Here is a 140,980-nt window from a genome sequence, read left to right on the forward strand (position 1 = left end):
AAGGTGTGGAAATTGATTAGTATATACTGTTATCATTTTATTGCACTTCAACTACCTCAGTGAGATTTAAGCTATAAAATTAACAAATAATCAGGTTAATGAACCAAGCTAGCATACTTTATTTGATGAAATCCCAATATTGTTATAAATGGAAACCAGAGAATTAGTTCCCTTTATTAATAGCAATAAAAATAAATGGAAACCTAAAACAACATTGATTATTTAGTTCTTGCAGTTTAGGTTTAAATTTTAAATAACTTATAATATTTATTTATTTTTCTTAAAGGGCAGCAAAACGCAAGTGTTCCATTTCAACCTGGGATGGAACCGGCAAGGCCATTTTTCACTACTAGCTCTGCGACCAGCGAAAGATTTGGTGAAGAAATTAGACCCGATTGTGATGAAATTGAAGCAGCATGTACTGTCGATATTGTTGATAAAGAATTTCGCCCAGATAGAGCAGATGATTTTGTAACTCAACCTGTTTCCCCCGGTACACCACATGTAGTCACATCGTCGGATGGTGGTGATGATATCATTGAGGAGCTGAAGTCAGGGATGGAGTTCAATACGTTTAAAGATCTGTTGGTCTATTATAAACAGTATGCAAAAAGTAGTGGGTTTGGGGTGATGACACAAAGGAGTGAGAGGGCTGATGATCAAAGTGTCAGATATGTCACCCTTGGTTGTGCACGTGGAGGGAATGCCCGGATTAAGAGTTCCAATCCGGCGAACCCACGTCCGACGGGCAAGACTAACTGTAAGGCCCGGATTAATGCACTAAGAATTGAGGGAAAGATGCGGTTGACAACAGTGAATAACGCACATAATCATGTAATCAGCCCACAGAAATCCCGCTTCTTTCAGTGTAATCGAGAAGTTAGTGAGACCGTTAAAAGAGTCCTAGACACAAATGACTTAGCTGGCATCCGAATGAACAAGAGTTACAGATCTCTCGTGGTTGGCGCAGGTGGCTTTGAGAATCTCCCATTTTTAGAAAAGGATTGTCGCAATTACATCGACAAAGCCCGACATCTGCGACTTGGTGCAGGTGGAGCTGGAGCACTTCGTGATTATTTTATGAGGATGCAGTTTAAGAATAACGGCTTTTTTGCGTTGATGGATTTAGACGATGACGGGCGGTTAAAAAATATTTTTTGGGCCGATCCACGTAGTCGGGCAGCCTATAAGTATTTTGGTGATGTCGTGACATTCGACACCACATATCTGACTAATAGGTATGGGATGCCCTTTGCACCATTTGTTGGTGTAAACCATCACGGGCAGTCGATTCTTTTGGGAGCTGGATTGATTTCCAGTGAGGACACGGCGACATTTACATGGCTGTTCCAAACCTGGTTGCAGTGTATGGATGGAATAGCTCCGAAGGCTATTATTACTGATCAAGACAGAGCAATGAAAAATGCCATTGCTATTGTCTTTCCTGAAGCGCGACATAGATTTTGCCTATGGCATATACTTAAGAAAGTCCCCGAGAAGCTTGGATCATATGCGACATACCGACTTGGGTTGAAAACAGAGCTGATGAAATGTGTGTATGACACACAGACGATTGAGGAGTTTGAAAATTGTTGGGCTGGGTTTATTAATACATACGACTTACATGAGAATGCATGGTTGACAAGTTTATACATTGAGCGTGAGCATTGGGTACCGGTTTTCCTGAAAGAGCACTTTTGGGCTGGAATGAGTACAACCCAGCGCAGCGAGAGTATGAATGCGTTTTTTGATGGTTATGTCCATTCAAAGAAAAACTTGAAAGAGTTTGTTGACCAGTTTGACAATGCATTGAAGAAAAAGATTGAAAATGAAAATCAGGCGGAATTCCAGTCATTCAGCGGCACCATTCCCTGAGTATCAAGATCTCTAATTGAAAAGAAATTTCAAGAGCTGTACACCAACAATAAATTTAAGGAAGTCCAACAGCAAGTAATCGGTCTGATTGATTTGGAAATATCAATACAGGCATCTAATGGTGTAAATAGGAGGTACTTGGTAGAAGATGAAGTCCGTATTCAGGAGTTCACAAAATAGGTTACATATTCAGTGGAGTTTACTGTGGATGACTGCAATGCCAAGTATTCATGTGGGTTATTTCAGATGAGAGGGATACTGTGTAGGCATATTTTGGCTGCATTCAAAGCTAATGGTATAAAGTCATTGCCAAACCAGTACATTTTAGATCGATGGAGGAAGGACATCAAGAGGAGATACACGTTGATCCGAAGTAGCTACGATGCAGGGGATCAGATTGCAAATGGTAATAGACACACAATCCTGTTGAATTTGTGTTATGAGATGATAGATTATGCGGTGGATTCAGATGAGCAATTTGAAGATGCAAAGAAAAGGATTGAGGAGATGACTGTTACATATCGTCAGAACCAGCGTCCCGTATCTACTACCCAAACAGGTTCGAGCTCGACGTACCTTTTCACTTGTGGATTTTCTCGAGTGAAAATTCTGCGTATTTTGGTCACAATTTGTATAATTATTCATTTTTGAACTATTTAACATCTCCTTACCATAAACAGGTTTGGAATCTGGATGTACGACAAGTGAGACTGCAGTTGGTGGGTCCCAACAAGTAAAGAGTCCACTTATTGTCAGAGGGAAAGGAAGACCCCCATCTCTTAGAAGAGCATCTAGGATGGAGATAGACATGAGGAAGCTTAAAGCCAAACAGAAGAAAATGCAAGTTGGAGGAAAGCGCAAACAGGTGCGTCGATTTGACCTATTTTGGGTGCAACAATAAATTGTAATAACTTATTGAGTTAGGGTTTCAGGTTAAGAAATGGCTTTATTTGGAACTTTTATTCATGTCGATGTTTTTTTTATTAATTGTTAGCGAGATGAGAGGGATACAGGATCCATGGGCACGCCCATGACTTTCTTTGATGAGAGGGATACAGCACCCATGCTCACTCGAAGGAATTTATTTGGGCCATCAGAAGTAGACCTCACCCATCCTGTTCAACTGCAGGTAGTAGAACATAGTGCACTTTTTGGCTACTAGTTTAATGCTTTATTAAAAGTATGAATCGTGATTAGAAAGTTTATGGTGGATACAGCAAGTTCTAGATCATTCTGTGGAGTTTAACAATATTGGAACCACACAACCTCATCCCATACTTTCCAGTCAAGAAAGTGTAAGCTTTGTGGATTTTTTTAATTTACATATCACTTGTAATATTTCCAAGAGATTGATCTGTTGGCTAACTTTTGTTGATCAGATATTTTTTGATTGGATGGACCACAACCGGAGCTCTTTGGGTGGAGATGGGTCACAAGAGTTTGACTAAACTGGTTCATGATGTGAGGACAGGATTTTCTGTCAATAATGTAATTATGAATGTGGATATCATTGTTCGATTTTTGGTCATTTTTTTTGTGTGGCAAGGAGTAGGTGATTTGCCAAAATCTAGTATAGAAATTTGTGTTAAAGGATGGAGATGGAAACAGTGGGTATAAACTGCAGTTTTAATTATGTCAATATTACAGGTCATGAAGAAATATTATCAGTGGATTATTTAGATGAGGTTATCTCAATTTAGATGAGGTACTGAAGATCTACCCAAACGGGGCAGTAGTAGGCAAAGTGGTTAAAAAATTCCGTTTAACAAGCAGCTGTGAATGACCCTTACTATTTGGTGTAGTAGTCGTGCTTGTTGGGCAGGTGTAGTAATCATGCTTGACACAAATATGCGTATATGTTTGATGCAGATGTGAATGGTAATATTTTGGTGCCTGAGTTTGTATCAACATATGACTTTTGATGGTGCGCTGTTGTATACACGGTTATGCCCGAATGCCATGATTGCAAATACACGGTCATTTGAATGTAAACGACACCACATATCTTGGTCATTTGAAGACTCCTAGTACTATGGAGATACGTTGAATTTGAAATCAATTTGAAATGCCAAAGATGTTTTACAATCTTCTAAACTGCTCAGTCCAAAAACAAACATAATAAACAGCTGGATCACCTCCATTACTTAGTCATAAATCAATTGCAGTTACAACCCAAATAGTCACAGGTTCAGTACACCTCACTACAACATTGATGTGAGGCCATAATGACCAACACGTTAATACATCAAAATTACCAATATTCCAGAAGTCTGAATGTTCTCCAAACATTCTTGGAGATCAACAGTACATAAAATGAGATACTAGTGGTTAAACAAATACAACCGGAGCTACATCAGTCGTAGCATTGGCCGAGATTCATACACAGACACTGGATACATCAAAATTACACCACAAACTATTACTAAAAAAAACCAAGTCAGGATTAATACATTGAAGACTCCCTTGTACTTCTTCTCCAATGCATTGAATTTGACTTGTTCGATGCGTAGCCGCTCATTAAGTACTCTGTCGTGCCTCCGTTCAGCTAACTCCAGCGTCAATTTACAACAACTGTTCTGCTCACTTTGAATATCAATCCACTCAAAAAAGTCACATTGTTTTTTCATCTTATAGTTTGGACAGTTGAAAAATCTTCTACCAAAAGAGTTCGCTTTTCCAGAAATCCTTAGCTTCGCTTGGGAGCCACAATAGCAAAGTAGTCTCTCCAAACTTGACCCGGACTGAGAAGCAGAACTCATTTGCTATCATGGATATTGTATGTAAACGACCCCACAGATCAGTATGTTATAAGTATATATAACATAAACTGGTTAAGAACTGAAAATCAAACAGTAGATATGTGCATGGGATAAGAAATATAAACTGCAGTTTGAGAATGCCATGAAAACAAATAATTCAAAGGAGTTTTTTCAAATCCCAAACAGGTTAAACAAAATGCATCTACAGAAATATCAATACACAAGTGTAAGCTGTTTTATCAAATCCCAACATGCATAAACAGAGAGATATAAGGGGAAATGCATAAATACACATCCAGGTATCACCATTTATCAAATCCCAATATGCATAAACAGAGAGATGTAAGGGGCAATACCAATACACAGAGAGAGATTATCAAAGCCCAAAATGTAAATACAGAGAGACATCACCATGGTTTATACATAAATAAACACAGAGAGATATTATCAAAGCCCAATATGCATAAACAGAGAGACATCACCATGGTTTATACATAAATACACACAGAGAGATATTATCATAGTCCAAAATGTAAATACAGAGAGACATCACCATGGTTTATACATAAATAAATACAGGGAGATATTATCAAAGCCCAATATGCATAAACAGAGAGACATCACCATGGTTTATACATAAATACACACAGAGAGATATTATCATAGCCCAAAATGTAAATACAGAGAGATATCACCATGGTTTATACATAAATACACATCCAGTGATATTATCAAAGCCCAATATGTAAATACAGAGAGATATCACCATGGTTTATACATAAATACACACAGAGAGATATTATCAAAGCCCAAATATGCATAAACAGAGAGACATCACCATGGATTATACATAACTACACATCCAGTGATATTATCAAAGCCCAATATGCATACAGTGATATTATCAAAGCCCAATATGTAAATACAGAGAGATATCACCATGGTTTATACATAAATACACAAAGAGAGATATTATCAAAGCCCAAATATGCATAAACAGAGAGACATCACCATGGATTATACATAACTACACATCCAGTGATATTATCAAAGCCCAATATGTAAATACAGAGAGATATCACCATGGTTTATACATAAATACACAAAGAGAGATATTATCAAAGCCCAAATATGCATAAACAGAGAGATGTAAGGGGAAATACATAAATACACTACGAGATTATTGCACAAATACAGTAATATAAAATTAGCAAATAACCTGGACAGCTTCTGGATAAAGGTTTAGGGTTAGATCTAGGCTGCTCAGAGTATTTTGGTTTCGGTCTTTGAGAAGAGTTAGGGAAATCGCGTTCGATTTGAGTTAGGGTTTTGCAAATGGTTAGGGTTAGGGTTAGGTTAGGGTAAGATCTGGGCTGGTTAGGGTTTGGGAAAAATTAGGGTTACGGTAAGATCTGGGCTGGGAAAAATTAGGGTTAGGGTTACATATTTTGTGGTTAGGGCTAGGGTTTTGCAAATGGGAGAACCTCGGTCATGGCTGACACTTCTCAGTCCGCCGGACTCAAGCTATCCTTCGGAGATCACGATGGACTCGAGAATCCGAAGGGACTGAATCAACAGAGGAGCGAAACGGAATGTGAGATATCACAGAGAGAGAGGGAGAAGTAGAGGGAAACGAGAGAATGGAAACGATTGAAGGCACACGAGAGAGAGAGAGAGAGAGAGAGAGAGAGAGAGAGAGAGAGAGAGAGAGAGAGAGAGAGAGAGAGAGAGAGAGAGAGAGAGAGAGAGAGCGAGAGGGAAAGGAGAGAAGGGACTGAATCGAGGGCAAACTGGAGAAGGAGAGAGAGAGTGAGAGGGAAATGAGAGGAGGGCGGCGAACTGGAGAAGGAGAGAGAGAGCGAGAGGGAAATGAGAGAAGGGGGTGAATCGAGAGGGAAAACAGCTTTGTGGGGTCAAAACGGTGCGTCTTCGATTTAATCCACGTGGCCGAGCCGCTTACAAGCCGTTTACTCAAAACGACTGCATCCAGAGTTTCTCTTTGGACAATGATACCCTTCCAACCAATTTACAATTAAGATAATAAAATTATTTTACAATTACATCAGTTTATAACTAATAAAACTGATAAAATTATTTCTATTTTATCATTTTATTTTAAATATTTTTTTAACATCTTTAACTAATAAAAAAAATTTAAAAATACATATAACTTTACTAATAATTATTTTTTTAACTACTAAGTAAAAAAATTAAATGAAAATAAATAAAATATTTTAACGATAATTTTAAAAAATAATATTGAGAAAGTTAAAGTCGTATTTTATTTTATAAAATTATAAAAACTAATTTACATAATTATTTATTAATTTTTTAAACTCTTTTAATACCTAAGTTGTGAACTGGTAGTAAACTAGTTGCAAGACTATCATTATTCTTAAGACATTGTTTGGTTAACCAAAACTAAAAAACTCATCTCATCTCAATTTATTATTACAACTTTTTTAAATTCTCATATAAAATATAATAAACAATTTAACTTTTTGGGCCCTTTTAACTAAATGAGCAAAGGTACCAAATTTTGCAGTATGCTATTTAGTCTGGAACCATGTTGAACTAGAGGCCCAACACACTGGAACACACTGGAACCCAAGAACCCAACAAGAAGTCCATTGACATATACCTCCACAAAGCCTACCATGTGAACCGAATCAAAGACAAATTACAGAATCCTACCTTGTTCTTCTTTAATAATTGGAGAGCTGTGTGTGTGTGTGTGTAACTGAGCATAAGATTTCTAAAGTCACAAGATTAGATAAATAATTCTAATTAATTAACCGAATCAGGAGTATACTAACATGATGGTTATCATAATTGATACGCGTGCCTAACATCCTTGCCCACTATTCGAATTCGATTCCAGTGAACACTAGCAACAAATTGAATCTGCATTCCATCAATCACATAGAAAATTTTGATTGGCTGAGAAATGTTAACATGGAAGTCACCACAAGATTTTCAACCTTCACCTGCTTAACAATTTAAAAAATTCTTTTGTTTTTCAATGTATGATCAAGGAACCTTGTGATATTGCACTGGACATTTTCATAGTAAAAGAATTTGACCACCCTCCACAGAAAGTAGGAGTTTTACACCTCAGACATTGTATAGAAAACTCTAACTACCCAATTTAGGAATCAAGTAATTTCTAAATTATTTGATTCTTTAGTATTGGCTATGCAATACATTTATCTCTTGACCAGAAAATATTTATTTGAAGAATAGGGAAAGTAACCGGGTACATGCCTGGATGATACAACAGAAGTTAAAATAATAAGAATATGCAGTTGAATGCAACTCAAAGCTATATGAGACTAAGGGTAAATTCTGGTGGATATTCTTGAAGGATCATTTTGAAACTATGGTTGTGTATGGTCCACCTTTTAGGTAGTGTTCCCTCTTTTGGTTCATACTGGACCAACAATGCTATGAAAAAACTTTAGCTCAAGAATGCTATGACATTTCAGATTCAAATCCAATATTCCAAAATCCTTCAGGGGTCATAGGAGGAGCATACTTATACCGATGCCTAGAAACACCTTCATGATGTTCGCAGCGGAAATTCCCTTGATTACCACTGGTGTCTGATCCCCCATCATCAGGTAGTACAGCATCATAAAACTTCTTACACTGCTTGCATTCAATTCCTTTCAAGTTTTCACGATCAGCTTTCTTTCTTACTGTTTCAACATATTTGAAACCTTTTCTTCCAGCCATTGGAACTGCCATCTGCTGCTTTTGTGGGCAGCATTCAACATTCATATCTTGTGTTTCATCATCTGAGTAGTCGAAATTCCCGTCTTTCTGAATAGGGACTGGAGAATCTCGAACTTGTTCCTTCATGGCTTTGTTCAAGTTTCCTCTGATGTTCTCTAAAGGAGTAGCAAGAAAATCGTCATATGGTTCAGGCCCACCTTGGCATTGACCTGACCTTGTATCTCTCCAACGAGATGCTGGCCTTTTTGAACCAGCTACTGGGGCAGATCTTACATTGGACAGATATGGTGCAACAGGGAAACAGGAAGCTGGAGAGCCAGAGCTCATGGGTTCAACTAATTTGGCTCCTTTCTCATCCTCCGAGCTTCCACTAAAACAATTGTCGTACATCACTTTATTTGTGTCACAAGGAGCTACAAAAGTGTCTAAAACTTTGTTTGCAGGATCTACAATACCAGACAATAGACGCATTTAGAAAGAATGATGCCAGCCATCCTAATATCTACACAATACCAGTCCACATCCATTGTAAATAATCATGTAAAGTGTGCCCATTAGATACTTCTAAGCTACAGTTGAAGTACCAGTAGATCAGCATCAAAATTCAGCAATCATATCTATGCAGCTATATATGCTTCATAATAGGATAAATAGAAGATATTTAGCAAAAAAGCATAAATAGAAGATAAAATTCAAAAGAGAAGCAAAAAATTGAAAGCACAGAAGTAAAAGTCTTACCGCGGGAAGTTACTGAAACCTGATTATGCCTCAACGAATCACTTTGGGGGAGCATATTCTCCGGGGTAAGACCAAACCTCAAGCAGAGGAAGTTGTATTGAGATTTCAGCTTTTTGTAAGAATTAATATTTTCCATTCTTCTCTTCTTCTCAGCCAGTAACTCAGAGGTTTTCTTGTCAATTTGTTGAAGTAACTTTTTATATGAATCCCTTCCTTCTGCCACCTCACTGCTCTTTCCTCTAAGACTTACCTGCAACTCATTAATTTTCCCTTCTAAAACGGTTACTTTGGCCAGAAGCAGCTTCTTCTCTTTCTCACACTCCTGCAACTGCTGTTTGTTCTTTGACATTTCCGTGTTATTCAAATCAATTTGTTGAAGTAATTGGTTTTGTAATTTTCTTCCCTCCTCAACTTCACAAGTCTTTTTTTCAAGTTCCTCTTGAAGTTTACTAGCATTATCCTCCAAACATTCCAATTTGCTCATAAGTGATTTTTTCTCTTTTCCATTATCAGTCAGTTTCTGTTCATTAGCCAGAATTTCCGAGCCAAGTGACGCAATCTTTTTGAATAAATTTTCTTGCAACTCCTTTCCCTCTGCTACTTTCTCAGTCTTTCTTCTAAGCTCCTCTTGGAGCTCATCAACTTTTTCCTGAAGCCTAGCCACTTCAGAAAGAAGCTCATTTGTCTTTTCTTCATACTCTTTCAGCTGTTTTCCTACATGTACGATAGCAGATGCTTTCGATTGAACCAATTGGAGTAATCTATTTTGCAATTCCATTCCCTCATCAATCTCCACAGATGACTTCTTAAGCTTCCACTCTAGCTCATCAATCTTGAGTTGTTGACTTTTTACTTCGGCAAGTAACTGGTTTGTCTTCCCTTCACGGTCCTTTGATGGCTTTTCCATCTCAAGCTTTAGAGCTTGGTTCTCTTCAAGGGCTGCTAGCTTTTCAAGTTGCAGACTTTCTATTTGGAGTTTGAGATTATTTTCTCTCTCTTTGAATGCATCTTCTGCTGCTTTCTTGGCATCGGAATAAATTTTCTGAAGGCTTTTAGATTTTGATTGGAAATTAGGGAAGAGCTGACTGCAGAAAATATATTCTATCTGAGAAATCCTGTCTTTTGCTTCCTGAATCGTGGCAACAAGAATGGTACTGAGGCCCGAGACATACTTTGCATCATCACAATCAGTGGGATTCCCCAGGTTGGAAGACTTTTGAAGGTGCCTTTCCATCTCTGGACTAATGAATAATTGACAGTACAGCAGAAAATTGAGAGTGAGATTCATAAAGATATCATAAGCATTGGCCTCAGATAGCCAATTATTACCAACCAAAAACAGATTCTCCAAGAGAACTTTAAGCAGGCAAAATCCCCAGTAAGGCAAAAAAACAAAAGTTTCCTATTTCCCCCTATTTCCCCAATGCTTTAAAATTCTACCTACTTATGAGGACTACGTGGTAAAAAAAAGCTTGTTCTAGAGATATTCATCAGATGCTTATGTGTCTCCATGCCATTGATTAGAACTCTGTTTAAACCAAATAGTCCAATCGACATACAAAGCTAAAGCCTGACTCGACCTCCAAACCTATTTTAATTAGCTTAATTGTCGTCCCTGATCAGGCAGATCCATCCATTTGAAAGAAACTCACTCTTAAATAACCATAACGAAACATTTCCTGTACTCGCAAAAGCTTTTTGAGTTGTTAGAGAGCCAGATAAATTAATAAATGCTAACTAATAATGCCAGACCTGCACTACCAAACCTATCTTATCTTCTCAATTTCCATCCTTGATCAAGTGGATCTATCCAGTTCGGACAAAATTATCTCTAAAACAGCAACAATGCACCATTTGCTATCCTTGCAAAATAAAAACTTGCATAATTTTAAGCTAATCAACATTTGGGATCACCCGATGACAGAGATAACATTCTTTTACGCTATTCAATTTGCGTACCGCTCTTTATACCAAATTTCTCTTGAAAAATCTAATCCTAACAAGTGAACTACATAAGCTGAGCAAAGCATAATATCATTATAAAATTCGGTAAAACGACTAGAAAATCCAAAGAAAGAATTATGTAGAATGCCATAGAAACCTTATATAACTACCTTTTATATTCCTTTTTAATAGTTTTGGTGCTAAAAGAAGGGAGCAAAGCTCAAGAAAAAAAACGCAATTTTTTAATTATAGATCTGTGAAACTCGAAACAAAGATACTTAAGATTAAATCTCAACATGGAACAGATATATTTCTTTGAGATTTTAAAAGAATTTCTTAGAATGGAAGGTAAAAAACACAAACTGAATTTTTGGTCGTATAAGAATCGATGGCGGAAAAATTGAGACCAATACGTATCGGAATTTATTAGAATTGAACCGACAAATCACATCCTAGCAAAACTCAAAATTGAGATCCATTTAAACCATTATCTTCTTTATTTTCCTCTCGTATCATAAAGAACCAAACAGGTGGAGGCGGTCAACGAAGCGAAGGAGCGAAGATGGAAAACGAGCGATAAATTTTAAAAAAAAAAAATGCAAAGAAACCCCCTTCCCCCCCGCTTGGGGGGGGGGGGGGGATGAGGAAGACTAAATACCTTACTGGAGCCGTAAAGACTGTTTGGGAACTGATCTTTGGAAATTTTTCTGGGAATGGGAAGGGAAGGACAGAGTGAGGGAGTGAGAGAGAATAGGAACGGAAGAAACAGTATTTTAGCGGGAAATATTCTTTTTAGAACAAAAAGCTTCGCCGGGAAGATTTATATTTCCCTGCGGTAGAGTCAAAATGTTATGTTATTACATCGAAACTTCCCGTAGTAACTATATTAGTTAACCTTTAGCAAGGCGATATAGCTCGACTTTATTACTCCATATGGCGGCGTCATTAATACGTCTTCCAGTCACGCATTTGCAGTTTCCTAGGGTAGAGTCGTTACAACATGCTATAAGTTAGGTTCGGTCTTTTCTCAAATCTAAAATTTTTATATCGTCGTTATAATGTTTTTAAATAAACATATAAAATATAATAAATAATTTAATTTTTTTTTAATTTTAACGAACATCTATCAGGATGATTAAATAAAAAAAACTGTATTAGCAGTTATGATTTCGAAAATACACATGTTTTCTTCTTAAAAACTAGTATTCAAAATGTCAAGGAACAACACAGAGACGTATTTGGAAGACATCTAAACTGACAATATATAAAATGGCCGCTGAAGCAAGGACCCAAAGGCAAAGAAACGAGCCTCGACACTTCTAAGTTTAATAGGTACTACAATAAGTACGTAAAAAAAATTTATTAGTTGGTGTAGTATATGTATTATGCACGCACTTTTATAATTTTATTTATTTATCTAATGTTTATTTATTATGTTTATTGGAAATTTCTTGTATCAAAGGAAAAAAAAAAAAAAATGCAATTTTTGTGGTGGTTTCGTTGAAAATTGAAATTGGGAAGGACCCCCCTCTATAGTCCCAAAACGGGCTCGAGTTCGTAATTTATACCGCAGCCTGTTTCCTCGTTACAAGTTGCGTCTCTCCCCCGTTGCCTTTCCCCCTTCATTCCCAGAGGCACGTTTAAGCTACCATAATTTCTTCATTTTTACTCCCACTTACAGTCAAACACGCCCTTTTCCTTTTCTTGTTCGAATATCAATTTTTTGATTCCCTTCGTCATCCTTGATTCACTTGGGCTTTCAGGGTTCTTTGGAAAGCTCCTGCTTTTTTCGATTCTTCAAAATCTAAATAGTAACTGAGCAAACCCGATTAAGATATGGTAAAGTCTCTCTATTTGTGCGCTTTTTAGTTTCAGTTTCAGCTTCAGTAACCCAAAGAATATTTGTTTTCGTTTTTTACTTTGTTGGAAATTTATGTTCGCTTTCCTCTTTTTCTAAATGATCTTGTGATTCAGTCGGGAAGCAGGAAGGAAACGGTTTTGGACTTGGCAAAGTTTGTGGACAAAGGTGTCCAAGTCAAGCTCACTGGTGGTAGACAAGGTCACTTCGTGCTACTAAGCTTTCACTTATCTATTCGTTAATGCATAATAAATTGGTTGGTGCGTAATGCACAAGCTGAATAACAATTAGCATATAATTATTGCTTTAGAGAGCTCAAATGCAAAGCTAAAAAAATGAAAACTGCTTCGGTTATGTAATTTTGGATGAAAACTTCTCCGTATTATTTCCTTTATTTGGGTTTTCAATGCTTTGAAAAGTGGCATTTTTATATCAAACAGCCATTTTTTGGGTATTTGGTTTTTATTAACGATCCAATCCGACTATGTATCTCTTTTTTCTACCGGATTACAGTGACTGGGACTCTAAAAGGATATGACCAATTACTAAACCTTGTTCTGGACGAAGCGATAGAGTTTACAAGAGGTACTTATTTCATGGCTCACTGTAAATTTTTTATGACTGTGTTTGTGTGGTCAGACTGGTAAGCTGTGTGGTTTGAATGCATCTGCTCAAATTACTTAACTGATATGGTTGCATTATTATCTTTATTGTGCAAGCTAATGTTGATAATAATTTCCCTATTGTTATTACTGTGAGGAGGACAAATTCACCATGGTTTCCATGCAACACTCTAACAGTGTTGTATTCCTTGTTCTTTTATATAAATTATTGTAGGCATATATATTTTGACATTTTCATGTTCTCTGTGCGTGAAAACCACATAACACTGATATACTCTCTTCTTCTTCTTCTTCTTCTTTTTTCCTTTTAATGTCGGGGAACCTCTCCAAGGCCACTTTGGACCCACCCTGTAGAGTAAACCCTAGTCTCTTACACCACACTCTCGGAAGTTTCCGTACATGGAATGGGTTAAATCGCTAGCTTTTCATCCGGGGGTGTGGTCCCAAAGGATTGTTATGCATGAAAACCACATAACACTGATATACTCTCCTCCTCTTCTTCTTCTTTTTTCCTTTTAATGTTGGGGAACCTCTCCAAGGCCCCTTTGGACCCACCCTACAGAGTAAACCCTGGTCTCTTGCACCGCACTCTCGGAAGTTTCCCTTCACGGAACGGGTTAAATCGCTAGCTTTTCATCTGGGATTGTGGTCCCAAAGGATTGTTTGCACCCATTAGGTGTTGAATATCAGACCTTGAAGGGAGTGATACCCTAAGACCAATGCCTTCACCACTTTGGCCAACCCCTTGGGGTTACTGATATACTTGTTTTTATTTTGTCACTGTCAACTTTTTTTGCTTCAAGCAACACCTGAAGGTTCAAACTGAAGCATTTTCCCCCCCATGAAGTTAGGGAAATCAACAAAAAAAAGTCACATCTGTCTCAGATGGTTTGTGTGGATGTAATTTTGATTTTTAGCTTTTCGCCACATTTTACTTTCTCAGCTCTGGGAGAGAATTCCATAATTCAATTCAAAATTGAGTCAATAGGGAATTCCATATTATAAGAGCTCGGTTTCTGAACAGGCATTTCCATCAGTAATGGAGGTTCGTGCTTTAGCACTTGGATTTCTCCTCTCAAAAACTTGAACATGTTTATTCATGAAGTTGTTGTGGACAGTTGATATTTATGTACAAGAATTGAAAGGTAATAATGCCCCTAGAGCTTCTTAATCATTACAGAACTTGGCTTAAAATGGTGACTATATTGGCTTAACTGTCCTAACATGTTACTGAAGGTGGCAAAGTGCCTCACTTGACACTAATGGGATTTTCTTCCTTCTTTATTTTGGCATATAAACAAGAAATGAGGTGAGAGAAGCTTGGGAAGAGACATGCCTGGTTTTCATGGCCCATTTGGAAAAACGGCCATGTTGCATCCTAGGGAAGATTATTAAAATTTTGAACTTATCAAATTGATTACCAAAATTTAAATGGCTTTTAGAGCTCACAGGCACATAATATGAGGTTAGACCTAAGGAAACTCATGATTTACCTTGCTTGGAGGCTTATGCCCATTTTTTATGACACAGAATCTCACTAAGACAGGGCCCTTCAGGCCCACTCCAAGGAGTGAACCTCGGAACACGACTCCACATGCTGAAACCGTTTAACACCAATCAACCAGCAGTATCCCTCTCTTCCTCAAATTATCTGTGGTTAGAATTTTCCCAAGAGACACCAGCCAACAAACGAAAGCAACTTTGCTAGGCACCTTGGCCCTCCAAATATATTTCCAGGGATAGTCATAAACACCCTGACTAGATAACACCTTGTACTAAGATTTCACAGAAAATCTGTAATTATTATTTTGCACCCACAGCAGCCTATCCTCCCTAATCTGATCAATCTTCATATCGTATAATCTTCCAAAAAAATCAGATACTTCATCCACTTCCCAGTCCTGCTCATCTCTGTTAAATTCCACAATCCAATGAAGCATGTTGTTAGAGAACTAATAACAATCAGCCACTGCAGCCCTTTTATCTCTAGCAATCCTAAAAAGATTAGGAAATACATACTTCAAAGCAAATTTATTAGTTTGTTATCCTTTATTTTACAAATCAGAAAAGAAAAAAGATATATATATATGTGTGATGGGCCAATGGGTCGAAGTGGTCGTGTCATTATTGGTTCATGGGCATATCTGCACCCACTTTTAACACAGTATTCGTTCACACTTTGTTCCAACCTAAATCATTTGACAAATGATGACAAGGCCTAAATGCAGTGCACCATGGATGTGTATTTAGTATTGTTTTTTTAGCACCATGATAACTTGCCTTCTCTCTGAAACCAAGCTTTATCCAATACTATCATGTATACACCTTCTGACATAGATTAGACAAATTGTCTCAGAATGTTTGCCCTTGTTCTGCAGATCCTGATGATCCACTGAAGACTACTGATCAGACCAGGCGTCTAGGCCTTATAGTATGTTCTCTTCCACTATACTTAGTTTTTCATGAATATGAATGTCTAGCATATCAGCTTGTAATGAAAAGCATAAATTTCAAATATTGGTGTTGCACGGCACATTCCTTTTGAAGCTTTTGGACCATTTAGTCTGAAAAGTGCTTGACCTTTTTGTTTTCCTCTTGAAAGATTTTAATAATTGTTAGATGACACTGAGATTTTAACTTTCCAAAACCATCAGATCAACCTAATGGTCATGTCGATCTATTTTTTGATAAGCAAGTTGTGTAATAGACTATCATCTTCATCGAGGCTTGAAATTTTGGATACAAGGACAATGCTAAATAAATTTGTTCTGAATCTGCCAGTACATTAATTGCTTAAAGACATCTTTAAATTGCTGCTTATCTCTAGTTACTTATTGTGCATTAATTCTGGCCGTCTTGTCAATATATTTGCTTTCAAACTTGCTCCCTGTGCCTGCATTTTATCTTTATCTTTTATTTTATTTTTGTTCTCAAATTGTTGCCAGCAAGAAAATGTCGGGACTCAATGATATGAATTTTGAATCATTAAGAAAGAAAGAAGCTCAATCCAGCATCTTGTTTTTTCTATGTTGCATTAGACAAGGAAATGTAAAAGTTTGGATTCAATGGCTGATTACTAAAAAATGGACATATTTCGAAGCTAGGGGGGGGTGAAGTTAAATATATTGAATGTGGAGAAAGAAGCTACTTTGAGCCATTATATCCATGAAATGTTTAAAAAGATGTGCAGGCAAAAGCTTAAAACAGACATGAATGTCTATTATTTTTTGCCCCCCCTCCCCCCAAGGTTTGTATATTCACTTGCATCTATATCTTTTTGTTTTGTTTTGTTTTGGCGGAGGTAATAGATTTGAGGTTATGGTGATGCAGGTTTGCAGGGGAACCGCTGTAATGCTTGTGTCCCCCACAGATGGTACTGATGAGATTGCCAATCCTTTCGTCCAGCCAGATGGGGCCTAGACAACCCCTAACTTTGTTTTAATTTTAATTTTAACTAGTTATTTAAATCCGAATGCTCATGTTGCCCCCATTTTCCAACTTAAATCCGAAGATACATTAATATGGAAGCTAGTGATCAACCTCATGTATGGCACTTCTTCTACTTCACACACTTGGATATTGTCCTCTTTGGACCTAAGTTGCTAACTGTGTTGTCTCACTTTGTTTTTCGTTCTAACTGCATTGATGTATCTACTGCTATATAGCCTATAGTGGAGTTTTTAGACCCCCAAATGTCCCATAGTTTACTCTACTATTGCCACACGGTTTCAACCCGATCTTGTTTAGTATCTTTGGATCGAAACCTTCACCATAACTTCGTGATTAGTGGGTTAAAATAAGTAAATAGATGCATTTAGGGGCCCAGAATACTAACTCTACTGGTAGCAAATGATTTGATAACATAATAAGAGCAAACTATTGATTTCTAACCATCATGGACTTTGGGTTATTTATTTATTTTTTGGTTTTAGTGGGAATTAATTTAATTTTCATGTGTTAAGATGAGCAGATTCCCATCATTGTACAAGCATGCTTCACTTTTATTAGAGAAAAGAAAACGACCATTATTAGTAGCATGGTCCCCTAAATGTTTTGTCACTCAACGAAATAACTAATAAAGATTCTTATTTTTTTAAGGAGAAAGAGCGGAGACAACGCCTTCTTTATTTAGTCTTTTTGGCAACTAATGGCCATGCATTCTTAATTTCATTAAACAAAAAATAATAATAAGTAATTCGCACCAAGCTTATGCATATTAGATGGCTTTGCTTATCATCCTAAATTCTCTGGAAGGGACATTAGAAGGTCACTAAATTCATCACACTTACCAGCATCATTTCATGAGTGCAACGCAGAAAATGTATAAAGATCAGTTGTTGCTCTAAACTTTCATCTTTAACTTTGCTAAGACTACTGTAGTTAACACCAAATGATGCGTCAAACCTTAAGGTAGGGTACACTCATGCACATGTATGTTATATGGACTATAAATCTTATCTGAGATCAATAATATTTCTTTCATTTTTTTTTTCATTTGACCAAAAGTTATTAAATATCTTTTTAGCCTCACTCATTCCTTTCATCTATACAATCTCATCCTATTAGCATCTTAACAATATATATATTTATCTTTCTTTTACCCTTAATCATTCATTATACACTTCTCGGTAACACTTGACTTAAAAATTTAAACCTGTTTTTTATTTTTTATTTTTTTTCCTTTCTTTTTATCTATCCTCATTTAAACACATGTATCCATTTAGAGTTTTACTACATACAAGTACAGTCGCGCATTAATCTGTGTACTAATACTGATTTATTCATACTTAAATTTTAAATTAACACTATTTTCAATAAAATATACTTTTTGATCAATCACATCATATTGATGCACAGATTAGTACACAATTATACTTACAACTATATTTTTCCATCCATTTATAATCACCATACATACTGGTCAAACAAATAACCAAAAAAAAATAAAAAAGCCAGACAAAATAAGGAGCAGCAAGTTGTAAGGGGACCCACATCGGCAAAACCTCCTCTACAAAGCACACTTGCAATCTGCATAAATTAATTAGAGAAACAATTGTTACAACAGTTAACAAGTATCGTATAATTATTTAAATAAATAAATATAAAATTTATATAAAAAAAATTAATATTTTAATAATATATCTTTTTTTTTTTTTTTTTAAATGCTGGTACAATATTTATAAACTACTATATTAAGTATTACTAATTTGAAGACAGGCTTTTCATGCTACCCGAGGGACACCAAAACTCACTCACGTGGGTCCCGCTTTTATAAATTCTTTATTTCTTTGACAAATTAGAGTTGTTTTTTTTTTTTTTGGGGGGGGTGGTTTCATTTTCCTGTGCCTTATCATCATACTATTACTATAATAGAATCTTTGATTGTTACATACATTTTTCTTCTCACAAAACGGAAGCCCAATCTTATAATTAATAAATAACTAATAGCAATAAACATCTAAGATCATAGACAGAAAGTCATACACGCGGCAATATCCCATTGCTACCATCACACAGTGCTTATCATATTCAAACTAAACCCACCACCATTGTCTCGTCGTAAATATCACGATTTTCTAACCTCCACTACAACCAAATTTATCAGGTCCGACAGTTACCCAAATGACCAAAAGCCCCCAAATCATTCTTCAAATTTTCACACGCTTGCCCCTTGAGCTTAGCTGTTCTTCTCCATACGAAACAAACAAAGAAATTCGCATAAAATTTTAAGAAAAAAACCAGGCCATCACCGTAAACCACAATAATCTTCCATTTCCAACCAAATAAAAAAAAAAAAGAAAAAAAAAAAGCGAAAACACAAGCACCAAATAAAAATAAATAAGATCATCAAAGATTGAACGAGAACACGAACAATCGGAGAGAATTTGATCTTCTTCTACAACAATCCCTCTGTCTCTCTGTCCCCCCCCCTCTCTCTCTCTCTAGGGTTGAGAGAAATTCCCCCATCTCTATGAGATTTCCAATCCTTGATTTTAATTCTAGAGATCTTTTTCTGGAATTCTACAAATAATCAGACTCTGACAATTTTGGCGGCCTTGACCACGGGATTTTCCCTGGCGATGGCTTCGCGCCCGGCTGCCTTGTAGTCGTAGCTGCAGACATGGCGGTCGGTGTACCGATGCTCCGAGCAGAAGAGCTCTCCACAGCGGCACCGGAAACCGGTCAACCCGACCTTCCTTCTGCACCCGGAGCACCGGTTCACCTCCGATCTCGGCCGATCCGACGAAGAAAACGCAGTTTTTAACTCCTTGATCGTCTCCGCCGATCGCGACGAGCTGGATCTATGAATCTTCTGTGGCAACTTGTTAGACAAAGACGATGAAGACAACGTCGTAGCTTTTGCTGTTGCTGCGGTGGTGGTTGTGGTGGTAGCGTTGAAGCACTTCTGGCACATGTTGTTGGTGGCTGGGTTTCCCGTGACGCCGCAGTTGTTGACGCAAAGAGGTATCGTTTCTGGAACCTTGAACTCCGTCTCTTCCTTGCCTGTTTTCTGAGCCATTTTTCTTCTTTAAGCTGGGTTTTTTCTTTTTATCAAATTTTGGAATCCGAGAGGTTTCAGAGAGAGGAAGAGAAGGACGCTGGGAAAAGCTTGGTTTCGTTTGGTGGGCGAGAGAGAGAGAGAGAGAGAAATGGGGGATTTGAAGGGATTGAGAGGTCGGTAATGGCGATGGAATATGGGCCTCATAGAGACGCGTATCAAGCAATTTTTTTGGGTTTGCGAAATTACGGTAATGGCCTCGGCTGTTCCTCGGTTTGTTTTCTCTCTCTGTCGATTGGGTCTGACGTGTAAATCGTCAGTATTTAGTCAGGTGTGGGACCCGCCTTTCCACCATTTCATATGAAATAAAACCATATCTTCAAATTTAATTGTCCCTATTATCCTCATTTTCACGCTTACTTCCCAAATTATTTTCTCTATATTTATTCTATTATTTGTCTGTTTCTTTCCTTTTTTTTTTTTTTTTTTTAAATAATAAGTATTTAATTTCCTTTTTAAAAAAAAGTTTATGAGCATATCCAATGTTAAGTTATTCCAATCAGAACAGTTTTCCAATAATTACGGGAGGATGTCAGGTTTAGAGATAATATTGAAGAGATTATTATTATTATTATTATTATTATTATTATTATTATTATTATTATTATTATTATTGCTGTTAGATTATTATGTGGCCAAATCTTGGTTTGTCACTTACAATACTTTCTGGAGGGAAAAGTGCAAATTCTCCACTGATCACATCACAAAAATTTATGATAATTTGGTTGAGAAAGACTCAAAGTGAAGGTCAGGTTAGCTTAATAAGCAAGCGATTTTGTATTTTATTGTATTGTATTGGTAGCAGAATTCGGTGCTTGTTGGTAATTGTGAGTTTGTTCACTATAATTCATCCTAAGAAAGAAAATACAATGTTGGTTTATTTAATGGATTATTTTTATTTTCCATTTAAATTAGAGCATTGGTATTGATTTTTCTACATGAATCTTTTTTTATCATCCTGTAATATAGTATTAGATGATAAGTTTACACGTGATATATAATAAATAATTTATAATTATCTAATAACATATTATAAAATAATGAGACGATGAGTAGCATTACTTATTTCATAAGTTGATTTTAATAGATAGGAAAGAGAAAATAGTAAAATATATTTGGAGAGTAAATGATACTTCTTTAAACTTGAATAAATATTATTTATAATTATGTAAAATTTTAAAAATGTATAATTTAATATAGATTAATTTAAAAAAATATTATGGAAATATTAAAATAAATATTAAAATACATTTTTAAATTACCAATACTCTTAATCCTTTAAAAAAGAAGAAACAGCAGTAGAAATTCAATGCATCTTTCAAAAGATAGTTGAGATATTTTAAACAGTACGTTATTATTTATGAATGAATAGGCTAGCAATAATTTTAAGTTTATAATGAAAAAAGAAATATATATATTAAAAAAAAGGGAGGAGCAAAATGGGAATTTCACACATATTGTTGGTGACCGTGACAAAGGGCATTTTCTCACGTCCAGCTTTATAAAGCCGCCCTATCTGACCGCATCCCCGAGGTGAGGACCCCTCCACTTTTCGTTCTCCAAGCAAGTCGCTCTCGTACTCGCCTTGACGAACACGTGTGCATGACACCGGTCCCCCGCCACCTCTCGAGCTTGTCATCTCCAATCCTGGGCGTGAGAGATGGCTGGTCAATTGATGGAACCTCCTCCTAAAACTTAAATAAGGTAACGCGTACTTAATTTATATCTCGAATAAAAAAGATTAAATAGCCACAATAATAATAATAATAAAAACACGTCACATTAAAATCAAGTTGACGCTTCTGTTCATGTAATTTGACGATAAGCACGAGTAGTTTAATTGTAATCTAATTTACAGCTGCCATCCGACTAATATATATGTATATTTTTTTTTGAAAGGGGGGGGGGGGATTCTTTTATCATGTCAATTAGCGGAGTGTACGCACGCGCCTGAAAAGACTTGCACGACTTGAAAGCGTCTTGATGTTGACATAATCTGAAAATCCAAGACGATGATCAGACGGTTGTAATTGGCCTACTCGTTCCTCGTACGTGGCGGAGGAACACTGTATGTGTTGGAAGGAAAATGGCCTCACATCTTCCTTAGCCAACCACGTAGGTTCGCTCTCATCAGCTTGTAATGATTTTACCTAAAATAAAAAATGAAAATGAAACTGACTAATGAGAGAGGTCTTCTGGAAGCAGACCCGAAAAGATAAATAAATAAATAAAAATCTCAAGATTTTTTCGAATATTTGTTCGGGTCGGGTCCTTGTTGAACTTAATAGTAATTGGAATTTTGAAATGATTATAGTTATATTAGGAAAGTATTATCGTAAAGATCCTTACATTTGTTCAAAGACGTCCATACACATACGGTACACATACATACATACATACATAATCACGCATCACGGATACCTTTAATTATAGATTCATATATTATTTTATACATATATGATAAATTATAAATATCTCCCGCTCGATAAATAGAAAGTTTTATCTTTCTTTTTTCTTTTTTTTTAATTTTTTTAGTACAAAAGATGAGAAGGTCGAACTTGATTATTTTATTTAGAGATGAAAAAATCTAGTTATAAGCGATTCTATATACCAATACATATATCCATCTAATTTAATTAGTCAGAAAGTAGACTTTATTGAAAACATTATCAATTTGAATTTTGAATTTAAAGTCATTAACATTATTATGTAGATTGGTACGTAAGTTTGCTTGTACGTAATAAAACTCTTTAGAGATACAATCTCATGCCATCACATCCAAAAGCAGTCCCGCCTTTTAGAATTTTATTACATACAAACAAAGTCGTGTACTAATTTACATATCAATACTGATTCATTTATATTTAAATTTTAAATTAATACTGTTTTCAATAAAATTTATTTTTTGACTAATTATATTAAATTAGTGTATAATCATATTTACAACTAGATTTTTTTTACTTTTTATATTGTAATAATGAGTATCAAAGTGGTTTATGTGTAAGTGTCAAACCGAATTGAATATTGATAATGATAATTAATATTGACATTCACGTGGATCCATCACCAAGCCCAGGAAGGCTAAGCCCTAAATAGGAACAAGTGTTGGGTATTGGGTTCTATGGAGGATGGCCCTGACAAGTACAACCGATACTGGGCTCCTCTTCCGCATAGACACAGTTTTTGTTTTTGCTTTCGGGTTTAAATGATGGAAGGAGAAGAAGAAGAGGGGCTCAGTTAGACATCTCTATTCCCAATCTTAATCAGCAAAAATAAAAAAGAGTTTTATTATATATAAGTAAATTTATATATTAATCTATATATTAATATTAATTTTTTTATATTTAAAAGTTAAATTAACATTATTTTCAATAAAATCTACTTTTTGACCAATCATATTAGATTGATACACATATTAATACACAATTATGCTTACAAATAAATTTTTCCAATCAAAAAATTCTGCTACACTTATCGAATATTTGTCATGAATACTTATCGAATGCTGTCATTTTTTTCTGATTTTATTTATTTATTTATATTTTTAAATACTTTTTTAAAAATAAAAAAAATTCACAAAATCACAAAAAAATATTTACTTAATCGCTAAGATAAAAAAAATAAAATCAATTCGATAAAAATTTTGAGTCCCGCATTTCTCAAACAAAAAAGGCAGAGTCTTTAGGCCTAAATAATATTTGTTTAATATTTTCATAATGGACAAATTATGAATATTAGATATTCACCTGACGTGTGTCTTTCCATTTTAGACTTTTAAAGTTTTTCAAACACTGTCACAATAAATTTACTGAAAATAAAACGGAAATAAAACAAAGGGCAAAATGTATAACCCATTGGCAGGCAGGCAAAGGCATTCTCATTCTCAATCTCAACCAGTCAGTCTCTCATGAAGCACAAGAAACTGAGAAAGGCAAAACGTTAGCATTAGCCGTAATTGTAATTGTAAAGCCCAAACCGCAAACCAGAAAGATTTCTCATTCAAAATAATTACATATTTACACAGCCTCTGGAAATCCCACCGCAAAAACTCCTCCCCGACGCCTTCATTCGTAGAGAGTTTACCATTTACTTAGAAACCTCAACAATTTAACCCCCAAAATCAAAACCTCCAATTTTCGAAAATATTCCCGTGATATTCTTCAGAATCACCAGTTAGCGTTTTCACCGAATTCTTTCATCTGTTTAAATCTTTTGCGTATGAGCAAGACCTTATTTTGGATAACTTTGCGGTTGATTTTCCGAGGAAAATCTCACCGTTCCACATATTTTGGCACCGCATCACTCTCTTTGAGCTCTTCGCTCAGTTTCAGAGCGTCTCATTCCGTTGCGGAGATTCATAAACCCGAACTAGGGTTTTTTTTTGGGAGATAACTATAGAGGCGGTTAGGGTTTTGTTAATTAGGGAAAGTTTTTACAGATGGGAACCGTCGATCGGGCCGATGATCGGACATTTAATGTTAATTTTACCAGCGATGGAGTGAAGAAGCTGAGGGAGGCAGTGAAGGAGAAACTGATGGAATTCACAGATTTCAGCGACGACCATCTCGTGGTATGAGCTTGCTTAATTTCTTGTCTTTTTGGACTCTATGTGTGTCGAGAGACTTTGTATGTGCAATGGCTATCTATATATGCATTAAGTTTTGTGTTTTCAAGGATTGTTCAATTGTGGTTGTTGATTTGTCTTGGGGCAAGGGTGTTGGGCGGTTGCTTTTGGTTTACATATGTTGTCCTTGCATGTTGTTCGATCGGGTTTGATTCATTTGGTTGTTGTTGATACCATGGACTGGCTTAAGTGAACTGTGACCCACTTTCCTTTTCTAGATAATATTAGAATGCTGTGAAAGAGTCTAGAGCAGGTGATGGCTCTGAAATGCGAGCCTTTAAACCTAAGAGAGCTATAAAAGTTTCCATGTATTATATTGATTCTGGTTTTAGAAGATATGAACTCCGCTAGTATGAAATATGAAGAGCCGGGGGGATGGTGTTCTAAAGGGGGTAGGGGGGCATATGGTGTGGGGCTATGGAAGTATTGGAAAGGCTGGTGCTCTTTTGCTAGTAATACTCAGCTGTGTTTGGGGGATGGCAATAGAATCAGCTTATGGCATGATGTGTGGGTGGGAGGCACAGCTTTGAAGGATGCTTATGCCACTATTTTCAGAATTGTACAGGAAAAAGAAGCTATGGTGGCTGACTTCCGGGTAATCACTCATGGCTCACAGGAGTGGAACATCAATCTTAGTCGGGATGCACATGATTGGGAAGTGACTATTCTGGTGGAATTTTTTAACCTGCTGTATAACACTGCCATTGCTGCCACAAATGAAGATCAGATGGAATGGAGACCTTCTAGGAAAGGGAAGTTTTCGGTATGCTCTTTTTATGACAAAATTACCATGCAACATAGGAACAATTTTCCTTGGAAGAACATATGGAAGAATAAAGCACCTACCAAGGTTGCATTCTTCGCCTGGACAGCAGTTTTAGAGAAGATTATGACCATTGATAATCTTAGAAGACGTGGCCTTATAACTGCAGACCGGTGCTGTTTATGTAGAAATAGTGGTGAAACGGTGAACCATCTACTCTTACATTATGAGTTTGCTCGGGATATCTGGAATTATTTCTTCAGCAGAAAGGGAATAGCATGGGTAATGCCGGCAAGGATGGTTGAACTACTAGCAAGCTGGAGAGGGATCACTGGGACCCCATAGATTGCAGCTGTGTGGAAGATGGCCCCTATATGTATTCTTTGTTGTATTTGGAATGAAAGAAATGAGCAACATTTTGAGGATCATGAATGCTCCTTGGAAGAGTTTAGGAGTTTCTTTTGGAAGACTTTATTTACGTGGACCATTGCTTTAGATTTGAATGGTCTCAGCTTCCATGGTTTCCTTGTAATTGTTTCTAGTTCTTGAATAGGTGTATTCGCATGTATACTTCTAGTGTACCTGGGCTATGCCTATCTTTATATCAATAAAATAACTTATCGCTTATAAAAATATATATATATATATATATATGAAGAAGCGCTGAATAGTTGCGTGCGTTTTTCTTCATGTTTAAGAGAGCTACAGTTCCTGTCTTCTTTTTTAGAGAAACGGTTTAGTATTTTAAACTATCAACTTACCTGTCAAGGTGCAGCCTAGTGGTTAAATGGCAGGCTTAGAATGAGGCCCTTGCCTTGGTGAGGTTCTATGTCATAAAAAATACTTGAAACTGCCAACTCAGCCTGATTTTCCAATTTTTATTGTCAGGAATACGTGATTGTATTGGTAAAGAATGGCAAGCGCAAGGAAGAAGCAAGGAATGAGTTGCGTGTGTTTTTGGACGATGACACGGATTCTTTCATATCTTGGTAAAATTTAGCCCCATTTAATGTGCAAACTTGACACCAACTTTTTTGAACAACTTTGCTCTCTGTTATCCCTACTTGTAACGGTATTTATTTTTTGTTCATCTTTTATTTTAACAGGCTGTGGGATCATCTAGCTTCAAATTTAAATCTGTATCTACAACCTGAGGAAGATCCGACAACAAAACCCACATTAGGTGACCAGGGTGGAAAAAATGTTTCTCATCATTCAAATTCTGAACCAGAAAGAGAAAAGCCTAATGTGTTATCTAGGAGTCGGCACAATAGGGAATGGAAAGGACTTGTGAGGGATGCAGTTGAACCCCCTCCTCTTCGGAGCTCTGGTCTTGAAAGTTTCCATTTAGAGGAGAAGTCTTATCTCAAAGTCAGTCGTGCAAAGAGGTCTCCTTCTCCCCGACCTTCCATTCAAAGGAAAAGAAATCGACCTTATGAGCATGAGAATAAGGTTTGTTTGTTTTTTTAATTTATTCCCTGAATGCATTTTTTTTTTTTTTAATTTTTAATTTTTTATTGGTAATTCCCTGTATGCAAAATGAATGTCTGTTTCTTTCGAATTCAGGTAAAATAAGTTCACTAGTCATGATTGTACAAACTGAAGTTATCTTGTTGCTTTCTTTTGTATTACAAACCTAGCAATAACCTTGGGGCGCTGTGGATTAGAGTTGTATTGATTTACATGTTGTGTGAAAGTTGTCGACATTTCTATTAGGGACTGTGAGTTTGGATTGTCACCTTTTTCCTACCACTTACACTGTTTTTAATATACATATCCACTAATATTGCCAAAATTGGAAATCACATAGAAACTAACAACTATATTTTTTGCGGCTTCCTTAGGAAGTCTGTTTGTCCTGGTGGATCAAACAGTTGATTTCATTTTTCATTGGAACTGAAAAAGGATTTGGTGGTTTTTTATTTCATGTGTATATATGCTGGTTCAAGCATGGGTTTTTTGAAAAACGAAAAAAAAAAGAGAATTTGCTCTAGAGAGGTGACTTTCAGATTAATGTTTTTTTTATTTTTTTTTCATGTTACTTTTCCATACATGCTTTTTACATTGCTTTCCAACTTCCTGATCCACTAAAGAATATTTTGGCAGAGGGAGGCAGTTTCTCAACGAAATATTGATGCCCCTAGGCGGCTACTTCAGTTTGCTGTTCGAGATGCAGTGGCAACTTCAAGTCCGTCTACTTTGACAAATGAACCCAAATTGAAGCGTCTTCGTTCTGTTGTTTCAACATCCACTGGTGACGTATCACTTGTCAGTCATCGTCAGCAGATTAAGTCTGTTGCCAGAGTAACAAATCCCATGGCTACTGTAATTAGAGCTGTTGCAGAAGCTGCAGAAGACGTAATAAAAGTTAAACCATCTGGAAGTGTGTTTGACCGACTTGGTCGTGGTATAGATGCATCAGAAGCCAGTGGCCAAGATGCAGAATTTAGAGAAGCTGATGTTGAGGATGGAGAGTATGGAGATTTTGATCAAATTCCGGAGCAAACACGGTTGCGTTATCATCAAAGAAGCGACTACAGTGGACATTATGATAGTAACATGGCTATGTTGGATAGTGAAACTGGTTTGGCATCTGATTCTACATCTGACAACGAGGGGTACAATGGTGTCAATGTTGTGGGCCATAACGTAATGGATGTTTCTCAGAGTGCTACATCTGCTGGAAAAATGGTTGACGAGCCACTGATGGTGCAGTATAGTGTAGCTAAAAATACTGATGATGTCAAACCACACAACAAGGATCAGGATCAACCTGTGGTGGCATCAAAAACTTCTCGTAGTAAGATAGTAAACATCTCTGTGAATGTAAATACTTGGAAGCCACCTCATTATCAGGAGCATAGGGAGATTGTGGATATTGATAATCATAAATCTCTACATGCCAGTGATATGGGATCTGGCAATACTGGTTTGCGATTGATGAAGGAGAATAGCAATCCTGTCACAGTGGGTAATGGAAATGTAAGATGTTCATGAATATTTACGTAATCACGCCTGCATATGTATGCATAGAAATAGAGTACATATATTTGAAGTCAAATATGTATGTGTGGGGATGTATTGCTTATGTCTTGATTATGTGTTGTTTTTTACTTATCTGTTGCTAGCATTGAACTTGCCCTTTTGATGATAAACAGGCAAAACCTGCTGCGGATGCTCAGAAAGAATCCCTGAAGACACCATCATCTGCTCCTGGTGAGTTGCGAGCTCTCAAAATTTATGGAGCCTTCTTTGTCACTAAAGTGAAACCTGGATAATCATTTCTGTTATTTCCTTTCCTTTTATTTGGCATATGTCAAGATTGTTAGCTGTTTTGCTTGTGTCTGTTGTGTCTGTTGTGATATAATGTTATACCTGTACCAAACTCATCTTTATAAACGTTATTTTATGTGGTATTCTGTAGGTTTACATGCTGCTGGTCGTCTCTTAGAGGATGCTGATTCTCGAACAATTTTTGTCAGCAATGTAATAACTCGTATATGTGTCCTTCTGTATATGGAAGCATGCCTCTGTTCCTGTTCCTGACATCTTTTGTTCTTGACAGGTTCATTTTGCTGCTACCAAGGACAGTCTTTCTCGGCATTTTAATAAATTTGGGGAAGTGCTAAAAGTGATTATAGTTACTGATGCAGCAACAGGGCAGCCAAAAGGGTAAGATATTACTGATTTTTTCCTTTCTGATTAATATGTGTCCTAGTCTTTCCTTCTATTCTTGGTAAAATATTTTTTTTATTAAAAGCATTTTGATAAGAGATGTTATTTGAGCAGGTCAGCTTATGTAGAGTTCGTGAGAAAAGAGGCAGCAAACAATGCTCTATCTCTTGATGGAACCTCCTTCATGTCACGGATTCTCAAGGTATCACTTCCAGAAGCTGGATCTCAATTATAGAAGCTGATTTTTTTAGTTTCTAGAAATGATATTGTTCTTGCTTTTCTGCTGATGTGTTTGTGGCATGAGTGTATAATGAATTCTATTGGTTGCCTAGATAGCTTAAGCTGTTTAGAAGTTCTATCATATTATACAAAGGGCAGATCTAATGGATAATGAAGCTAACAAGTGCATCATGTGAGCCAAGTCCTGGCAACATAGATGTGTGGTTATGACGGTTATGTTTTGAGAATTGAAGTATTGGACAATGATGTGAAATCCATGATGTTCTTGGTTGTGGCTTTGATATGTAGTTACTGAAGAAGCTCTGCCAATTGTTTTCCTAATTGCAGGTTGTGAGGAGTGCTGCTCATCAAGAAACTGCCCCTATCATGAAATGGCCTCCTCGCATTGCCCGTGGCTCTCCATTTGCTGCTGCTAGGTTTGCCAGGGTTCCTTTTCCAAGAGGCATAGCTGGTGCATTCAGGGGTCGCCATCCCATCAAACCTGGTGCCAGGAGCTTGCAATGGAAGCGGGAAGCTCAGGCCACTCAACCTGAAAATGGTGCTCCTGTCTCTGGAAATTCTGTTCTGTCTACTGCTCCCCGTAGTCTAACATATGTCAGAGCAGGGTCAAAGCCAGATGGGAATCCTGGTACAACCTAGCCGAGCCAATTCTTTTGCAAACTCTCAAGTACAATCCTCCTGTTATCAGAATATGATTCCTTCTCTACATGCACATTTTGAAGGCAGAGGGAGGTCTGAAGAAGAGTTGCAATTTTTCCCTGGCTGGAGAAGGTTTTATTTTTGCTTTTTCTTTTCCTTGTTTTATTTTTATTTTTTGGGAGGTGGGGTTGCAAAAGAGTTGTGGATCTGAGATGGGACGAAGTCATTTTTCGTCGTTGAAATCTGTGCATAGGAATATCTTCACTTGTTTTGTATTTCCTATTATGATTTTGTTAATAAAATTAAAAAAGAGAAGGAAAAACCAATGGACAATGCTAAGGGGCAGCCCCCCTCGTGCATTTGAAATTTTTTTTTTCATTTTCTTTAATATTTTTTTAGGAAAATTTAGGGACTGCATGCGCACGCCTTATGTGGTTTTTTCACTTAAATATAAAATGGTTCTTTCTTTTAAGTGAAAAAGCCAATCTAACTCATTGTCATTCATTCCCTACCTTGATGAGTCCCCTAACCTCGACGAGTCCTCTCAAAAGTGGGAAAAAAAAAAAATTCCATCCCCTTCCTCACAAATGTCGTCCACTTCCTCAACTCGAAGTTGTCATGCCCTTCTCAGATCAAGTTCGTCGTCGCCTTCCCCAGCTTCGGTCCATCGTCCCCTTCCTCGATTTTGTCAGCTCTAAATTAGACATCCTCGTCTAATACCTCTACCTAAATTCCATCCCCTTGATTTTCGTTTTTCCATTTGTTTTATGAGTTGAGAAGTTTAATTTCGCTTTTTATCTCATATGCTCATTCTCTCTACTTGCCCCGTGTTTAGCAACTAGTTTATAATTCTTCTGCTTGTTCCAGGGACGCTCAAAGGGTGTCACACCCAGGTACAATTTAAAGCCTCTTGTTCCCGAGATATTTGAGCTCCTTGTAGTTTAGGTGTGCTTTTATCTGTAGTCAAATAAACATGACTCATGGTATTAGTATTATATTATAACTCATTACCTGGAGGGACATTCCCCTATTAAAGCAGTACATCTGCTTTGATTAGGTTGAGATGGCTAATGCTTGTATTGGTGAGGAAGTTGAGAAACTCGTGGCTGCAATCCCAGAGGGTGTTGTTTTGCTCATTGAAAATGTGAGGTTCTATAAAGAGGAAGAGAATGACCCTGAATTTGCAAAGAAGCTAGCTTCTATTGCCGATCTCTGTGTCAATGATGCATTTGTGGGTTCTAAACTTCTATACATTTTATTCTCTACTGAATCTTGTTCCTGTGTTAAATTTGAGTTTCTCATCAATCTGAACCCAATTATATGTGGGCACTAAGTACACATTGTGACTACATCGATGGGTATTGGAGGACACAAATACTGTGACTTCGTTGATGGTGGAGGAGGACGGCGATGGGCAGTCGAGGGACACGACCACTGTGACTTTGTCGATGATGTAGGAGGTCGACGATGGGAAGTGGATAGATTGAAGAGTCGGAATTTTTCAAAACTCGTTTTCATTTCTCGTTGTTTTGTTTTTCAAATAAGATTCATGAGCAATTTGGTCATTCGCATGAAACACACGTGTGCACTCATTCGGGACTATACGTAACAACATTCATTTTTTTAAAACATCCATTAAGAAAAAAATATATATATATATACAATTTCATTAATGGTTACTTTTTTAACCATTAAGAACAAAAAATTAAAATACCGAAATAATTTTAAACAGTAACTTTAAGGGAGACAAGTATCATTTCATTACGTGTCAAATGTTATGGTTCACATTAATCACCTATTAATCAAATAAAAATGCTAACTTGTCCTATGATTTTGTCTACTCATTTTGACCGTTCATGAATTTTATTTTATTTTTAAATTTTAAAAAGTGGTTATTAGTAAATTTGTGTATTTTTTTAAAAATGTTAAAAAATTTTTTACTAACGATACGCCCATAAACACTTTGGCGGCCGAATAGCACTATCCTCAATCAAATACAACGTCAAATTGCAATTTTACGCATTATGCACCCAATAACTCAACGTTAACATGATCTGAGCTATAATATAGACAACAACTTTTGACAATCATATATAAAGTCACCCGTTGGACTAGTTCTTCTTGTAATAGGAAGGAACACTCATGCATATTTATGGTTTGGTTATTTATATATATAGAATCCCCTCACAAGTAAATTAAATTAAGAAAAAACGAAAGTAATTTGGTATTGGGATGCAGTGAAGAACAGGACTTGGTATGCAAGCAAAAGACACTTGAAACAATAAGAATTTGTATCAAGGAATATATATATATATATATAATAGCTTGTCACTCCATCTTAAGAAAGAATTGGAAAACGTGAAGATCTATATGGAAATTGATCGAAAGCTAACAGATTCCAGCTCTTCGATCAACCACGATCACAAACACTGGATATATGTTATACTGATAGGATTTCTTGAGGTCGGAAGACTCTTTGATACTAATAGCCCTTCTTTACAACTGATTTTGCCATTCATATATATTAATGCCTTATTAAACTATCAATTTCTTTAAATTATGTCAACTTATTTGTCATAGGAATTACTATATAATTAATATATGCATGGTTTTTAGTTATTTTTTTACTAAAATATTGCAACGAAAAAAGAATATATAAAAAAAAATGAAGCACGTGAGTCTGAAACAAAATCCAGCTAATAAGATGCTCCAAAATGCATCTCTTTTATTTCCTTCGTACCACATGCAGGTTCACATAGGACATGAAAAGACACGTACAAGAATTCTATGATGAAAACATATAAAAGTAAATCCAGCAATTGACAAATTAAGGATAAATCTGATCAATATTAATTGTAAGTTGAAGCTCCCACTCTGTTGAATTTCTTGGTAAATCTATTGCAAGTAGTAAGCCAAGAGAGACACCAGAGAAGCACCAACCATAGAACCAACAACAGGCAAGCCAGCTGAGGCTCCACTGCTCGGCCCCGGTGCGGGAGCTGGGGAGTGCTCGTGACCTTCATATGCCAACACTGCACTCATTGAGGCGGCAGCGACGAGGACTGCACAGGCAATCTTCTTCATCTCCATTGCAGCAGGTGGGAGTGATGTATCGGCAAGAATCTCACAAACAAGAGAGTTTTTCACCGATGATGCCAATGGAATTTGCAGCCTGTCGATTGAGTTTGGGGTCGGGAGGCATTTATAGGACAGCTTTGATCAGCTTATTTGGGAATACAGTCAGCTTGCTTCTTCTTCTTCTTTTTTTTTTTTTTTAAATCTTCTTACTATTTTTAACATTTTGTATTGGCAGGTCTACATTAATTTACGCGATTTAATTGGTTTGGTCTATATGGTGGATTGGTAAACGAGTATTTATGGGGAAATGGGGACTTGAGAATTCTTGGTTTAAACGTGTTTTGTGGGAAAATTTGAAGGAGGAGGAGTAAAATCGGGGTTGGAATTTATTAACGGCGTGACGAAACAACAAAGTATTGACGCAACAGTTGGACAGCCACATGAATTTCATTTTAGCATTAACATCACTTTGAACTGGCCGTACGTTGTATGTAGTTTGGAATTTTATTAGGGATTGACAAATTCGCTCTCTCCCTCAGCTCCATCCACAATCCTCTAATTATAAATAAATAAATATTTATCCTTGACATACCATATCAATATGGCTTTTGAATAGCTATCGTTGGTGATGATCAAATGCAAAGGATCGACATGACAAGCTTAATTGCTTGATATCTGATAAACAATATATATTTGTAATATTGAAAGGAATCAGAAATATATATGTCAATTAGTCTCCAAGTACGGGGTGATGAAACTGCTGCATCCATCCTGATCTTCCATATACAACTTTCAAAACACATACATATGATAAAATAAGAGAATTAGACCTTGTGCTATAACCATTACCAAGGCCGCCAACTCCATCACAAAACTATCTTAAACAGTACTGCATGCAGCCATGTACCACATTTCTTTTTTATCAAGCTCAGCAAATCATTATCAACCAAGGGTACAGACTTTTGTGTAAGAATTACGTAATAATAATACTAGAGATCAAGGGAAAATCGTGAGGTGTACCTAAGCAGTAATAAATATACATATATATATATATAAGAAAGCAGCCGACCATCGAGGGCATGGGTTTACTTGGACGCAAAGAAGAAGCTACCTGAGCATATCTGTCTTCACCAACAGTAGAAGAAACGCGCCCACATTGTTCACTCGTCGCCAACCAAACCAACCACAGACCATTCAGTTCCTTAATTTTCCAAGTTAAAACTAACTCTCTCTCTCTCTCTCTCTCTCTCTCTCTCTCTCTCTCTCTCTGTGTCAAAACGTGGCCAGTTCCACTTGCCACCTGTCCACGTTTTCCTTGGGACCCACACCCCTTCCCCACCGTCATAAACCGATTATATATACGGTGTCGTCCAGCTCCACCAAACATTGTATCCTCAACTCACGAAGTAGTCCCTCAAATCTCATTCACTAGTCAAGTCTTTTGAGTCTTTTTAATTTACTCTGGGCTGCTTTTTGGTAGCAATGGCGCAAAGATTCAGCACGTTGGCCTTGGCTACTCTCTTTGCGGTGGTGGCGATGTTCTTTACCTTTGCTCCATGCAGCGTGTTGGCTCAAGAGTTTGCGCCCGCACCAGCACCATCATTGGAGAAAGGAGCAGCTGCTTATTCTGCTCCTCTCTCTGGGGCAGTCCTTTCGGTCTCTCTGTTTCTGTCCGTACTTGCTCTTTTGAAGCGCTAAAAGAACTATATAACTATATATATATATAGATTCTGGGATTCGATTTATTGGATTCTTAATTTGTGCTTGTAGAGGGATGGATTAGATGCATTGGCTGTGAGGGTTTCATATCTTATTTATTTGTTGTAGATTATATATGGAGATGAGAGAAACAAATAAAAGATCGATGATGACACATATGATCATATGGTTATTGTAATTTTATATATTATACATTAAATATTTATCTCATTGAATATATTATTTACATACAGTTTCATTTTATTTAATTTGGATTCGTTTTTCTTGTTGATTAATAATTCATATTATGGCTACTAATTGGGTGGTTTTCTTTTTAAACACTGATAAATCGGTTGATTTTTACAAAATAGCCAACATATATGATTATTCAAACTTGATTAACTCTTATTCAGTGATCATAACTAGCTATAGCTAGCTAGCATGCCACTAAGAATTAACATAGATTCATAGATATTCATTTTAAAATACGTGATAAAATATGTTACGTGGATATCATTACTCTCAACAAAATTAAATAAAAAAATAAAACAGTTTCTTCCTTAATCTCTTTCAGAAGTCTTGAGCAATCAAAAGTGTGGACTTGATTTGTATACAATTAACTCGAGAGAAAATCCAAAAATTCAAGAGAAAAAAAACTCCAGAGACGATTTTCCTCTCTACCAAAAAACCCAAAGATCTCCTCACCTAAACCCAGAGGAAAAGGCCCTCTCTTCTCCCCTTCGGCTTGTCTAGCTCCTGTACGATTTATTTTCTACTAGTTTTTTTTTTTTTTTTTTTTCTTTAAATGGCAAGGAGGAGCGTTGATTTACCTCCTTTCGACCCTCATCAACTGCCACACACCCCACTGCAAGCCTCCTCACCTGCCAATCTTTTTCTCGATAGAAACAAAACGCCAATCGAAGTGGCGCTTGAGCCACACGCATGATTCAAAGTTGCACGTTAATCTCACACGCCTTCGTGCCATGAGGGTCTCAGGCCGCCATGCGCGGCATTTCGAAGGCTAAAAGACCTCGAACCCTTTGGACCTAACCATTCCCCTCTCTCTCTCTCTCTCTCTCTTCTAGAACGATGCATGGCTCTCACATGCCACTATTGTCTCGGGCAGTTAGCTGCTATCGAATCGGTGCATCTCCAATTTGCTATCTCCCTATAGTTATGCTTTCCTTAACTAAGGATCGTAGAAAAAAAGTAGTAGAAGTCTCCGACAACCAATTAAGACTAGAAAAATGCAGCACACAACTCTTCACTTACAATCAGTTTTCATATTGTATTAATACCGCTTCAAGCGACTTTCCCTTGTGGGAGATGGATGGGGTCAAGTCATTAACTTAGTATCCCTATTTTTTTTTTTTTTTTTGTGTTGTATTTGCTGGTTCGGAATGAATATTAGGCCTCTCACCCTGTTGATTATTATATCTTGTAACTATTAATTTTATCTATAATATGCATGGTTAGGAAAAAATAAAAAATAAAAAATCTTGCAGTATTTTTAGGATGCGAGTGGCGTTGCTCCGTGGGCCTCAAAACACCCTTCACCCCGCCTTCTGAAGAGAATTTGTTTGAGGAATAAATGAAATTGAGTGCTATCTATTTCAAGCAACACTTTCAAGAAGAATGAATACAGGCTTCATGCTTAAAAGCTCAACCAAGCGAGCGAATTATGTTGGAATTATTGTACCTTTGCAAGATTTGTGTCACAATGCCAATGGGTTCCCATCATGTTTTGAATTATTATTATTATTATTTTATATTATCCTTTTTGTACACCTTGATAAATGAGGAGAATACAAATTCATGATCTGATCCAATATTTGAAGTCCTCAGACGTCGTCACTCAGCCCCACATTTCCAACTACCAGTAAAACAACTCCATCTCTTCCATTCTAACTTCTCTTAACTTCTTTAAATTTCCAGAACTTCCACTACTGCTCTCCCCTTAAACTGTCTTTCAGAACCTTCTCTCTCTCTCTCTGTCCCTCTCTCAAAACTTCTGATATTGTACCACCTTCTTTGTGTATTTCCTTGGCTTTCCTCTCTCTCTCTCTCTCTCTCTCTCTCTCTCTCTCTCTCTCTCTCTCTCTCTCTCTCTCTCTCTCGTTCAGACTAGTAACGCACATCAAGAATCTATCTCTGAGAATACATATATACACACATACATATATATCCAAGTTCAGTTCATTGTCACTCTGAATAGCTCTCAGCTCTGATGGTGCCTTATTTGTTCTTCGCGCTGGCTTTCCCTGTTGCACCTCTAATTCTTTATGTTCCTCCTGTTAGAAGCCTTAACCTCTTTGTAGAGGCCATGGAAGATCTAATGAGGGAATTAAGAATATATATCAATAGGATGTATCCACGGGCGCGTGTTGTTTGGTCTAGGATCTTGGATTGTTTAGTTTTCATCAGCAATACGAGGTAGATCATTCTGATTCTTCTCAAGCAGAGAGTCCTGGCTAATTTAAATAATTGTCTTTGTTCCAATTTTTGTTTTGTTTTCACGGTTCATTAGTTTTATTTTCTTTCGTTGTCTTTTGACTTGGATTGTTATAATTGTGCGAGAGAAATTGTTTCTTCTACTAGTGCTGTGGTCGCAGAATCATGTTGTAAAATTGCTGTGAATGTGAGTGTTACTTCAAGGCAATACGAGGATTAATCATAGGTCTCTCTCTCTGTGGCTCTGTTGCTTGCACACCGATCTAAATACCAGATTGAGCTTAAAAGGAATGAAGAAAAAAAGAACGTTGGCTCTTAATTTATTCTGTTACATGGAGTTTTGAGTTTGTAAGAAGAGACAGAATTAAACTGTGTCAGACATGCACAAACAGTAGGAAAGAGCTTGAAGAAAAAGTTGCTTTTGATGTTTCTCTTATCTGGATTAGGTTTGCAGGGATGGGCGGTTTATCATTGTTGGTTTCTTCTATATGGTTCTCCTTCTACATCACCATCTGACAGTCTCGCTGTTTTTTGTAAATAAAGGCAGAATAGAAAAAGACACAGAAAAATAGCCTATTTAACAGTACCGATGTTTTGTATCTGTTACTTTAATCTTAAAATGGATTTAGGTTTCGTCATTCAAAGTTTTGCTTTGGATGGTTGTAAAAGAAACTGTGTGTTCTTTTTTTCTTCTTTTTAAGTATGAAACTGTATGTTCTATTCAGTTATTCTTATTTTCTACAGCTGAGTTGAATCTGATACACACACACACACACATATATATATAGAAGGTCCTACTAATACGGTCCACCATTCCCACAGTTCTGCCTGTATCATCAAAAGTAACTATGCCTTAATCTATTTCAGTATATATTACAATGACTTGATTTGTCTCCTGTCACATCCTATTGATACGATAATTCCGGTTCAGTAACGGTTCCTGAACCATGTTTGCAGAATAATTTGCATACGCCAGTAAATAAAAATGGCTAGTTGTGAGAGAATGCAACTGACAACTTTTTTCACTACAATCTCCAGATAATAACTCCATAAAAATAGAGAAGTAAGATTTTCCTGGCCTCGATTTCCATGATTTTCTTGTTTCAATTGCTTTTCTCTAAACAGCTGTGACCTTTGTATCTTGTGTACTTGAGCTATGTCTATTCATACCAATATAGTTGTTTACTTATAAAAATAAAAATAAAAATGGAGATGTAAAAATACACCAATTTATTGAGTGTTTAATTATTGAGTGTTTAATTACAGCTTCTTTTGTCAACAACAACTGAATCAAGGAGATGAGAGTAAAAACAATGGTGATATCAAAAATAAAACAATGCGCTATAGTGACACTAAAATAATGGGAAAAAAAAAAATAATCTCTTACTCGATTTTCAACCATTAATTGGATAGCGTGCAAGGCTTGAGGAACCAAAATACATCCAAGGTTCTTGCTTCTCTTGCATCCACAATACACACACTTTGGCCTTTTTCTGCTGATTCTTCTCTTGCTACCTCCTTATTTTGCTCCATTTCTTGAAGTACTTCCCCACTTGCCTGTGCGCCCATAAAAGATAAATCCATTAGGAAAGTTGGTAATTGTTAGCAAAACCACTAGCATAGAATCCGTTCTGCAATCATGCTCTGGCCCAGTGCAAACAATGCAAGAATCCTTTATACTTCATTCGAGTAAACATGCAAATATGGCAGTGAGAAGAAGTATTGCTCATGTAATGGGAAAGGGAGTCACTAAACAAGTGTGCCCATTGGTTCTGCAAGGGATGTCAACTGAGAAGAGAACAAAACTGGTTGAAAATGATTTATTTTCCTATATCCATAAACAAAGCTATATATCCATAAACAAAGCTAATGATAACATGTCTGACTAGCCTGATTATGTCACAATCTTTCATAATTGAATTCAAATTTAAACTCAACCTAGATTAACATGTAGTAATTACTTGGCAAAAGTATGTTCTATTTGAGGATTAGTTCGCTGTTGATGAGAGAATACAATGCAACTAAACAGTAGTTCTGTTCTTCGTGTTATTCATTGTCATCTTTGTTTCCTCCAAGTTTCTTCAATTCAAGGACTATGGTGCAAAAAGAGAAGCATGCAACTAGTTACAAACCATCAGCTTGGATTTGGCAGCCTTAGATGCAGTGGTTTTGTTCCATCCACGAGTGGCAGAAAAGCATTGAGGGGAGGGAGGATTTGTTCGAATTTGCCGCAGGGTCTCATCCCTTTTGCACCATACGCTATCCAAATCCAGAGAAATAGGAACATTCTCTGCCTCATCAGCTCTTCTGCACGGATGGTTATCAAAATTTAGTCACTTATGATCATAATAGCAAAGTCTTGAAGGGTAACAATCTCCTAATCATATTACAACCACTCGATCACCATCTTTTCTTTTCATGAGTCCAATGGTTCCCAACTTCCATCATTTGATAAGTTGATTTTTAGCCTAAAAGTTCTTAAAATAACTACTTCATCCATGAGGCATACTCCTGTGATTAGTCAAGTGAATACAAAGTTAATGCAGAACAAATAATAACTGAAAACTACCAACAATAAATCTACACTCCCTCAATAAATCTACCAACAATACAAATATTCCATTTTTAATATATCTCTCAATGTAATGAATTCAGCAACCAACTAGTTTCAATACTTAGATGGTTATGCTCCCTTAATTAGTTGTCATCAACTAAAAGGGTAAACAAAGGACTTCTACACTCGATATCAAGCCCATTAGGTCATTCATAATACCAAACTAACCACCATGATTAAGATCATTCCAATCATTGTAAAACACACACGGACTCATTGATTAAGATCATTCCAATCATTGTAAAAGACACACGGACTCATTGATTAAGATCATTCCAATCATTGTAAAACACACACGGACTCATTGATACATTAATACATGCAGGCATATAGCGAGACTCACAAAGAACTGGAAACCACATGCCCAGATACACACAAGCATGATACACGCATATATATACATAGATGCCCAAGTCTAGAAAGAGAGAGAATAGAGAGAACAACAAACTTACTTCTTCCTCCTCTGCTTCTCCTTAACACTGCTTTCCCCCGTTCCTATAGATTCCTCTTTCCTCAATTCAAGCAATGGCTTCCTCTCTTTCCTCTCTTTATCCCTCCCATTCACCTCCCCCAAAGCCTCACAAAAACTCTCTTTCATCTCCTTTTCCTTAAGAACCACTTCGCTCTTCTCCACATTCAGCCCATCCACTTCCTCTCTCTCCCTCAGCCTCGTAGCCATTCTCTTTAATTCACTACAAAACTCCGTAACCTGATTCAGTATGTCCCGCCCAGCAAACAAGTTCCTTGCCGAGAGAGTGCTTTTCAGCCTTGGCACCTCATTGTTCTGCAACATGTCATTGGTCATTTTCTCCTTCTCTATGCTGGATTTGATTGCTGCTTTCGTGGACTTGGCTTTATGAATCGGAGGAGTTGACATATTCGGGTTCTCATTCTCGCTATCTTCATTTAATTTGGGATTGCTATTCCAAGAAATTGAAGATTGAGTAAGCCCTCTTCTCTTCAATTTTGCAACTCTAAATAAAAGAAAAAAAAGATAAAAAGTATTCATTTAGATGATTATATGGAAACTAACATTCAATTGGAATGTTATAAAGATAGAGTTTTTGCGAGTACCGTCTATTCTGATCATGGAGTGGAAGAGATTCAGAAAGATTAGCTGAGCTGGTGAGCTTCACCAAAATCAAAAGGAAGAAACAGAAAAGAAAGAAGAAATCAGACAGCAGTATAAGATTGAACTTCTGTTTGGCTACTCAGGATTAGGAAAAGGGAAAAAAAAAAAAAAAAACGAAGGGAAATCTTGTGTTCTTTATTGAGATGGTTTCCAAAGAAGCTTTCGAATCTCTTCGATCAACCTCACAAGTTAAGTGAAGGTCAATCCTTCTTTATCAGGACCCCACATAAAGAATCATCGAAGATCAAGATTTTTATCTTCTACTTTCTTTTCCTACATTTTCAACAACCAATCAGCATTTAAGAATCCAAAAAAGGGGGAAAAGATTAATGAACCTTAGAAGGATTTGACTTGAGAAAATCTTCAGCTGTCTTCGGATGCTTGCAATCTGTAACATCAAAGATGAAATGATAAACATTTCTGTTCTGAGCTAAAACCACCAGCCATGTTTCTGAAATGTATGTGACACTACCATAAACACAAAGAGAGCTTGTAGCCTTTGCTGTAAAATCGTGTTAAAGTGCAAAACTTTTGAAACAAATCTTATTCATTTAGCTGTATTCGAGAAAATGTGAGGAGAAAATGGTTACATGGTGAGAAGGAAGGAGAGCTTACTGGGTCTGCAAAACCAGGCCTCGGCGTCCACAGAGTTTTCGGGAGCCAAGAAATCGACCCATTTGGGTGCGTTTATGCGCTCGTAGAGCTCGTCCTCTACAAATATGGACTCTGTTCTCTTCCAATCAATTTTCGCTGGTTCCATTACCCGAACACAGAGAGAGTGAGAGAGAGAGAGTTTGGGGTTTGGGAGAATGTGGGGAACGTAACGGTCAGTAGAACGAGGGAGAGAGTTGAACGTTAAAATGGGGTTTCAGTCTCACTATCACTGGAATTTCTGACCGTTGGAGATTTTTTTTTTTTTTTTTTTTTTGTAATTATTTTCAATTAATAACACTGGGGAAGCGGAACTGTTATCAACGACATCCCTCTCGTCCGTGTGCCCGTCTGTATAGTACAAGGCACCCAGTAGCCTGCTTTTTCCCCGAGCTGTGTTTGACAAGTGAGGCTGCACTATTATTTATGAAAAATCTAGTTGGAAGCATTATTTATTATTATTTATAAATAATTTATACTATTTACAGTATTTATTATTTATTACTGCAACAGAAGAAAAATGAAAGAGAGTTTGGAATTGGCAACCCAACCCAACGACCATGCGTTTCATATTTGAAAAACTACCCATTTGGTTCCAAATTATATGAGGTAAATCAATCAAAGTTATGTAAATTTCGAATCAATTGGTTCATAGGAATTAAAAAAATAAAAAAAATCCATTCAATCTATATGCATATAGCATCCAGTATCAGGTAATCAGTCATGCACAATGCATCTACCCTTTTAATCCGTCGTTAGCTGTGGAGCTGCCTGAACCAATCATGATCATCTATGGTTGAAATTGGCACGCACAATCTCATTCAGCTAAGCTCACAAGCAAAGAAGATCGGACCCAACAACTAAATTTGAGACTAGTTAATTCAAATAGAAATCCTCCACTACTTAAAATTATTGTTACAAAATCTAAAATTATCCAAGTTTCTCCGCTGAAAGAACCCTTGTATGAAGTAAGCGGAAGCTACCATATTCCTTAACAAGCCCATGTAGTATACACTCCCCCTCCCCGCCCCCCACAAACTTGGAGAAAAACAAAAACAAAAAAGCTAGTAACAATGGGAAAAAATATATATATGAAATTGATGGAGCATAGAACAACACAGTTCTTTCATCCATTTTTTCGGTTTGATGCATTAACGCCTTGATTCATCGCCAAATACCTCTGTGTTGCAAATTGGGCAAATCTGGCAAATACACAGTAGATAAAGATCAGCCAAGGGCATGAATATTGCAAACCTAGAATTCTGAAAAATAATCAGCTTTTATGAAATCATTTACCGACCTTGTTAATGCTAAGCCATTTGCTGATGCATTCACTATGGTAAACATGCTTGCACGGCAATTTTATTTGCTGATCACCTCTTTTGTACCTCATCTGGCATATAACACATCTGCACCCAAGCAATGCCATTGTGAGCAGTTGAACGGCCATAAATCCAATATTAGAATGTGAGGGGAAAAAACCAATTGAAAAAGAAAATAGTGCATCCAGTAACTACATTCTGAAGTTGCAGAAAAACCTCTAATAACTACAAATAGTAGAAAATGGATAAGCTGAAAGGAATACCACATTGGAGGAGCTTAAGGATGATACTAAGGTCAAAGTTTCTTTGGAAATCAGATTTAGCTTCTTGCAATAAATAGATGGCATCACCTGATCCTCATCCTTGCCTCTTTTAGAAAGAAGGTGATCCCTACTCTATTTTAATCTCAAATCATATTCTAATGTTACTTCTGAAATAGGTACTCATCATGATACCCTATACTGAGTAGTGAGTGTATGTGGTGTATGGGATCTCACATTGCTTGGGAGGGAGAAGGTCTTACTCTTTACAATGGTTCCAATGGGGTTCTAATTGTATCATTGACTAGTCATTTTGGAGTATAGGTCTAGATGTGGCTTGGGCTTCCCTTGGGGCTTTACACCATCCTCCACAATACACTTTTGATGCAATTTCACAAATATGTGCATCCCAACACTTTGTTGCAAATTTATCATTAAAAACAGCCTGAGTATAAACCCATTTGTTTGGCCATGTAATTTCAACAATTTTTACATAAAATTGTTTTCATCAATGATTCTCTACCATATGAAGCATAGTCGCTGGACATTTAGTTACTGTTGCTTCTGGAAAATCAAAACCATGAGATGCAAGTTTAATATTAAAGTCACGAACAGGGGCACAACTATGAGATGCAGCTGATGACACCAGCACCAATATAGCCCCCTAATCAAACAAATTTGCTGATGCTGAACCCAATGATGCATGGCATGGTATAAGAATGAGTTACTGTACTTCACATGTTGAACCAGTAAAATTCCTAGTAATAAATGTCCACACCATGTTATCATCGTTGCACCAGATACCAGACCGGTCAAGCAGAACATCAAGTTCTATGATGTGGTTAATATCAAGTCTAAAAATAATTCGCCATCCATGGACTTACAAAAATTTCTCAAACAATTGCTTCCAACATAATTTTTCTTTTTGGCAAGAAAAGAAGACTCATTTTGGATTAAAAAAAATCTGTTTCCTAACAATGGAAACTCACATATAAAATAGAGGCATATGACAGAAATGTTTATATTACATGACTTCCTGGAACTTCTGGTCAGATACATTCAAATGCAGATAATATTTTTGTTGCCCAGAGCGCGAGAAAACAAATATATACTTAAAATATGAAGACAACTAAAAGAAATGGATAGATGGGTCACACTTGCAAGTTTATTGCTACAGGTGAATGAAAATTGCCATTATTAAACAAAGCATCTTTGGACCAGAATTACCTCTCTCTCAATTTCTTTCTTGAGAAGAAGTTTTTGAATTTGTACTTGGAAGTTGGAAGCAAACTAATAAGATCATGTGAAAGACCTCGACTTTGAGTTCCAACCGCATCACCTAAGTCAAGTAGCTCCTGCAGAACAGAGCACAATTAATGTGGTCCCATTATGATTCCCTAATAATTATCCTACTAAAGAAACATCAACATCCAAAGCACTGACCAAGTTTCATTTCTAATTACATGAACTCATTTTAAACTTATTCCAGGTTTTCAATCATTAATCATACATTTGTTAGGACATCTGCGAACCTTTAAAAGCCTGCCAATGCTCCTAAGTCTTAAAACCAACCCATTGGATTGAACAGGTAACTCTTTATCATATATATCAGCTTTTTGTATAATGATGGGTAATTGTTTATGATGCATCCCACATGTGGGGCATGAGCTACAAAATGATAGCTCAAGAAAGTTATAATGAGGACAACTGAAGAAGCTGATTGAATATCTTATATACATGCTCAAGGGAACGAAAAACAATTAATTCATTTCTTGGATATCGCAAAACTAGCCCCCAATGTGCTTTGTTGATATTAGTCAAGGGTGACTGCTATGTAAATATCAATATTCCTAGTCGCTTTTCGTCTCCTTGATAGCTGGATGTTCTCCATTCAATACTATCCTGATTATCATTCTTTCATCCCTTCATTGGCTTGTGTAAAAGGAGATAGACAATTTTTTGTGGCACACCCAAATTAGTTTAATGCTGAATCTTTCACTTGTTTGGTGTGCGTGTATGTGTATAGGTAGTGGGCTGTGGGCAGGGGAGAGATTTTAGTTGTCTGCTACCCACGCACCCTGCCCTCCGACAAGGAGGTTACTTGACTTGCTCAAATAAAAAAAAAAAAAAAAAAAAAAAGGGAAAACTGCCACATTGTAACTATAATAAGAGGACAATTTATAGCAACCTCGTAAGTCATGTTATCAGGATCAACGTTGTCTTGCCATGTGACCTGCAACAATATACATGGAAGATGAAATGTTTACTTAGCTTTTGGCAACAGGACTGTGAAGATTCTACCCCTAAAGTAGCAGTTGCGATTGAAAAGAAATAAGTACATAGGATTCCAATATAAACAACAGAAATTTATAGAAATGTGATTATTAGTGGGAGAATTCCAATGACAAAGATAGGAAGAGAAGTTGCTGAGAAACTTGGGACGAATATGAATGGTGATGCTGCAAGTAGAGAGGGAGTTAGTTAGCAATGTTAGCTTTTATTTGCTTTGAGAGCCTTAAGAAGGTTATTTGGATGATCCAGAACCCCGACCACTAAAGGCTCATTGCTCCTTATGGGCTACACTACCGCACTCCCCATCAACTTTAATTCCATCTACTTTTAGACCCAAAACCCAACTATTTCTAATGAACCTACTCAATCCCAGACTTCCAGATGGGGAAAAAGCAGGGCATTTGAGCCAGTTTTGGAAGCAACTCCATGCATAAAGACATAATGATTTCAATTTCTTTTTTGGATTGCCTAATGCACAATATATTTTTAGCATTCTGCATGACTGACTGCACATATGCACAGAGATGTGTGAAACTTCTCAAACCCAGATGTAATATGTTAACTGGCACCAGTGAGAAGCAATCATAAAAAAAATAAAAATAAAAACTAAAAAAAATAATTTAAAAAAAAAAATAGAAAGGGGAAAAAAGGCAGAATCAGCAAGCAAGGTTCCAACCTGAGAGCTATTGTTATTATGATGAGTTGGACTGCCTGTAAAAATAAAGGCTAATTGAGTATTAGATTATGAAAGTAACTATCATAATTTTTTTTGATAAATATGAAAGTAACTATCATAATTTATGATCAATGCTTGTAAAATTGAACACAATAGCTACTCTTAAATGAATAAAGACGAGCTTCTCTTGAACTAACATTCTTCAGGAATAGAATGCACACCCATGACTGCATCTCCTTCAGACTGTGAGTCTGTAGATGCATGCTCTTGATTCATTGTTGAAGGGTATTCCCAGGTACCCCTGCTGACCTCCATTCTTGGTAAGTGATCACTTGCCTCATAATGACCATAATAGGTACTCCCCGGAGCAGAAAATCCAAATTTGTAAGAATTCATATTCATCGACCAGTATGCACTTTCCTGAACAGACAGAATATAAGAAAATAACATTTCATAATATTGCAGAAATTTAATTCAACGAGGAAAACACTTACATTATACTATTCATAATCAAATTTACATTCACACTGAAGTAAGTTCTATCAGATAGCGTTCTTCGACACATTTAGAAAAGAACCGCAAATCAAACTTTTCAGAAAACAAATAAATAGAAATGGAGCCATGTGGTTGATTTAAGATAAGCGACCTACAATAGCACGTTCTACCATATGACCATCATCTTCCATTAATTTCAGTGACGCCCTTACTGCATCAACTTTCGTGGGCTTGTGCAAAGAAAGACTCTTTTTTCATTTTCTTTCTCTAAACAATCGTATACTGCCATCCTCACCTATTAATCCTGAATTAAACAATTTATTTCTCAACGTAAAGGACAATAAATGCTTCAGCATGACAACCTACGCCCTCCGTCTATTCAAGAGCAGATTGGGATAGCCGCCACACAGCTAATCACTACCAAACGCATGAACAACCTAATGGGTATAGTTGTCAAGACTGGAAAATAAAAATAAAAAACGAAAAAAATACCTGATCTTGCGTCGGTAAGGTATGACCATAATTGATCGGTACATGTGTGAGGCCTTCAAAGAAGTTCATGAAACTTTCCGTAACCGTGTAAGGAAAACCAGTGTTTATGTAATGTACCTCCATTTGCCCATTCCCATTCATATTTAATCACTATACAGACTCCAATTCACAAAACAAGCTGCAAATTACCATAAAATACAAGCATGTCAACTGTATACTTAGTCACGTAAAGCTCACAAAAATAAATAATAATAATAATAATAATAATAAAAAGGAAACAAACTAAATAATGGAATTTAAAAGCAAAAAAAAAAAAAACTATCCTACATGAATAGGCTCTCGGATTTGAAGATGTATAATAAATAGGTATAACTATTAGCGGATCTATCTAATTCTTGAGGTTCCACATGGCAATTTGCAGAAATGCAGCATCATTAACAGCTTTCTTCAGTTCCCTACATAACTTAACATACAAAAAAAAAAAAAATGTTTTTTATCCTTCAATCTCCTATTGGTCTCTGAGAAAATGGAGGAGAGGAAAGGGAAACAGAACCAACACTAAATACAGCACAAAATTCATAAGTTTCCGTTCAGTTTTCACCGCAACCTAACAGCAGGTAGCAGAAACAATTCGAAAACGGTTTCCTTCACCAAAAGTTCTCAGCAAAGTTGCCATGGGAGAATTTCATCATTCATTTACAAAAAAATATAACATAAACTCCAGATGTTTCTTGCGTTTGTTTCTCACATTTTCTCCAGTTTTCTCAGCAAACATTCTCTTGGAGAAGAAATGTTAGAATCGCAGAAAAGAAACAACAAATGAACACAAGTTGGAAATTCAGGGAACTCTTCTGCAATTAGAACCATCAAATTTCAGCTATGAAAAGTAAAAACAAGAAATGAAACTCATTCGCAGAGAGAGAGAGAGCGGACATTTCTTAGTAATGGAGCTTAGAAAACAGACAATGGAGAGGTCTCCCCGTGTGAATCAGAGAGAGAGAGAGAGAGAGTGTGTGTGTGTTTTTGTAATGTGTGAAAATGAAAGGAAATGGCCCAAATGGGTTTTCCAGTTTCTTCTCTCTCTCTCTCTCTCCTCCTGCAGCTTATAAGTCATAATATAAGAAAAGGCCAAATTTACCAGCTTTAACCAAAACGGCGACGTTTGGTAACCAACAAATTTTGTATATTATCTATTTAATAATTTATTTAGTAGGAGAGTAACTACTGAAAGAAAACAAAATTAATCTAAATTTTGAATTAACTGGGTATTTTAAACTATCATGAATCATTTGAAGGAACATATATTTTCTTAATAAATTAATGGAGAATATAAATATTTCAGATGATAAACATTGAGTTAGGTCTCTCAAATAAATAAATATTTGTATACAGAATAGAGGGAGGAGGGGGAGGTCTGTGGCTGTGGCAGTGGCAGAAGCAGCCGCATTTACAATAAATTTATCACTACACAATCCCTCACGAACAGCTGTATAGGCTTCAAGATTTATGATCCCTACGACCACAAAGAGTACAACCATAACACTACTACTACTACATAAGATAAAGGTTAATTAATGGAAAAAGTTGTTGACATTTTTGGGTTTGTTTCAAAATTCCAACTTCTTTTGTAAATTCACATTCTATATTATCTATATATAAATATATATTATTTTCTATATTTCGTGATATTTCAAAACCTTGGATCTTAGATGTTGTTTGTTAGGGGGGAAAATAATGGCGTGAGGACTGTGTATTAATTGCTGCCTTCACATTTCTTAAGCATGCCATCCGAAAGTAGGTTTTTCTTTTTCCTATAGTGCATATGTATAATCAATTATAGTTGAAGATGGATAACCAGAACCAACTGACTTTGTATGATTGCAGTTGAGCTTAGTTGAGAAGTGACTTAGTCAATGCAAAGGTCTTTTAGGGTCCAAATTAGGTAAAATCCTCATTTGGGTGAAGCTATTTGCTTTACAGAGTGGTTGGACACTTGCATGCACCTCTGTTTTGAAACCCCATGGAAACTTGACTATTGATATGGATCCCACGAGAATATCGTGACATTGTACTTCATCTTGATCACGATCCAATTCTTTGTTTATCCTTCTTCTTCTTCTTCTTTTCTGTTTACTTTTTTCCTTCATACATAAATGCATACAACAAATAGACCTGAATAGATGAAAAATACCCAGCAAATAAAAATAAAATAAAGTTATCATGTCACTCTACGTAATAGAATTCAGGAATAAAGATGAATTACCCGGTGATAAAGCTATGGATGAATGCTACGGTCATGAGTTACATGGGACCAAAGTAGACCTTGTTTGCAAGCAAGGAATTCATCTTTCCAACCTAATTATGTTCCATGTACACATGTATTATTCAGTAGAGAGAGAGAGAGAGAGATGATGTGGAACTTTAAAAAGCTGGTCAAAAATTAACGAAAGGAAGGGAATAGGCATCTCGTGGATGCAAGGTAGTGTGGCGCTGCAGCAGCAATTATTCTAAAGAGAGATTTGTTCTGAGTCAACTTCATAAAGTGGGATTAGTGAAATGATACTGATCTTGTGTTGGCAGGGTGAGGATGAGCACCACCATTTCTCATTGATTGCAACCCTGATCTTGAGAATGTGTGATCCAGCTATACCGTCTGATTAGTAGACCTCATCTTCTTGCTTAGTCGTGTTCGTGCAGCAATCTAATAAATATATGCCATTCCAGACAAGATCCAAGAAGAAAACATGAGGGTCCATTAATATTTGAACATAGAAAAGGTAATATAAGGGGAATAAAATAAGATTGATTCAACTTTACGCGCGATCCCAACCTAATTACTTATGTTTGGCTTCTTTTTCCTATGGTTTCGTAAGGGACCAAACAAAGAACAAGACTTTAGTTAGACAACTTGAAATACAGGTTATTGAAAATCATCATGATGTTGTTAATATAAATCTCTCAATCTTCATAACGACATATTATGTCCATGCTCCATAACATATAGATGTCTAGATTGACCACAAATTCACTTCTATCTCAATGCACATAGACCTCTTTAATTTGTTATCACGGGACCTATTAACTCTTAGATAAGCTGCTTAACATCTTAATTAAACTCTATTGTTTTTCTTTCCAAGGACGAAACCCAAAAACTAAAGAAGCATCTCTCCTTGGAAGTTTTGAGTTCCAACTCCAAATCATCACTCTCCCCCTGAACAGGCTACAAGGGGCAGGAGCAGGGATGAACTTAGGCCGTAAAGATAATGAACGACCGGCTGACCAAACCTGTTCCGGTGGATCGGATGGGATGCACCACTAATTCTCACTTCTGCACCAACCCAACAGCTAATGCAGTTTATTTTTCGACCGTAGCAGCCTTCCCGACCATGCATTCGGCCCTCTTCCAACATGAACACATTAAGGACCTCTCAAGTCATCGCTACTATAAAACTGAACCACAGCATTCCCCAGATCCACCAAACCAGCAAGTTTGCTCTTGATTTCCGTCCTAAATACATGTCACCCCAGGATCAATCGCATGGGAAGAGCACGTACCATTCTTAGAAAGTGAATAACAAGCACTTCCAAAGAGCACATACCAAGAGCTCCCAAATCTCCGAAGATCCAATGGATATTGAATAAATCAACACATTGCACGACAAATTTCACCATTGCTCTGGGCAAAAGAGACTGCTCCAGCAATGAAGAAAATTCTCTTTCTCCAAAAACACCAATACATATATAAAATTATCCTTAAATCATAGAACTGAAACTCCAACAAGTAAAGGGCATTGATAGCCACCCCGATAAATCAGGTTATGTAGGATCAAAATCCATCCAAAACTAAAAATTGGGTTTGGGATTTCATTTAACTCCCTCTAAATCTGAATTATTTGAACAAAACTTTGCCGGAATAAGTTATTGGAACTCAAAAAGATTTTCATCACCATCTAAAGCTAAACAGCACAGGCAGGTAAGTATACCCTTGATTAACCACCACCAGATCCGTATTTCTTCCCGAACATAATCAGCTGTAACTTGTCATAACCAGCAAGGACACCAGCACCAGCAACAGCACGGAGGATGTTTGCACCAGCACCCTTGAAGAGAGACTTGGCACCCTCATTCTTCAGGATCTGAGAAAAAGCATCCAGCGAGCTCTTGTACTTGACAGCTTCACCAGAGGTCATCATCATTCTTCTACGAACAGTGTCAATAGGATAGGATGCAAGACCAGCACCATTGGTGATGAGCCAACCGAGGGCAAAGCTAGCAAAAAAGCTATCCTGTAATCACCAAAAAATGAGAGCAATATGTCATGAAAAAATGGTAAAAAAACTCAAGAGTCAAGTGAGGTCCAACACTTGATAAAAAAACATTGCTCATGGACTGTCCTTCCAAAAGAAAACAAAGAAATATCTTCACGCTCAAAACTTATCTGGACTTTTCGCAGCAAGAGGCTCAGAGAAATTTTCAATGACACCCATAAAGTTCATGCAACATTGTAGTAATACTAACACAACTTCTTCTTTTTCTTTTATTAGTTAGTAATACCAACACAACTTCATTTATCAGATAACAAGCATGTAGAAAAAAGCATCAATACATGGCCCACACAAATAATAATTAAATCCCAATGAAGTGATGTTAAAAGAACAAAGAAGTATGCCAACCTGCAAACCTCCGGTAAGGACAACAGGCTTCAATGAATCATACATTCCAAAGTAAAGACCGCGGTACACGATGATACCAACACATGAAATGTTGAATCCACGGTAGAGACCAGCAAGACCATCAGATTTCAATGTCTTTCTGTAGACATCAACCAGCCCATTAAATTGCCTCTCTCCTCCCTTTTTCGCTGCCTTTGCATCATTGGCCAGACGGGTTCGAGCATAGTCCAGGGAGTAAACAAAGAGGAGGGATGAGGCACCAGCAGCACCACCTGATGCCAAGTTACCAGCAAACCATTTCCAGTAACCATCCTTGTCTTTCTTGAAGTTGAAAAGCCTCTTGAAGTAATCCTTGAAAGCAAAGTTCAAGGCCTGGTGCCAGTTTCAGAGTGAAATCTAGCATTAGAAGCTTGATAAACAGAACTTTACCAGACTAAAAGTAAAAAAGAATAAAACCACTAACCTGAGTAGGGAAGTAACGTATGACATTAGCAGTGTTACCTCTCCATAATGAACCAAAACCCTCCTCTTTAATTGTTCGCTTGAAACAATCACCAATACCCTTGTATGGTTCAGACAGCCTCCCAGTTTTGATCATCTCATCCTGGTTCTGGATAAGAAGTTTAACGCGCTCAATTGGAGCAGCAGCTGTTTTTGATACAGCAGCAGAGACTCCACCCATAAGGAAATCAATGAGAAAGTTTCCCTTCGGTTTCTCTGAAGCGGCTGGGACAAAAATTGGGGAAGCAACATATAGATCAGTGGTAGCTCTACATGCTGGCATTGTGGGATACTGAAATGCTGCATTAGAGTAGTTCCCAAATGTGGCATGCCTTTGGTACAGAGCTGACTGATGGAAACCGCGGTTATAACCCCGAACATCTGTGCAAAGGTCAGCACGAAGATGGAGCTGGCCAGCGGCCTTCTGAAAAACTGTGGGCTGTTGAACCCGATCAGCCATTTTTACTAAATCTGCAAGGATACACACTTCAATGTAAAAAATGGTTAATATTACAATAAATGAAATGTGACAATGAATAGCTAAGGCTAGCTATGAATAGTACTGGTTCACCATAAAATAAAAAATCAATAATAACAAAGAAACTGAAATCACGACCCATACAGAAGGCACTAAAACTCTACTTACGAATTCAATCAATATATAACAAGAACAATATTTGCAGAAGAATGCCAGAATAAGAGAGCAGCAGCCATGCACCATGCGAACAAAAAATCTTACTTCCCTTTTCAGTTACACATACAGACAAAAAAGCCACAATATGCAATAAAAATAGACAAAAAGAAAAACCAGAAAAAGAATCGTCAATAAAATGCCTTTCGAACAAAGGATGGTTAAAAGCAAAAAGTGCATGAATTTTTTTTAAAAAAAAAGTACAGCTAAGATATGATAAAAAGGGACAAAAAGAAAAACAAGAGATTGAATCATCAATAGAATGATAACATTATAGCCTTTCGAACAAAGGAAGGTGAAAACAGAAAAACTGACTGGAAAAGTAAAAATATTTACATTGCGGCAATATTTGATATGCAGTCTTTCTATCAATCAATTGATTTGAAAACTCCAAAACATTTAGCCATTCCTAGAAGACGACACTTGAATAATCGAGTCCAAAGACTATTTTGATGTAAGTGTCCTGACTACAGCTAAAACTGTAGAAAGCAGTGCATGGGATGATAAGTAGTGTAATGAATTGATCATCCACAATCACATAGCACATTCCATTCCTTAGTTGGAAAAATATGCTCCCATGGAATAAGATTAAGCGGAACAGAATTGACTGCATCATGCCATAACCATTTGACAATACACAAGTATAAACTTGAACACATCAATCCCATGAATATTAACTACAATCAAAATTGAAGTCAGTACACCTCTAAGATGTGCAACACACCAGAATAGCCCAAAACAGTAAATGATCCACTGATAAATTTCTGTTTCATCCAACAATTAACGATTTGCTTATAAGAGGCTAAAACCAGTAGTTATCTTCGGCATACATTTCCCGTATCCAAAGTTCAAAAGACAAAAAGATTTGCAAAGATCAATGATAATATAGAAAGTTTAAAAAAATAAAAATAAAAATAAAAATTGGGTGGACTCAACAAAATCCAAAGCCTTTCCCTAGCAAACTGTATTGTCAGTCAACTTCATTGCTACAAAAATAAAGCTGTTCAAAATATATAGGCGCCGCATCAAACTATTGACAGAAGAAGATAATCCTTCAGCGAAATTATGAAGTCGAACTACATATAGATAACACACCGGATTATGCAAAGTAGACTAAAATCAGTACAGATCTGACCTATTGAAGTCGAGTACAATGATAATAAAATCGAAATGAATTGCGAGATATAAAAATGAAAATAAAAAATAAAAATCAGACGCTCGAACAAAACAAAGAAAACGAACAGATCTAAGAATCCAGATAATTTCATCGAAAAAATCCACAAAAAAAAAAACAAAGAAATCAGATCTAACGCGCGGATTATAAAAAGGTTCTACCTTCGTAGTCCGGATGAAATCTGAGCCAGAAATGAAATTTAAAATAAAAAAACAAATACACAAAAAATACAGATCTATAATAAATATTCGGGATACATCCGATGTGAAAGAAACGTACAAAAAATAATTCCTTGGTTTTTTTTAATATACCTTTTAAGAGGAGTCTCCGCCTTTCGCTGTGCAGTGAAAAAGAGAGTGGGTATGCGAAAGGATGGGAGAGAAGACCGAAGAAATAGGAAGAGAGGGTTTGTGTTTTGTGTGGTGGAGACTCGAGAGAGCGAGGCTTTGGAAAGAGCGTAAGGAAATGGTCACTTTTTATTGGCTCTTTGTGGGATGGGCCCTGTATTGAGCGTTTCAGTACGGTGTTAGTGCCGTTATCGGCCCAGCTTCTTTTTGGACCCCTTCTTCGCCGTTATCGGGCAATGAAGGAAAATCCATGTCTGTATTAATGGGCCTCCAGTGCTATTTCTCGCGTGCCAGAAATAACGGGCCATGTTTCAAGAACCATGACCACCGATTTCTAATGGGCCTTGGCCTCGAGTGTATCATTGGTTTGCGAACATACAGATCACCTCCTTGATATCAAGGATATATATGAGCAGGGCCTTAAGGTATGGGCTTTGTGTCTCACCGAGTTTTTCCCATTGAGCTGCACAGTCCTTTGGTATATGGGCAGGGCCTTTTGGACCCAGTGTCCCCACATCACACACATGAAAACTTACCATTTTCGATGTCATTTCAAGATTTAGCAAATGTGTAATATATGAAAATAAGTACCATTTAGAGCATCTTCATCTGGCCTTACATCAGTCCCTTATCTTTATATTTGGAAGAAATATTTAAGATTTTTACATAAAATCTTTCTTCATCCGGATCCCTAAATTGCAGTCTAATTTTAGGAACGCTACAGTAAATATTCATATATGGAGATTCACTGTACATCTCCATCCCAATTTCGCCCCAACGGTTTTGGAGCTCGACCCGTGAGATCTTCTCCCTTCCTTCCCCGCAACACAGCACCTGCACCTCTCTTCACCTAAATCAAAGGTGAATCATCTCAAATATTGCCCCGATTTATTATTTTTGCATTTAGATTTTTGGTTTCTCATTCTTGCATGTATTTGGAATTTTTTTTTTCCTCTTGATTGGTTCCTGTGTTGATTTTGGTGTTACTGTTATGGTTTTCTGCCTCTTGTATTTCTATCGACGTTCCTGTTGTGGTTTTCTAGTTCCTATGTTTCTATCGGCGCCAGATGTGAGTGTTTCTTGCTTCTGTAACTGAACATTTTGGCTTCAAAATCTTAAAGGCACCTGTATAATTTTTACAAAATTTTAGACTTAATGTGTATATAAATCTGCTCTACTGTTTTTTCTTATCTGTTTAATGATGAAAAATGGTGGTAAAGGCTTTTTCCTTCTTTGCTTCTCATGGTCACACACATTCCTTTCGGTTATTTTTCACTTCCATAAAGTTTCTTTTGCTGTGAGTTTCAAATCTACAATCTAGGAAATGTAAGAATTTCTCATATTTGAAAAAAAGATAATAAAATAAAAGAGTTAGTAGTTAAAATTATAAATGGAAGAGAGAGAAAAATGTAATAAAAAAATAGAGAAATATTATTTAATATAATAGAAATAGGGATGGAGAATGAGATATAAGAGGTTTTTAAAATATGAATAAAATTTGAGAAAATATAATTTTGAGTTAAAAGAATAAAAATAGGGATGAAAAATTGGACGAGAATTGTCGTTTTCTGAGGTTCGTTTTCTTTAACTCCTTCCTATAGTAGACGATTTCAATCATCCTCTTGTACTTCCTTTTTTATTTATTTTTTTTCTTCCTCCCAACCTTTTCACAATTTTGGATGGGGATATAAAGGTCAATGAATTGATCAGACGAAAAGGTTGTTTTTCCATTCATTTATTCATTTACACATGTAGAGAAGTTGAAGCCAACTTCTTCCAGATCAAATACTGCAGCTACAGTAGTAGTCCCTCCAATATTGTTTGTATTCTTTTGTAGTCTTCTGTATAATGGTGTCTTTCTCGAAAGTCGAAACCCTGGCCCGGGCTTAATTTTATGTGCTGGCTTGCAGCAGCCACATACGTTACTGTATATATGCTTTCCTAATTAATGTAAGACTTGTTTGGTTTTATAAAAATTTTTATCTTATTTTATTTTATATCATTATTCTAAAATTTTTAAATTTTTATATAAAATAATATAAATAATTTAATTTTTTTAAATTTTAAAATAAAAATAATATTAAATAAATATATTATAACAATATTTTATTTAATTTTTAACTTTTATTCTAACTAATCTCATCTCATCTGTAAAAATAAAAGAAATCATGTTTATATAATAAATTGAAATGAGATGAATTGAGATGAAAGTTAAAAATTAAATAAAATATTATCATAATATTATTTTTTAATATTATATTATTGTGTTAAAATTTAAAATAATTAAATTATTTATTATATTTTATATAAAAATTTAAAAAAATTATAACAATTAAATGATAAAACAGTTACTTTATCCAAAGGGGGTGTTAACGTCGGCCAGACAGAACATGTTCACGAAGCTGGCTAGATAGCTAGGCAACCGGCCTTCTTGGAATAATTCCTCTTATGCTAGCTCGATCGTAGCTAGCAAGCACCTGCACCAATTCCTTCCTGGCATATATAACGCTAGCTTCTCCTTGCTCGTGCTGTCATTGGTTTCCAAATGAATAAATAATTTATATTAATTAGTGATGAGGTGACTACTACTTCACGTCAAAGAAAGAAATGAATGGAAATTTGGACTCGCAGGGAATCACTTCGCAAATGTCATATTGCAGACAAAGGAGTCTTAGTTTAGTATTCTCTGCTGGCTAGCTATATCTTCATGGATAAATTAAATAAAAAAAGAGTAGATAATGTATCGATCTATTGATATCAGAGTGATGGGTTGTGCATGTGGCCAATTAATTGCCACTATTGACCATTCAATTTAAGGCACGATGGCTTGTTTTTTAGCGTTTGTTATTTGAATTTGGTTCATGATCATCAGCTCTCTACAGAGAATGTCCATTTCGCACTGGATTTGCGGGATTTGCCTGCTCGTGGCTTTATAGTTAAAAGAAAATTAACATTCCTGTATATTTTGCTCAATGGCTTTATTAATCCATTTGCTTTTTGAGTTGAAAATAATGATGGCCTTTGTGCTGATTACTTTTGCTGCAACCAAGCATGTAATGCATCAAATGAGATGCATAATGCATGCAAATTAAGCTCAAGTCGTTTTCCCAAATGTTGTTGTTAACATACTCAGTGCCACGTGAGCGTAATGCATGCACTAGCAGTGGGAGTTTGCTGGAACCCTTTCCTACATTTGCTTTCCATCTTTGCTTTAATATTATTATTGTTATTTGCTGCTAGTTACAGTAGTTTGTATGATGTCTCCATGCTTAAAACTTAAAGTGGTAACAAAGTGCTCCAGTGTCTTTGCACCCCATGAGGAAGCTGTCTCTATCATCTTTGCATTAATGGTGATGGTTGAAAGGTCCATTTTGTGCGACAGTAGTATCCATCCGCTAACCCTAGAATTAGGATACTTGCTGTGTATACGCTGGTTTTCAAGACTGCGGTCACTGTCCATCATGTTCAAATTTAAAGGTGATGTTTTTTGGAGAGTACTATAGTCTTTACATGCAGCAGTGAGAAGTTGCTTTCTTGACCATATAATATGTATATATCCCTTGATTAAATGCTCCTTTGGCAAACTGATCAATTCCCCAGCTGGTAAAATCTTTTTGTTTGCTAATCCTGAAAAAACTGCTTAATTATTGTGTAATTAATCAGACAGTATATGGTTCATGTCGTGGTAGACCTGCTCTGTGCTGATCCATTAATACTCTTTGAGAAGTAACAGCTTCCACTGTCGATCTCTATTAATGTTACTTTTGTATTAATGCTTGAAACTTTTGCTTCCGTACAGAAACCTTCATGACTTAAGTAATAGGCTAACTAGATGATCATCTGGTCTTTTGAGAAAAAATGATGCATGATCATCAGTATTGAAGGTTTTCCAGAGTGCAGTCGACAGACAGCTCTGCGGAAAGATACTCAACTACTTCAGCGGCCTTTAAAAAAACAACTTAACTCTATCGGAAGTCAGATTATATTGTAAAATTCCATTTTACTCAAATATATTTATATATATCCAAGTTAGGGTTTTCATGAAGCTTCTGCGGATAGTGTTGAGTGGGTAACATAACCCATTAATCACAGATATGCGCGCCCATCAATCCCTTTCATCCAGTTAGCAAGAGACAGATAAATGAGCAATCCTTTCGCAATCACAGCGTCATACTTGTATGTGAACAGCGAGTTCCAATAATGAATCTATTAACATTGCATGCAGGTATCCATGAATTTCATGATCAAGACCTGCCACCCTCACATGAGTTATTTCCTACTAACAGCAACTTGTGATAATATCATGATCATTTTTTGGATACTTTGTACACTGGGAGTTATTCTCATCATGCCGACCTCTTGGCCAATCACGATATTTTGGGGAACAAATCAATTGGCCCTTTTACAAAAAATAAAAGTCTCTGGTTCTACAGTACTCCTACTAATTTATTTAACCGATTGATGATGACACGGTTGCAGATCTCTGACAAGTTTGTATCGAAGTGGCCAGTCATAAATTCACGATCAAAAGTACTACTTATTCAACATTAATATATAATTAGTAACTAATTGGGTAACACTTGCATAACACCAGCACTACTTAATGACTATAAAAATTTTAAAAACATTTAAAAATCAAACATTAGGTACGGCCTCCAAAACATGTCGATCTGTCATATCAGTGATGTTACGTGATTATTAGTACCGTTGGTGGTGTTACAAGCTGTTTCATTCTCATATAAGTAATGTTTTTTTAAGTTATTTTTACCTATTTTTTTATATATTCTATTAATATAATTAGTTAAATTAATTTTTTTAATACACAATCAATTATATTATTAAAATACATAAAAGATTATATAAAAGTGACTGTATATAAAATTAATTGATCAAAGACATATGATCAGGAATAATTGATATACAGATGAGTACCGATATCTAATCTACGCATGTTGATATGTGAGTTGTAATATATCATCAATTACTGAATTGAGCTAGCTCATGTCCGGCCCCTTGTCAGAATGGTAGGAGATTTATGGATTAGGATCGAGCGAGTTTGTGTCGGCCATGCGGAGATGAACATGCGATCGATGAGGCGCGAGCACTGCAGAAAGATGAGCTAGCTTTCTTGCATGGGACTATGTACATACATATCTATAGTGATTATATAAGCGGCAATCCGCTTGCTACAGTGTTAAGAACAGTAAAAAAAATTTTTTCAATTTTATCCTTTACTTTATTTGGAAATTACCGCAGTTTACATTTTACTTTCATTCCACCGACAGTTATTTTTGTCTTTCTGCCTCCCACCGACAGATTAGTTTGCTTTATTATTTTTCCGATTTTGCCCTTATTTTTGTTGTTCAGTTCATTGTGTTCAGTATCGTTTTACTTTGTCTTCAGTATCGTTTTACTTTGCCCACTTTATGTTATTGTCTTTTTACCATTAATACTTATCTCTTAATCTGACAATTTGAATCCAACTGTAGTTTAAATATCAGAATTTTTTTCATTTCCGTCTTGTGGCTCTCTACTACGTTCTGCTCTCTCACTCAGCATTGTAGGTACGTTTTATTTGTTTTCCTCAGTATTGTAAAAATTAATTGTATTGTATGAATCTATTTCTTATATTATGTAATTACATGATATGCATGTGTATTACAGCCAAAAAAAATGGAAAGATAAAACTATATTTGCATATTTACTATATTTGCATATTTACATCTTTATTTACATAGAGTAAACCCAACAAAACAATTAAATCCCTCATACAAATTGGATCTTCTGAAATTTAATCTTCAAATTTGTTCGTACGTCCTAAGAACACAAAAAAAAAAACAGCAGTTAAGAGTGAAAACACAAAACCGAGTTCCAAAATTTTTGAAAAAAAAAACTATCCAGTTGAAAATTTTCGTCTAGATGTGAAAAATATCTATCTATACTAATAATTTACATCAATACACGAAAATAATGAACAAATGAAAAAAATTTCACCTTCCGGCATGGTCGTGGGCTGCCGACTGGCCATTATCAGCCGATGTGAACTGCGATATTAGGAAGACCCAACAAACAACATATTCAACGGAAAAACCTAGAAATATCCATCAGGAAAAACAAAAACTTCCTTCAACCAAAAACAACAGATCCAACCAACAAACCGAAAATATCGTTCAGATAAAAAAAAATTAAAACCCAAACAGAGTACGTTAATACACAATGGTGAAATAATACACAAACGAAAAATATTTCACCTTCCGCCGTGGTAGTCGGCTGCTAAGCGCGGTCATAGGCAGCGGATCTGAGCCACCACGAGAGGAAGAACTAACAAATAACAAATCCAACAGAAAAATTCAAAAATATGCATAAAAAAATAACAATAAGTTGTTATTGTGCATGGAGGATCCGCACGTTACATACATCATTTGCAAAACAATAAGTTGTTGTACAGATCTGAAAATTCCAAACATCAAACAACAAAATAAGAGAACGGAAGAACAAAATAAGGCAAGAGACAAAAACAAGAACAAAAAAACGAGAAGGAAACTCAACCAAAAAAAAAAAATTTGTTCAGATCTTAAAGTAAAAACAGAACAAAATTTGAAAAACTGTCAAAAACATTCTTCATTGAAACGTATAAAAAATCAATAACAAATAAATGAAATAAACGGTTCAGATCTGAAAGTTTAGAAAAAAAAAATTCCCGTAAAAAATATTCTAGATCTAAATGCACAAAAGATGAACAAAAAAAAAATATAATAAACGCAAGAGATGAGTAGTTCAGACGAAACTACAGGAGATTAAAAGAAAAAGAAAGTAGAAACAAAGATCAAACAAGAAGATAAAAACTGAGAGAAAAAAAATTCCCGTAAAGAACATTCTAGATCTAAATGCACCAAAAAAAAATCAAATAAATGCAAGAGATGAGTAATGCGGACAAAACTGCAAGAGATTAAAAGAAAAATAAAATAAAAACAAAGATCAAACAAGAAAATGAAAACAGAGAGAGAGAGAGAGAGAGAGAGAGAGAGAGAGAGAGAGAGAGAGAGAGAGAGAGAGAGAGAGAGAGAGAGAGAGGAAGCTCAAATGGTAGGGGGCCGAAATGAGAGGGAGAGGGGACGGCTGAAAGTTGTAGGGGTGAAATGAAAAGGGTTAAGAGTTAAAGATGGTTATATATGGGTGTCTAGGGTTAGGATCAAATTTACTTTTCTACCCCTCTTATCATTTGTTTACTACCGGTTTAAGGGTTACGTTTATTTACTTATATATATTTATATCTATATTTGTATATTTGTATCTCTATCTATACACGGATGAATATATCAATATATATATAAATATTTATATATTTATATATTTATAGTTATATTATATAAATATTTATACATTTATAATCATTTAAACTTTTTATTATATTCATTTACTTTCAACTATCTACACTTTTAATCATAGTCATATTTAATATAATTTTAAATAATAATTTAAATAGTTATGGAAATAAAAAAATTATTTATAAAAATATTATCATACCTACAAAACAATTATTTAAATTTTTGTTTAAAATATTCATTAGAGTAATAATTAAAAAAATAAAAAAATATATTGAATGGTTAAATTTGTAAATATAAGAAAAAAATAATTAATAAAAAATAATATAGAAATATTATTTTAATATAATAGAGAAATAATAGAGAATGAGATATTAGAGGTTTTTGAAAAATGAGAAAAATTTGGATAATAATTTTCTAAAATATCATTTTTAGCTAAATTATACATAATTTTATGGAAAAATTAATATGAATGCCTTTATAAGATTACTTTTTTGTCATTTTTTCAAACTTGTCTGTTTTGCTTTTTGTTAGATTTTCATTTTTTTTTCCCATCATTTACACCACTTATATGTTGCTATAAAATTAATTTTAAATATTATTTTTTTAAATATTTTCTTCTAATCATTTAAAATTTGTATTATATTTATTTACTTCCAATTATCTACACTTTTTATCATAGTCATATTTATGATTGTTTTAAACAATAATTTTAAAAATAAATTAAATAATTATGGAAATATAAAGAATATAATTATAAAAATATTATCATACCCACAAAAATTTATTTAATTTTTTATTTAAAATATTCACTAAAATAACAATTCAAAAAATAGGAAAAAATATTGAGTTGTTAAATTTGTACATATAAGTTAAAAATAATAAATAAAAAAATTAGAAAAATATTATTTTAATATAATAGATAAAGAATACAGAATAAAATGTTACAGTTTTTTAAAAAATAAGTAAAATTTGGTGAAAGTTATAAAACTTTTACGAAATCTCGTTTCTAGGTAAATTATAAAGAAATTTATGGGAAACTTAATGTAAATGTTCTTATACAATTACTTTTTTGTTATTCTGTCAAAAAATTTTTTTCTTTGCCTTTTTTTTTTCCTTTTTATTAGATAACTTAACTAATTTGTTTGCCTTTTTTTATTTCCCATAAATGTAAATTTATGGGAAACGTAATGTAAATGTTCTTATAATCATTTAAAATTTTTATTATATTTATTTACTTATAATTATCTACAGTTTTTATTATACACATATTTATTATAATTTTAAAAATATTTTAAATATTTATGGAAATATAAAAAATTTATCATATCTAATTTTTTTTTTAAATATTCAGTAAAGTAACATTTTAAAAAATAAGAAAAAATATTGAGTTCTTAAATTTATAAATAGAGGTAAAAAATTAATAATAAAACAATAATAGAGTAAAATAGATAAAGAATAATGAATGAAATGTTAGAGGTTTTAAAAAAATAAGTAAAATTTTCCAAAAAGAAATTTGGATAATGTCTTCTTTTGGTAAATTAAAGAAAATTTTATGGAAAATCTAATTTAAATACTTTTATAATATTACTTTTCTGTTATTCTCTCAAATTTGTCAATTTTTTTTTTTATCAGATTCTGATTTTTTTCTTCATCATTTCGACCACCTATATATTAATATAAGATTGATTTCATATTTACTTTCTTCATTTTGTACATTTTGCTATTAAGTAAAATTGTTTTCCCTTATTCTTTTGACTTTTTAAAAGAATAGTTATAAAACTAAATATGAACTAAATTTATAAAACTAAATTTACTTGTAAAATGGGTGACTAAATTTATTCATGCTTTCCTTTTTCAATTGTAGTGCTATTTTTGTCTTTTTTATTTTTTACTTTTTATTTATTTTAACACAGATATAGTCAATTATTAGAGTAGTCATTTTTATTAATATTCAAAAAATCTTTGAAACATAAATAAACCTAATCTAAAACTCTTACACATAATAAAACAATGATATTGAGTAATATAAAGAAAAAAAAATTGTAGATGTAGCTAAAAATACAAATATAATTTAATATACATATAAAATTGAATAATAAATAAGAACATAACATTTCATTTATATATATGTCAATAATCCGTAAAAATAGTCAATATGGTTAATTTATATAAAATAGAGTTTGAATATTGGTTCTTTTGGATTAATTTTCAACTTTATGATTGATGTACAAATAAACTCAAAATAAAAGAACAAGAATAGAAAACTACAAGGATGTTTAAATTTATAAAACTAAATTTACTTGCAGAATGGGTAACTAAATCTTTTCATGCTTTTCATTTCTAATTGTAGTGCTATTTTTGTCTTCTTTATGTTTTACTTTTTATTTGTTTCAACAAAGATGTAATCAATTATTAAAGTAGTCATTTATTTCAATATTTAAAAAATCTTTGAAACATGAATAAACCCAATCTAAAAGTCTTACATATAATAAAACAATGATATTAAGTAATATAAAGAAAAAAAATTGTAGATGTAGCTAAAAATACAAATATAATTTAATATACATATAAAATTGAATAATAAATAAGAACATAACATTTCATTTTTATATATGCCAATAATCAATAAAAATAGTCAATATGGTCAATTTATATAAATATTAACATTGATTAGCTTAAATATGGTCAATTGTATTGAGTAATATAAAATAGAGTAAAAAATTTACATGTAACTTAAGAAAAATAGATTTTAAAATATATAAAAAATTCATACCAGCAAATGACAAGTTATCATTTTATTTTTGTACACAAAAAAATAAAAAATAAGAACAAAACAAATTAAAATATACATATTTATTAAAAATACACATCAACAACCAACAAAATTATTTAGGAAAAAAAAATAAATTGCTGTAAAAAAATAAAATAAAACAAAATTGATTCAAGTTAGGAATAAATTGTTCAAATTTTTAAAGATATGTTATATTTTGTTAAAAAACAAATTCAAAGAAAGAAAAAATATATAAATACATAACAATAAAAATAATGACTAAATTTGTTTATATTATTTAAAAATATAATAATAGAAAAAAATATATGCTTTAATTTTTTAAAAATTAATATTCTTCTTTCAACTAATAACGTCTTCTTCTTTTCTTAGTTTTAATTTCTTGTATTTTTTGTTGTTAAAAATAGTGGCTATTTTGTCATAAAAAGGATTAAAATTCATCTAATAATATATTATATCGGCAACAAATATAATATTGAAATTCTCATTTTATATAATATATATAATGTAATATACAAATATATAATATATAAATCTTATCTATATCTATATCTATCTATAGTGATAATATAAGCGCGAATCCGCGATGTACAGTGTTAGGAACAGTAGATCTTTTTTTCACCTTTTTTTTTTTTTTTTCCGTCCAATGTTTTTTTTCCATTTTACCCTTTACTTTATTTGGCAATTACGGCAGTTTACGTTTTAGTTTTACTTTGATGTATCTAAAGTTATTAAATTACTTTGTTTTGGTGATTTCATTTGTATAAATAAATTTTACATCTTTAAACAAATATATTCTTATTAAAAAAATTCTAATATATTATTTGTTGTCAAAAATAGGAGCTATCTTGTCAACAAGACGATCAAAATTCAGATCGCATTATAATCCTTTGGTAAGAAATTTGTAAGTGTTCATTTGTTTTATGAATATTAAATATTTATTTTTTGTCAAATTACATATTTAATTGTACATATTTCTTCAAAATAAAAAAAAAATAAAAAAAATCTAATGTACTATTTGTTGTAAAAAATAAGGGCTTTCTTGTCAATAAAAAAATCAAAATTCAAATCACATTACTCTTAAATATTTTTTATTTTACCTTTTGCTAAAATATTGCAAAAATCTATTTATTATATTTTGAATTTTATTTTTTAATAAACAAATGCTATGAAATTTTTAAAAATATAACAAATTTATTACGTATTGGTATATCTTTCTTTTATGTAAAATCATTGTATATACAAAAATTAAATATGTATATACCATATTTAGACATTAAAAATTCTATAGTGATTTTAAAAATAATACCATATTTAGACATTGATTTCTATATAAATTTGAATTTATCAAACTATAAAATTTATAGCTATAAATTCAAAAAAAAATTTTAGGATCAATTCTGTAACTGTAAATATTTGCAAAATAAAACATTATAATTTTATATTATTTCTGATTTAAACTGTTTAGATTTTATTTTTATTAAATTTAACCATTTAAAATAAATGTATGAATTAAAAAAATTAAATTAAATACAAACTTAATATATAATATAAATTTTTATCCCTTGTTTTATATAATTCATTAATTAAAATTTTCAAAATAAATTCTTAAAAAAACATTTGAATTTTATCAGTTGTATCCGTCATCAAAATTAATTGCAACAAATTAAAACTTTTTCATCTCTTTAAAAATTTTAAATAAAAATATTTGTTTTTGAAAATAGGTATTACATTTTCAAGTAAAAGATCTGAAGTTAACAAATATCGTGCTAGCTAAAGAAATTGTAAGTATTTTTTTTCCTTATATACTACAAATTCTTTACTTTATTCAATTCATGCTTAGAACTATATCTTTAGAAAAATATAAAAAATTTATTTACAAAAATTTATTATTTTGATTGTAACAATAAAATGTTAATTTTTTTGCTTAAAAAGTTTGATTAAATTTCAAATAAAATTTATCACATTTATTTTAGTGGTTTCATTTCTATAAATGAAATTTACATTACTTTAGATTTTTTAAAAAATATATTCTTATTAAATAAATTCTAATGTATTATTTATGTTAATTCTGATTTAAACTGTGTAGATTTTATTTTAAATAAATTTAACCATTTAAAATAAATGTATGAATTAAAAAAATTAAAATAAATACAAACTTAATATATAATATAAATTTTTATCACTTCTTTTATATAATTCATTAATTAAAAATTCCAAAAGAAACTCTTAAAAAAACATTTGAATGTTATTAACATTTTAAATTTGATATTATAATAACAAATGAGTATTCTTACTATTGCATATCAACTAAACATCAAGTTCTTACAATTTCGTTTATCAATTGTATTATTTTTGTGTTTACAAATAATTATTATGATATCTCTCATCAAAATTAATTGCAACAAATTAAAACATTTTCATCTCTTTAAAAATTAAAAAAAAAAAATATTTCTTCTTAAAAATAACATACATTTTTCTTTTTTAAAAATAGGGATTACATTTTCAAGTAAAAGATCTGAAGTCAACAAATATCCTGCTAGCTAAAGAAATTGTAAGTATTTTTTTCCCTTATATATTACAAATTATTTCATTTGTTCAATCCATGCTTAAAACTATATCTTTATTTAGCAAGTAATGTTTTATTCAATAAAGTATATAATATAAATAAATATATTTATTATACTTTCTTTTCTGTTCCAATCAATAAACTTTTTGAGAAAATTAAATTGCATCGTTGTTTAAATATTTTACATTAGATTGTAATTATTGCTTTATGTACTTTTTATTTTATGTCAATTTAAAATTTTGAACTTATAATTTACTTTATTAACATATTGAATGATAAAATTTTATTATTTAATTCCAAAATCTTTACTTCAGGAAATAATTAAATAAAATTCGGCTTCAAAAACAATCAACAAAAAAAATGTCGTCTAAAGATCTTCTACAAAACAAAAAAGATCAATTGCAACAAAGAACAACAAAAAGACATGCTCAGAAACAAGTTTCAAAAAGAAGTATGATTGATTTTCAAGATTCAATGTCATCTGATATTGATCAAATGATTACATCAATCGATGATACATCAGATGATCATCTCCAACCTATTAGCAATATTGAACACTCTAATATTCAACAATGTCATGGAAAGAGGTCCAGAATTTCTCGCCGTAATTTTAACATTCTTGGAATGACCTCCTCAGAAGAGCATAGCATATGTCCAGATGTTCATATCCTTGGTAAACATTCAGAAGAATCTACACAATTAAATATTTCATACAGTTATTCTACTGGCTCAAGTTCTTCTGTAAATTTGTCGAGAGGAAAATCAACAAATACACCAACAGAGACAAGTCAACTTTCTGAACAACTTATAGTCCATCAGGTTTAGTAACTTTTATTTTTTCCCATCATATATTTTATTTATTTACTCTCTTTCAATAATTATTTTTTGTGTAAAATAGGCTCTTCCTGTTGATCAATCACAATCAAGTCCTCAAAAAAATCTGCGAACACATACTTTGGGTAAGAACTAAAAATAAAATCAATTATTTAATAACATTATATTTTATTCTTATTTATATTTAAAATATTGATTCAAAAAAATTATTTAATTATTTCTAATGAAATTTCTTATATTTGTTTTTGCTTTACCCCAACTCAATAGGTACATTACGTCGTCATAATGTTGTACATAGACAAATATTACAAAATGTTCCAGTTGAAGCAAATTATTTACCAAATGTGCCACATTGTAAGCATTGCAAAGCAAAAAGATTCTTTCATGAAACAAACAGTTTCTGCTGTGCTGACGGATCAATCTCTTTGGTTACAAATGATGTTCCAGATCAACTCTATAATTTGTTTGTTTCAAATACTGCTGAATCTACACAATTTCGAACATATGTTCGAACGTACAACAACAAATTTGCTTTCACATCTTTTGGAGTTAAATTTGACAGAAATTTATGTCGAAGAAACAGAGGAATATATACATTTCGAGCTCAAGGTCAAATTTATCACTATCTCCCTGATTTGATTCCTTCAGATGGTCAACCTTCTAATTTGCAGCTATATTTCTATGACATTGAACATGAATTTGAGAATCGCATTGTTGACTCAATCAGAATGGATCCTTCTATTATTGCCCAACTTATGGATCTCCTTCGTGTAAATCCATATTCAACATTTTTTCGATCTATTGGTGATTTACCAAATTTGGAATATCAAAAAATCTGTATAAAATCAGATCCTGGTTTAGATCAACGGGTGTTTAATGCCCCAACATCATCAGAAGTTGCAGCTATTTGGGTTGAAAATGATGATTCAGAACATTTAACACCTCGTGATATTTTCGTATTTAACCATATTGGCGGGAGTCATTTAGTTCAATATTATTTTGGATGCTATGATCCGCTTCAATATCCTTTACTGTTTCCTCTCGGAGATATTGGATGGCACCAAGGCATACAAAGAATTAACAAAAGAACTGCATCTGTATCTACCAATAATTGCACAACTCAATTAATTGATCCTCATCAATCAACATCAGCAGAAGAATTACTCAGAAGAGAACAACAAGGTTAAATTTTCTATGCTATCTTTTTTATACAACTTATTATTAATATATTTGGTATGTATTTTTCTAAATAATTTTTTATTACTTTTGTAGTTTTAAAGAAAAAGAGAAAAGATCCCATTGTTTCTTGCCGTGAATATTACTGTTACAAGTTACAAATCAGAGAAAATCTGAAATCTATTCTTCTAATTTCTGGCCGACTTCTTCAACAATTTGTTGTTGACATGTATGTCAAGATAGAGACTTCAAGGTTAGATTATTTTCGTTGCAATCAACAACATATTCGATCTGAATTATATCAAGGCATTGTTGATAGCATTAATCTTGGAGAAACAAGCGCTTCAAGAATTGGCAAACGTATAATTTTGCCTTCATCTTTTATTGGAGGCCCAAGAGATATGCAAAAAAGATATTTAGAAGCAATGACTTTAGTTCAACGATATGGCAAACCAGATATTTTTTTGACAATGACATGCAATCCAAACTGGAAAGAGATCTCAACTCAATTGTTACCACATGAGGAAACCCAAAATCGACCTGACTTAATTGCTCGAATCTTTAGAGCAAAATTAGAGGATCTGAAGTATCAACTATTCAAACGAGAAATATTTGGAAAAATCTCAGCATATGTATATGCTATTGAACACCAAAAAAGAGGACTTCCACATGCCCATTTCCTAATTATATTGCGTCAAGATTGGAAATTATATGCACCAGAATCTTTTGATGAGATCGTATCTGCTGAATTACCTGACAAAGACAACAACTTACATCTCTATACAGCTGTTGTTAAGCATATGATGCATCGCCCGTGTGGAGTTCTAAATCCAACAAATGTATGCATGAAAAAAAATAGTTGTTGCAAAAATAATTACCCAAAACAGTTTGTCTCAAACACTGTTGTTGGAAATGATTGCTTCCCAATATATAAACGCTGCAACAATGGAAGAACAGCCAAAATCAGAGGACATGATTTAGATAATCGTTGGGTTGTTCCATATAACCCTTATTTACTTGCAATGTTTGACTGCCATATTAATGTTGAGATATGTTCTACAATAAAAGCTGTCAAATATCTCTACAAATACATTTATAAAGGTCATGATCGTGTTGCCTTTAATCTGGTTTCTGAACAAAGCACTCAACAGATTGATGAAATTGAGCGATTTCAATCAGCTCGATGGATTGCTCCACCAGAGGCTGTATGGAGAATATTTGGGTTTATTATCAATGAGGTTCATCCAGCAGTCTATAGCTTACATTTACATCTTGAAAATCAACACCAGGTTACTTTCCGTGCACATGAAAACTTAACAAATGTGATGAACTCTGACTTTTCAGCAAAATCAATGCTAACTGAATTTTTCGCAACAAATCAAGTTGATCAGAATGCCAGAAAATTGTTGTATAAAGAATTTCCTGAATTTTATGTTTGGAGCCAACAATACAAGATGTGGACTATTCGGAAAAAACAAGTTGTGATAGGTCGAATTGTTACAGCAAATCCTTTTGAAGGAGAAAGGTATTATCTGCGGATGTTATTAAATCATATAAGAGGTCCTTTATCATTTGATCATCTCAAAACTGTAAATGGTATCTTGGCCCCCACATTTCGTGAAGCTGCAACTATGTATGGTTTATTACAGAGAGATGACAGTTTAGAAGAATGCTTATATGAAGCCTCTCTTTACCAAATGCCTTTCAGTTTAAGAAGACTATTTGCAACAATTTTGGTTTACTGTAATCCTACAAATCCAAGAGATCTTTGGGAGTGCTTTGAACAAGATATGTCTGCTGATTTTCAATTAGTTGAAAGTTCTTCATCAACTGTTAGAACTGAAACTTTACGCTCTATCTCCACAATATTTGAATCAATGGGTAGAAACATCAATTCGTTCCATCTCATCGACCAAAACATTGATTTTGATCAAGATGAGTTTTTGTTTAGAGAAATTGATGATGAATTAGCTGTTCCAATTCCAAAAGAAGATCTTCATGCATCAACACTGCTTAATTGCGAACAACAAAATGCTTATAATTCTATCTTACAAAAAGTTTTGTCAAATGAAGCTGCCATATTCTTTATTGATGGTCCTGGTGGAACAAGAAAAACATTTTTATACAAAGCACTCCTTGCTACAATAAGAACAAAGCAATTAATTGCTCTTGCAACTGCTTCATCTGGTGTAGCTGCATCAATCTTACCTGGAGGTCGAACTGCACATTCACGATTCAAAATTCCACTAGATACCAACAAAAATCTCACATGTAGTGTCAGCAAACAAAGTGGACTTGCAAGATTACTACAAAAAGTAAAGTTGATCATATGGGATGAAGCTCCTATGTCAAGAAAAGAATTTATAGAAGCATTGGATAAAATGCTAAAGGACATTAATGATTCAGAATTATCTTTTGGTGGAAAAGTTATTGTATTTGGTGGAGATTTTCGTCAGATTCTACCTGTGGTCCCAAAAGGAACAAGACAACAACAGATTGATGCTAGCTTAGTTTCTTCCTACCTATGGCCAAAATTGACAAAAATTCGTTTGACTGAAAATATGTGTGCAAGATTAGATCCAGAGTTTTCAAAATACATATTGGATTTAGGGAATGGGTTACCACCAACCACAATTAATGAACACGTCAGAATTTCTGCAGTCATGTTAATTCCATATGAAAATGATGCTGCTTCTTTGGATCATTTGGTGGATACTGTTTTTCATAATATTTCTGATTATTCAGCAAATATTTCAAGCATGATGAATCTAGCTATATTGACACCAAAAAACAGTTATGTTGATGAAATAAACACTTTATTGATTCAAAGATTTCCTGGAGAGTTAAAACAATATTACAGTTTTGATGAAACAATCGACGCATCTGAACAAGCAGTCATGGAAGATTTCTTACACACTTTAACACCGAATGGACTTCCTCCACATGAATTATTGTTGAAACAAAATTGTCCAATCATGTTATTGAGAAACATCAATCCTTCAGAAGGACTATGCAATGGAACACGACTAATCTGTCGTAATTTTGATCGTAACGTTATTCATGCAGAAATTGCAGTTGGTCATCATAGTGGCAAAAAGGTTTTTATTCCAAGAATTCCATTTTTACCAAATCCTGATGAAAACAGTGGTTTCCCATTCAAACGAACTCAATTCCCTGTTAAACTAAGTTTTGCAATGAGTATAAACAAGTCACAAGGACAGACATTAGATTTTGTTGGGATATACTTGCCACATCCAGTTTTCTCACATGGACAATTATATGTAGCTTTATCAAGAGCTAAGACTATTTCTGCAATCAAGATTTTGATATGACCAATCTCAACTGATGAACCAGAAAAAAACTGCACAAAAAATATTGTCTACACAGACTTATTAACATTGGCCTCCTCTGATTGATGTTACACAGGTAACAAATTTTATTTTTTTATATTTAATTTTAACTGCTATAAATAAATTAGAAATTTCCTACAATTTTTTTTTTTTTATATTTTCAATATTCTATTAATTTATTCTTGTTAACTAATTAATACATATAAGTTTTCTATTAGTTTTTATTTTACAGTTTAATTAATTCCATTTCTTTCCTTATATATATTGACTTCATTTCTTTTTGTCTTATCAGTTTTCAAAATGCGGATCACTTATACATCAATTAAAGATATTACTCCAAAGACAAGGGACTGGAAAATCAAAATGCTCGTGGTTGAAAAATCCCCCAAACGAATTGGGCAACACTCATCAGTAAAATACCAAAATCTAATGTTGGTAGATGAACAGGTACAATATTTTTTTCTTTACTTACAATTTATTCTACAAATATACCTATATATATATATATACTTTATATAACATATCTTACACATTCTATGTAATTACATTTACTTGTAAAATTTTTTTACTTTTTTTTAAAAACAAATTCCTTACTTATTATAAAAACTAACAACCTATACTTTCTTATATAATATAGGGAAATCGTCTGCAAGCAACAATATTTGGAAATGATATTGATTCAAGAGAAGACTCTCTACAGATGTTTCGATCCTATTATATTATAAACGCATATGTCAAGCTACTGGATCCTAAATATCAAACTGAGTCGCATCAATACCAATGGATTATAAATGCAAAAACAATCATCGAAGAGATACCAGAAAATGAACAACAAGTAGAAATACCAAAGTACAACCTCATTCCCATTAACGAGTTGGATGCTTATAAGGATTCAATTGCAGAAATAGGTAAATTATTATCATTTTTTAATTTTTTTTTTCCTAAACAACTAATAATTTCAATATTTTTAATCAGATCTCTTAGCAGTTGCTCTTCACATCAAACCTCCAAAAGAAATAACATTAACAAATGGACCAGCTACTCTTCAAGAGATCTATGTTATAGATCAAAGGTAAATTTTTTCCCCCTTTTTAATTTTTTAAAATTCTTTTATAAATTCTTTTTAATTTTCTCCTTTCATATCACGTAGCTTCAATCCTATCTCGTTGACTATGTGGGGTCGTTTTGTTCAAGATGAATGCAAAAAAATTTCTGAAATAATCGAAACAAAACCAATTCTACTTGCAACAAAGCTCAAAGTTCGTTCTTACAATGGTAATTCTAATAATTCAAGTTCTTAATTCTTATTTTAAATCTTATATTTTTTAATTAATAATTATTTATATTAATGAAACAGGACTATCTCTTTCATCTCGACCAGCAAGTGCATTTACAATCAATCCTCTTATCCCTGAAGCAAAACCACTGCAAAGATGGTAATTCATATTAATTACACTATTTTTTATTAACACATCTATTAAAAATGTTCCAATTATAATTTATTTTTTTCTTTTTTTAAGGATTGCAATCAATGATTCAAGACTTGAAGTCATAATTGCAAAATCGTTAAAATACCCATCTACATCTTTATCGTCAGTTGGTATTCGACAAATAACAAAAAATTGTGATGTTGCTGCATTACTAAAAAGTTTGCAACCAATGGAGGTAAATTATTTTTCTTAACATCATATTTATATTTATATTCCTTCTCATTAAATAAAATATTGTTCTTAATATAATATAGAAAGCAAAATTCTGGATCAAGGCAAAGATAAATATCATAAATTTGCGCCAAATCTTCTTCTATATGTCATGCATCAATTGTAACAAAGGAACTGGGCATGACCATAATGAAAGTTTTCTCTGTTATCACTGCAAACATCAAAGTGTTGCTGAACCACGGTACACATTTTTTTAACTTCAATAATTAACAAATCATTTCAAAATTATTCACATATTAATTTTACCAATACTAACAAAAAATAATACTTTTATTATTTACAGTTGTCGAGCATATGTTGAAGTTGACGACGGGACAGGAAAATTAGCAGCTGTTATGTTTGGTGAACTTGCAGAAAAAGCATTGGGTCATTCAGCCATTGATTTCATGAATCAAACTGGAGAGGTAACTTTATTCTTTTTAACAAAAATTTCAAATAAAATTATATATAAATTATTTTTACATTTATTAATTATCTAATCTCACTAAATATTTACTACACAGGAACATTTACCATTTATACAAAAAATGGCATCAGAAGCTTCAGAAAATCAGTGGATGATTCAACTTGCTGTAGACCCAGAAATATTCAACCAACAAAGACACAAAAACTTCAATGTTATCTCCATCGATCCTGTCCAATATGGACCTGAGCTTGAATGACAACTAGACAAAAAAACAAATCCATAACTCATTTTGTTGTTTATATCTGTATACTGTAATATTTTTGCTGACAAATTTTTGTAACTTAACTAAACAGGTTAACAATACAACGAAGCAAACGTGCATCGCACGTTAGTCCTCAACTAGTAATATATATATATATATATATATATATATATATATAAGTATATATACGCGGTCACTAGCTGCCATATATGGTGATCAGTTGTTCACAATTCATCACTCATCCTAAAAAGGAATTGTTTTTAATCATAGTAATGGTTGCATTTTTTAACTTTTTAAACATTACTTTACAGGGGAACTAAGGATGCAGATTTAATTTATATATATCGAATTTATAATTAACCATGAGGAGCAGGAAAACCAGATGATCATGACTTCTGTTAATGTACGTTGACATGCCATTAGTTTTAGTAGTTTAGGTATAAAAGTACATGAGAAACACATCGAAAGTAAAAATTGAAGTAACTTTGGTCGGGGCTTCGTGGGGTTCCATGATGCATTAAGGAGGCAAACTTGTTTGGAAATTTTAAAACTTGTCTTGGCCGGTGGTGGAGATCACTCATGAAAACCCTCATGCATGCTCAGTTTTCAAGCATATACTCGTGCAGCCTTGGAAACATTAAAGTATAAGCTTGGGCTCTTGTCAAAAGGGAATAGTACAACTCTCTCGAGACTTTTAATTAAGAGCAAAAAATATTATCTTATGACTTCAATAATTAATTAATAATTAGTATATATTGTAAATTAAGGCAAAACCAGTAATTATTTATTAATATGGACTTAGATCCATACTTAATTAATGAGTCATCCACTGCATGCATGTAATTACTGCAGGTAGCACATAAATTGTACGTTCTGAGAAGTGAGATGGAAAATAATGTGTATGTATATATATATGTGAACAATGCTATGTACAGTCCCCATTTAAGGATTGCGATGCATGCATGAACAATTTTATCTTTAAAACTTTTTAAAATTACTAAACTATTACTTTTAAAATGATTTTTTTTTTCTTTAATAAATGGCCTATACATATATTCCCTACTTAGAGACTGCAAATAGAATTTCTCTATATATATATATGCACTACAACAAATATGGCCTTTTCCCAAGGCAAATTATGGTGGAAAATACTTGGTTGATCACACAAATTTATAAGTTTGTGCATGGAAAATGATTAAGGTTGTTGCAACAACATCGCATACGATTGACAATTGAGTTTTGGTGGGAAAACAACCCTTTTGCGATGAACATAAGTTGCCGCCACAAATAATCCCCACATATTACACGTTCAATGTAAAATGAGAGAATGAATTAGGATGAAGGTGACGATGGGAACAGGGAACATAATTCTCTTTGTGAAATATGATTTTTATGGTAAAAATTATGTTTTGATCAAACGATTTCTCCTAAATTTTTATGAAACCTTTGTTAATTTCGCCCATTTCATAAAATCAATCCCCTAATCAATGCTTGTGGGTTGAGGAAATTAGGGCTTGGTGGAGATACTTTCGCAGCAAGCAAAGAGTCGGTGTCCACGATCTGAAATCAATCCCAAGGCCAGTGTCCACCACGTTCAACCCCAAAAGACTCGGCTGGAGCTTCCAATGTCGACTGAATGTAAAGCACTCTACCAAATATCCTTCCCCCTATTTGATTATAAACATAAACTAGGCATCGGTCTTTCATGGTAAATCAATGCCATTTGATTTCTTCCTTACCCATCTTCTCACGAGGAAATCCAAAATGATGGCTTATTTGTGAAGAACTTGGAAGCCTTTCTCAATCGTTTAAGTCACTGGGATTTTTTTTTTTTCATTTCTTTCTTTCTTTCTAAGAGTTGGGATTTTGATGGAAAAAGATAATTTATTTCACCAATTTTATGACACGAGACTCCTACGACTGAAATTGGTGAATAAAGATCTTTTCTCATGTAAGTCATACCTTTCCGACCACACACCCTCCGGGAAAAATTATTATTTGTTGTAGTGCACCTAGCTGCATGCGTAAGTAAAAGCTAGCAATATATAGGTGAGTCGGTTAAAGAGAATGCTACATACATTCTTTAAAAAAAAATGATATTCCAATTTTATTGAAAAACCTTCACTTGTAACGGAGGACAACCGTGGTTATAAATTGACACTTGGAAAATATAGAAAAAGACCAAAACCCAAACATAAAAAAACCTTAATAACCAAATCATTCAAATACAATGTCAAGACAAAAGACAAAAGCCTAACACAAAATTAACCGAAGACAGGACAACCTGTAAGAAAAAGCAAGCAAGCAAATATGGAGAATATAAACAAAATAAATAGAAAATAACTTACCAAGCACAAACCCTACGAAACCCTTAAATAAGGAAGGCCCAATTTGTCCATGTGAATGAGACCTCTTAAAAGACTGGACAACATCTGATCTCTAGATCAAACAGAATTCAAACCCTCAGCACCACTCTTTGCTAAAAAAATCAGCTACTGCATTACCTTCACAAAAAATATGCTACATACAGTCGTAGAATGTATAAATACCGTACATTTGTTTAAAAAATTAACTATGATATATTATTAAAAAATTAATATTTTTTTATATGATCTCATATTTATTCATTTTTTCAAACAAAATTATACGACACTTATACACTTAACGATTGTAAATATCATTTTTTCCAATAAAATAACACTAGCTAAAATGCCTTGTGATCTTCAAGCATAACATTAAGATAGCGTTTGGTTATCAAGCCTAGCCCAACTCAATTCAACTCATCTCATTTAATCATTATAATTTTCTCAATTTTCTCAACTTCCAATAAAAAATATAATAAACAATTCAACTTTTTCAAATCCTGAAATAATAATAATATTAAAAAATAATATTTTATTTAACTTTTAACTTTTAACTCATCTCAACTCAACTCATCATCCAAAATTCTTCTACAATACTATTAATATATTATAAATTATTAAATTTTACTCAACTGGGTTTCGAGATAAGCTAAAAAATATTTACTTTGAAAAACCAAAATTAGTAGTGTTTTTTTTTTTTTTTTTTTTCAGCATGGACGTTGATGGTCAAAGCTGTAGCGTTAATCTCAAGCTAGCTAGATCTCAACGTCCAGACTCGAATATCATTACGGTTAATTTTAGCAAACCTAAATAATGATGCTCGTTATGATCACTATGTAATTAAGTTTTCTTTTAGATAATTGGAATATTGGGTTTATAGTAAAGAGATCATCCGATATTCATAAAGTTTCAACTCCCTAGAGTTCAAGTATATAAATTAGCTAGCTTGTTTAAATGACTATAATTAGTTAGACTTGGGAATTTATCTCAGAGATACACATACAGAACGAAAATTCATTTATCTGAATCATTCTTGGCCGCAGATTTAAATGGGAAAGGGGAAAAAACAAAAAACAAAGGGTCCCAGGCATGATAAAACTCAACCCCATGCATATTGCGCACATTTGTGATCCTTAGATTTCCAAATTCCTTGAACTCTTTCAACAATTAATCGAAGGATCCGACAGTAGTACTCTAGACTATCTCAAATTCAACAGTAGGGACGAACATCATTGCATGCCCAACTTCTAGGTGGTGGGGATCAGCCATCGGAAATTTGACTCGGCACTAGCTAGGTACTTTGAATATGTAGTACTTTTTTTCTTTCCCTTGCGATATATAGAAGACAAAATAATTCAAATTGTCTGTAATCTTGTGACTTGTCCCATTTTCGTTGTGACCGCGGCCTCATTGTACGTTCGAAGTCGATCCATGATCTCCTTCATCTTCTTCCGATTAAATAGGCCGGGGCGCGCTAGCTAGCTTATGATCTCTGTCTGATCTGTAAGGAATAATCAAAAGATAAGACTAGGTTTCTGAAATTCTTTGAGATCGAGTATATATCATCCTAATCCGTTTTATCTGGTCATGATCACTACTACTTCCATCTTAATTAATGATTAACAGAAACATATAGCTTTTCATCTGTCCTGTGGCTGCAGTACCAGTACGTTTGTACGGTTCGCTTTAATATTACAGATAGTACTAGTACTTCTTTCCAGCCACTAGCTAGCTTAACATTTGCCAATCACTTTCACGCCATAGTACGTACCGACATGCATGCCGTTCTTGATTTTGATGGATATAAGCAGCTACACGTGTCCAAATCGCGTCAATGCTAGCTAGCTGCAAACTTCTGTCGAATGATCGATTCTCCGGATTGGAGTGCCGTCTTTCACTAAGTGCGAAGTACTTTTAACCTCAAGAAATTAGAATGGACACTGCTGGCCGACATGAACATGAACGTGTCATTGTCTGCAAGGTGTTCACTGATCGGTACATTCTGTCAAGTATTTCGGAAATCGGAATATTTAATAGAAGAAGAAATTAAATTACTGTACAAAGTTTTATGTACTTTTAAATTGTATCTATCTTAAAGTGAAAAATACAGTAACTAGTGTGAAGCTAACTTTGCTAAGCAGACAAGTTCAGTAATTAGTATTGAAAGTCCATGCATGCATATCATATAGATATATAGATATATATATATATATATATATATATATATATAATATGAGATTATGCTTCAAGGGGAATTCGTCATGCTTTTAGAGAAATGACTCAAGTTACATACTCGATCGATCGGTAGCCAAACTAGGTGTACTTAAAAGGAGTCATTACTCGATCGGCAGGCAATATGAGGTGTAGAAGGAGTACTTTCTGCCAGAAATTATAGGAGATTTATGGGCATGCAATAGATAGAGCAGGTTTGTCATACATGCACACATACATATATATATATATAATTTCACATCCCAAATCTACTCTACTGCGCTTTGATACTTATATAATTATATTTGACGGTGGCAAGTGAAAAAGAGGGCTTGCACGTATTAGAAACACTAGACCCGCCAACTGAAGCAAATGTCGGATGGTGCCTGAAATATATATATACATTTATAATTACATTTTGCTAGAGAGTGAGAGCGAGAGAGAGAGAGAGAGAGTGTGTTCGCCCGGGCTAGCTCTCCTTTCTTAGGCGACTACGGGCAATGTCTAATCTCTGACGTACTATAGCATTGGCTTTTTCTCTCTTTTCTCCTTTTCTCATCTACTCGCCTTGTTCTTTAACTTCTTGGTCTCCAGGGGGTAATTTCTTGACTTTCTACTTGCTTTCAGCTTTTCTCTTTTACTATAAGATTACCCCTACCCTTTCTCTCTCACACATAAATATTTATATATTCCTCTGGTTGCTAAGTACCAAACATCCACCTCTTCGTTCTTCCTATCCAATCTTTAACCATGACAGACCCCCACTCCAATTTCTGCACAGGACGGCTCAATTTCATGCCTGATCTCCATCCTCACTTTTCTTCTCTACCTTCTTATTACTCTTTGAATTCCTATCCTTTTTTTGATTCCTATTCAGACAACATCATAAAGAACAGATCTTCCATTCAGTACCAACCCTCTATTCCCTCATCACCTCCCTCACCTCCTCTGAAGGAAGCTCTTCCTCTAATAAACAGCTTAAGCCAAACCAGACATGAAGAACACGAGTCCTCAAGTAGTGCAATGGAAGAGGAAGAGGACAAGAACAAGGTTGATGGAGATGAAACTTTTGCCGTAGCCCTACACATAGGCCTCCCTAGCCCTAGTTCGCATTCGGGCTCTATGTTGATCTCTCCTTCAGCAGATGTGACGGATAAGGAAGGAGGAGTACTTAGCGTGATGTCAGGATACCCCTTGGAAAGACCCAACCAGAGTCAGTACTGGATTCCAACCCCTTCACAGATTCTCATTGGTCCTACTCAGTTCACCTGTCCAGTTTGCTCCAAGACCTTTAATAGATACAATAATCTCCAGGTACGCCTCCATTGCATGAATCAAAATTCCCTAAGGCTTAGCTTTTCTTTCTTCGATCTTCTCCCTTTTATTCACTCACCTTCCTCTCTATTTTCAGCACTTCACGAGTTCTTGTTGTCCTTCTTTGGGCTAGATTAAGGCTTTCCCCGTATTTTGTTATATATATGTGTATATATATATGTTTCTGTCATCATGTCATGTAAACACACATATATACTAGCTGATCCAGTACTTTTCTTTGTTTTATTTTACCGTTCATGAAAATGTTCCCCGGCCTTGCTTTGGCACTTTGAAGATTATGCAGCACGCAGTTGCAAGTGTGAGAGAAGAAAATAGCATTTATAAGATCTAGTATATGCATACTTCAGAAGTTCTGATCCTCTTGATCAAGATCCTGAGCTTACAGTCTGAAGTCTGAACCCTCCAGTCTGTTCAATGTAGTTAAGTAGCAGTAAAATTTTGAAAAGACATCTCTTATGCATGCTGATTAAAACAAACCTGAGATTCATCAGATGCAACTACACGAAGAGGGCTGGGAGGAGACAACTAAAACCATATGGCATTGGCCGTCTCCTTTAAAGAAGAAAAGTCCTAAACAATTTTCAGCCTAGAAGTACGGTAAATCAATAACTTTTCGTCCAAACAGAAGTCGGCTAAATATCTGTATCCAAGTCTCATAGATATGTTACTAATCAGTCCACAATTGTGAGAGAAAAATAGTTCTTTGGAAATTCAGATAACACATGCCTTGTTACTTTTACGACTATTCTGTGGTCCTTGACAGGTTGGAGATTTTAGATTGACAGCATTAATGGTGGAAATTTATAAGTGGTATTATATTATATTTAACCCAACACAATAAGTTTCTGATCAAATATCTTTAGGTGAACGAAGAGGGAAAAAAAAGGGGCGAATCTAGATTTTGAAAAAAGGGTGGCTTCAAATCTGAAAAAAGGAAGAAAGAAAGAAAGAGAGGCGAATTCAAATTTAAGATAACTAGGGAAACTAAATGGATAATAAGTGATCAGTGAAGCAAGACTGTAAGATGTGGTGAGTGCATATGTTTTTTTGGGTAAAAGTGCGGGTCTCTCTTTGCCATCAAAGTTTGAAACCTGGTTTTAGATGCAGTGATTGTCCCATGTGATTTTCAGGGCTCTATCTCTCTCTAACAGTAAACATGCTTTTTTCTTGGCACTGCAGATGCATATGTGGGGACATGGATCTCAATACAGGAAAGGACCACACTCTCTGAAGGGAACTCAGCCGACAGCCATGCTAAGGCTCGCATGCTATTGCTGTGCACCAGGATGCAAGCACAATATAGAGCACCCAAGAGCGAGGCCTCTGAAAGATTTTAGAACCCTCCAAACACATTACAAGAGAAAGCATGGGACCAAATCTTTCATGTGCAGAAAATGTGGCAAGGCATTTGCAGTGAAAGGTGATTGGAGAACCCATGAGAAGAACTGTGGGAAGGTTTGGTATTGCATTTGTGGGTCGGACTTTAAGCATAAGAGATCTTTAAAAGACCACGTCAAGGCTTTTGGCGTCGGTCACGGAGCTTTTGGTATCGATTGCTTTCGAGAAGAAGATGAACCTGCATCAGATAATGAACTTGATTGTGACTCCTCGATGTGAAATTAATTATGAAATTGAGTCTCTTGGGGAATTCTCTGGTCATCACTTCATGAACTGGTATTTAGCTGATCTACTTATTTAATTATATGGCTCAAGACATATGAAAAATTTACTTTATTTATGCCTTCTTTCACTCTACTTAACTACCTTCTACATTCAATGTTAATTAGCTTCACTTACACTGTAATTCACCAATTTTTCAAGGACGTATATAGTGAAGATCAAGTACTGCAAGTCTTCCTAACACTTGTGTGCTAGCTGGCCGATATATGCGATGATCACTAGCCAGAAGTTTAATTAACCTTAGGGGTTACGTACGGAGAAATTCCATGTGCAAAATGAAGAAGATAATCAATTGATTCCTAGTCATGTGGAGCTAGCTAGGTTTAATTGAATTAAGCGTTCTCAAGATGCAGCTTGTGAAGAATGAATTCACTGATCATGTGGATACGTGATATAATTAATTGGTTGTACGTGGGGGTAAGTAATGTTCAAGAAAACCCGGCCTTGAATAAGTTAATCATATATAGAAATTATCTCTAAAAGATTATAAACATGAGCCACGCGCGCAGGAACCATCTCTAGCTGCTAACAATACTTAATTGCAAGCTAGGTAGAGTATCTATCTGATCTGACCATTCTCCTATCCTATATATTCACTAATATTATATTTGGATCATACGTACGAAGAATTAATCAAATTCTTTTATGTTTGATGGCCAATGGGTATTAAAAAATAATAATAAAATTTCTAAAGATATCATTAATACGTTCTCTTGTATACCAAGTTTGCATGTTTTGTGGTTAGATAAGTCTTTCTTTCTAATCACTATTTTTTTTAATTAAATATATTACTATTCTTTTAAAATTATAATTTTCATGTGAAAGCAATTGCTAGGTAGGTAGGTAGGTCATAGGTGTATTATATGCAGTTTTTTCTTTCAAAATTAATCAATGTTCGTATTGAATGCATGTTACAAAAAAGAGATAGGCAATAAGATAGACAAGAGTGAAAATTGACCCCTACTCATTAATAATATTCATGAAATTGATAACAATTTATCTCATAATTAAGTAAACACTTCCACTAATTAAAGAATTAATATTAGTAGATCATCTAAGATGTGTATTTGTGTATTATTTTAATTATGGATTTGATTATCTATGATTTTTGTTCCTTAGATATATATTTATTATTACCAGTCATATATGTACATTTGGTTTTTTATTTTCTCAATCAAAATTACATTTTCGTTTATAATTTACTATCATTTTAATTAAGCTTAAATCCATAAATAATTCTCACAATCTATTTAATTTATATAGTATTATTTAATTCCATGATGAGTACAACTTTGAACACAGTTTATTCGTACGTACTAACATATGTATTATATATCTTTCACAACACTTTTTATTTGTAGATCTTGGATTTCTGGGTCTTAATTTGTAAACGTAATTATTAAGAGAAGTTGATATGCTTTTGATTTTAAAGTCAATAGACATATCTCTTTTATATATTTTATTCAAAAATAACATAAACCAGTGGAGGATAATTTGATCTCACCGTCCATAATTTGCGGGATAATTTGATCTCACCATCCATAAGTTGTATTGATTTACCATGTTTTGAATTTTTTGCATTTATATTATTTACTTTTCTATTGATCATATACAAGCATTAAATTTATATCATATAAGAGCATTTGCCATATTTGGAGAATATTGCAACACAGACTTCACAAAGAGGTGATTCAACATAGTGCATTAATTAATTTTTTGTGAAAAATCATATTATTTTTATTAAAAATCTTATCTCACCCAACTAGACAAACGTGCTTTACACGTTGTTCCGACCTAGTATATATATATATAATGATCAATGCAAAACTAATTATTAATGTGGATTAATGATTGCATGATTTTTTTTGTATTGATCAAAATAACCTTGATGTGGGAACAGAATAGGAGATTATTCTGACGGCTAGTTAAACAACAAAAGTTAGAGATTTTTTATTTTTATTTTTATTTTTTTAAGAGGATAGTATCCCAAATTTTATTAAATTTCCTCACTTATGATGAAAAAAAATCGTGGTTACAGCTAGATATTTGAGGTTACAAATAATCCTAAAATCCAAAACTAGGTATCAATGGATGACTTTGAGATTGAGAAAAATCATAAACAGAGGAAAACTCTGAGATAAACTTTGAGATTGGGATTTTACTATAAAATAAATCAATCATCCTCTGAAGCCCACAAAGTCAAGCTTAAATTGCTAACGAAAAAATGGCAAAATTGAATTGTAATGAAGGCAAAGTAATAGAATATGGAATACGATAATTATGGTTAAAATCTAGTCTAAGAATCTATAAAAAAATCATTATGAAAGATAAATATTACCATCAAAGAAAATTAATAAAAAATGAAAGAATTAACTAAAATTGGCTATTCAGAGATAAAAATAGATGATTTTGGGGGATGACAAGGGGCCTACCAGGCGAAACATGGCGATCATGATGTGTGTGTCAAAGAGAGCTTTCCAAATTAGGGTTATATGCGTAATTTTGACACCTGTAACCAAAGTTAAAGTTACAATATGGACGTCGCCACTTCTCTTCACCCAACCAAGAGAAAAGTCTCCTCACCCAACTAAGAGATAACTCGTTCCTCGCCCAAATTTGCCGCTTCTGGCCAAATGTTCCACTTCTAGCCCAAATCTTAGGAATACTCATTATTACATCTCGATCCTCCTGCATCAAACCTTAATGCAGGTTTTCCTTTTCTCATCCTCACGGCCATTTTATCACTATATATAAATACATGAGATACATACTCACAATCCTATATATTATGCAGAGGAAATAAAAATAAAATATACATAAGAAGATCAGATGATGATCATGTATATAGTACGCACGTGTACTGGTACGTACGTATGCACGTAATTTATGTAATCTAATAATTAACTCCGTAATTTAATTCTCCCTTCCATTTTTCCTTGGCCACGGTCTCTTTAATTCTCTCTCACGTACTCTCTCTAAATGGTTTTTTAAATATATTTTAAATAAAAAAATCAACATCGGTACTGATGGAAAAGAAAAATTAAAATATATATATTAACTAAAACCTGCAAGAAATATTAATTTACGTGAAATATATATACTACATGCATGATTCCAACTACATATCACGTGGAACGGTTGTACTTCCTAGTAGTGTTATATAACCAAGCCATGCATGCATAGTCTAGATCTAATTAAGGCCACAAAGATCTTATTTTTGCTAATTCCACAACTCTGACCCCATTTTCAAGCGGTTGGGGCTGCTTATATCTTCTATATATAAAAAGTGTCTATGAAACGAAATATTGTTGTTTTAACGAAAAATCAGATTTTCTGTTAGTTTTATTGATCCCGTTAAGCAATTAAGCTAATTTTGTCATTAACGAGCGTCAAAAGCCCCTTGCATCACACACGACTCCACTGTACTCCAACATTCGAGAAGAACTAACAAATACACAATGGGAAGCAAGAAACAGAGATTGCGAAGAAACCATACCCAATAAACCAACATAAACAGAATAGAACCAACAAAAAGAAAACAAACAATACCTACGAACGGAGAATCAAGAGGAACAGAGAAATACACAGCTAGAACATGATGAGGGAGCTTCTTTCAATATAGCTTGCTAGAAGGGAAAAGTACAACTAAAAGGAAAAGGAAAAAAAAAAACCTTTGGACTTGCTCACACGGTCTTCAAGAGAACTTTTCTATTCATAAAAAGATAGAAATCTATAGTTCTCCTAGCAGCATAAAGCCCATCATATGCAGGATATGAAGGGAAAAATAGCTCCTCGTTAAGAACTGCCTCGTCCCAAGATTTTGGCTCCCTAGAAAGACGACTTGCTATACGATCTAGAAGCTCAATTGATGGGATTGTCGGTATGATATATAAGAAAAGAGAGAGGGCTTCTGAAGGGTGTTACAGCGCTAGTGAGAGGAGGGAGGGTGAGAATCAAAGAAGAATGAATAAAACTAGGGTTTTAAAGCTGGGGCTAAAACGGTGTCATTTAATTGGGAGGTAGGCTTTGTTTTTTTGGCTAGGCTTCCACATAGGTTGGGCTTCATTTTTTGATCCCTGGGTTTTATATTTAAAATCAAACCATCTTAAAAATTAGCTTATCTAAAAATTTTATCATAAATGATTTATAGTATTTTTTCTTTAAAATAATACTAATGTTCATAAAATTTTTACGAGAAAATAAATTTATTCATCTATAACATTAATATTACATTAATAGAATGGGGTTAATTCATTGGTAATCATCTGATTTTTTTCCTTATATTAATGGAATTAGTTTTTTCCTTTACATTTTACAGTTCAAGCGGCTAGCCAGGGTCTTGTCCTGTTTTTGTTGTGAGAATATGAAATTGGGTGTTTAATTAAACATAAGGTTAGATAATTTATTAATCATTTTTATTTTGTAAAAAATCTAAACTAGGCAAACATCACTTGGACGTTGCTCTATTACTAGTACATAGATATATATATATATAAATATATATACCCAACCTTTTAATTAGTATATCACCGGCCCCACCTCATCTCATGTGTTTTTCACAATAAGTTGACTTCTGTTAACTATAATCATTTTTACATATTTTTTTTGTATATTTTACTGACAGCGAGCTTTGGCTTTCAATCTTTCTCAATTAAAGCCTACTGATCAGTAGTTGCAAACTAGGAATTCTCTTTGGGATAAAGATTAACACGTACGTTCATGCTTCAAGATACATGTTGCAGCTGGAGATGCAGCAGCCTATCCGTCTGGTTCACATGATGACAAAAGAACATATAGAATTATAAAGAGTAATGCTAAAGAAAAAGTTTGCAACTTCAAATATAACTTTTCTTTGAAGTAGTACTTCTTTTGGGAAAATGTCTATAGGGAACCTCTTGTGTCACAAATTCAAAATCAGAAATCTATCGTCGATTGTGAAAATCTACAACTTTTGGTGCTTCGCACTCTGGGTCGTGTTGATCTCATGTTCAATTGTAAAGCATGTGCATTGTCTCCACCACAGCAAGGAATTGAATTGATGGAGATTAGTGGAGTCCTGACCGCTCGAGTAATTGTTTATAAATGGAGAAACGATCGATGGAGCTGTTGTGCAGAGTATGATGAAGATATGGTTGCATCTTTCATTCACTCATATCTCGAAGCAGGTATAACCTCTCGTATGTTTAAGCAATACAAGAGAGCAGACAGTATTGTAAATACTATTAAGTTGTAAATTTACATTTCAGTCCTTACTATAAATAGATAGTTAGTTACTTTACCTTTCTGTTTTTAGTCTTTTAGTTGAGAATCAATTTTCTACATCTTGTATAAATAAGAGGTGACTTGATGTATTGGATATATTGAATAAAATTCAGAAGTATTCTTCATCTCTTCTTCGATCTTTATATTCTTGGTTGAAGTTGTTTCATGGTATCAGAAAGGAAACCTTAGGGTTCCTCTTTCCGCTGCAAGAATGGAAACACCTTCTGTTTCATTAGCTACAGAAGATTCCAGTCCATATTATCTCCAAAATGGAGATTCACCTGGTTCGATTTTGGTGTCTAATCTTCTTATCGGAGATAACTACAATAGCTGGTGTAGATCAATGATAATGGCATTGAAGGCCAAGAACAAAATCGGTTTTGTTAATGGTGCAATTACTCAACCTATTGAAACAGATTCTTTGTATGATAAATGGGATCGTTGCAACAGCATGGTGTTGTCATGGATTCTCAACTCTGTATCCAGAGATATTGGGGAAACCATTGTCTATGCAAGAACGGCTAAAGAAATGTGGGATGAATTGAAGAATCAGTTTTCTCAAGGCAATGGACCACGAATTTTCCAGTTGCAAAAGGAACTCTCTTCTTTATCTCAAGATCAGACCTCGGTGAGTGTTTATTATCGAAAGTTCAAATGCTTGTGGGATGAGCTTATGAACTATAGTCAGATGCCTAATTGTACATGTGGAGCATCTAAACTTTGTACCTGTAATGCTGCACGTCTGTTTTTAGAATATCAACAGCGTCAACATGTAATCATGTTTCTTATGGGATTGAATGAGGAGTTTGCACATGTTAGGGGTCAGATTCTATTATTAGAACCTTTACCATCAATTACTAAAGTTTTTTCTTTAGTCATTCAAGAAGAGAAACAAAGAGAAGTTGGTTCCATGGGGAGAGTAGGGTTTGAACCTAATGTTGCATTCATGAATAAAAGAATTGAAGGCTCAAAGATCAATCCTGGAAAACAGCAGTACAGAAGAGAGAAGGTCTTGTGCATTCACTGTGGAATGACCAATCACACAGTAGATAAATGCTACAAACTACATGGATATCCTCCATCTTTCAAACAAAGGGGAAAAGTTTCATCAGCAAATCAAGTCATGGCTCAACCCTTGAGTACACCTTTTGATCAGAATTGTATGTCTTTCTCTCAAGAAGAGTATCAACAACTACTTGCATTAATTCGACCACAGTCAACTGAACCACCAAAAATCAACCATCAGGCAGCCAATGTCATATCCAAGCCAAATAATTTGCCTCCTGTTTCAGGTAAAACAATTTGCCATTCAAGTTTTTCTTCTATTAAAAATGATAATTTGAAATCTGATTCTAGCACTTGGATCATAGATACAGGTGCTACAGACCATATCATTCATTCTATAACCTTTTTCACCACAATTACAAAAACTCTCAATACATTTGTTAAACTGCCAAATGGAGAAAATGTTGCAGTAACACATCTTGGAACTGTCCATTTATCAGATGGCTTAGTTTTGAAGGATGTATTATGTGTACCTAGTTTTGCATATAATCTTCTTTCAGTGACTAAAGTCACATCTGATCAGAATTGTTGCTTTATTTTCTTGCCTGAGATTTGTTATATATAGGGCCTTACCCCATGGAAGATGATTGGGAAGGGTAGAAAAGCTGCTGGTCTATATTTCCTACAATAATCTTCAGCCAGTACAAATTCTGTTCTTTCCTCTGTAAATTCCATATCTGATTCTGCTTCACAACTGTGGCATAATAGATTAGGCCATCCATCTTCATCAAGATTGTTAGTTCTTTCAAAGTCAGTTCCAAATTTCATTTCAGATAAGTTTGTACGTGAACATCATTGTACGGTGTGTCCATTAGCAAAACAGAAACGCTTATCATTTCCAATTCATTCTTACAAGCCTAGTTCTCCTTTCAATCTAATTTATTGTGATATATGGGGTCCTTTTTCAATACCTACTCATGATGGTTTCAAATATTTTTTAACAATTGTGGATGATCATTCTAGATCAACTTGGGTATACTTGATGAAATCCAAGTGTGAGGTTAAACATATTATTATAGCTTTTTACAATTTGGTCCATACACAGTTTCAACAGAAAATAAAGTGTATAAGAACAGATAATGGCTTAGAATTCCAAATGAGGGAATTTTTTCATTCAAAAGGAATTATCCATCAAACCTCTTGTGTTGAAACCCCTCAACAAAATTCAATTGTTGAGAGGAAGCATCAACATCTTTTAAATGTGGCAAGATCTTTAAAATTTCAATCAAATGTTCCATTAAATTTTTGGGGAGAATGTGTTTTGACAGCAACTCACATTATTAATCACATTCCCTCTCATATTCTCAACAACCAATCACCACAACAAATTCTTTATGGTGACATTCCTTCTTATAATCATTTTAAAGTGTTTGGTTGTTTATGCTATGCTTCCACCTTAAGCAATAACAGATCAAAGTTTTCACTTAGAGCTAGAAAATGTGTATTTGTTGGTTATCCTTTTGGAACAAAAAGATACAAGTTATATGATCTAGACTCTCATAATTTTTTTGTCTCTAGAGATGTTATATTTCATGAGAATATATTTCCTTTTCAAAATCAAGTTTCATCACAGCAGTCTTTTTTACCATCTGAGTTTGTATTACCTAATCCCATATCAGATATATCAATTATATCACAACCCTCAAACAGTTCTCTGTTAAGTGATTCTAATTCCACATCAGAATCCATCAATCTCATACCAGATATTCCCAATGCTTCTCATTCAAACCAGATTCCAAATATTCCTTCATTACAAGATATTAATAATTTTCCTCCACTTCGAAAGTCCACTAGACAGCGCAAAAGTCCTGTTTATTTGCAAAATTATCATTGCAATCTAGTCTCTCCAGCAGATTCTACTTCTACCATATCATCTCTTGGCTTAATTGATACACATTCAGGTAACAAATATAGCATTTCTGAATTTTTATCATATAAACATTTGTCTCCTTCTCATAAAGCCTTCAGCATTGCTATCTCATCTCATAAAGAACCTGATTTTTATCATCAAGCTGTTAAGTATCCTCATTGGAGAGATGCTATGTCCATTGAGTTAGCTGCCTTAGAATCAAACAATACCTGGACCCTCATTGATCTTCCACCAGACAAAAATTCAGTTGGTTGTAAGTGGGTTTACAAGACTAAGTTTAATGTTGATGGTTCAATTGAGAGACATAAGGCAAGATTAGTTGCCAAAGGTTATACTCAAAGGGAAGGGCTTGATTACTTAGAAACTTTTTCTCCAGTTGCAAAAATGGTGACAGTGAGATGCTTACTGTCTTTAACAGCAATTTACAATTGGCATTTAGTGCATTTGGATGTGAACAATGCATTTCTTTATGGTGATTTGAAAGAAACAGTTTATATGAAACCACCACCCGGGTATCTTAGAAAGGGGGACACTCGAGTTTGCAAGCTGCAGAAATCATTATATGGGTTAAAATAGGCTTCTAGGCAGTGGAACTCCAAGTTCACTGCAGCCTTGGTTGATTTGGGATTTGTACAATCCAAATCAGACTATTCATTATTCACAAGGAATACAAATGGTTGTTTTGTGGCCCTTTTGGTGTATGTAGATGATATACTCTTGGCTAGTAGTGACAGTTCTGTTGTACAGACCATTAAAGAATCTTTGAGTCTATACTTCAAATTGAAGGATTTGGGTCCTGTCAAATATTTCCTAGGAATGGAAATTGCTAGATCAAAAAAGGGAATTTCTATTTGCCAAAGGAAGTATGCACTGGAATTAATTTCTGATGTTGGGTTGTTAGCTTCTAAACCAGTTAACTTTCCTATGGATTCCCATTGTAAACTTTCAAAATCTGATAGAGAGTTGATTGAAGACACAACTGCCTATAGAAGACTTATAGGCAAGTTATTATACCTTACTCACACAAGGCCTGATATCACTTATTCAGTTCACCTTTTGAGTCAATTTTTGGAATCTCCTCGGGTTCCTCATATGCAAGCTGCTCTCAGAATACTCAGATATGTAAAGATGGCACCAGGTCAAGGTATATTCCTTCCAGCTTCATCACAAGTTCATTTAAAGGCCTTTGCTGATTCGGATTGGGCAAGCTGCCCTGATACAAGAAGATCTATATCTGGCTACTATGTATTTCTTGGTGATTCATTAATCTCTTGGAAATCAAAGAAACAAACCACTGTCTCAAGGTCATCTGCAGAAGCTGAATATAGATCTATGGCCTATGCAGTTTGTGAGTTGACATGGTTAAAGTCTTTGCTCACTGATTTTCATCAAATTCACTCTCAACCATCATTGTTATTTTGTGACAACCAAGTTGCCCTACATATTGCAGCCAACCCTGTTTTTCATGAGAGAATCAAACATATTGAGTTAGATTGTCACCTCATTAGAGAGAAAATACAAGCTGGCTTACTCAGGACATTGCATGTTCCCTCTTCTCATCAACTTGCAGATTTGTTAACTAAGCCCCTTGGTTCTACTGTTTTTCATTCCTTGTTGTCCAAGATGAATGTTCAAAATATATATCATTCATCTTGAGGGGGACTATTGTAAATACTATTAAGTTGTAAATTTACATTTCAGTCCTTACTATAAATAGATAGTTAGTTACTTTACCTTTCTGTTTTTAGTCTTTTAGCTGAGAATCAATTTTCTACATCTTGTATAAATAAGAGGTGACTTGATGTACTGGATATATTGAATAAAATTCAGAAGTATTCTTCATCTCTTCTTCGATCTTTATATTCTTGGTTGAAGTTGTTTCAGACAGCACTAATGAAATCCTTTGTGTATATATATATATATATATATATATATATATATATCATAATGGACACCAGATCACCTCAAAATGGTGATCCTTACTCAGGCAGCACGATTTGTCTTTCTTCAGGCTTCTGGTCCAACACTCACTCACTTCAACAACAAATTGAACTCTAGTCTTTACAGAAGCACTTCAAGAAAAATAGTGCATATTTTCTGCAAATGAGCCTGTAAAATTGATAATTTCTTACAATTATCCAAAACCACCAAATATATATCCACATTACAATCCTTCACAGACTCAGTATCCCAACTACAGGGTCGCCCATTCGGATGCATCTTCAATTACCCTAATAAATTCAATTCATTCTGTTTTTCCTCTCTTAATTGCAGTCCTCGATTCGAATCATTTGAACCGAAGTAAACCAAAAATGCAAGCAAAATGAAAGTTTAGCAACAAAACTAATTATCATACAATAGAATTAGTATCTCAAATCGGCACACGATAACAAATTTGACCTTACATCAGTAACCAAAACCTTTTTCCCCTGACTCTCATAATTCCCCTCTGGCATCCACCCTCGAAGTACACTAAAACGATCCAATAGTCTTGAAAGACTCATGAACATGCTTCAACATGTCCAGGTCCTTCTTCCACTCTGGCGCAGGCGCATTAACAAAATGCGCATAAAGCTTGTTCTTTGCACAAGTTACCGAGATCAAACTGTGCGCACCCACCCCATCAATCTCGTACACATAGTATACCTGGCCATTATCGTCTTTTTTCTCCTCGGAAGTAACGCTGTTGGCGCTGGCTATCAGGTCCTGCAAATCCACGTCCGATAATGCCAAGTTGTTTAGCACCGCGTCCATAGGCGCTAGCTGACGAAACCCAGAAAGGAACGTGAGGTACTCTCGCTCCGACCTCTTCTTTGGGTTGTAGAACTCGCTGTCGGTGCCATTGGTTCCCTTCTCGACCTTTGAGACCAAGCGCTCCTTCCAACCTTCCGGCACGTCGTAGACGTACTCGGCCGAGTCTTTCTTGCTCGAGTTACCGCCGTAGCCTCCGTAGTTAGCTGCGCTGGCGGCGGTGCCATAATACAGGTTGTAGGTTGCGGCGGGGGAGTCAGCTAGTGAAGGAGGAGGGGTGCTTAGGAGTGTAGTGGCAAGGGCTGTGGCGGTGAGTGCGGTGGTTAAGGTAGTTAAGGGTGGTTTGGAGGGTGGGAGAGGAACCTGGGGCTTGTTTACATATGGTTTTGTGGTTGGGGCTGTACTGGTAGCGGCGGAGGAGGAGGAGAGGGCAGAGGGGGAGAATATGGTGGCCATGGAATTGGATATGTAGGTGTGGTTCTGGTTTTGTTTTGTGTTATCACAATTGAAGTTTTAAGAGATTTTCCTTATCCGTTGTGGAAGAGATCTTTGTTGGGCTGCAAGCCTGCAGGCAGATTGATATTAGTTGACAATCGTGTGGGGGCATAATATGAATTTACATAAATTTATATTAATTTGTAAGTTTATAATGTAAGACACAATATGAATTATTTTTAATGCTAATTAATCAACAGAAACTAAAGATTGATATTGAGAAAATATGCCAACCATAGAACAAACCTTGAAAATATTAATTAATGGTAAAATTTGAAACTTTTTATGAAACCTACAAATCGGATTTAAATAACTTGAAAATTAGAAGTTATAATGACTTACATGTGAAAATTTAAATTATTGTATAAAAATTACATTAAAAATTGTTTTTTTTTTAAAAAGGAAATACGATTATGTATTCGTTGTGCATTTGAGGCCTATAATTATATATGTTTAGGAGTTCTCGTAAGTAGTACTCTAAATTTTAGTAGTTCATGTTTCGATTCCTCGACCGTTGGGAGTGTTATGTTGGCAAATAGCACCTGAATCAGATTATAATTTATACGAAGACTCAAGTATTCTACCAAACAGATTCAAGCATTAAGGGTTGATACCACTTAAATTGTTTGGAAAATACAATAATCTTTCTCAAATTAGTACAAAATTTCTAATCATTTCCAAACTTCTCATTTTGATAATTGCTCCGCTAAACTACTAAAAACTTGTAAAAAGTGCTCCTTTTATATTCTCCGCCTTTTAAACAAAATATTAAAAAAATATCTTTTTTAAATTTTAAATAAATTATTTTAATATTTTCACCTTTGTTTTTTTCCTCCTAAATTTAGTTTTTCTTTTCTATCAATAGTATTTATGTCAAAAATTTTTAATTATTTGAGTGGGTGAATGGCAGACTACTGTTCCGGCCCATCCAAAACAGCCCAATTTCCGGCTCAAGGATGTACGATAAAAATAAACGGCACACTGCGAAGGCGCAATTAGTTATTTGAACCTCGAGTGGAAAAGACTTTTTCGACTCCAAACTTTCCGACTCTTTCCCGAGGAAAAAACGAATTATCAAAATTCAAAAGAAAATGCCCGAGAAACGTTGGATTCCGCAGGTCTTGTGGCGCCTTTTCGGAAACCGAGCGCGTACGCTGGCAAGCGCGATTGTTGCGCTACTTCCTTATCCGCCGCCCTCCCCGGCGGAGTGCCCGTGCAAGGGCTTGCGATGTCTCGGATGCAGTGGCTCCGACGCGATGTCGTTTCTGTTGAGACCAGAGGACCCCGACGACTACCTCAAACTTTTGAATCGCTGCTTCATTGTTGTCCCTGACGATGAGCCCGCGCTCTCTTATTTCCATCCTCACTGTCGCTGGTCTCAAGCTCAAGTCTGTATGCCTATTAGCCTATTTATATTCATACACATGTATTGAGTCATGCTTTATGTGTCAATACATATCAGCCTCTGTGTATGTGTGGAAACAGACAGACTTTAAATAATTTATTAGACGTTTGGGTCTTTGAGGTGGGGCACAATGGCACATTGATAATCATAGCTATACAGGGTTATATATATGTGTGTATATATATATGTATATTTGTAAGGAGTGAAAAGATCAAGGAAAATAATTTGTAAAAGAAAACAAAATCGTGGCTAGTTCACGAATTTTTTGCAATTGTTCAGTTCAACCCATGAACCATCGAATAAATCAGAAATAAATTTTTACTCCTTTTACTTTTTATTTTTTTATTTTTTTGATGACGGGGCAATTGCCCCACCGGTGGAGAATAGCACAACAACCCACCGCCATGTCCTCCCACTCAAGTCACAGTTTGATTCTGGGGGGAATTGAATATGTGATTGGGGCTCATGCACACAAGTTCGCTGTTACCACTTGGGCTACCCACGGTTGGGTTACTCCTTTCAAATTCTGGTATCTGATTGAATGGGACTCTTTACTTAATTTTTCCCAAAACGATCTTTCTTTTTGACATTCGAATTTCATACAAATTGATACTTGTTCAATTGATACAAATTGAAATTTATTTTGGTGCATTGCATTGTTTGGTGGTGGTCATACTGATTGATTACCCAACTGAGTAAAACTATTGGACTCTTCCTTTTCCTTTTGGGTGCATTATATGAGTTAATCTGGTGGTGGTACTGATTTTTGTGTAGGTCGTGCTTCCATTGTCCACGTCAGTAGTCTTTAACTCAATCTTGATAAGGGCGTTGGTTTGGACATCTTATATGTAACCCACTTGCCATTTTTTTCAGATTGTGCAAAGGGCTATTGAAATGAAGACGTATGATAAAGTCATGTCTTCCAATGTAGTATGTGACGGTTATGATAAGGTAAGAATTTATTGTTTGTGCTAATTTATTGTACAATTTCTTATTCACTATGTGGAAGGTGGTTGGGCTCATGAATGTGGAAGGGCCTAAATACTACACAGCACAGAAAACTCCACCAACAAACACAATAGATTAGAAAATGGAAAACCAGTAGCCACATATTACTCATTAACTGGTAAGAAGACCACCAGTGTCTTAACCCTAAAGAGACTTCCTCGACTATGTTCTGATCATTGGCCTATCATGCTAGATTGTGGGGGAATTCAAAAAAGACGAAGGTACTTTAAGTTCGAAAACATGTGGTTGAAATCGGAAGGTTTTGTGGAAAGGGTTAGACACTAGTGATCTTCTTACCAGTTACAGGGTACCCCTAACTTCATGTTTGCGGGTAAACTGAAAGCCTTAAAACAAGATTTGAAGCTGTGGAATAGACAGTCATTTGGTGATATAGGGGTACAAAAGGAAAGTAAGTTAAGAGAGATCCATGTGTTGGAAAGGCTACAAGAATCTAGGACCTTAACATAGGAGGAATTAGCTCAAAAGCTAGTGCTGGTTGCAGATCTTGAGAGGATCGTCCTTTTAGAAGAAACTTCGTGGCGGCAAAAATCTAGAGCTTTATGGTTGAAGGAAGGAGACCGAAGCACCAAGTTTTTTCATAGGATAGCCAACTCGCACAGGAGATCCAATAATATTGAGACGCTAAAGATTGATGGGGTCTTTTGTAGGGATGAGAATGTGATTAATTCTCATGTAGCTAGTTTCTTTGAATAACTACTTTATGAGCAGGTGGGTTGGAGGCCTAAGCCTGGTGGGTTGCTCTTTGATTCTATTGGTCCCTTGGATGGTAACCGTTTGGAGAGGTCGTTCAAGGAGGTTGAGGTATTTGATGTGCTAAGGAAAATGGCTAAAGACGAGGCTCCTGGTCCAGATGAGTTTTCTATGGGTTTCTTCCAAACGTGCTGGGATGTGTTAAAGGATGACCTCATGAAGGTCTTACAAGAGTTCCACTCGGAAGGAAAATTTGAGAAAAGCCTTAACGCCACTTTCCTTGCCTTGATTCCGAAGAAGGTTGGGGCTGAGGAGATTAAGGAGTTTCGACCCATTAGTCTAGTAAATGGGGTATACAAGATCCTTTCTAAGGTACTTGCTAATCGTCTTAGCGAGGTCATGGGAAAGATAATCTCAAAGCCCCAAAATGCATTTGTAAAAGATTGATAGATTCTAGATGCAACGCTTATTGCAAATGAATGTCTGGATAGTAGATTGAAAACTGGCAAGGAAGGGATACTCTGCAAGTTGGATATGGAGAATGCGTATGACCATGTTAATTGGGATTTCCTACTCGACCTTCTTAGGAGGTGTGGGTTTGGAGAGAAATGACGATCATGGATCCGTTGGTGTATATCTACAGTTAAATACTCAGTTCTGATAAATGGAAGTCCAACAGGTTTCTTCGACAGCACAAGAGGCCTAAGACAAGGAGATCCGTTGTCCCCTCTACTCTTTGTTATTGTGATGGAGGCTTTAAGCAGAATGATTTCAGCCTTGGTACTCAACGGGCGGGTGTCAGGTTACTCGATTGGATCCCCAGGAGGGGGTTCTATTAACATTTTCCACTTATTTTTTGCAGATGACACTCTTATTTTTTTTGAGACAAACCGTAACCAGATTCAAGTATAGAAGGCCCTTCTACATTGTTTTGAAACATCTTCGGGGTTGAAAGTAAACCTGGACAAATCAGAAATGGTGCCTATCGGGAGTGTTCAGAATCTAAGATAGTTGGCTAATACATTGGGGTGCATGACGGCCTCACTTCCTATGACATACCTTAGCCTTCCATTGGGAGCCGCCTTGAGAGTGGCTTCTGTTTGGGATACAGTGATTGAGAAAGTAGAACGTCGCTTAGCAGGTTAGAAGAGAATGTACCTGTCAAAAGGCGGAAGGATTAGTCTACTAAAGAGTACACTATCCAACGTACTGACTTATTTCTTATCATTGTTTCCTATTCCAACAAGTGTGGCACTTCGCATTGAGAAATTACAACGAGATTTTTTGTGGGGTGGAATAGGCGAGGAATTTAAATTCCACCTAGTCAGGTGGGAGAAGGTATGTAGTACCATTTCTAATGGAGGTTTGGGCATCAGAAACCTAAGATTTTTTAATTGGGCATTACTTGGAAAATGGTTATGGAGATACCATAAAGAACCAAAAGCCCTATGGAAGATGGTGATAGGGAGTAAATATGGTGGCTTATGGGGGGGATGGTGCTCTAATGAAGTGAGAGGGGCTTACGGAGTGGGTTTGTGGAAACACATAAGGAAATGATGGGGGTTTTTCTCTCGCCATTCAAGACTACGCCTAGGTGATGGAGCCATAATTAAATTCTGGCATGACGTATGGTGTGGTAATGGTGTTCTCAATTCACTCGTTCTATAAGTCTCTTTTACAAGAACCTCCTATTCGGTTCTCGTGGAAAAAACTCTGGAGACATAAGGCACCTCTCAAAGCTACATTTTTTGTGTGGACCGCCTCTTTGGGTAAGATCCTCACAACAGATAATTTGAGGAAACGACGAGTGATCATCGCAGATTGGTGTTGTATGTGCAAGAATGGGGGGGAATTGGTGGACCATCTTTTACTACACTGTGATGTAGCTTGAGAGTTATGGAATGAGGTATTTAGTAGACTAGATTTGGGTTGGGTTATGCCTGAGACAATTGTGGCGGCACTGGCTAGCTGGACAGATTTAAAAGGCAATCAATAGATCAAGGCTGTTTGGAAGATGATTCCTATTTGCATCATGTGGTACATATGGTGGGAGCGTAATGAACGGACTTTTGAGGACAAAGAGAGATTGATGGAGGAACTAAAAGCTTTCTTTTTTAGAACTCTTTTTACTTGGACCATTGCCGTTAATTTTAATGACCAAGCCTTTCATGACTTCCTTGTATCTATTGTCCCTACTTAGTTTAGGGCTTTCCTTGTAACACGTGGTTTTGCCTATTCTTTTATTAATACACTTTGATTTACTTATAAAAAAAAAGATATACAAGTTGCAGAATTGTCTCGTTATAGTTACAATCCTATGGAGATATAAAAATCTAATTGAGTTTTAAATCATAGTTCATCAGCAATTGATTTGAATTTTGTGCAAAGCATTTTTAAAAAGAGTTATCATATTTTCTGGTGATTGCTTTCTATGTATCACGCTTATTCTTCCATATATTTAGGATGGGGAGAAAGGATGCACAATTGCTAAGAAGCCAAATGTTCATCAGAGATAAAAAGAAGGAAAGATCATTGGGTAACCATAGGATTTTTAAATTATCACAGGTGTTTGTGATCTGAATGTTCTCAAATATAAGAATGTTTGAAAGCCACATGCTCCCCAAAGAAAAAAACTTGGTTTACTTGAATTGTCAAAATGCATGTGTATCTAAGTGCTGTTTGATTGCTTTCATCTTTTTTTATAACCATAGTTTATCATGATTTCACTTATTTAATTTTGTTTTTTTGGGCATAAAAAGATGTAAAGATGAATACACATGCCACTGGTCATTCTAATGTTCCATTTGTGGTATGCTGATGAGAGTTATATCCTCATTTATCTTTTTATTTGCCTTTCTATTTCTTCCAAAAGTAGTGGTTTATTGACATTTGTAGTTCTCGTATTTCTTTGGTGAAAAGCATTTATCTATGTGTAACAGGTTAATCACTCGAGCCCCATCATGGAACTTTTGTCTTCTTCAGCATGGTGCCTTTTATTACAAAGGGTATGTTTTGCTTTGTTCTTTTCAAAACAAACAAAGTTGATGTGTTTGCATTGTTCTTTTGAAATGCATTGACGTGCTTGCGTTTTGTTGTAAAGTAATTACCGAAACAAGGTGAACAATGCATGTATGCAGGTTGGGGATGATGTCATGTTTTATCTTCTAAATCATACATCAGTGTTTTTACCACTTCCGAATAAGAAGCACCGTCAAGTGGCAGGTCCTCCTATAAGTAAGTTATGCTATGAGTTTTCAAAGCGAAGATCAGAGTCTCAGTATCCACATACTTCACTCATACATTGCGGTAAAAGAGTTTCTGAACACTACTTGTAGAAGTTTCATAAACACGGGACAATTGCTTCAAAATTGCCTTATATATTATATTTTGTATAAACAAATTCTCTTTCATTTATAAAAAAATTCCCTTACGGTACTTGGGAATTTAACTTTTCATAAATATGCTGTTAATATGTAATATGTACGTTTTTGTATTTTACCTATTAAAAAAACATATATAATATATCCTTTTATATATTTACAATGTACTTTTAAAAAGAGCTTTGTGTAAATAAATCTTAACGAAACAGTCTATGCATGAGGCCAGCCTGAGTGGTGATTGAAAGCCCTTCTAAGATATTTTTTTTTTTTATTGGCACTGGGTGTTTGAGAACAGCCTTCTGACTAATCTCACGAGTGTATAGGCCCTCAGTAATGAGTTTTTCTCAAGTGCACCTTGCGTAAGTCAAGGGGAAAATCCCTCAGTCCGATGGCCCCTAGAGATTGTTTGCACCTAGTGGGAACCCTTCTAAGATATATAGAGATCATATAGACATTTGAAAACAGATAGATCAATAAACATAACCACTTCGATTATACTATTTGAAATCTTGGATAACTTGTTCTTGGAAAACACCTATTGCATTTTTTAATGAAATTATTGTTACTTATAAAAAACTATTTGGATAAGTAGTAACTAATTTTCAATAGGATTTCACTTTCTTTATGAATTTATAGTGTTTCTGTTGTCTGTGCTTTATTTTAATTTCTACAGTTTTTGACTCTTTAATGTTCTGCAAGGTTGTATGTTTTATGACTATAGACCTTATTCATACCTGACTTGTCACTATCTGTTGATGTTCATTTCTAATAGATCTTTCCCCTCTTATGTTGTCTGTAATTATTTTTACTCTCTGGATATTAACCAATGAGATTGACTGGAGGCTTCAAAAATGGTGATATAGTTGCCACTTTTTCTCAGGATCCAAAAAGCAGAGGCCTTTAGTTGAAGACCATAGCTCATTGTCAGTGGCACAGAAATTAAGTAGTTCTCCTAGTGTTGATGATCCCTCAAGTTCTGTAAGCTGGGATGGCTCCAATGCTAGCAGTGTTATTAGATCATTTACTCGGCTTTACGGAGAAAAGCATTCTCGAATGAATTTATCTAATGCAGATACAGCAATTACTGGAACTGGTACCCATGACACCAGAGATTTAGATGATGAATTTCAAGAATGCTCCAATCAGATTGCAGAAAAATCTCGAAAGCGTTCCAGGCCATTTAGTTGGCAGCGTTGCAGAAAACGAAGGCATTTAAAATCTGAAGAAACCAGTGTTAAGACCTCTTTTGCTACAAGTCGGTACAAAGATGGCTTTTCCCAGGGGCTCCGGCGCGGAGGGATTGCAAGCTTAAGTCATCCTGGCATGGTGATTCCATATTTTGTTGCCATGTAGAGATATTTTCACAGTATTGTATTTGTTGAATCTTTGTATACATGAGTTATACTTGAGGGGTCTTCTTCTATCTTATAAGAATTATTACTACTTTCTTTGATGGTTTCAAGTTCCTCTTCTTTTAAACTTGTTGATTCGGATGTGACCTTTTTGTTTTGATTGTTATTCTTTTTAATTTTGTTTTTAGTTTCCTTTCTTCTCAACCGTGTTATCTGTTTCTAACTTTCTATGGGTGTCTGTGCACTTGGCGTCATGCACAGAAAGAGACTGAGAGTGAGAAAAGATGCCAGTGGTAATATAACAGTGGTTGGGTGTGACAAATTGTTGAAAAGAACAAGAGGGATATGCTGTGGGTCAGCTTTAACAGAAAGGCTGAAGTATAATTTGGTCAATTTCCTCTTTTCTCATATGTAAAGTCCTGTGGTAATCTCGCATTGTTGTGTTCCCTGAAATATTTAAGGTTACCATAAAAACTAAAATTTGGTTGTTATATACCCATACCAGGAAGATTGACCAACTTTATGCCTCGTACAATAAGCCTTTTGATATCTTTCATTGAAACAATTTTGTTTCACAGTGCTATTGTGGTTTCTTTAGTTTTTTGACTTATCTTTTTTGCCTTTTGGATATGATCTATGTGTAGATGCCATGGGAATGCTCTTGTTCTTTAGGAGTGCAAGCTCCCCAGTCCCTGGTAGTTGCCAAAGGGGCTCATATTAACAGGCAATCCATGTTTTATGACTTGCAATCTTATTCATCAGTTTTTCCTCGAAAGCGTATCCTTTCATTTAGTTTAAACATATGCCATTAATTTGTCATCCTTGCATGTTAAATTGACTTGCATTTTCTGTTGTCTCCACCTTACTTTATAGACTCCTCAATCAATCAGAACTGTTTGATATGTTGTCCTTTGGTAGCCAATCTCACCTGTATCTATTTTATACTCTATTCTTTGTTTCTTTTTGTGTCATCAGGTTATGCATTCTTATTTGCCCAAGAATTATGGTTACTTAATAAGTATGGTGTTATGATCTGCTGTTTATGCCTTTATTGGGTGTAAAAGAATACGTTACCTTAATAATCTTCAGATATACTAAGTTCTCTAAAGCCCAATTTTTCTGATGCAAAGTTTCTTATTGGCAATATCTATGGCGTATCTGAACTAAATGCGGGTGTTCAGTCAGCGCCAAGCTTCCCGATTAGTGGCTTTAATCTCACCGGATATCCCTGCCTGTAAGAAGCTAGAACAATTCATTACGGAGTTTTTTGTCGTCATATGATATCTTTTATATCTATTTAGTGATTTTCATGGAAAAATGCGACTTTTTGTGGTTGGCCTGCATATTAATTTCAGTTTGGTTTCTGAACTCTAATTTTCTAATCACTGTCGAATATTCAGTACATAGTTCATATAAGATACAGAGCCCTTAGCCAATTATTATGAATAAAATTTCTTGATTGCTAATTAAAAAAAAAAAAAAAAGCAGAGCCCTTAGTTTGCTCCTTTGCTTGACACAGTAGGAGAGTTTTGCTTGTGATGATTCCAAACTTCCAATTTTATACTAATTTCGTTGTTAATGGGTCAGTGAAATTCTTGTGCTAGAACCTCACAGCCAATGCCAACTAGTTTGTGTTTTGCAAAAGACTTTGAATAGAAATGATGATTACTACTACCATGAGGTTTTTCAGATGGTAGCTGTGCTGTGTTTTAGAACACAAGTGCATGTAAAATTTTATGGAACTATAAAATTGTGAGGAAAATCTGGACATGTTGTGATCATATTAGGGCTATAAAACTCTCATGTATCGATTTTTTCTTTTAATATTTTGTTTATTTTCTAGATTGTAGTGTTTCTACTTAACTGCTTATTTTTGGTTCTTCAGGTACAAATCACTTGTTAAGTTTCTTAAGAGTCTCATACGCAGGACGCATGGTTGCCAACATTTCAGATTATTGGATAAACATTGTGTCGTTCCAGCAGTGAACAGTCATTCTACTGGAAAATCTTGTATCATTGTTGAGGTTAGTATTGGGACGCTTGAGAGGTGTATCAGGTGTATGAAGGCATAGGTGATTTAAGCGATTACTTGATGCGGTTCTACGCTGTGCAGATTACTGTACATTTTTTTAACACCTTGGTGCATAGGTGCACACCTAGACCTAGATAATTGTGCAAGTTGAAATTCTGCAGCCATGCATGCAAATTTATTCATTTTTTCTGGGGAGGGTGGGGGAGTGGTCTTTATTAAACGGGAGAGCTCATTATAGCATTGCACACAGTTTAATGCCAATTCCAAAAGCTATCTCAGTGATTTAAATACTTTTAGCTTCTTCTGAGAGTAATGCAATACTTCACTTTTCATTTCAGGGGGATACGATAAGGAAAAATATTTCAAAGAATTCTTGTGGTTTTGATGCTGCAAATTGTGAGGAAACCCTGCCCACAATCAGGCCTCAGTTTGCGGCAAATAAGTCTTATTGCTCGAAAACCCAGGTAGTGTCCTTTATATGGGCTGTTATCAGGAGTGTAGTTCCTCCAGAGTTGTTAGGAACAACTTATAACTGGAGAATGCTAAGGAGAAATATTGCCAAGTTTATTTGCCTTAGAAGATTTGAGAAATTCTCATTGAAGCAGTGCATGCATAAATTGAAAACATCGAGGTTCCCATTTCTATCGACTCTACATTTGTTGCCTAAAGGCTTAACAAAGTTGAAGGATGCCACAAATATTTTGAAACACTATCTTTTACAAAGCTGGATCTTTTGGCTCTTTTCATGTCTAGTGGTGCCACTTGTGCAAGCAAACTTCTATGTCACTGAAACTGAGCATGGAGATCAAGAGGTATATTATTATAGGAAGTCTGTTTGGGAGAAGTTGATGAATAGGGCCATCACTTGCTTGAAAGATCAGAACTATCTGGAATTGGATGTTCCAGCTGTTAGAAATATTATAAGCAAAAGATTATTTGGTTTCTCAAAACTCAGACTTCGTCCGAAAGAGAATGGAGTGAGGATGCTGGCAAATCTAAAGGCATCATCAAGATTGCCAGCACAGGAGTCCTCTTTGGAAGATCAATCATTTGGAATGCGTAGAAAAGGAAAATTTAATCCAAAGAAAGTTAAATATAATCATTTCAAGTCTGTAAATTGTGTTATTCGCGATACATATGCTGTTTTAAAAGGTCTGCAGTTGGAAGAACCAGAGATGTTAGGATCATCAGTTTTCGATTACAATGAGGTCTATAGAAAGTTATGTCCATTTTTTATTGGTCTGAAGAATGGATCAACAATAATGCCTCGCATATTTGTTGTTGTTTCTGATGTGTTAAAAGCATTTGATTCAGTTGATCAGGACAAGCTGCTTAGTGTAATGAATGATATCATACTGAATGATAAATACCTTCTTAGACAGTCTGACCAGGTAGTGTGCACGAAGAAAAATCTTTGGGTTCATAAAAACCTTGTGTCGGTTAATCAAAATATCGGCATTACAAGAGTCAAATCCTCTGTTCCCTTTCGATCACTGCATTCTGTGCTTGTTAATCAGGTACTTTTTCCAGTAGCCTTATGTGGAACATTGCTGGTTGAATTTATTTGCATAGACCTTTTCTATTTTGATTGGATATGTTATAAATTACTGATTTCTTTTTTATAAGCTTAATCACTTAGTCTCAGCTTTTACTAACCGAGATAACTACTGCCTACAAACACAATGTCTGTTTGTCTTATGATACGTGCAAGATTCAAAATAGTCCTTAGCAATCCTGTAAGCACCTTGAGCAATATTTTGAATTGACCACCATCCTTTATATCTTTCTGATTACTACCTTTGCAAACCAGGGGGAGCAATGCACCTTTTTTTATTTTTGTGGGAAGAAGTTGTTTTGTCGTTGGAGTGCTGAAGTTTTGATGTTCAAATGAAGCTCTACCACATGATAATTGTTTTTTGTGTTTGGAAAAGACCCATTTAGATCTAGCATTAGTTCAGTCATGCTTTGACTTCAATTAGCTTTCCTTGGTCCCTAGTGTACTCACCCACCAGCCATATGCAGCCTATGTCAACTCTGTATTAACGTGCTTAAAAGGGGATGAAGAATGAAGCTTTTCAGCTCCCTGTTGTGAGGCAAATTTACCACGCATCCAATTCACTTCAGTCAGATCTTTCCATTGTGTCATATTGCTCCTCTTTGATGCATCCTATGTTCTCTGCTATAATCCACTAAAATTATAACCGTCCCTTCATCTGAAGTTGGTGTTAAATATTAGACACAAACCAAAAACTGTGATAATTAACAAGATATGAATCTCTACTCAGTTTGGTCCAGTGAATCTCCTGAGAATCACTACATGGTACCATTAGGTTACCAATATACACAATAGGGGTTGTGTTTTCAGTTTGAAGTTAGGAGATTGTATTTTGCACTTGACTATGCATAGAAATTTATTTGATTGGAGCCTGAACAAGTCAATTTCACTTTCATGTCTACGTACTTTTCTTTCACCTTCTTATACATGGAGTGGTCGTTTATGCGCTTTTCCCTCCTTTTTTCACATAGTACCAGTGGATGGCCAGTTTTATGACTTCAGAGAATTAATTTTTTAAAAAGAAAGCGAACTGTACACATTTTTTTCATTCACTATTTTTGATGTAATATTTTGTATGGTTTAAAAGATAAATCCTGCTTAATTCCTATAAATTGATTTTGCTGTAATCTTCAAGGAATAGACATTGCTTAATATTGCAAGAAATTGGAAGTCATATCATCCTCCTGGACTCCACAAGTATATGTCAACTGAATAGGACTGTGGACTTTTTTTTTACAAGTAAAATAGGACTATAGACTTTTAAAGTGTAAACATGAATGCTTTGTTCTGTATTTTTGTACTTGTAAACAAATAACAAATTTTCTTCTTACAGGAGTGGAGCAGATACGTGAAAAAAGAAGAGCTATTTTTCACCCTAAAGGAACATGTTAAGTTCAACGTGCTGCAGTTTAATAAAAAGTTTTACTTGCAAGGTTTAGGCATTCCTCAAGGAAGCATTTTGTCATCTCTGCTTTGCTCTTTATACTTTGGACATCTGGAAAGGAATGTGATCTTTCCATTCCTTGAGAAAACTTGTGAATGTACTGCTAAAGATTTACCTAGAGGACATATTTATCGTGATGCTTCTGAACAGGAAAGCAGTGTGGATAAGTTTGACTCACCCCTGAATTATATACTCTTAAGATTTATTGATGACTTCCTTCTCATTTCAACTTCAAAGAAGCAGGCCACTAGCTTCTTTTCCAGGTTGCAAAGAGGATTTCGAAATTACAACTGCTTCATGAATGATGATAAATATGGTCTCAATTTTGATAATGGATGCATATCAGGGGTTCCATCAAACAGGGTTTCTGAGGGTGAAGATGGCATTTCATTCCTTCGATGGAGTGGGTTGCTTATCAACTGCTGCACTTTAGAAGTTCAGGCAGACTACACAAAGTAAATTCTCGTATTATTTTCCAATTTACTTTGCTATCATTTCACTCGCCAGATGCATCTTATGATCTTGTATTTGGAGAGGGCAATTTTGTGTATTTGTGAACTGTACCTTGAGATGCTAAGATTGGGGAGTTGGGACCATATCATCGACTATTGAACAATGTCCAAATCACAATCTTGTTACTCACTAAGCTTTTGATCGCTTGATAATGTTTACTAGTTTTGTTCTACAAATTATTGATGTATAGCAGTAGTACTGCCATTAACTTTGGAGACTTTTAACAGCTGTTGGTAGATTTATTTTCCAGTTTCACCCTTTTTGCTTCAAGCCGTTTTACTTTTGACGGTTCTTCTAGCAGTTGCTTGATTTAATTGGATCCAATTCCTATCAGGTTTCCCACCAGAATTTGTCGATACCACATGGTTAGCAACTTTTATCAATTTTTCTGATTTAAAACCTTAAAACTGCAAGAAAAGTGATATCCGGCTCAATTTAAAGCTTGATTAGTTTACTTTTCTCATTGTTTGCCCTATTAGATTGGTGCTAGGTCTAATTGTTTGCCTCACAAGCTGGGGTTTTGGGCTTGGATAATTTTATTTTCATATTTCATTGGTTTGCTATTGGAGCTCTGCATGTTCTAACAGGACCTAAAGTTTTGTTTTCCTTTTGTAAAGATTGAATGTACTATTCTCAGTTATATGAAAGTCAACTTTATTTATTTTTAAACTTACCAAAAAAAAAGAAGTTAAGTTTTTTCCTCATGTAACGTTCTTCATATACTTAACAGGTATCTGAATAAGCATTTAAGTTCAACTCTTACTGTCTGCTGGCAAGGTAAACCAGGCCGTAATCTGAAGGAAAAACTGTGTGGCTTTATTAGACCTAAATGCCATCCTTTATTCTTCGACTCAAATATTAATTCGGCAGCTGTTGTCAGATTAAATATGTATCAAGCATTTTTGCTATGTGCAATGAAGTTTCACTGTTATGTTCGTGAATTGTCGTACATTTGCAAACTTCGCACTGGATTCTATGTAAGCATTATTGAAAGATCTTTGAGGTATGGATGTACTTCTTGTTATTATCTTATAGTGTGTGTGGTAATCAAAGCTGCAGTTTTCATGTACTGATTTTAATTTTTACTTAGCATTGATGCAGCTCCATGTAGCTGCCATGCAAACATATTGAATTGTTGTCTATGCTTTTGATACAAGGCTTTTGATACACGTCTTTTCAGTTAACATCCATAAAATCTAATTATTTATGTTGATTGGTGTAAGGTATATGTATGTGTGCATAAAGAGACGGATGCGATCTGCATCCCGTGGTTCTGATTTCCGACCAACTTTTCAAGTGGAAGAGGGAGAAGTTGAATGGCTTGGATTATATGCCTATATCCAGGTATTGAAGAGAAAAGAATCTCGACATAAAAAGTTGCTATCTACACTAAGGTGCAAGTTCGCACATAGAATGCCCGGGAGTGTGCCATCTCAACTAAAATATGCAGTTAATGCGTCACATTCCTCCTTAATTTGGAAAATTCAATACTAAATTCTTGGAGGTATGTCACAAATGGTATAATGATTGAACTTTTTTGTTCCCATTTTTCATATCACAAGTCCAACTATCCAAGGACTATGAGAATTATACTAAAGTTTATTTTGTAATTCCTTTTCCTTTAGCATAGGTGCATACTTGAGTTTGTTTCTCTAGCCGGACATTGATTTGCTCCAAGTTTACAAAGCAGCATCCGAACCCTCTGGTACACATGCAGACGCATCCATAGGGAGAACTGGCACAAGTAGAAGATAGATCTATATATTTATACCATTTAATCATTGGTCAATCACAGACCATTCGATTGAATGTTTTGTGTTGTTTTCTCATGTTTCAGTCAGAAATTGGGCGTTGGAATAGATACAATCTTCTAATAAGCAGGGACGAATGAGGCTGAGTGAAGTGCATGCACCTGAGGATGAAATCGTGAAATTGAAGCTTTCAGTGGCTTGCCAATTGTAGCAATCATCGTTTTGATGGATTTGCAAAACAGAATGTGTTGAGTGTTCTGAGTTCAGAGCTATTGAGTATTCTTTCTTGGATGCTCTCATTGATCAGCATTCCATGATGGTTGTATAGTATGATTTTTTTTTTCTTGTTTTTATATCTTTATTGATGTGGGATGTTCATGTGACATACAATATAAATATTTAGTAGTTTTTTTATTTAATAAGATGCTTATGTACTCGACCGTCCAATATTCAATGTTACTAGGCTCTCAAATCCTAAAAATCAATCATGCTTTTGCTTTCCTTAAAAATAAAAATAAAAAATAAAAAATAAAAAATCATGCTATTGCTAGTTCTAGATGGCACAAAATATTATTGCAAAATCACCTTCTCAACTCATCTAGGTGTCAATATCATTTTAACTCATCTCAAATTAATTATTAATAGTATTTATTATTTTTAAATATTTTATAAAAAATTCATTTCAACTTATTTTCTACATTCAAATGAATATCTTAATTTATAAATATATTTTAATAGAACTCAAAATTCAAATGCAGCCTTCGAAAGGTGAAAATTATTTTTTGTTAATTTATATCTTCTTATGTCGTAAAATCCCAAAAGTGTGAAAAATAATTGATCATATAGAATACGAATCTAAGATTGTACCTTTTCTCCGAATTCCACGTGCCAACGCGCAAGCCGTGCCGCACCGCATAGTAAAATTGTTCACTCTATAGTCATTTGAGCCCTTCCCCACCTGGTTAGCTTCCCCCTACAGTATTCCATTGCAATAACCTCACTTCGAATCAGAAAAATTAGGGTTTACAAGGAAATGGCATTAGCTGCTCGCATCAGATCGGGTCTCCCTCTCCTGACCAAGGCTCTCCATTCCGCTCCCCTCACTGTTCCGAGATCCGCGCTTGCTCTCTCCAACTCTGAGGTGATACTCAAAAACTAAAATATAAATTAAGATAAAGGCAAATCGATTTTCTTTTTTCTTTTTTTCACTTTTTGAGTCTGATCTTCGTTGATGTGTTCTTGTGAATGAATTCTATTTGGTTTGACTTAGTTATACGTTGTTTGGTTCCCGAGAAATTATGGAAATTTGAGAAATAGAAAAATGATCATTTTTCTTATTTTCGTTTTCGTTTGTTTGTTTTTGGCTATTTTGAATGCTGAAAGGCTCTGTCTTGAACCAAACATAAGGCCGATTAATTATTTTTAGTGTTTTGTTTCACGTGTTTTTTCGCGTTGTGGATAGGGTTAGAGTAGTGACTAAAATCTTTCATGGTCGCAATTGATTTTCTGTTTTGGCACTTCCAAAAAGTGGTTACTTCATGCACATTTACAATGTTCTGCTTAATCAATTATTTGCTTTTGTTAGGGAAAAAGTTTTTATCCTCTTGTTGTGTGCTGTCTGATTTTGGCCATTCTCTGGTTGCAGTTCTCAAGGAATTATGCCACTACTACTGGGCAAAAGGAAAAGAAAGTTAGGGTAAGTCAAGCTGTCAGTTTTTCGAATTGACTTGCATCGAACATTTAAGTTAATATAGATGAAATATGCACTGTACTCTCTCAGCCATATCATTCCCATGTTTATTACTGTTTGACTTAACCTTATATTCTGATTTGGGGAATGGCAGTTGGCAGAGTATGCTGACTAAATTTTTACTCTTTTCTCTGTTCAAGTATTTGAAGTATAAACATGGATTAACTACGACACGATGGGAGGTAGTTCAAGTTGAGGGAAGACTAAAGGGAGGGCATTGTGAAGATGGTCTTATAGAGGGATTTGAATCAGTTGTACGGGAAACAAGGGGCTGGGGTTAGGGAGGTGTGTTCCATTCCAATTTGGGTTTGATGTATTTTGGGTAGTTTTCATGGGCTTTTGGGTCATTTGGGGCACTCTAGTATGGGCTAGGTGTTTTCTTGTATACGTCCAGTGTACTTGGTTACTCCTATTGATATATATATATATATATATATATATAATATTTTTACTTGTAAAAAAAAAAAGTATAAACATGGATGTGTATTCCAAAAGCAAGTGTAAGGTCTCGCCACTGGACTTGTAGTGAATTAGTGCCTCATCCCCCTCATTAAGGGGGTGATCTTGGTTTAACCAATGAGAGGGGAGGGATTAAGGAGGATAAAGGGCCTAAAGACTACTGTATTTGGTTGCCTTGAGTTATCGGTTGGTCCCAAAAAGAGAAGTTTGAGGTTTCAATTGTCAACATTTCTCTCATAGATGTAACTCAATATGTTGCAGCGTACAATGAAATTCATTTTTCTCTTAATTGAAATCCATTTATCGATATTTTATTTCACTCATCAGATTCCTTCTCATCAATCTTTTTTATTTATATTGCTTTGTTTCTTTTCCACGGAATTATAGGTGCCTCTAGCTTTATTTGGGGGATCCGGAAACTATGCATCTGCATTGTACCTTGTGGGAGTTAAAGGAAATTGTCTGGAAAAGGTTGAGGCTGAGCTTCTTGACCTTGTTGAGGCTATAAAGAAAAGTCCTACCTTTTCTCAGTTCACAAAGGACCTCACAGTCCCAGCAGATGTCAGAGTGAAGGCTATCCAGGAAGTTGCAAATGAAGCTAAATTTTCAGAGGTGACAAAGCATTTCTTGGGTATGATATGCAGCTCCTTATTCTTCATTCATTATTCTTCCCTTCATGTCTCTTGTGAATTATTTGGTGTGAGAGAAATAGCCATTTGGTGGAGGGTGTGGAAATATTCCTGCAATATGATTGTTCTTCACTATTTAGTTTTGATGTCTGCTTCATCTAGATCTGTTGTTAACATGTATTTATTTGGGGTTTTGGTTGTTTCTAGCTTTTGATTTCTACCACTTCCTTCCATTTTTTTATTAAGTATTTACTTTTTTTAGTAAGTATTTCCTTTTTTTTTTTTTTTTTCCTTTAATAAGGCCTGGTTTGGATAATGAAAGCTCCCATCTCATCCCATCCTATCTCATCTGAATATCCAAACACCACAAACGCAAACATTTTTCAATTTCAAATTTTCAGCTTTTTCATCTAATCATTGCCTAATCATTACAAATTTTTTAAACTTCAAAACAAAACACAGAAAACAATTTAACTTTTTCAAATTCCAAAACAAAAATAATATTAGAAAATTATATTATAACAATATTTTAACTTTATAATATTTTTATTCAACTTTTTTTTTTCCTTTTCTTCCCCAAAACCCCATTAAACAATTTCTAACTCATTTCAACTCAATTATCTCACTACTATTCACAAACCATATCAACTCACTATCCAAACCAGACCTAAGTATTTCCTTTCTTTTTTGGTCCCCCTCCTCCTCTCCTTCCTTGTAGTTTTACCCTCTGCATCCTATGTACTAGAGTTGTGCACATTTTTCCTTGTCATAATTTTACACTCCTAGAAAATGTAGGTCAGTTAGGGAATTTCAGAATGACAAGTTTACTGTTTTCATTTAGCGAGCAAACTCTATGCCCTCAATTTTATGTTCCCTCAAGCATTCCATGTGCTTTCACCAGCTTCTTCGTAAAAGAAGCCATGTCCACGCCACTGCTTTTTCTCTAATCAATTTCACAGATGGAACAAAGTTAAGGTTTCTCCATGCTTAATTTGCACACTGGGGAGCTTGAGAATGCAATTCAGTCAAAATGCTTGTTGTAACAAGCTATGGTGTTTGTCTTTGAAGGTTTGCCTCAATGAAATTGATGTGAAATTAATTTTCTTTTTAGCATTTTGGGAGGGTTTTAATATTGCTGGGCTCCATTGTGGGCTAAATGGGTAAACTTTTTGGTCTTAGCAAGATAGAAAGGAAGTTTATGTTAAGAAATTGCTTCAAATTTTTTTTGATAAGTAATAATCTTTATTGAATATGAAGAAGCTAGGCAATGCCCAAGTACACAGCGAGTATACAAAGTAAGACACCAAGAAATTGCTTCAAATTGGAAAGAGAAGTCTGGATATTGTTTCTAGGTTCATCGTTCAAGTTCCTTATAATCCAATCCTAGAAAGAGAGGATTCTGGTCAAGTGTAGGAGATGATGGTGATTCAGTTTATTATTTTTGGTATAAACATAGTGCATCAACTCCTATAAACAAAAAGGGTTTTTTTTTTTTTGGTGGGGGGGGGGGGGGGGGGGGGGGGGTTTGAGTTTGGTAGCAAACATATTTAGTTTTGACGTACGCTCATAGCTTGTTTGGGGTTGTCTAGGAATGTCACCTTCTCTTAGACGTCTTTGTGCCAGTGTTATTTATTGGTGCCTAAAAGTAGCCATTTATTTTATACCTCAAGTGAAATATTGTACCGTGGATTCCCTGCTGCAGCTTGAATTTCCTGCTTTCTAGAGTGTAGTAGGTATTTCCTTTGTATACATGCTATGTACTTGGGCTGTGCCTATTCTTGGTAATAAAATTTCTTAATAATTATTAAAAAAAAAAAAGTTATTGTAGGGAAAAGGTGGTGCTAGTGTTCTCAATTTTTGGTTGAACTTAAGAATTATACTGGTTTTGTTCATTATGTCAATACACCACTTTAGTGCATATGCTTGTGGTAATCTTACTTAGACATACTACAAAGTATCCTCTCTCTTATCATTGGAGGGGTTCATCATATTCAATTTTATGTTCATCTTATGTATTTTTTTGATTCATTGCTGCTCAGTTTTATTCTCTCTCTTTAATTGATGATGAATTCATATATTGTGTGTAATCCTTTATAAATTCTTGTAGTTTTGTTGGCTGGCAATGGGAGGCTAAGATACATTGACACCATCACTAAGAGATTTTTGGAGCTGACCATGGCACATAGGGGAGAAGTGAAAGCTGTGGTGACCACTGTAATTGTATGTTCTTACTCGTGATGATAAAATTTCTATTGCTCGGAGCATGTGGCATACTGTTTTATTACTTACATAATCAGTTACTGTCAGCTACTTACATGTCAAGTCTTCGTAAATTTTAGCGTGTTGTAAGGCTTTTGTAGTATATCTCCTGGGCTTGGTGGTGTACCATGGTTGGTCTATGTTTTATCCCTAATGACTACCATTACTAATACTAGTTACACATAAATGCGGAAGAGTTGAGTGCTAAAAGACCAATTAATCTCTCTGTTCCAGGCTATGTGAGCTAGTGTTCACTGCTTGATTGGAAATCCATTTATCTTAGTTGCGATAATGTATTCATATTTGGATATATGACTTGTTTTCTGCATTTCCTGGGATTTTACTTGAATATCACCTGTTATAAGACTTCAGATTAGATGGATGGATGGATGGATGTACAGTGAGTTGACACACTTTCGTTCTAGGTTTTGGCAAATGACTTCAGTGAGCCTAGAAATTTTCAAAAAATTTGAAAGAACCAAAATAGATTGGTGGGGTTGAGAATATAAAGAGCCAAAAATCCCTTGGGACTGTCAAAACTGCTTAAAGGGATATGTTTAATAATCCTATACAACTATTTCTCATAGTAGTTGAGAATTCGTATGTGTTCTAATTGTTGTTATTTCCTAACTAGCCCCTTCCACCTGAAGAGGAGAAAGAACTGAAGGAAACCCTTCAAGATATTCTCGGACACGGCAAGAAGGTTAAACTTGAACAGAAGGTATGTAAGCATATTTTCTTGCACTAGTTCTTTTATTCTAGACTAAAAATAATTAATTTTTTTTCTAGACTGAAAATAATTATTATTTTTGTCTTTCAGATTGATCCCAGTATTCTTGGTGGCCTGGTGGTTGATTTTGGACAAAAGCTCTTTGATATGTCCATCAAGACACGGGCGCGGCAGATGGAAAGGTTCTTGAGGGAGCCCGTAAACTTTGGCAGCCTGTGAAATGTGTCTACATTTGTTTCAGTGGATGCTTAATGAAAGTGTTTTTTCTTACAAAAGAAGGCTTTTAAGGAAAATGTTTCTTCCGGTTTGATTTTGGTTCTCGTAAACTCATTTTATGTATTGGTAGAAAGCCATACATTTGCAAATAAGAAGCTACAAATTTTATTCACATTTGTCAGAGCAATCGATGGTTGAGCTTTTCCTTTGTATGATTTTGTGAGTTGGGATCAAGGCCAATCTGAGAGCAAGCTGCATATTGGCTAGGTGTTTTTCAATCCCTAATATAATTGTCTTTTCCAATCTGGAATAAATTGCAGACCCTCGTGGTCATTGGTAGGGTTGTTCACGGACTCTACGAGGTCCGTTTTGATGGTGTTCTGATGAGGAAAAAACCGTGACCGAAACTGTTCATTTGAAGATGTTAGTTTGGTGTGACTCAACACATCCTCAACCATCGTGCCTCATAGCCGGCTTAAGTACAGCTACCATTGCGTTCAAAATCAAGGGTGGGGGATGCATCTGACTTTTAAAAAGTATTTAAATAGTTTTAAAATTTTTTTAATAAAAAAATTAAATCATTTGGACGTTATATATTAAAATATTTTTAATCTCAAATAACTTAAAAGGTATATCATTTTTTCTCAAAATTTATTTTTCCAAATAATACATAATATAATTAAAATTTGAAAAAAATTGTCAATTGACAGAAATATGAGAAAAGCTCTAGGCCGGATGGGTTGAAAATCCATTTTGATTGATACGTACACAATTTCAGGCTGGGGCAGATAAACCTTAGCTCAAGCAAGCCATCTCCCTCTTTATACCTTTTCTCCCTCTCTCTCCCATTTGCGTCTGCGTTCTTGACCCCATCTCCCTAAACAAAAATGGCATTTGTGTCTCTGTTCCCTCCCCCATTTGCACTCCACGGGAACCTCTCCTCTCTATTCCCTCCTCCCATTTGCACCCCACATTTTTTGTATTGGACTATCAAGTAGTTATGTATTGGACTTTTAATTCAAGATTTCTTGTTTCTTTCTCGTGCATTCTCAAGGTCATGACTTGTAGGCCGAGGTCAAATATTTTCATCAATCTCCTAGCTCTGTGTAAACTTGACAACATGCTTCTTGTAAGTTCCAGCCTTGCTTGTTTCACACTATACAATTTTCTATTTAGTAATCATTCTTAATTTGTTAGGCATTTTCCTTTGTGACAGGAAATATTAGATAGCTTCGTCAATACGGAGGTTTGGTATGTTGATCAAGGTATTGTAACTCTAGATGCTGATGGGTTTGCCTCCTTTCGTAAAACAATTCGGAGGCAAGAAGAGAAGTGGTGGCTACCTGTACCCTGCATTGCTCCTAGTGGCCTTAGTGAAAATTCAAGAAAACTGTTGCATCACACGTGAATGTGCAAGTCAGATATTAAAAGCTGCAATGGCCATAAACAATATAGCTTTAGCAAAAATGGAAGTTCTTGAGTCATACTTGGAGGTTCTTCCAAAGGTTTGAAAATCCAACACAGCAGGATGGGGGAGGGAACGGATGCAGATGAGAGAGAGAGAGAGAGAGGAAGAAAAGGTCGAAAGAGAGAGATGGGTTCCGTGTGGTAAGGTTCATCTACCCTAGCCTAAAATTGCGTACGTGTTTACATTAGATTGGCTAGTGTGAAAATGAGTTTTGAACCCATTCAGCCCCGAGCTTTTCTCTAAAAATATCTATACAACCTTAATATAATTACAACATTTAAGGATATAGTTATAATTTTTAAAAATTCAAATAATCATCATTTTTACTTCATAAAATATTTTTTAAATTTGTTTTTAAATACATAATTACTAAACAGTAAGTAATTTTTTAATAGTAAAACTTATTACTTAAGTTATAAATCATAAATCCTAAAGTTACAAACCATATTTTTTACCATAATCTCAAACATACGTCAAATTTTAACATTTGTTGTTGTTGTTGTTTGACTAAGCTCCCTCAAATTCGTAAAATTGAACTGAAGCAACTCAAAAGATACAGAAATAAATCTGGTTTTTTTTTTAGTACAGAAAAAGTAGTAGCAGGCTTCATTTATGAGCTTCATATATAGGTTGCCAAGCTTGAGAAAGAAGTCATATATGAGGTTCAATGGTGCAAAAGCAGGTAAAATTAACAAGAGATGTACTAGATATTAATGCTTTAGATGCACGATCGATCATGAACAAGGATCTCGTGAAAACATATCTCATGTAAAATATCCCATGGATTCACTGGTTTGGCTTTGGTTGCACCTGCCCTTCCGGCCCCCATCTTTTCATTTACAGATTCACTCTCACATCGCTTTTTGTCAGAAAAAACTTTCAAGCCTTGATCACTTCTTCCACGATTTTTCTTTTTTTATTTTATTTTCTTGAGTACGTTTACTTTTTTAACCTCGTAGTTTGTCGAATCACAGGTAATGAAATGCAGCTCCCCTGGCCATGAACTTTGAGACTGATTCCCAAATTGGTAGTATATTTTATTGAATTGAATAATAATAGGAGTCATGATGATGAGTTGGTTTTTTCTTGTCTTCGTAACCAAGTAGCGTGTTGCTTGGAACAGCCTCTTTAGCATGTTATTGATATCTCCGAGGACAGCTAGCTAGCTGTATCAGATAGACATGAATTGAGGACGATGCTTTTGAAACATTTGAGTAGCTTGAGAGATTTCCACTACACTTTTATCCTAGAAAACTGCGGCGACTCGTGTCCTTATTGGTTCATAGAAGAAAAGATTTGAACAACTGAATTGCCGGCCTTCAAATTTTATTTACAGGATTTGACTAAGACTCCCTCGAAAAATCTGCTTTCGAGCTTGGACAATGACTGAGGGGGGTTTTGCGACACATATGACCATCCGAAGTTTGACAGATAACAAATTCTTTAGCATGCAGGGAGATCATGAGGATTAGGTAAAGATCAAAGGGTATTCTTCAAGAAGATTAGCAAGACACAGCACGTACAAGATAGGGAAATTAAATTGTAGGGTATATTACATTGTTGCTGCTGTAATGGGCAAAATGTTCTGAGTCTTCCAAAGTACTCATTAATTGAAAATAAATAATTCTAAACAACTGCATGCATGCCTTTGATTCATGCGATATTGAGCGCGCGGTAGTAGTACTCTGAATTAATGAGTTATTCAACTTGATGCATATCTAATGCTAATCGACTCGCCTGCAGGCTCCTCTTTCCCAGAAAACCTTTTCTTTTTGAATGGGCATCATGCAGCGATCACCGGAACATGATCAATTGTTCATTATAATCATGTTTACGATCCAGTAATTCTGCAAGTTAAAAGGGGCCGGGTTCTAGACCAAATATGAAAATTTTCATATTAATGTAGACCATATTCATCAGAAATCTGACATTTTTTACCTTTTTTTTTTCAACAAATCGTCCGCGAGAAAAAAAATAAAAAAACCAAGAAAAATGGGCCAATTAAGTTAAGATATTACGAAAGTTTAAAGATCTGATGGTAATGGAATAAATCGTGGTTTAATTTGTAGGTAGATGTCAAAAAACTTTAGAACTATTTCTAATCTAAAGCCATTTGTCTCAATGCTGACAGATGGCGGTCGACCTAAATGTATATGGATAAGTGCGTGAATCCTTTAATAACAAGTAATTCAGCAGATCAGATTCTTACCAGAGATTGAAGGAAAACTATAATTACATATGTGGACATCAGACCTACTAATTTCATGCCGCCACACAATTATATATCTACACTAATTAAATAATATAATGTCTTCTGCTAAATTTAGATGTTAACATCAGGCCTTGCACATGATTTAGAAACAAAAGAATATACATACAGAATATGCGCACTCATATCTAGCTCTCGTCTCTTGCTCAAATTTTCCAGATAAGTAATTTGGAGAGACCCAGAAGAGCTAGAAAGCGAGTTGCAACTTCTTAGGTGAAATTCTTGCAGGGATAGATCACGGGTTCACGCAATTTCCGCGCTTTGGTTGTTTGCAGCATTTAGGGGCATGCAAGAATTACTTTTTAAAAAAAAAAAAACAAATCAAAACCCATAAAAACGACGCACATATGTCAAATCTGCAACGTTTTATTCCGAAAAAAAGTGCAAATTTTTGCCGCAGCAAGGATTGTTCCTGAAGTACTTTTTGTACCTCTCTGATCTCGTCTTTTTTTATGCTCTAGGTTTATACTTCAAATTCACGTGTGGGTGAGAGAGAGAGAGAGAGAGAGAGAGAGAGAGAGAGAGAGAGAGAGAGATTATTATGTGAAGTGGAAGCAAAAATGTAGCTTTCTCATAGTCGACAAAGATGATGATTACCTTGTGAGTGAAGAAAAATGCATCGAAAAAGACAAGAAGAGTCAAAGACAAGAAGACCAACCATCTCTCACTCTCTCTTTCTCTCTCTCTGCTTTCTTTAATTTCTATCCCAAGGAGGTCCCCCTCCAATCCGTTTTCCACTCCACCTATCAACCAACAAACATAATCCTTCTCTCTTTTCCCTCTCTATCTCTCTCATACTTCATATGCATATTCTAAGCAAACCCCACAGCCATCACCATCATCATCACCATTACCACCCCATAAAGCCTTCTCTTTTGTTCGTACGAACATAATGTCCATATATATCCTTCTTCTCGGATCTCCATCAAACCACTAACAAGAAGAAGAAATATCACTTCGGGCGTTCAGCAAATCCCACCGAAAACGAGCAATGAGGAAGCCAGATCAGATGACAAAAGATAAAGTAAGCCATAACAATAACAAGAGCAAGCTAAGGAAGGGGTTGTGGTCACCAGAGGAGGACGAGAAGCTCATGCGGTACATGTTAACCAACGGACAAGGATGCTGGAGTGATATTGCTCGGAATGCCGGTCTCCAAAGGTGTGGGAAAAGTTGTCGCCTTCGTTGGATCAATTACTTGAGACCCGACCTCAAGCGCGGTGCATTCTCGCCCCGGGAGGAAGAGCTTATTGTCCATTTGCACTCAATTCTTGGCAACAGGTCCTCTCTCGATCCCTCTCTCACTCTCGCTCTCGCTATCACTTGATCAAAACCATATATATAGTACACGAACATTCCCATATTCGGGTGTTTTAGAAGTCCAGAAACAAGTTGAAAGTGGTCCTCGTGGCTCTTCTTCGCCTCATATGGCAATGATAACGCATATAACTAGCTAGCATTATTATTCCATTTTCTGTGAAAAACCTTGCGATGAAATTATAAATTTCAGCCAACTGGTCATTAGCGTAGTAATGGCTACAGACATATAGAAGATTCGACATTAAAATAGCATTCACGTATATAGTATACTTATAAATATATATATATATATATATATCTGCAGTATTTGCGTAATTCCCTCGAGAAACTGGCACGAGGTGAATCATTTCCTCTTCCGATGCAAGAATATAGGTAGCAGCTAGGCTAGCTAGCAGAGTTTAAGGAAGATACTTCTTGGATTTTAGCTCTCATTAAGGAGTGGGGATGAGGTTAGTATAGATTTTATATAGGTTCGTAATGCACTCGCCAATTAAGCAAATAAAATTACTATAAAAGGAAAAAAGAATAGCCGGTACTTCTACGTATACTCGGCTCAAATCTTGAAGTCATCTTGAATTTGACTTTATTTTCTGATCGAGAATCACTATTTAATTTATAGATAGCCAAATTAATTTCGATCCCACTACGGCTCTCTCTGATAACCGCATGTGTGTGTAATATTACATTGTGGATTCTCCTAGTTTTTTTTTTGCCCCTAGTCTTTGGGGGCTGAGTTCTTTTTCCAAAATTATATATATGCGCGCGCAGTACTCAATTTTGCATATTTATTGTGCACTATATTAATGTGATTAGTTGTCTCATTTTTTTAATATAAAATAATTATTTTGGCCAATCATATTAGTAGAGTGTAGAAAAAGTACACAAAATTGATTATATATAATTTTTTTTTTAAAATTAACCAGGCCCTCTAGCTATATATGCATGTATACCCTTAATGCTTTAAGCTACATTTAAGTAGTGATGTGATCTCAGATGATCGTGAATGGTAGTAAAAAAATAATTATAAAGTAATTATAAAATATTGAATAATAGTGAATAGTAATAAAAAATAATAAAAAGTAATGATAAAATATTGAATAACTCTACTACCCAAACACAGCCTTAAGCAATATCTAGTCCTAGAGGCATCTTTCCCGCATTGAAACCCATGCATCTTAAAGTACTAAGGCCATTCTCGCTTGCAGCCTAGCTAGCTATATATGTGCGCATGCAGTAGATTATTTTCTCTTTCTCAAGCATTTTCCTATTTTCCAAATAATATTATATTCAGGTGGTCTCAGATTGCGGCACGTCTTCCAGGAAGGACGGACAACGAGATTAAGAACTTTTGGAATTCGACATTGAAGAAAAGGTTGAGAAATAACAATATTTCCACACCCTCAACAAACGACAGCGACGCTTCAGAGCCTAGAGATGTCATATTCGGAGGTGTAATGGCAGCTCCCATGCATGAACATGACATCATGAATATGTGTATGGAAACATTTTCCTCATCATCATCATCCTCCATATGCATGAACACTTTGGTCACAAGCAGCCAGCAGTTTGATCCGTTTTCTATGATTGATAACCGCTATGACATGATTGGTGCAGCAGGGTTGTTCAACATGCAGCCTACAACCTTAGCAGAATTTGGTACTGGGAATGGACTATATGGATCGGATTATCATGGGATCTTGAAGCCTAATAGTATGGGGTTAGAAAGGGACCTTTCACTTCCTCCACTAGAGAGTAGATCAAGCATTGAAGAAAATAATGCTCATGAGGTAGATGAGAAAAGCATTAACAACCACTTCAATAATGGTTGCTTCAACATTACTGAGAGCTTTAAAATAGAAAACATGTGTGGGTTTGGAAATCATGGGCAAGGAGAAAACTTAAAGGTGGGGGAATGGGATTTTGAAGGTTTAATGCAAGACTTATCCTCCTTAATATCCTTTCCTTGATTTCCAAGTGGAATAAAAGCCCGACCCTGCCTTCCGCTACCTCTCCTCTCTCTCTCTCTCTCTCTCTCTCTCTCTCTCTCTCTCTCTCTCTCTCTCTCTCTCTCTACTAGTGATCTCTCAGCTTCCTCCCACACATAAAGCTACCCAAAGCCATACCCAAGTAAATTTTGGGGCAAATATTATTTCTCTCATAACCATCATTTCATACATGCATAAACCTCGTGGTCTTGCTGTATTCCTTTTGTTCCAATATGATCAATACCTGTTAATGTTTCTTTTAGCTTATGAGAAAAATGTATCCATCACCAAATGCTCCCATATAGGCATGGTCCCTGATACCTAATTAGCTAGCTAGCTAGGTCGGTCTGCAATAAGATTTGCAATATAGAGATTAGGATGAGGAGTTTCTATTTGTATGTATTAATTACATTTCCTTGTGAGGTATGCATACATTATCATGAGTACGTACTACTTGATTGGCGCGCGGGGACAGATCGATTGGTGCAATAATCATCGTCGACCCCAATGAAGAGAAATGTGAATAGACGAATAGCAGCAGCTACCAAGATTAATAATAAGGAAATAAAGAGTATACGTACTAGCTAGTCGGCAAATTGTAGTTTAATGTACAAAAGAAATAATTTGGATCGGAGGTACGTAGATGTAATTGCTATGAATTAGTGCATATATGGGAGAAAAAAAAAAGTATATATGTGTAACACCAATCATGCATGTAAGCTTCCGTCAATAAGAAATGACATTGAAGGTTATCTTCATGTTTTTTAATTTGTATGCATATACATTCATTTGTGATTCGTGCATGTGTTTTTGTAAACTTGCAAATAAAAATTAGCTTACTTTTGTTCCTCTAATCCCGCAAGCACAAACACCTACAATTAATGCACGTATGTATGTACGTAAGCATCACATCATTAATCTATCAGATAATTATTTTCGAGCAATGCTACATAACCTTCCAACATCTACACATGACCATGACTTCTTTTTAAAATTTTTAATATCTTATTTAATTTTTTTTTGAGTTTATTCTTTTTAAATTAATTCAATTTTTCTATTCATTATTCATATATTAAATATTTGATGAAAGAAAAAAATAATAAAAATTAAAAAAAGTGTGGTGTGTGGAGGTTATGTGAATAGTAGGAGGTTGTATAAATTTTTTGATTATTTTCACCCAAATATGGCGCGCATGCATTCATTTGGTGAAAAAAATTGAAGTACGTCTCATTTTTGCATGAAGGAAGGGTAAATTAAACCGCAGATCGATCATGCATACTAGTGATATGTTGATTGAAGACCCAGCTAGCCAGCCGTCATTAAAATCATTAACCAAGCTTGAACCAACATGTGACTCATGCGACCAATTAACTAGCTGTTGAGAAATTATATATCTTAGATATTATATATATCATGATATACTCCATGCATGGGAACGAATTCAAGTGGAGGTGGAAGCTAATTACACGTGAAAGCATTTAAATCTGATCGGTACTGTTGAATCTTCTTATAGTAGATATAGTATACGTATCCATATATATATATATATATATATATATATATTACGAGCTGGATTGAGGACTCCAATAATATCCTTGGCCATGTGACGTAGGATAGAATAACGATTATTTTACAGGCTAATTTTAACAGATAATTTACATAGAAAAATACAAGAGAATCACCTAAAAATACAAATAAACACCTCTTATGTTCAATTCAAAATTATCAAATTTAAGAATGTCAAAAATCAACCAACAAGCTAGACTATATAACTGAAAATCGTTCTTATCAGAATTTTATCAAAAATAACAAAATCTCATTAATCATGGCGCCAAAATTAAATACGTAATAAAAGAAATAATCTGTCAAAAATCTAACCTAAGTCGGGTTCAGAATAATTTTATAAACGATAAATGAAATATTATTGTAAAAGAAAAAAAAATTAAAAATGGAGATTCGGAAGGGAAAACAATGAATTTTGCCTTTGAAAAATATGCACATCAAGCATAGCTCGGTGACCACAATATGTGCGCCAAACTGTTTTTTCCAAATTGAGGCCATATATGCAGTTCTGATATCCGTAACTAAAATATAATCAAAATATTAAAATACACTCAAAATTATCTCAATTAGAAAAAGATTATGATTATTTGTCATTTTTATGTTGATATGTCAATTCAAGACATCTCATATGCTGCCAAGAGCATGTGGCTCAGATGGCATAAGACCCAACCTCCATAAGAGAGGTCTTGGGTTCGATCCCTCTCCCCAATCTCCAATATCAAAAAAAAAAAAAAAAGACATCTCATATGCTACGAGACAATTTAGTATTATTTGACTTGGATTCTCTTACATCACCATGTGCTTAATTCATGACCTTCATGAATATTCCACAGATAATATATAACTAGAGCTAGGAGAAGTATCGTGTCGACGTGTACTGATCCCCCGCTAGCATTCAGTCTTACTAGTACGTACTGTATGTTTAGATTAATTAGCGTCAACGTTTTGGTTTTTGGGCTAATTACAATTTTATCCAAAAAAAACTGCATAATCTTTAGATCCGGTTGCTTACAAGTTATATTATAGAAAAAGTCTACTTACAACCGTCCTGGGTAACCCCGCGTAACCGGATCCTACATGGCACGTTTTAAACTTTTCTCAGTTCCAAAACATAAAAAAGAACGTCGCCTGAGAGATTCGAACTCTCGCGGGGAAACCCCATGTACTTAGCAGGCACACGCCTTAACCACTCGGCCAAAGCGACGCTGTGCTCTCTACATTTATATCAATCCATTTTATTTTCAAATACCCGAACCTAGTTCTAACAAATCAATTCTTTTTCATAAACTACGAATATATAATAAGAAATTCTATTTGCATGCTTTTATTAAATAGAAAAAAATATCATTTTAAAAAAAATATTTTTATACTTTTAAAAATAAAATTATTTAGATTTATATTACAGTCTTTAAATGTAGACTGTAAGTAGCATTGCTCATATATAATTATCCAAATCAATCTGCAAAATTAATTTACCAATTATTTAAATATTTGTTGAATTCTATTATCAATAGCGCTTTCTTTCTTTTTATTCCTTATATTTATAATAGCAATGATTACAATGGACTTTCTCAATAAATTATGTCTATATTACACTAACATCTTTAATTGTGGGGCTATAATAATTACCATAACCTTTTTTTTTTGAAAAAAAACTCTTAAGTCCTTGAAACATGATATATATCCATTAATAAATATTTTAAGTTTATCTAATTGCTATTATTTGAAGGTATTTACATTATATATTATTTATTTGACATAATTTAATTTATAAAATTTTAATTTTAAAATTTATCTTTTAAATTAAAATATGTTACATAAATAATGTGTGGTATAAAAAAGAATTATTTTTTAAGAAAAATCTACTTATAAGCAATTCTGTGTACCAATATGAATATTTATTTAATACGATTGGTCACAAAATAAATTTTATTAAAAATAATATTAATTTAAATTTTAAATATAAAAAAATCAACTATACAGATATTGATGTAATAGTCGTTTATTTTGAACTCCGTTAATCTCTTTTTCGCACCAATTAGTGGGGGCCAGCTGGATTATTGTGCTAATAATTAAGGACGACGGTAATTATAAGTCAAATATATATATATTCCTGATTTGACAGCTTGTAAACGAGTATTCCACTCGGTCCCATAAATTACTCTCTACTTTTCATTTCACTTTTTACTTTTTAATTGCTTTTCCTTCTTTATAATAATTATATATATATGATGCCCCATGTATTCCTTTAATTTATATATCCACAAACTTTCCCCTTTAATTTGTCGTATAATTAACTGTTGATCAATCCAATGAGGTTACAAATAAACCAAAACGGTATTACTGGCCGTCTTCCTTTAGTGTACAGTGTTTGGTCTCAATGCAAGGACTCGTGTGCGTGTGTATGTGTAAGCTGATTCAGTGAATGATCAGTATTGCTGCTGTACTACTACTTGGGAGCGGGAAAAGCTAGGAAATTACGAATTTGGTGATGATGCTAGCTAGCTAGCAAAGTAGCCAGTGATCGACAAGTGCAATTCATAATGTCTCTTGGCATAAAAGCGAAAGCCATATATATATATATATATACACACGCACTACTATATATTTGATTATTTTTCAATGGTCAGATTAATTATTATTACCTTTAATCATGAGGAAGTGTATGGTCACCCTTGTATTTCAATCCACCTGTACTTCTCTTCAAAAGCACGCTATAAGTGTTTTAATATTGAATTTCATTCTCTTTATAAATTATAAACTAAAACCAAATTGCACAATGTAACCGATCATGAATACAGCCAGCCTAGCTAACAAAGGCCCACATCAAGCTGTATTTTAAGCATATTATTAATTAATTTGGCGCATTAATGGCATCAAATGCCACAAAAAAACCCCATCAATTAGCTAGCTAGCATGTACAAAATAACCATTTAAATGAAATCCACTCCCGTAAAGACATGAATTTGGTGCATTAATTCCCAGCTTGAGGGAATTTCGATTAATAATCACTGCGCGCGGGATCAGACCGATCCATTGATCGAGAGAATATTAATTAAGAAGGGTGCATGTATCAGCATAACCACGCACTAGCACATGACTTGTCCTAGCTAGCAGTTTCGAAATTATTAATGTACCTTTTTGGTTTAAATATGAGGTCCCAACTTTTAGAATTGAGTAATAATATATAACACACGATATTTGTATTTTATTATATATGATGTAATATATTTATTATTATTTAATAATAAAAAAATATATAATAAATTATCATTTAAGAGTAATAAATATATCACATTTTATTAATGGGATGATAATATAGGGTATATATAAAATTTTCCTTTGGGATTATGAAAAGAAATCAAAAGATCGATCAGTTAGGGATCAAAGGAATATTTTATAAAAGCGTGCTTACTTTGCTATCATTCCTCAGATGTTAAAAGACAGACAATTCGGTGTAAAGTATATGGTAGCCTCTGATCTAGGCTGAGGTCAGGCCAGGAAGATCAAGCCAGTACTCCCGTAATTTTCGGCTAATTAATCTGCTAAGTTACGATTCATCCATTAATCTAATATTATATTACTCTTACATTATTACATGTCCCGCGCATGCAAATTTTGATTACCCCCTATCTTTTACATATTACAGAAAAATAGATTTTTACAAATAATTTATAGTAACGAAAAAATTATTAACAATTAATTTATTATTAATAGTCTTTTTATTACTATAAATTAAACCTAAAAACTCACTTTTCTTGTAGGGTTAATGGATACATCATATCGGTTCATCGTTTGGGAAACCTTCTAACACGATCAATTAAATATTGGTCATATTTAAACCGGTTTGAACAAACTCCAGCCCCACACATGGTCTGATGGTATGGTCTGATCCCTTACAAAGACTCTAATTTTCTGTAATTCAGTCTTATAAATTACGCAGAAGCAAGAGCTAATGCCGCCTAAAGGCCCACCGATGTCTCAGAGCCAAGCCAACCTTCCCCCTCTGGATCAGAAAAAGCAACCTCTTCATCCACTTTAAAACCCCTACCAAACTCCTTTCCTACATCAGAGAAATCATCTCTTTCTCTCACTCACACAACCCTCTCACTCTCTCACTCTCTTCACTCGCTCACTCAATGTTGAATCACAGAATGGATGGTGTGGAGGATCAAGAAGCACTATTTCATACCTACCCTTGTGCATACTACGTCCAAAGTCCTTCCACTGTCTCTCACGCCAACAGTGCTGATGTTCGAAACAGCAACGAATCCACGTTCCACTCTCCAGTCCGCTCTGAAACCTTCCTCGCCAACACAGCGAACCCCAACCACGAAGCCTCACGCTTCACTCTCTCCCGCTACTCTTCCTCTCGTGGATCGAACAACTCCTTTCTGCATGAAAAGAAGGTTGCTTATGATGCTCGAAGCCAGGGGACAGGTACCGAGAATGGTGAGAACCGTTTGATCATTGTTGATGGTGGAGTACGTGGCGACGATGACGAGGAAGAGGACGAGGAAGGTGAGAAAGAATACTATCAAAGAAGAAGAGGGCCTTGGAGAAGGTTCTGTACTTATCGAAATTCTGATCCGTGTGTGTGGATTTGTTTGCAAATAAGTTGGAGGGCAATGGTCAGCTTGGGAGTTGCGCTGCTAGTCTTTTACCTTGCAACAAAGCCTCAACCACCCGAGCTCTCTGTTAAGGTACGTATGAATCTCTCTCTCTCTCTCTCTCTCCGAGCAGGCCCAAAGTTGCACCCTACTCGATCGGTCGTTTTCTCCTTTCTTTTTGTTTTTGGGATGAAACTAATCCACTAAGCACTCTATTTCGGCTCCAATTGGGCCTAAATGCTATCTTTTAAATAGAAAGGCCCATAATCCAAGACCCATGATCCTTTAAATATCAACATGGCCATTTCAAGAAAAAGAGCATTAATCCAAGACCCACGATAGGATGCAGCATGCAGATGTCCAAGGATCTAGAACCCAAATTATTACGTACTTAGCCTAAGGTATAAGACGCTAGCTATACTAATTAAGCTACAATTTATGTCCGATTCTACTTAAATTACCGTAAAAATTAAAAGGAAAAAGGAAACTGCATGTTGCAGATAACGGGCGTTGGGCAATTTGTACTGGGGGAAGGAGTGGATGCCTCGGGTGTTGTAACAAAGATCCTCACCTGCAATTGTTCGTTGGACTTGGTGACGGAGAACAAGTCCAAGCTCTTCGGCCTTCACATTCAACCTCCAGTAATCGATATGTTATTTGGTCGCCTCCCTTTCGCCATGTCATATGTAAGTATTGCAACATTAATAGTACTACTAGTACTGGTCTAGTGTACGTTGATCATCATGAATGGATTTTACATAGATCTCTGCATTCGACGCCAAGTAAAAGCTGTATTTTCTTTAATTTCATTCTAGGCCGGGAACACATATATCTATTTTTGAATGAACATATATACATGGAAGTTGCGTCAACTTGGTCACTTTAATATATATATGTGTGTGTGTGTGTGTAGGGTGTACTGCTTGACCATGATCAAGGGCCAAGGCGGCCATGAGTACTCATGGTTTATGCATGCATCCTTTTGGCCTGTAAATTATATATAGCTGAGTAAATGCAGAGTTCTAAATTGTAATATATAGGCCGGCATGCATTTTCCTCATTGATATTAGTCGTTTGCATTATTTGTGATTAGTGCAATATCATTATATATTGTTTTTTTTTTTGTTATATATATATATATATAAAAGAAGCTGATATATATCTATTAATCATATATGTAATGTGATGTGGTTAGTTGTTAAATAATGTAGGGTCCAAATCTATATGCTGAGAGTGGCACAACAGTGCACCACTTATCTGTGGGGACAAAGAAGAAGCCGTTGTATGGAGCGGGAAGAAGTATGGAGGACATGCTCGAGTCTGGAAAGGGACTGCCACTTGTTATTCAAATGAGGTTGAGTTCAAATTTCCGAGTAGTGTGGAAGCTTGTGACGCCTAAATTTCATCATCAAGTTGAATGTCTGTTAGTCCTTAGAAGCGCATATGATAAGAAACATCGCACCCAAGCATTTAATAGCACCTGCTCAGTTACTTCTTAATTAATTAGAACCAAAACAAATTAAATGGAAAGCTGCATGAATATATGAAGTATACATGATGATGAATTAAGTAGTGTACTTCATGTTTAATTATTTGCTGCATATATATATATATATATATGCCAATGTTTGGCAAATACAAGTATAGATGATCATGATATATAAACTTTCAAACATACAGAAAGATATTAGAATATATATATATATATGTGTGTGTGTGTGTGTGTGTGTGGTTGGTAACAATTGATCATCATTGTGCAAGATCTCAATCGATCGATATTATTACGTATGAATGATCGATGAAGACAAATATATATATACATATATATATATATATATATAATATATTAATATATATCGTGTTTGATTGCCTGGCCTATGAAATTGAATGTATCCAAAATGTAGTGATTATTAATTAGGCTTGAAGGAATATATGATTCTTATATTTATTTGCTTGAATAATATTGGAGGAGAGGCCACCACCGAAATTATTAATTGGCTACTTAATTAAACAGGCATATATTTCTTGTCCTTTTTTCACATGATGAACAATATTAATTCATGTATAGAGATGATCATCATCTATATATCGGCCATCATCATGCGTGTCGCAATTAATTAATTGATTAATCGATTAGAATCATCAAATTAATTAATTACAGGCCGACGGCCATCTAAATTAATCACCAAACGGCAAACATAACATAAATTAATATTGGCGTGGCGCAAGTACTCCTGCAATATCCCACCGATTACGATCGATCGAGGGCTTACTAGCTAGCTAGCTGGATTACAAATCATGTATGGGTCACCCGCGCGAATATTGAATCCATATTAAACATCAACACTGCATGATGATGAATACGAGCTAGCTAGCGCGCATGGAGCATATTCTGTATTTTGTGCCAAAACTAAAATATAATATAAATATATATAATATATTTAGCACCCTAGCTCAGTTTATATATATATATATATACTAGTAGAACTAAAACGTCCAAGGGACGTTTGCCTAGTGGAGGCAAAATATAAATGTAAAAATTTTCTATGAAAGTAAATAATAATAATCAGTAACACGTTCAGCAATCAGCAACACCGCTATGCACCACTCAACAGCAGGTAAGAGAGGGGTGAAATGCCTTAAAATAAAGAATAGAAGAAATAAGTACATCTCATTCAGTATACTGAAGCAACTGAGGTTATTCATGTGAATCAACCTGTTTAGAAGGAGAGCAGTAGCACTGTCATGATTGTTGATATCTTGATCCCGTGGAATTTTTTCAAATAACAAGCAAAGATTTTACAAGTGAACTGTAACTAACAAAATTTGTAAAATGAGAAGCTTCAGTTGGGATTTAGAGAACATTCATGGATGAGATGAATGAAATTATTAGATCTAAAATACCATCTCTTAAATACAATTAGTATTTCAGATTCATATTACGGTTTTGTAAGAAATTGTGCATTATTAAAAGAGAAATAAAATGGAACACATAGAAGATCTAACAGAAGATAGAAACACAAATATAAATATTTGTGAAGTATTATTTTATTATCACAAAGCAAAATTACAGAAATTTGAGACTCTTTGCCTCAATCTTTAAACGCTCATGGTTTTCAAAAATCTGCATGTCTTTCCTATCTAAAAGAGTAGCCACTCGAAAAGAAAAGTTAAGCAAAGATTTTAAATCTATGTTCTCTCGCTTTAGTGCTTCTATCTTCATGTTGGACTTCATAAGAAGCCGCTGAAGGATAAAAATATTCTCGTGGAGTTTGTCAACCCCACCAGTCCTAGATTGTAGTCGCTGAGAATATGCGACAAGGGTTGATGAGTATCGGGTATCGAGACTCACAAGCTCGTAGATAATTTCATTATCTGACTTATTAGTCAGATCATTATTGGATTGCATTATAGCACCTACGGAAGAAGTAGAAACAACTGGTGAACGAAGTGCAGAATACCTCATATATTGGTAATGAGAAGATTGCTGAGCCATTGCAAAGTGAGAAAGCAGAAAGAGATTACAGAGTAAGAATGCAAACTAAATTTAGAAAAGTGAAGAAAATGAGATGCGAAAAAAGATGAGCTGAATAATTCTTTTATAGAGAAAATTATGACAAAGTATCACTCTATTGCTTCATAACATCTTTCGTGAAACATCTCTCTACAAGAGACAAAAGATGTAGCATCATAGCTGCGGCACCTGACAGATACAGAAGAGCGATGTAGTATCATAGCTACGACGCCTGACAGCTACAGAAGACCTGTAAAAATCTTACGGATCAGAATTGTCTGGTCTAAAACAGAGGGTCACCGTTTTTGTTGAAAAGAAGAGAGAGAGAGAGACATAGAGAGAGAGAGACAGAGAGAGAGGGTAACGGCTTAATTTTGATGAATTCTTTACTGAGTATATTATTTAGAAGAACACTTAAAGTATATCATTTATGTTTTTCTAAAGCAATCGAGAGTTTACCATTGAAACCGAAGATATTAGACATGGGTATAGCTGAAAAAATCCCGGGAGGTCGAATCCGTACTGTTTTCCATCAGAAAACCATCCAAACAGAGCAAAAAAGAGAAAACCAACGAAGACAACGGCTCTTCATACAGAGCTTTATCAACAAAAAGGAAAACCCACATGCAAATTCTATGAGATATGACAAAAAAAAGTAGAGAAAATAAGTGAGATGAAAGAGAAGGTGAGGAGCGAAATGATAGGAGTCAGGGTGGGTTAATGGAGAACAGTTTTATTTTATGAGAGGAATGTGGGAGGTTTGTGTACGTGATAATACACACAAGGGAAACCCACATGCAATGTATTTGTGATGGAAAATAAAAAAATGAGTAGTGGGGGCAATTATTGAATTATTTCAATCTCCAACCAGCACGTTTTCTAATCGAGTGGGGTCCACTCAATTATTTGAATCCCAAACACAAAGTCCAAATGCTATACTCTGAATTATATTTTATTGACCGAAAACGTGTTTAATTAAATCTAAGTTTTAATTTATATATAAGGCAATGATGTACCTAACACGTCGCACCTTTTGATTTATATTCCCTTTAATATAAATTGCTAATATATAAAATAGTTTATGGTGGAGTGCATACCTTGATGTAATTACTAATTAATTAATGATGTATCCTGCATGATGTTAGCTAATAATTCCATTAAAAAAATAAATTAATAATTTAAAATAATGAAGTTGAGATTATTTTATTGAATAAAAAGAAAAAAATCGGACACAAAAAACTGTTAATTTATTAAAAGGGCAATATATATTTATATATTATATTGGCTAAGTTAGGTGTACTCATGATTTGCTTTGAATTATTGCAATGGGCCTCTCAAGTCTCAGGAGTCAAGAACCAAATGACGTGCGAAATTGTTGGCCAAGTTGACGCAAAAAAATGGTTTTATTGGTCTCGATCACCGTGATGCTACTGTCACTGTAGCCATTGCTTAGACTGATCGACAAATCCAAGGGAGGGCCAGGGGGCGGCGGGAGTGGGGATGATTAAGAGATTAGAGTCAGTGTAATCCCTGCATTTGTTCACGTATTTTTTTAAAAAACAGTATCCCCATGAATATATAATTAATTGAGACAAAGACTAATTAGTCGTTCATAATAAAATAATACAATATTTAACTCTAAATGTTTAATGGGTGGATGCATGGTAGGAGCACTGACAAAGTGGAGGAGACCTCAAGTCAATATACACGTGGAAAGCTTATATAATTGGAGCTAGTAATAATGTATTCCTCAAAAAAAATATATATATATATATATATATATATATATATGGTCCTTAGCGGCTGATTAAGAACTTGAGGATCTGAGGTGACGTCGGCATCGTAGGGAAATTTCCTCAAAAAATATTTTAAGCATATAATTTTTTAATATAATTTTTATTTTAAAATTTGAAAAATTTATATTATTTTTTTTTTGTTTTGTTTGAAAGTTTAAAAAAATTATAATGATTAAGTAATAAATAGGTAAAAATTTAAAATTTAAAATTAAATAGTACTTTTATATATGTGAACGATCCTTACAAATGAAATTATTATATCCTAAAAACCTTTTGATTGGGAAACCTTGAGATTAGTGTTAACGTTTAAAATTAATCATCACTGACCATTTCTTTAAGCTGAAACAGCATGCATGGCTACTCCCACCAAAATTTCCAGTCTTATTTGAGAGAATAAAATATAATTTACATCCTCTAAAAAATGACAAAAAAAAAAAAATTAGGAGAACCTAACTAACTATATATAAATATATATATATATATATGCAATTGACAACTGATGTTACATCGACCATTGGAGCATTAAAGACATGATGATAAATGAGAAATCATACAAAATTATATTATATTATTATAATTAAATATATCTGATGCAAGTTGGGGAATGATAATCCAATTATAACATATATTAATGTGCAATACTGTACACATCTAATCTTCCCCAGCTGTCCAATTAGATTTTCTGATTCCGTATGGCGTAGGCAAACTTAACGAAATTGAATTCATACCTCACAAGCAATCTAGACAGAGAGAGAGTAGGTGAGTGGTTGCTTTCATTGGAGAAGCATTATTGTCAAACTTTGGGCAAATTGCTTTTATAGTTTTTGCTTTGAAACATGAAAGAAATGTAAGATAAGGAAAAAGACCCCACAACCCTTGCAACCGACCCTACCCACTTCCTATATTATACTCCATAATATATTATCACGGGATAAATAGAAAGCACAATAGATTGTAAGTGTCCCCACACTACAATGATATATTCGTATATTAGTAAGAAATAGTAATTTTTAGCGATAAGAACGCATGACTTATTTCTAAAAATTAGTTTGTCCCACATGTCTGCAAAAAGCTTGAAAAACAATAAACGACAAAGCAAATGATCCAACGAAAAGTGTCTTAAAAGTCAAAATAGAAAGAAGAAAGTTACATTTATAATTTTGGATAAGCACAAGATTCCCCATATGTATATCATGATGCGACTGACATTGAAAAACTGCACTGAAATGGGAAATTGCATGCATATTGCACGAGAGGAACACAAACTTCCATCATATGAGCAGGTCAGTGATCCTCGGATTCCGCTCTTGAGCACGTCTTGAGAAAACAACAATGATTGTGAGATGTAGAAAACAACGTTAGATTGGTAAAGGTGTTTGTGGAAACTTTTAATTAGTGCAAGAAAAAAAATATTTTAATCTATATATGGTAACATTCGGAAATAATTAACATATATATGATCTCCCATTTACTAAAACATTTGTATTTTTCTTTAAAAGTCATCACCACTCATGTCTAAAATAAATACAAACATCCTAAAAGTATCATAAATCAAAGGAGAAAAAAAGAGAGATGCTTTTAATTTATGGAGGCCCCAAATAACTGGGCCCATGTGCTTGTACAGATAATTCATGTATCACCGTCTCATAGCAACGACTTTGATGGAGGTTTTCATATGGTGACGAATGACTAATCAAAACAGTCCAAATCCAGTCTCGCTGCGACTTGCCACATCAATCAACCAATTTATTCAACCTTCCTCTTTTTAATTTTACCAAATCTATATTTGTAGTAAGTATGGTTATTTACTTTTTTACCTTGTCCTCTTAAATATGTAAATGATCTTTTCATTATTCAACACTAATATTTACACTAATATTTACACTAATATTTACAAGATGATTTTGACAATTAATCATGATTATCTTGATTTTATCATTATAAACAATTTCATTGTTTGTATGATCTTGTCCGTTCATACCATTAATTAATGGATAGGTGAAACCTAATTAGTGATCTCATTTTACTAAATTTGTTCATATATACTGGTTTAAACCCGGCCGGCCCTAAAAGTAGCCACCGAAGAACATCTTATTTGCCATCTCAGTTCCAGATGTAGCACTACTCTTCAGAGTTTTCCAAAAACAAAAAACTACCTTCCCTCTGACACATTTTCACTAAAAGGACCAAAACACAAAGGGCTAAAAACATAAAAGTGTGAGCAGATAAAAGAAAAGCTGAGTGATTAAAACGGAAAATGTTAAAAGCAGAGGGACAAAATTGAAAACAAAATGATAAAAAATTCAATCGCTAAGCAGATATCCACTTTTAAATTTTTAATATAGAATAGATGCATCTTATTTTTTTCCTCAACTTGGTGCAAAAACCAAGTATAAAAGAAGAAAATTACGATGAGATCTACAAGAATCATTGCTAACACAAGAAAAATAATTGCTGAACTCTAAAAACTACAAATGATAAGTCAAGAACAAGAAACAGGATCTCTCAATTATTTTAGAAAGAATAAAAAGAAAAAAATCGGGCACAAAAATCTGTTAATTTATTAAAAGGGCAATATATATTTATATATTATATTGGCTAAGTCAGGTGTACTCATGATTTGCTTTAAATTATTGCAATGGGCATCTCAAGCCTCAGGAGTCAAGAACCAAACGGAGTGCGGAATTGTTGGCCAAGTTGACGCAAAAAAATGGTTTTATTGGTCTCGATCACCGTGATGCTGCTGTCACTGCAGCCATTGCCTAGACTGATCGACGAATCCATTAGGTGCTTCATCACCATAATTTTGCCACCAACTGATCTGAAAAATAAAAATTACAAGAAGAAAAAAATAAAAGAAGCACGGGCGCTTATTAAGTTACCTGGCTTGAAGAAAACAGAGAGCCCAAAATCAATGGCTTTGAGAGAGAAATCATCATCCTTGTTAACCAACAAAAAGTTATCAGACTTTAGATCTCTATGCATAACACCAAGCGAGTGACAAGCTTCAACGACACCTACAATGATCTTTGTCAATTCAGCAGCCTTCCTCTTAGTGTAATGTCCCCTCTAGATGATCCGGTCAAACAACTCACCGCCGCCACAAAGCTCCATCACAATATGCACATACAAGGAATCTTCATAAGCACCCTTGATGGTCTCTCTCTAAGCTCTGTGGAGGCTATATACGGTGAAGAAGATGAACTGATAGAATTAATCTAGACCATTAAAATGGCAGGAATCTGTAAAACTTTAGGATGGAAACCCAACGAAGATCAGGTTAGCTTAACATCAATGGGTGAGGAGTTGAAAAGCAAAAAGACATGGAGTTAAAATTATCACGATCTTCAAGCCAATCGGAGTAATATTTTCCTTCTTCTACAAATAAAAATCACAGATCATCAAATCCATTCACAAAATACATAAATTCAAAAATGGAGAGAGAGAGAGAGAGAGAGAGAGAGAGAGAGAGAGAGAGAGAGAGAGAGAGAGAGAGGTTCAGCAAGATGGAGAGGGGAGACAAAGAGAGAAGAGAGAAGAGAGAGATGAATGAAAAAATATCACTGACACAACATCACTAAAAACCAAAACATCCTTATATAAACGGACACAAAGGAAGAAAACAAAATATTAAAAAAGTAACTATGCAATAAATACAGAAGAAAAAAATGGAATGTATGAATTCACTGTTCATTCATGTAGAAGCGTGATAGGTGCTTATTATTATAGAGAGATATTTAAAAATCAAATATTATTGGCTTAGAATGACCAAAGCACATACACTTGTTGTTAACCTTTCCTTGTTAAAACGGGTGAGGTATGCCTTCATATTCTCTTCTTCTCTTTGCTTTACCGTTAGAAGGTACGAGGCCGGCCAGGCGCCGACGTCTCCTACTAGGCATGTATTGCGTTAGAAACTGCTTAGCTAACTCTTCGAAACCGTCTATCAACCTCGGTCAGAGAGTTCCAAACCATCATCTCGTCATTCCTTTCAAGGTCAAGAGAAAAGCCCGATAGGCAATTTCTCCAGGAAAGCCATGGACCGTAATGTGCGCCTTGAAATTTTCCAAGTGATCCACTAGATCCTTGAATCCATTATACATCTCAATTTGTGGTACTTTGACTTTTGGCATAAGCAACATGGTCATAATCCTATTATTATACGGCAAATCGATTTGATTCAGCAGGTACTATATATACTGAGGAGGATCCTCTCATATTCGTTGTCATCTCTTCATATTTTCCAACAAGGCTCCATAATTTGTCATGTATTTTCTTCTTCTCTATATCCTCCTCATTCAGTCCCCTATTACTAGTTATGTGCTTCTCCCTCGCCCTATTTGTTATGGCTGGGCATGACCATATCGCTGAGTTTCAAGTTCTATCACTTTAGATCTTCGTTTTCTTTTTTTAGATTCTCCATGGCTTCTAATGCCAATATTAGCTTCTCTTCCATTGTAGCTAATGGTGCTTCCATGGCAGTAGGTAACGTTTCTGGTTCGCGGTTTACTAGGGAACGTATTACGATTGGCATATGGGAATTACGTTGATGTCTAATAGGAAACTGAAATCAGAAAAAAATAGTATCCCTCGAACGGCACCACCATAAAGGACGAGTCCCACCACCGAACATAATCGTTAATGTTGCCCAGATGACTAATACAAGAAGGGGGTGAATTGAGTCGTATTAAAAAAATAACAATTATAAATCAAATATACAATATAAAATATAAATAAAATACGAAATAGCAATAAATATAAAGAGTAAGGGTAAGAGAGAAGCAAATTCAGTATGTTAACGAGGTTCGGCCCCACTGCCTACGTCCTCGCCTTAAGCTACCCCTTGAAGATTTCCAAATTCACTATTCAACCTCCTTCAGGTAGAGATAGAAACCTATTACACGTTTGAACAACACCGCTATAAAGGATCCGTGTAGAACACCCTACACTTGCAATCACCTTACACGTGGTGATTCAACTATTCCCTGTATAGAACACTTTCTACACGCACAAGGATTATACACACTTTTTTACTGATACAAGAGCTGATAGTGGGTAGGTTATCAGAAACACTCCTCAATGAGTGAAATAAGAACAATATAATACAAACTATATCTTTCTCAAAATGAAAAAAGATTAAGGCTCAAAGTTTAGATAAGAGAGAATGAAAATTTTGAATGAATGTTGTATGCTCTGGATGTTGTAAATGTAAAACTCTCAAATGATCTATTTATAGGCATATAAGACTTCATATTCAAATTTAAAAAGATTCACATGTCAAAGACAACATCATTCATTTTTTCAAAAAATTCAAATAAAAGATTCTTCTTTTTCAATTGTCAAAGACAACATCATTCATTTTTCAAAAACTTCAAACATAATCTTTTACTTTTGGAATATGACAAAATGAGCACACTTTACTTTTCAAAAAAAAATCAAACCTAATATTTTACTTTTGGTATATGACAAAAGGAGCACACTTTAATTTTCAAAAAATTTAAACATAATCTTTTCCTTTTTGCATATGACAAAAGGAACACACTTTACTTTTCAAATATTTCAAACAAAATCATCTACCTTTTGCATAAGTCAAAAAAAGCATCAATCATTTTTGAAAATATTCAAATAAAACATGCACATGTGAAAGATGATCAATCATCTTTAATATTTTCAAAGTTCAACCCTTTAATCAAGGTATGCACATGTGAAAGATGACAATCAATCATCTTTCAAAATTTTTGAATATAATTTTCAAAATATTCATGCACATGTGAAAAATGTATTTTAATACTTTATGATAAAATATTAATTTTGAACCATAATCCTAATTTTGAATTTTTAAGAGATTTACAATATTATTTTATCATTTTAATGTGAACTTGTTCCCTTCTTGCTCATACTTGTTTCCTTGATGTATTTAATTCCATTGTGTAGACAACTTAAGATTGAGACTCCTTTATTTTTTAAATTCATTTGTTATCATCAAAATCCATGTGTAGACATAAAACTTGAAACCTTGTGTTCAACAATCTCCCCCTTTTTGATGATGACAAATACTTGATAGAACGTGAAAGCTGTATTAATACTTAAGCTCCCCCTAAGAATGTGCGTTAGTTTTTCGAGCAAAAGTATAAATATAATTCCAAGCATATATAATAAGTTTAGCAATTCAAACAATGTTAATGTTCTAATCTAACACTTCTCTCCCATTTGGCATCATCAAAAAGGATCCGCAACGAGTAAATGTACTAAAAAAACAGTGCGTTAGTAGAAACTGTAGATAGTTGAAAAAAAATTGGATCCGTCCGTGATACGACAAATGTGATTGGAGATTTGAAAAAATCGCCTGATGTTGTTGACAAACGAGATTGAAGGCTCCGAGTTTCTAAAAAATGTCATTTTCACCGATCGGAAAAAAAAAAAGTCACATTGCTCTTTGACTTCGATGATAGCTCGTCTGGTTCTTTATGCCTTTATGCTATCTCTATAAAATCAGTCTTAAAGTTCATCCAATCCACATCAAGTTTTCTTCTCATCTCTATAACTCATATGCATTCTTTCAACATTCTTGTTTTAAACCTTCTATTCTATTCTCAATGGCTCATTTTTCTAACATTTCTCTAGATCCATCCATGAGGCATTCTGCACCTCGACCTCCTGTCCTTTGTGCAGCTGCCATTGGTGCCATGTTGTAGCAAGAAAATAATAATCTGACTAATAAGTCAAATTCTGATGCTATCTATGACTTGGTGAGTCTTGGGACTCGCTACTCTTCCTCTATTGTTGCTTTTTCCCAACGGCTACAAGCCAGAAATCATGAAGTTGAAAAGCTCAAAGAACAAATTGTTGTACTTCAACGAATTGTTCAAGAGTCTCGCACAAGGGAATGAATCATTCGGCAAAAGAATAAACAGTTGAAAACTTTGTTAGATTCTTCATTCCGCTTGCCAGTTCCCATGGATAAGAATGACATGATATTGTATGAAGAGAATGAGCGTCTCAAACATGAGGCTAAAAATCTCAAGTTTATGTAAAAGTATTTAAAAAATCTATCTCTATTTTTATTGACTTTGTTCTATCTTTTAAAAGATATTCATAACATGCATCATACATATTTCTCTTCTGATCATACATAATCTATCTTCTGGTAAAGGTTTTGTGAAAATATCTGCTAATTGATCGTGTGTGTTTGTGAACTCTAGTACTATATCGCCTG

General features: G+C 34.7%; 18 protein-coding genes, 1 long non-coding RNA gene and 1 other non-coding gene across 44 annotated transcripts; 11 read left to right on the forward strand and 9 right to left on the reverse strand.

Moving 5' to 3' along the window:
• Positions 1–321: 321 nt before the first annotated feature.
• Positions 322–1,875, forward strand: LOC122292111 (protein FAR-RED IMPAIRED RESPONSE 1-like). Its single transcript, XM_043100335.1, has 2 exons — positions 322–1,206; positions 1,366–1,875. Exons 1-2 carry the CDS (start codon positions 322–324, stop codon positions 1,873–1,875), a joined length of 1,395 nt encoding a protein of 464 aa, XP_042956269.1.
• Positions 1,876–2,121: 246 nt separating this feature from the next.
• LOC122292112 (protein FAR1-RELATED SEQUENCE 3-like) lies at positions 2,122–2,776 on the forward strand. Its single transcript, XM_043100336.1, has 2 exons — positions 2,122–2,434; positions 2,556–2,776. The coding sequence occupies exons 1-2, from the start codon at positions 2,122–2,124 to the stop codon at positions 2,774–2,776; spliced, it is 534 nt and encodes a 177-aa protein (XP_042956270.1).
• Positions 2,777–7,733: 4,957 nt separating this feature from the next.
• Positions 7,734–11,887, reverse strand: LOC122291208 (protein gamma response 1). 3 transcript variants are annotated; one of them, XM_043098850.1, is made up of 3 exons: positions 11,710–11,887; positions 9,108–10,343; positions 7,756–8,815 (listed from the first exon to the last, which is right to left on the reverse strand). In XM_043098850.1, the coding sequence occupies exons 2-3, from the start codon at positions 10,339–10,341 to the stop codon at positions 8,106–8,108; spliced, it is 1,944 nt and encodes a 647-aa protein (XP_042954784.1). In that variant the 5' UTR covers positions 10,342–10,343; positions 11,710–11,887; the 3' UTR covers positions 7,756–8,105. The 3 variants fall into 3 exon arrangements, with proteins under 3 accessions (XP_042954785.1, XP_042954784.1, XP_042954783.1); XM_043098849.1 differs by having other exon boundaries at positions 9,108–10,348; positions 11,710–11,886; XM_043098851.1 differs by lacking the exon at positions 11,710–11,887 and having other exon boundaries at positions 7,734–8,815; positions 9,108–10,503.
• A 718-nt stretch (positions 11,888–12,605) lies between these two features.
• Positions 12,606–17,151, forward strand: LOC122291904 (sm-like protein LSM7). The gene is made up of 6 exons (XM_043099941.1): positions 12,606–12,685; positions 12,815–12,890; positions 13,026–13,110; positions 13,423–13,494; positions 15,911–15,963; positions 16,863–17,151. Exons 2-6 carry the CDS (start codon positions 12,888–12,890, stop codon positions 16,950–16,952), a joined length of 303 nt encoding a protein of 100 aa, XP_042955875.1. The 5' UTR covers positions 12,606–12,685; positions 12,815–12,887; the 3' UTR covers positions 16,953–17,151.
• Positions 17,152–19,361: 2,210 nt separating this feature from the next.
• Positions 19,362–20,232, reverse strand: LOC122291903 (zinc finger A20 and AN1 domain-containing stress-associated protein 5). The gene has a single exon (XM_043099940.1). It carries the CDS (start codon positions 20,050–20,052, stop codon positions 19,564–19,566), a length of 489 nt encoding a protein of 162 aa, XP_042955874.1. The 5' UTR covers positions 20,053–20,232; the 3' UTR covers positions 19,362–19,563.
• Positions 20,233–23,946: 3,714 nt separating this feature from the next.
• On the forward strand, positions 23,947–30,398 carry LOC122291951. The gene is made up of 9 exons (XM_043100019.1): positions 23,947–24,661; positions 26,367–26,467; positions 26,585–26,930; positions 27,585–28,460; positions 28,637–28,694; positions 28,903–28,964; positions 29,044–29,150; positions 29,268–29,355; positions 29,721–30,398. The coding sequence occupies exons 1-9, from the start codon at positions 24,530–24,532 to the stop codon at positions 30,030–30,032; spliced, it is 2,082 nt and encodes a 693-aa protein (XP_042955953.1). The 5' UTR covers positions 23,947–24,529; the 3' UTR covers positions 30,033–30,398.
• Positions 30,399–32,713: 2,315 nt separating this feature from the next.
• On the reverse strand, positions 32,714–33,222 carry LOC122292462 (arabinogalactan protein 23-like). Its single transcript, XM_043100840.1, has one exon. The coding sequence runs from the start codon at positions 33,120–33,122 to the stop codon at positions 32,928–32,930; it is 195 nt and encodes a 64-aa protein (XP_042956774.1). The 5' UTR covers positions 33,123–33,222; the 3' UTR covers positions 32,714–32,927.
• A 3,638-nt stretch (positions 33,223–36,860) lies between these two features.
• On the reverse strand, positions 36,861–41,903 carry LOC122292460. 3 transcript variants are annotated; one of them, XM_043100824.1, is made up of 6 exons: positions 41,621–41,903; positions 41,341–41,393; positions 40,948–41,003; positions 40,326–40,847; positions 39,392–39,563; positions 36,861–38,816 (listed from the first exon to the last, which is right to left on the reverse strand). In XM_043100824.1, exons 1-6 carry the CDS (start codon positions 41,763–41,765, stop codon positions 38,661–38,663), a joined length of 1,104 nt encoding a protein of 367 aa, XP_042956758.1. In that variant the 5' UTR covers positions 41,766–41,903; the 3' UTR covers positions 36,861–38,660. The 3 variants fall into 3 exon arrangements, with proteins under 3 accessions (XP_042956758.1, XP_042956759.1, XP_042956757.1); XM_043100825.1 differs by having other exon boundaries at positions 39,392–39,566; positions 40,948–40,955; positions 41,621–41,898; XM_043100823.1 differs by having other exon boundaries at positions 39,392–39,566; positions 41,621–41,892.
• Positions 41,904–42,532: 629 nt separating this feature from the next.
• LOC122292461 (E3 ubiquitin-protein ligase BIG BROTHER) lies at positions 42,533–50,769 on the reverse strand. Of its 13 annotated transcripts, XM_043100827.1 has the most exons (9): positions 49,457–50,769; positions 49,197–49,365; positions 47,194–47,371; positions 46,404–46,626; positions 46,207–46,256; positions 45,427–45,471; positions 44,466–44,593; positions 42,957–43,065; positions 42,533–42,858 (listed from the first exon to the last, which is right to left on the reverse strand). In XM_043100827.1, the coding sequence occupies exons 3-9, from the start codon at positions 47,332–47,334 to the stop codon at positions 42,808–42,810; spliced, it is 747 nt and encodes a 248-aa protein (XP_042956761.1). In that variant the 5' UTR covers positions 47,335–47,371; positions 49,197–49,365; positions 49,457–50,769; the 3' UTR covers positions 42,533–42,807. The 13 variants fall into 13 exon arrangements, with proteins under 13 accessions (XP_042956761.1, XP_042956764.1, XP_042956760.1 ...); XM_043100830.1 differs by lacking the exons at positions 49,197–49,365; positions 49,457–50,769 and adding an exon at positions 49,063–49,080; XM_043100826.1 differs by lacking the exons at positions 49,197–49,365; positions 49,457–50,769 and adding an exon at positions 48,127–48,411.
• Positions 50,770–50,909: 140 nt separating this feature from the next.
• LOC122292459 (ADP,ATP carrier protein 1, mitochondrial-like) lies at positions 50,910–54,699 on the reverse strand. Of its 2 annotated transcripts, none has more exons than XM_043100822.1 (4): positions 54,544–54,699; positions 52,330–52,838; positions 51,867–52,238; positions 50,910–51,479 (listed from the first exon to the last, which is right to left on the reverse strand). In XM_043100822.1, exons 2-4 carry the CDS (start codon positions 52,825–52,827, stop codon positions 51,183–51,185), a joined length of 1,167 nt encoding a protein of 388 aa, XP_042956756.1. In that variant the 5' UTR covers positions 52,828–52,838; positions 54,544–54,699; the 3' UTR covers positions 50,910–51,182. The 2 variants fall into 2 exon arrangements, with proteins under 2 accessions (XP_042956756.1, XP_042956754.1); XM_043100820.1 differs by having other exon boundaries at positions 52,330–52,853; positions 54,544–54,697.
• A 5,470-nt stretch (positions 54,700–60,169) lies between these two features.
• LOC122292634 lies at positions 60,170–61,882 on the reverse strand. Its single transcript, XR_006236980.1, has 2 exons — positions 60,574–61,882; positions 60,170–60,396 (listed from the first exon to the last, which is right to left on the reverse strand). It is a non-coding gene; the product is annotated as an uncharacterized LOC122292634 (long non-coding RNA).
• A 5,856-nt stretch (positions 61,883–67,738) lies between these two features.
• Positions 67,739–72,606, forward strand: LOC122292113. Its single transcript, XM_043100337.1, has 3 exons — positions 67,739–68,083; positions 68,770–69,280; positions 69,371–72,606. The coding sequence occupies exons 1-3, from the start codon at positions 67,739–67,741 to the stop codon at positions 72,604–72,606; spliced, it is 4,092 nt and encodes a 1,363-aa protein (XP_042956271.1).
• Positions 72,607–72,924: 318 nt separating this feature from the next.
• LOC122292114 (replication protein A 70 kDa DNA-binding subunit D-like) lies at positions 72,925–75,007 on the forward strand. Its single transcript, XM_043100339.1, has 7 exons — positions 72,925–73,071; positions 73,262–73,532; positions 73,600–73,696; positions 73,775–73,899; positions 73,982–74,060; positions 74,629–74,749; positions 74,849–75,007. Exons 1-7 carry the CDS (start codon positions 72,925–72,927, stop codon positions 75,005–75,007), a joined length of 999 nt encoding a protein of 332 aa, XP_042956273.1.
• A 5,032-nt stretch (positions 75,008–80,039) lies between these two features.
• LOC122291384 (zinc finger protein WIP2-like) lies at positions 80,040–82,682 on the forward strand. Its single transcript, XM_043099078.1, has 2 exons — positions 80,040–80,901; positions 82,102–82,682. The coding sequence occupies exons 1-2, from the start codon at positions 80,338–80,340 to the stop codon at positions 82,537–82,539; spliced, it is 1,002 nt and encodes a 333-aa protein (XP_042955012.1). The 5' UTR covers positions 80,040–80,337; the 3' UTR covers positions 82,540–82,682.
• Positions 82,683–93,129: 10,447 nt separating this feature from the next.
• Positions 93,130–94,101, reverse strand: LOC122291831 (thylakoid lumenal 19 kDa protein, chloroplastic). Its single transcript, XM_043099837.1, has one exon. It carries the CDS (start codon positions 94,004–94,006, stop codon positions 93,272–93,274), a length of 735 nt encoding a protein of 244 aa, XP_042955771.1. The 5' UTR covers positions 94,007–94,101; the 3' UTR covers positions 93,130–93,271.
• Positions 94,102–95,020: 919 nt separating this feature from the next.
• On the forward strand, positions 95,021–109,655 carry LOC122291832 (telomerase reverse transcriptase). 8 transcript variants are annotated; one of them, XR_006236774.1, is made up of 14 exons: positions 95,021–95,433; positions 96,324–96,401; positions 100,109–100,174; positions 100,307–100,475; positions 101,430–101,875; positions 102,546–102,678; positions 102,991–103,135; positions 103,787–103,925; positions 104,272–105,450; positions 106,822–107,387; positions 108,176–108,448; positions 108,669–108,949; positions 109,076–109,189; positions 109,283–109,655. XR_006236774.1 is itself a non-coding variant. In XM_043099839.1 (13 exons), the coding sequence occupies exons 1-12, from the start codon at positions 95,137–95,139 to the stop codon at positions 108,937–108,939; spliced, it is 3,762 nt and encodes a 1,253-aa protein (XP_042955773.1). In that variant the 5' UTR covers positions 95,021–95,136; the 3' UTR covers positions 108,940–108,949; positions 109,076–109,655. The 8 variants fall into 8 exon arrangements, 6 of the variants coding, with proteins under 6 accessions (XP_042955773.1, XP_042955774.1, XP_042955777.1 ...); XR_006236773.1 differs by having other exon boundaries at positions 95,022–95,433; positions 109,071–109,189; XM_043099839.1 differs by having other exon boundaries at positions 109,076–109,655.
• Positions 109,656–110,131: 476 nt separating this feature from the next.
• On the forward strand, positions 110,132–115,413 carry LOC122292825 (ATP synthase subunit O, mitochondrial). The gene is made up of 6 exons (XM_043101353.1): positions 110,132–110,337; positions 110,842–110,892; positions 111,793–112,036; positions 114,142–114,254; positions 114,928–115,014; positions 115,114–115,413. Exons 1-6 carry the CDS (start codon positions 110,230–110,232, stop codon positions 115,240–115,242), a joined length of 732 nt encoding a protein of 243 aa, XP_042957287.1. The 5' UTR covers positions 110,132–110,229; the 3' UTR covers positions 115,243–115,413.
• Positions 115,414–119,771: 4,358 nt separating this feature from the next.
• LOC122291379 (transcription factor MYB83) lies at positions 119,772–123,049 on the forward strand. The gene is made up of 2 exons (XM_043099070.1): positions 119,772–120,257; positions 121,588–123,049. Exons 1-2 carry the CDS (start codon positions 119,968–119,970, stop codon positions 122,261–122,263), a joined length of 966 nt encoding a protein of 321 aa, XP_042955004.1. The 5' UTR covers positions 119,772–119,967; the 3' UTR covers positions 122,264–123,049.
• Positions 123,050–124,966: 1,917 nt separating this feature from the next.
• On the reverse strand, positions 124,967–125,048 carry TRNAS-GCU. Its single transcript has one exon. It is a non-coding gene; the product is annotated as a tRNA-Ser (tRNA).
• A 2,683-nt stretch (positions 125,049–127,731) lies between these two features.
• LOC122292478 lies at positions 127,732–130,129 on the forward strand. The gene is made up of 3 exons (XM_043100857.1): positions 127,732–128,547; positions 128,955–129,140; positions 129,666–130,129. The coding sequence occupies exons 1-3, from the start codon at positions 127,984–127,986 to the stop codon at positions 129,951–129,953; spliced, it is 1,038 nt and encodes a 345-aa protein (XP_042956791.1). The 5' UTR covers positions 127,732–127,983; the 3' UTR covers positions 129,954–130,129.
• The last annotated feature ends 10,851 nt before the right edge of the window (positions 130,130–140,980 follow it).

This window comes from Carya illinoinensis, chromosome 13, assembly GCF_018687715.1.
Source record: "Carya illinoinensis cultivar Pawnee chromosome 13, C.illinoinensisPawnee_v1, whole genome shotgun sequence".
Taxonomy (NCBI): Eukaryota; Viridiplantae; Streptophyta; class Magnoliopsida; order Fagales; family Juglandaceae; genus Carya; species Carya illinoinensis.

Excerpts from the sequence above, each read along its gene's own strand:
- LOC122291904 (XM_043099941.1), top strand. Across the intron at positions 13,111-13,422 it reads GCTCACTGGTGGTAGACAAG|TGACTGGGACTCTAAAAGGA; the intron begins GTCACTTCGTGC and ends ACCGGATTACAG. Across the intron at positions 15,964-16,862 it reads CCAGGCGTCTAGGCCTTATA|GTTTGCAGGGGAACCGCTGT; the intron begins GTATGTTCTCTT and ends ATGGTGATGCAG.
- LOC122292114 (XM_043100339.1), top strand. The coding sequence starts at position 72,925 with ATGCGGATCACTTATACATCAATTAAAGATATTACTCCAAAGACAAGG. Across the intron at positions 73,697-73,774 it reads ATCTATGTTATAGATCAAAG|CTTCAATCCTATCTCGTTGA; the intron begins GTAAATTTTTTC and ends CATATCACGTAG. Across the intron at positions 74,061-74,628 it reads GCAAAACCACTGCAAAGATG|TTGTCGAGCATATGTTGAAG; the intron begins GTAATTCATATT and ends TATTATTTACAG.
- LOC122291379 (XM_043099070.1), top strand. The coding sequence starts at position 119,968 with ATGAGGAAGCCAGATCAGATGACAAAAGATAAAGTAAGCCATAACAAT. Across the intron at positions 120,258-121,587 it reads CACTCAATTCTTGGCAACAG|GTGGTCTCAGATTGCGGCAC; the intron begins GTCCTCTCTCGA and ends TATTATATTCAG.
- LOC122291951 (XM_043100019.1), top strand. The coding sequence starts at position 24,530 with ATGGGAACCGTCGATCGGGCCGATGATCGGACATTTAATGTTAATTTT. Across the intron at positions 26,468-26,584 it reads ACGGATTCTTTCATATCTTG|GCTGTGGGATCATCTAGCTT; the intron begins GTAAAATTTAGC and ends TTATTTTAACAG. Across the intron at positions 28,461-28,636 it reads TCACAGTGGGTAATGGAAAT|GCAAAACCTGCTGCGGATGC; the intron begins GTAAGATGTTCA and ends GATGATAAACAG.
- LOC122291208 (XM_043098851.1), bottom strand. The coding sequence starts at position 10,395 with ATGAATCTCACTCTCAATTTTCTGCTGTACTGTCAATTATTCATTAGT. Across the intron at positions 8,816-9,107 it reads GGTTTCAGTAACTTCCCGCG|ATCCTGCAAACAAAGTTTTA; the intron begins GTAAGACTTTTA and ends CTGGTATTGTAG.
- LOC122292113 (XM_043100337.1), top strand. The coding sequence starts at position 67,739 with ATGTCATCTGATATTGATCAAATGATTACATCAATCGATGATACATCA. Across the intron at positions 68,084-68,769 it reads AACAACTTATAGTCCATCAG|CTATATTTCTATGACATTGA; the intron begins GTTTAGTAACTT and ends TCTAATTTGCAG. Across the intron at positions 69,281-69,370 it reads ACTCAGAAGAGAACAACAAG|TTTTAAAGAAAAAGAGAAAA; the intron begins GTTAAATTTTCT and ends TTACTTTTGTAG.
- LOC122292459 (XM_043100822.1), bottom strand. The coding sequence starts at position 52,827 with ATGGCTGATCGGGTTCAACAGCCCACAGTTTTTCAGAAGGCCGCTGGC. Across the intron at positions 52,239-52,329 it reads TACGTTACTTCCCTACTCAG|GCCTTGAACTTTGCTTTCAA; the intron begins GTTAGTGGTTTT and ends AACTGGCACCAG. Across the intron at positions 51,480-51,866 it reads TCCTTACCGGAGGTTTGCAG|GATAGCTTTTTTGCTAGCTT; the intron begins GTTGGCATACTT and ends TGGTGATTACAG.
- LOC122292478 (XM_043100857.1), top strand. The coding sequence starts at position 127,984 with ATGTTGAATCACAGAATGGATGGTGTGGAGGATCAAGAAGCACTATTT. Across the intron at positions 128,548-128,954 it reads CACCCGAGCTCTCTGTTAAG|ATAACGGGCGTTGGGCAATT; the intron begins GTACGTATGAAT and ends TGCATGTTGCAG. Across the intron at positions 129,141-129,665 it reads TCCCTTTCGCCATGTCATAT|GGTCCAAATCTATATGCTGA; the intron begins GTAAGTATTGCA and ends TAAATAATGTAG.
- LOC122291832 (XM_043099839.1), top strand. The coding sequence starts at position 95,137 with ATGCCCGAGAAACGTTGGATTCCGCAGGTCTTGTGGCGCCTTTTCGGA. Across the intron at positions 100,175-100,306 it reads GGTGCCTTTTATTACAAAGG|GTTGGGGATGATGTCATGTT; the intron begins GTATGTTTTGCT and ends GCATGTATGCAG. Across the intron at positions 103,136-103,786 it reads CTCACCGGATATCCCTGCCT|GTACAAATCACTTGTTAAGT; the intron begins GTAAGAAGCTAG and ends TTGGTTCTTCAG.
- LOC122292825 (XM_043101353.1), top strand. The coding sequence starts at position 110,230 with ATGGCATTAGCTGCTCGCATCAGATCGGGTCTCCCTCTCCTGACCAAG. Across the intron at positions 110,893-111,792 it reads AAAAGGAAAAGAAAGTTAGG|GTGCCTCTAGCTTTATTTGG; the intron begins GTAAGTCAAGCT and ends ACGGAATTATAG. Across the intron at positions 114,255-114,927 it reads CTGTGGTGACCACTGTAATT|CCCCTTCCACCTGAAGAGGA; the intron begins GTATGTTCTTAC and ends TTTCCTAACTAG.
- LOC122291831 (XM_043099837.1), bottom strand. The coding sequence starts at position 94,006 with ATGGCCACCATATTCTCCCCCTCTGCCCTCTCCTCCTCCTCCGCCGCT.
- LOC122292112 (XM_043100336.1), top strand. The coding sequence starts at position 2,122 with ATGAGAGGGATACTGTGTAGGCATATTTTGGCTGCATTCAAAGCTAAT. Across the intron at positions 2,435-2,555 it reads CGTATCTACTACCCAAACAG|GTTTGGAATCTGGATGTACG; the intron begins GTTCGAGCTCGA and ends TACCATAAACAG.
- LOC122292111 (XM_043100335.1), top strand. The coding sequence starts at position 322 with ATGGAACCGGCAAGGCCATTTTTCACTACTAGCTCTGCGACCAGCGAA. Across the intron at positions 1,207-1,365 it reads ATAAGTATTTTGGTGATGTC|TGTATGGATGGAATAGCTCC; the intron begins GTGACATTCGAC and ends ACCTGGTTGCAG.
- LOC122291903 (XM_043099940.1), bottom strand. The coding sequence starts at position 20,052 with ATGGCTCAGAAAACAGGCAAGGAAGAGACGGAGTTCAAGGTTCCAGAA.
- LOC122292460 (XM_043100823.1), bottom strand. The coding sequence starts at position 41,765 with ATGGAACCAGCGAAAATTGATTGGAAGAGAACAGAGTCCATATTTGTA. Across the intron at positions 41,004-41,340 it reads TCAAGTCAAATCCTTCTAAG|CTCACCAGCTCAGCTAATCT; the intron begins GTTCATTAATCT and ends ATTTTGGTGAAG. Across the intron at positions 39,567-40,325 it reads GAGAAGCAGAGGAGGAAGAA|AAGAGCTGATGAGGCAGAGA; the intron begins GTAAGTTTGTTG and ends CCATCCGTGCAG.
- LOC122291384 (XM_043099078.1), top strand. The coding sequence starts at position 80,338 with ATGACAGACCCCCACTCCAATTTCTGCACAGGACGGCTCAATTTCATG. Across the intron at positions 80,902-82,101 it reads ATAGATACAATAATCTCCAG|ATGCATATGTGGGGACATGG; the intron begins GTACGCCTCCAT and ends TTGGCACTGCAG.
- LOC122292461 (XM_043100827.1), bottom strand. The coding sequence starts at position 47,334 with ATGAATGGGAATGGGCAAATGGAGGTACATTACATAAACACTGGTTTT. Across the intron at positions 46,257-46,403 it reads GCATTCTATTCCTGAAGAAT|CCTTTATTTTTACAGGCAGT; the intron begins GTTAGTTCAAGA and ends ATACTCAATTAG. Across the intron at positions 45,472-46,206 it reads ATAATAACAATAGCTCTCAG|GTCACATGGCAAGACAACGT; the intron begins GTTGGAACCTTG and ends ATATTGTTGCAG.
- LOC122292462 (XM_043100840.1), bottom strand. The coding sequence starts at position 33,122 with ATGGAGATGAAGAAGATTGCCTGTGCAGTCCTCGTCGCTGCCGCCTCA.